The sequence below is a fragment of the Elaeis guineensis genome, chromosome 2, assembly GCF_000442705.2.
Source record: "Elaeis guineensis isolate ETL-2024a chromosome 2, EG11, whole genome shotgun sequence".
Lineage (NCBI taxonomy): Eukaryota > Viridiplantae > Streptophyta > Magnoliopsida > Arecales > Arecaceae > Elaeis > Elaeis guineensis.
This window is the reverse complement of record NC_025994.2, coordinates 46,559,008-46,703,186: the sequence shown is the minus strand read 5'-3', so window position 1 is coordinate 46,703,186 and position 144,179 is coordinate 46,559,008. Positions and strand designations below refer to the sequence as shown.

At 38.0% G+C, this 144,179-nt stretch overlaps 2 protein-coding genes and 1 non-coding gene across 6 annotated transcripts; 2 read left to right on the top strand and 1 right to left on the bottom strand.

The window, feature by feature from the left end:
• Positions 1-26,798: 26,798 nt before the first annotated feature.
• Positions 26,799-93,694, bottom strand: LOC105032335 (valine--tRNA ligase, chloroplastic/mitochondrial 2). 4 transcript variants are annotated; one of them, XR_003798705.2, is made up of 28 exons: positions 93,408-93,694; positions 93,232-93,316; positions 87,437-87,563; positions 75,280-75,363; positions 74,796-74,890; positions 72,881-72,972; positions 67,700-67,753; positions 66,015-66,067; positions 65,284-65,351; positions 64,105-64,180; positions 63,589-63,672; positions 55,438-55,586; positions 55,234-55,351; positions 54,969-55,085; positions 54,442-54,662; positions 39,221-39,310; positions 38,423-38,534; positions 37,235-37,345; positions 36,994-37,131; positions 34,670-34,720; positions 34,482-34,594; positions 31,038-31,185; positions 30,030-30,134; positions 29,814-29,915; positions 28,077-28,149; positions 27,810-27,976; positions 27,273-27,463; positions 27,037-27,175 (listed from the first exon to the last, which is right to left on the bottom strand). XR_003798705.2 is itself a non-coding variant. In XM_010906755.3 (27 exons), exons 1-27 carry the CDS (start codon positions 93,547-93,549, stop codon positions 27,341-27,343), a joined length of 2,898 nt encoding a protein of 965 aa, XP_010905057.1. In that variant the 5' UTR covers positions 93,550-93,694; the 3' UTR covers positions 26,799-27,340. The 4 variants fall into 4 exon arrangements, 3 of the variants coding, with proteins under 3 accessions (XP_010905057.1, XP_073107865.1, XP_073107866.1); XM_010906755.3 differs by having other exon boundaries at positions 26,799-27,463; XM_073251764.1 differs by lacking the exons at positions 87,437-87,563; positions 93,232-93,316; positions 93,408-93,694 and adding an exon at positions 76,228-76,381 and having other exon boundaries at positions 27,151-27,463.
• Positions 93,695-108,407: 14,713 nt separating this feature from the next.
• LOC109505316 (uncharacterized) lies at positions 108,408-112,202 on the top strand. The gene is given in 7 exon segments (XM_073251118.1): positions 108,408-108,562; positions 110,301-110,424; positions 111,452-111,598; positions 111,600-111,618; positions 111,730-111,806; positions 111,887-112,024; positions 112,026-112,202. Coding segments are annotated over 7 exon segments (837 nt in total).
• Positions 112,203-113,295: 1,093 nt separating this feature from the next.
• Positions 113,296-113,368, top strand: TRNAK-UUU (transfer RNA lysine (anticodon UUU)). The gene has a single exon. It is a non-coding gene; the product is annotated as a tRNA-Lys (tRNA).
• Positions 113,369-144,179: the final 30,811 nt, after the last annotated feature.

Here is a 144,179-nt window from a genome sequence, read left to right as displayed (position 1 = left end):
CCACTTCTCCATGCCCCCTCTACTCCTCTACCTCTCCTCTTCATGTTCAAGAGGTTGGGCATCCATCTGGTGCTTGTCCAAGGTGTGGTGGCTCCCTGATCAGAAGGCTACAGGGATTTATCGAGAAGCTGCTGCTCCAGCTTCAGAAGATCTTTTGAAGATCATGCAGATCAGATCTAGATTTGACTTTTGGAGCAAAAATTCATGAGGAGAAGATGATCTAGATCCTACTTGAGTGGATACCGGTAGAGGCCAGACAACTGTGTGGCTATTTTAGAACCTTGGGCATTGCTGCGATCATCTACAGGGTAATCTAGTTACCCTAGAGGTATTCCTCTAATCCTCAAGTTTTAGATTTAATTTTAGATTAAATATCAGATAATAAGAATCAGATCTAATAGATCTTAAATCAAAAATAAAGTAGGATAATTTTTTTTTAAAATATTTCACCGTAGATCTCATTAGATCTGGAAGATCCTACAAGGAAAAAGGCGATTTTTCCTTCAGTTTATACCTAAGCACAAGAACAACTTTCTGAACCAATCGATTTAACCATCTAGTAATGGTGACTCGATGCCCAGATAGGTCAAATGAATGTAAAACAACATTCAAGAACCTACTGACCTATGGTTACTGTATAATTCATCCCTTTGACCCTAATGCTCAAGGACTACTTAAGATTTAACTGTCAATCCTAGATAAGTCATCCACATTATATTTCAATCTTTCAAATCTATCATATGGATTATCCGAGCTCAGATTTTGCTAAATTAAAATATATTAATACATTAGCTTCTACTAATTCAGAGAGATCAATCCCATCTTGACTCATACATCGACTTGACAAGTACTTGATTGTACTCAAAAATCTTCCATCACTAAATTAGAAACTCAATTAGTCTAGCATCAAAGTATAGTGAGTTGCTTGCAAGTCATCGTGGTAATCTTAGGTCGGAGAGACACTTATACCCATACCCTTCGTAAGCTATCATTGACAACAGAGTGCTCCACAGTTGGTCACGTTTAGTGACGATGTACTCCTATATCTCATCTGTATGCCACACCAATGTCTCTACATCATTTGGTTATGAGGATAACCAACGCATATAGCACACAATGACCTACACTTGATATCGCTATCATCCTAGTAATAGCATATCGTTTGCTCGCGAATCAATTCAAGGACTATGCGATAAATCCTCCTTTATCGATCAAAGTAGTCCTAAGGACTTCATCACAATATAGGAGTTCGTTAGAAGATGTAACTTTATGATGAAAAAAAGATAAATAATTTTTATTATTTATTAATTCATATATATTTTGCAATTAGCACAATCGTCAAATGATTGACTTTAGGATACATTTCCCAACATCTACTCTCGCAGTTAAATCATGTCAGCTTCAAACCCTCTTGCCCGCATCTTTGAATCTAATCATTTGACTGAAACCAATTTTAAAAATAGGCTTAGAAACTTTAAGATTGTCCTGACTTCTAAAAAAATAGGCTATGTACTTGATCAAGACCCTCTAGTATTACCAAACCGTCCTAGTGCTGAGTAGACAATAGCATATGATAAGTGGATGGATGAAGACAGTCAGGTTAAATATTATGTGCTGGCTTTCCACTACTACAGAAAGGGTCTATGGCAGTACTTACTAAGGCAACAGTTTGAAAACCACTGCTATAGACTCTACGGTAGCGGTTATACATGACCACTACCATAGTTTTGACCTATAGCAGTGGTTACTTGTAATCGCTGTCACAGGGTACATATAGCAGCGGTTATACATAATCGCTGCCATATATTTGATATATAGTAGCAGTTAATCAATCGCTACCATAGGTTTGACCTATAGCAGCAGTTACGTATAACTACTGTCATAGGTTTGAGATATGGCAATGATTATTCAATAACCACAGCCATAGATTAGACCTATGGCAGCGGTTACATACAACCGCTGCCATGGGTTAACCTATTACAGTGGTTAGTCATAACCGCTACTATAGGTTAAAACTATGGTAGGGTTATTTATAACCACTGTCATATCTCAAACCTGTAGCAGTAGTTATACATAACTATTGCGATACAGTCTATAGCAGTGGTTTTGTTTAATCTCTACTATATCGACAGAATATAATTTTTTTATATATTTTTTTAAATATGATATAAATTTAAAATTTAAAGTTCATCTTTATCATTCATTATCTAAGTAATTATTAGAGTATCGTGATAAAATATTATCTTGATCTGATAGCCCTAGCTATGTCGATCAATAAAATTTAATTTCGACGATCATAAATGATCATATGTTGATTTGATAGGTAAAGACCATCGATAGATCCAAAAATTTACAACGATGATCTCAATGATATTTGTAGCATACTATCAAAATTTTACTTCAATCAAACGTCATTATCATGGTCAATTTAGCACGTAATGATTTCGACCATTAAGTAAAAATGAGTGATCAAAAGGCCAAACTTTATCCGATTAAGATAATTTTTGAGATAAATAATTTTTGCTATCACTTTAATCATTTGAATGGTGGTGATCATAAAATTCAAACTATATGTATATAAACCATCAAAGAATGGATACTGAAGTTGCAAGAGAAGAAGAGCTAGTTCTATTTATTTTGATTGAGGAACAGATACTGAAGTTGCAAGAGAAGATGAGCTCATATGTAAAGCATAAGATTTATTTGGTTCTTAACTAATAATTAAAGTGGAACCTTTTAGATTCTGATTGATATTTTGTGTAACTTCAGTATCGATTCCTTGATCAAAATAAATACTTCCTCCTTCTCTCGCAACTTCAGTATATGTTCTTTGATGGTTCATATATACATGATTTAGATTTTATGATCATCACTATTCAAATGATTAAAATGATAGCAAAGATTATTTATCTAAAAAATTATCTTAATTGGATGTAGTTTAGCATTTTGATCACTCATTTTTTTAATGGCTGAAATCATCACATGCTAAATTAATCATGATAATGATGTTCGATTGAAGTAAAATTTTGATAGTTGCTATAAATATCATTAAGATCATCATTACAAGTTTTTGGATAAATTGATGATCTCTATCTATCAGATCATTATGCGATCGTTCATAGTCGTCGAAATGAATTTTCTTGATCAACATAGCTAGGGCTATCGGATCGAGGTGATCTTTTATCACGATACTATAACGATAATGATTTAGATAATGAACAATGAAGATAAATTTTAAATTTTAAATTTATATCATATTCAGAAAAAAATATGAAAAAAATTTATATTTACGGTATATAGCAGTGGTTGAGAGACAACCACTGCTATATATCTATAACAGCGGTTCTAAAGATCGTTGCTATAGATCTATAGCAGTCGTTGCCTCAACCATTGCTAAATGTCTGTTTGCAGCAGTTGATAACCACTGTCATTGATCTATAATAGTGGTTTTAAAAACTGAGGCCATAGGTTTGGAAATTTTTTAGGTGCACCCTTTTTTCTTCATTTCACACTTAACTCTATCTCTCTCCTACCTGAACCCTACCTGTGCCACACCGTCAACCCGCCCGCTGCCACCCCCTCCCTTTAGCACCACTGTCGGCTCCGACCCCCTTGGCCCCGCCTCCCTCTTCTCCACCATCGGTTCTCTCCATCATCACTGTTGCCGCCGCCACCACCGCCATTGCAAGGTAACCCCTTTTTTTTGTGGCTCCATGGGGAAGGGAGGAGCGGGGTGGGGGGCACAAGCGGAGCAGGCTAGGGTGTGGGGCAGAGGATAGAAGGGGGGTGGGGGTTGGAGGGGTGCCATGGGGTAGGGTGGTACGGGGGATAGGGCGGAGGATGGGGGGTGGGATGGGGGCTACATGGGGTGGGGGCCATGAACGGAGGGGCAGGGTGGGGTGGGGGGGAGGATGGGGGCCATAGGGGGTGGGGGGCGCAAGTGGAGGGGCGGTGCGGGGTGGGGTGGCATAGGGGGTGGGGCAGAGGATAGGGGCCGCAAGGGACGAGGGCCGTAGGGGGTGGGGGGCACAAGCGAAGGGGCAGTGCGGCATGGGGTGGGGTGGCACAGGAGGTGGGGTGGAGGACAGGGGCCACAAGGGAAGGGGGCCGTAGGGGGTGGGGGCCGCAGGGGGTGGAGGGTGCGAGCGGATGGACAATGCGGCACAGGGTGGGTGGTGTGGGGGGTGGGGCGAAGGACGGGGAGGGGTGGCACGGGGGGTGGGGAGTGGTGGTGATAGGTCGGGGGGCAGTGGGTGGGGGGTGGGGTGTTGTAATAAAATAAATTTTATTGTATTATTATAAAATAATAATTATAATAAAAAAATAATAATTAGGATTCAGGTCAGGATTCGGATCGAGATCCGATCCGGGATCCAATAGGCGATGAGTTCAACATCCTGTAATCAATATTAGTATTTATTTATTTACGCTCTACTAATATTATTGTTCAACAACATATTATATTTGTTAATGTTCATTAACGTTGCAGGTTACGATGGCACCAAAATGCCACCTAGCTTTCACCCCCATCCCTCAGTGGGCTACGTTGAGCTCTACCTCTGCATCCACCTCCGCATCTGCATCAACTTCGAAGGTACATACTCCTCCCACTACATCATCCTCGGCTTCGGCTTCGCAGGCACACCTTTCTTCCACCAATATATCTGAGCCTCCACCGATAGCCATGTCTCTGGCACATACTCCACCCACTGATCTAGCTCCACTGGCATCCATGTCATACGATCCTAGTGAGAGTAAATTTTTATTGTATCAATTATTTATTTATTTATTTTTTGTATAGTTATTGCATACTCTTATATATTCATAATATATTGTCATTGCAGGTGCATCATCTAGTAGGATATTTCACAGTCCCACATGCATACCGCATGTGTGGAACCGCCATCATCAGATCATGGTGGAGTACAATCAAGAGGGGAGGCCAGTAGAGGAGACCGCATGGGAAATGCATTCTTTTTTCAGAGTGCTTATGAGGCGGTCCGACATCATTCCTTTAGTGCCCATAGACTGGTGATTGATGGACCTCGATATCAAGGACTGAGTGTAGGAGAAGATTTGGATAGGCGTATCTTAATTATATATATACATATGATATGTTTACACTATATTTGATTAGAATAATTTTATAACTGACTTTTGATAACTTTGTGCAGAGGAGGTATGATTTTTTAGATCATAAGAGAGCTCAAGATGCCCGACTACAGAAGATTGAAGAGTTGTACTAGAACTATAAAGTCAAGCTCCACAAAGGATGGCTAGAGCACCATAGGGATACTGAGGAGGAGCTTGTTCCTTGGATCCAAGACTGTCCCCCGAGCCAGTGGGAGGGGATGGTTAGGCATTGGAGGAGCCAAGACTTTCAGGTTTAATTTATAATTTATGAATTTTTTATTGTACTGACAATTATATTTGATTTTAATTTATGTGATTTAATTATTTTTTAGGCTACATCTCATCAAAACTGGGAGAATCGGGCTGTCCAGGAGTACATGCACACTCTCGATCATGAGTCTATGGCCAATTATGTGCATAGAGAGAATGAATTCCATTAGTTTACAAGTTATTGCGTTGTCTTTTTGTATGTTTCTAATAAGCTGATTGATTGTTATAGCTGACAAGAGAGAGGATGATGTCCGTCCATAGCGCCATCTTTCGATCGAGTCATACAGATAAGATGGGCAGGCCAATGAACATCACGATCGGGAAGATTTTTGAAAGTAATAACTGGATTGTGATTAGTATGATTAGTATTATAGTATTTTTTATGATATTTTATTTGAATTTGTAATTACAAGAGCAGTTAGACGTGCTTGCAAGCAAGGGCTTAGATCCCTCTGGCCCCCATGACTATCTATCTTAGGTCTTAGGACCTGAGCACTCTAGAAGGATTCATTGCAGGCCTGGACATACACCGACGAGCTACTGATCTGAGACGAGCATCTCCATACATGCTTCTAGGATCATCAATTGGGTGCAGCTTGATAAGGCCTGAGTGCAGGTAGCTCAAGCTTAGGAGCATGCATCTCAGCTATAAAGTGTCATGTCCGCTATGGTGAGTCAGCTCTACGCTCATTTTAGAGCTAATTTATTGAGCATTCAAGATATGTTGGCTAGCATTTCGGCTCCAACCCCTCCAGCGCCTACTTCAGCCACTCCTGGTGATGACGAGATATTTGGAGAGGAGGATTTTGATTTAGGAGATTTTTTATGTATTTTATTTTTATTTAAAAAATATTGTAATATAGTTTGACTATTTAAGATATATTCTTGCATTATTATTGAGTTTTATGCAAAATTTTTGGATCTTATCAGCTTTAATAATTGTATATTGAATTATATCTATAAGGTAAAAAATGATAAATTTAAGTAGTTAAAAAGTTACTACTACAAGAAAAAAGGCTATAACAGTAATTATGAACCACTACCGCATGCTAAAATATTACTGTCATAGCCTACGACAGTGGTTGCACAACCGCTACTGTACCTATACCAACAGCTGTTGTTGGTCCGTGCCAAATGCTGCCATAGATCTATGGCAGTAGTTGGACAATCGCTGCCATAATTTATGGCAGCAGTTTCATAACCACTGCTATACAATTTAACACAGCAGTTATACAACCGCTGCTATAGAAATGGTCCAACAGTGATTGTATAACCGCTACTATAGATTCTATAGCAATAGTTAACTAACTGTTATGATAGCTTCTATAGCAGTGGTTGGTAAACCACTGCTATATTGCAAGCTATAGTAGTGGTTGAATAGCCACTGCTATACCCAATATATGATAGCGGTTATATCAACCGCTGCAACAACTACTGCCATAGACCTACGGTGATGGTGACAATGGCAATGTTGTAGAACTGCTGCTGTAGGTTATGGCAGTAATTTTTTTGGCTACGATAGTGATTGTCAACCGCTGCTATAGCCCTTTCCTGTAGTCACATCCATATCAAATGAGTTGCAGAGCCAACATGAGCATAAACCCACTGCCAGGGCTATGATCACTCACCTATAAGAGTTGCATGGTAAGCAGAGCTGCACTGTGCATTTTCAAGTGTCTAAAAGGCTCTTCAATCTGAAGATGCATAAAGGACAGTCAGTCCATAAGCACTGTATGACAGTGATCAAGGATATTGAGGAGCTTAAGAAGCTTGGACTTAATATACAAAGAAATTACATATGAATTTGATCCTTCAATTCCTTATGAGTTCATATAGTCAATTTATTATAAATTTTCATATGAACAAACTGGACCGCACTATACCCGAACTGGTCAACATGTTGTTCACTACTGAGAAAATCTTGAAGAATTCAAGGAGCACTGTTCTCACTGTAGAGCAGACTTTTTCATCCAAAAAATTTAGTTGAAAGAAGAAGAGTAAACCCACGAAAAAGTAAAAGAAGGAGAGCAAGCCAAGGAAGGACGTTCCAAAGAAGGCCACAGATAAGGAAAGTATTTTCACTATGATGCTGACGGTCATTGGAGGAGGAATTGTCCACATTATCTTGAAAGCCTAAAGATCAAAAAGGATGATAAACCTTCAGAAGGTATGCTCATAATTGAATCTAACTTAACAGTTTCTTCTACTTCTAGTTAGGTATTAAACTCTAGTTTGGATACTCATATATGTACTTCAATGCAGGATTTAATAGAAAATAGGAGGTTGAAGGAAGGTGACATGATCCTTCGGATCAGCAATCGAGCAAAAGTTACTGCAGAAGCTGTTGGTACTTATCCTCTTCAATTACCGTCAGGATTTAGATTAGATTTAAAAGATTATTATTTTATTACAATAGCTAATCGAAATTTGATTTCTGTGTCTGTACTAATAAGATAATTTTGATTTTAATTTCAATAAAGATTTTTATTTCATTTATTTATGAAGTAAATTGATTGCACATGATCTTTTAATTGACAATCTTTATCACTTGCATATTGATGCAAATATGAATTTAAATGAGCAAGTAGTAAGTGCCATAGGTCAAAAAAGAACTAGAAATAAAATTAACCAAAAACACTTGTGGCATCATAGACTAGGTCATATTGGAGAGGATAGGATAAATAAACTAAAAAGGGATGGGATCCTTAGCTCTCTTAATTCAGAGTCATATCTAGCTTGTGAATTTTATCTTCGAGAAAAAATGATCAAGTTATCTTTTGTGGGACATGAAAAAAGGGCCACTGAGTTACTTGCCCTCGTAGGACCGATGAGTGTGGGCCATTTGATGTGCAAGTCAAAGATGGTTATAGCTACTTTATCATCTTTATCGATAATCTATCACGGTATGGGGATATGTATCTGATAAAACATAAGTCTGTAACCTTTGAAAAGTTTAAAAAATTCAGAAATGAAGTAGAGAAACAAACAGGCAATCCCATTAAGGTTCTTCGATCTGATCGAGGAGGTGAATACCTTATCAAAAATTTCTGAAATATCTTAAGGACAATGGCATAGTCTCTCAATAGACTCCTCCTGAAACACCTCAGCCTAATGGGATATCTAAAAGAAGGAATAGGATTCTATTAGATATGGTCAGATCTATAATGAGCTTCACTGATTTACCCTTATAATTTTAGGGATATATCTTATTAACTGCAATTCACCTATTGAATAAAGTTTCATTAAAATCTATTTCTACCATACCATATGAGATTTGGCACAGTAAAAAATCGAGTCTAGACCATCTTAAGACTTGGAGATGTCTGGCCTATGTTAAAAAATAGATGACTGATAAATTAGAGGATAGATATGTAATAGCTTGATTTATTGGGTATGCAAAAGAATCAATGAGATACTACTTCTACTTTCCACAAGATCATAATGTGATTGAGAGTCAGAATGTCATATTTTTAAAAAAATAGTTTATCTAAGATGGTAATAGTAGGAAGTTAGTTGAGCTTAAAGAGAAGGTCTCTGAAGAATAGCAAGCTATGGATCCTCAAAAATTTGTTATCCAGGAGCCAATAGTTGATGTTTCTCCACCACCTCGTAGATCTAGTAGAGTCTCCCATCCTTTTGAGAGGTACATGAGTATGCTTACAAAGGAGGTAGAGAAAATATTCTTTATGAAAGATAAGTGTCATAGAGATGATCCTAATACCTTTGACGAGATGATGTCTGACATCGATTGCGAAAAATGGTTAGATGCAATGAAGTCAGAAATTGACTTAATACACTCGAACCAAGTATGGACCTTAGTGGATCCACTCGAAGGTATAGTATCCATTGGGTGTAAATGGATCTATAAAAATAAAATAAGTACAGATGGTAAGATAGAGACTTATAAAGCTAGGCTCGTGGTAAAAAGTTATAGTCAGTGCGAAGCCACTGACTATCGAGAAACCTTCTCATCCGTAGCCATGCTAAAATATATTCACATTCTGCTTGCTGTTGTAGCTTATTATGATTATGAAATCTGACAGATGGATGTAAAAATTACTTTCTTAAATGGATATCTTGAGGAAGATATTTATATGGAGCAGCCTTTGGGCTTCACATCAGGTGATAGTGATCACCGAATCTACAAGCTACAAAAGTTCATATACAGATTAAAGCAAGCTTCTAAGAGTTGGAACTTTTATTTTGACGAAGTGATCAAATCATTTGATTTCATCAAAAATGAAAAAAAATCTTATGTATACAAAAAGGTCAGTGGGAGTGCAGTAACATTCCTCATATTGTACGTGAATGATAGTCTTCTCATTGAAAATGATATTCCCATACTGATCTTGATCAAAAGATGGTTGTCCAAAAAATTCTCTATGAAAGACCTAAGGGGAACATCCTATATTCTTAGAATAAAGGTTTATAAAAATATATCTACTAGGATGCTAGGCTTATCACAAAAACTATACATAAAAAAAGTACTAAAAAGGTTCGGCATAAAAAACTCTAAAAGAAGATTTTTATCTCTTAAGTATGGTATTCGTCTTTCCAAGATGATGTGTCCTACCACTTCTAAGGAAGTTCAACGCATGAGTAGGATTCTTTATGCCCCGACCATAAGGAGCTTCATGTATGCCATACTGTGTATTCAACCTAATATTGTCCTTGCTGTGAGTGTCATGAATAGATATCAATCAAATATAGATGAGGAGCACTAGATAGCTCTGAAGAATATCCTTAAGTATTTGAGAAGAACTAAGAATTTATTCTTAATCTTTGGAAGAGGTTCTGAGTTGCGAGTCGAGGGGTATACTGATTCAGATTTCATGTCTGATCTTGATGATAGAAAGTCTACATCAGGATACATGTTCATATGCAATGATGATGAAGTCAGATAGAACAGTTCCAAGCAACCCATCAAAGCAGATTCGACCACAGAAGCTGAATATGTCGCTGCTTTGAATGCTGCAAAGAAAGACTTCTAGTTCAGAAAGTTCGTTGTGGAGCTTGGGGTAATGACAACGGATGTCATACCACTCTACTGCGACAACAATGAAGCCATAGCACTAACTAAGAAGCCAAGGTCTCATCAGAAATCAAAGCATATCAAGCGACGGTTTCATATTATACACGACTATGTCAAAAAAAAAATATTGAGGTGCGAAGAGTAGACTCCACAGACAATGTGATAGATTCATTGATAAAGTAATTGAGCCAGCCAAAGATGAAAATCCACCTTGAGAAGATGGGACTTAGATTAGTGACCAATTAATTTTAGTCCAAGTGGAAGATTGTTGGATGTATGTCTTAGAAGCTAATACGGCTGGCACATTGTAATAAATTTAAAACATAAATTTTATACTTAAAATATTGATTTGATCAATAAAAAGATAAGTTTTATTTTTATTCAAGAGTGATGTGTCTTTGAATTATCCATGAAATAATACTTCAATATATATTTTCAAAGAGTTGAGAAGTAGAGGCATATATAAAACTTCTAAATATTTTCGATCATAGTATCATCATGAGGATGGTGATTAATCCGAATAGATCGATATACAGATCGCTTTCTTCGAGATAGATGAGTCTTTAGTTTATAGTGTAGAAATACTGAGCGACAAGTGCGGATAGGTATTAGAGAATAACTAGTACTGAGTGTGGCCATATAAGAGATCGCATGGATTTATATTCGATCGTCAGTGACAGTCTCGATGCTGTAGTTGTGTGAATGATCCTCCTTTGATCTACGATGGCATAGTTGCTCATAATGAGACTGCTGGAGTTTGACTGATACATAAACACGATCTCGATGAGACCTTGCAGTGGATGTTGGCGACATTTGATCCACTATAGGAGTAGCATGTGTATCTAGGTAGAATCTATCAATATTGATAAAAATGAATAGTCCCATGAGATTTGAGAGACTAAGTCCATAAGTCTGTGGCTACAGCAGTGTGATTGATGGATAAAAATTTCTATGAGAATCATAATTAGACTGAGCTAATCAAATCTATCATATGACTAATGATGAGATTTGACAATTTATCCATGATCTATCATCTAGTCGGAATTCATGATAGAGGGGCAGAATCATATGTGAACTATACCTTGAGGTTTTTTTTCAATTCTGCTGGGTTGCCACTACATACTACTAAGTATCACTAATGGATTGTGAGAGCTCACTAGGATTGTTCAGGATTAACAATTCTTGATGAGTCAGAGTAAAATTATTTCGATCCATTGAAAAGAGTTTCAATGATACAATGATAGGGATCATAGTATATCTCACTACCAGATAGAATTGAACTTATGGGGTAACACAACAAAGGGATTAGATCTGAAATAAGCAATTGAGTTTATGAAGTCTTAATTGGATTTAGAGAAATCCTATTGGATTCAGGGTAACCTTACTAGCATATGGTTGAATCCAATTTCTTTTTGGTACTTGAATTTCTTATTTCATAAGATTAATTTAAATTAATTATCTACTAAAAATCTAAATAAATTAAATTCATTGGGCTCCAATTGTTGGGCGCCTAGGGTTTTGGATCATATGCATTAAGGGTTCAAATCCTTAAGTATTTCCTTGATTATTTCATATGGAGCACCACTTGATTTGATCAAGTTGGGCATGCCCACTTGGATGAGGGCATGAAGGACCAACTAGAGCATCCCTTGAGCCCTAGTTGGCATATGGAAAAATTTCCTAGAGGGTGCCAAGGGTTGGCACCCCTTTTGGTCTCCTAGGTGTGGTCAAAAATCTAGGACTACAAAGAGTCCTAATGCAAGTAGGACTTGCATTAAGGGGCTATTTGATTTTGAATAAAATTCAAATCTTTTACCTATTTCAAAGATCCTTCTTTAAGGGTCTTAGCATCAGATTTCCAACAATCTCGATGCCTACCATAAACTCCCCACGCCTCCCTCTCTTCTCCCTCTTGGTTCCCACACCCAAGGGAGTTGGGCGTCCCCATCTTCCAATGCCCAAAGAAGCTTCAACATCCCTTCTTGGTGGCAGATTTTTAGAGCTTGGTTGCTGCATAACCAAAGAAAGGAGAGCAAGAAAAGAAAAGAGGAAAAAGATCAAGAAAAGGATTAAAGAGTTGATCGCGATCCAAGCTTTATTCAGATTCGCAAGGTGATCATTCTTGAAAAAAAAAGATCAATATCATAGAGGGCTATTTCAGGCTGATCTCGAGTGGATACCTATAGAGAATGGATACTTTTATGACTAAGAAAGAATCTACTCTCTTTCAGATTGAGATTCAAAGAAAGAAATAGCAAAATAAGTATGTGATTTGATCATATATTTAATTTCAGAATAAAATTCAATATGTATTCAATTTCAGCATATGAAGTAAATCCATGTGTTCTATATTTTATACATATATGTATTAGATTAAAAGAGATTTTAATCTTAATTTTATTATATTATTTAGAAAAAAAAAATTGAAACGCATATACATGCACCCTACATGAAATTTCAATAATTTTGACATCTATGATGATAGGTCTCTAAATAGAATGAAGTATTATTTGGTTAGAGAAAGATGGATGAGGAAGATATCAAGACAAGAGAGACAAGAGACTAGAACAGAGTAGACTAGAGAGCCCTCTACTCCTTTAGTACCATCATCTCTCACTCCACCATCAATAGCCCATGATCAGGCTCCACCTTCATCAAGCAAAAATTCATCCAATCTGATTGAATCGAAAGGGTGCATCTAAAAATTTTCAATAGTAAGCTAATATAAATTTTATTCTTTATCTGATATACAGTGGAATAGGGATCAAAATCCTCCAGAAAAACTCGAATCCGATGCCTTGCGAGGTCTGAACATACAAACCCTCTACTTCATGCGCACATCAAGCTTCGTAGAAAAATGGGATGATCTTCTTTGCGCTACACCTTCAAAAGATAATAAGGGAAGGAGGAGATCAGATCTCCACTTGATGGATGCCCTTGATTGAAGCTTTCCATATGAAAGGATGAGTACCAAGAAGTGCCCACGCCAAGAGGAATATCCACCCTAATTATGTGTCGCACACAACCTCCTATCCCATGGTGAAGTGGGAAACAATTTTGTCACAGAATATTTTTCTCAACCATCAGTGAATATGTGTCCTCTCTTTAAATAGTTGGGGTGCCACAATCTGATCCAATGTCCTAAGTTAGCTAGGACTCCTATCCATAACCAACTAGGGAACCGACCATAAGAAAAGAAGAGCACCTAAGCCTCATGCAAGCAGTTCACACGCGCTCCCTTTTGGGTAAAAAATAAATAGTGCCTCCTCTCTTTTCATAGTTGGCTCCCATGAGAGAGAGTCTCAGGGGTTTGGAACTCTATGAACCTAATCCAGTTTAGGTCCAAATTGAGTCCAATTCGAGCCTGATTCGAATTAGATTCAAACCAAACTTGAAGAGCCCATCAATCCTAATCTAACTAAGATTCTAAGTTTAAGTCTAACTTAAATTTTTAATCCAATAAAGTCTAACTAAATTAGATCTAATCTAAAATTAATTAGTACTTAAATTCAATCTCTCATAAATCTCTTAGATCATTGATCAGATCATTAGTATCTCTGAAATTAAATCTGAACCTCATGTCCAGTGCTAGCTAGACATAGTCAACTGTTTAATCTCATATGACCTCCAACTTAATTCTCAATTAAGCTAATATATTTGTTCAATCAAGTCAAGTACTTTCAAATTGAAGTCATAGACCTAGATCAATTCTTTCTTACATGGCCTGACTTTGTGCGTGACTTCATAAGTTCGAGCACTAAGTCGGTAGCATGGGAACAACTTTTTGTATTAATCAGAGTTATCACGTAGCAATGGTTTCTGACATCTGGATAGATCAAATATTTACAAGGCAATATTCAAGAACCTATGCATATGGTTACCACATAATTCATTCCTTTGACCTTAAATGCTCAAGGATGGCCTAGGATTTAATTGTCAACCTTAGATGAGTCATTTACATTATATTTCAACCTTTCACATCCATCACATGGATTATCCAGGCTCAGATTTTACTAAAGTGAAATACAATGATGCATTAACTCCTACAATCCAGAGGGATCAATCTCATCTTGATCCATGCACAAACTTCATAAGTACTGACTGTATCTAGTAGCCTTTCGTCATGGCATTAGAAATGCAGATATTCTAGCACCAAAGCACAATGAGTTACTTGCAAGTCACTATGGTGATATCAGGTCTGCGGGACACTTATGCCCATATACTTTGTGAGTTGCTCTTGACAGTAGAGCACTCCGTAGGTGAGTCACTTGTTCAGTGATGATATATTGCTACATCTCACCTGTATGCCATATCAATATCTTCACACTCTTTGATTATGAGGACAATCAATCTATATGACACACAATGACCTACACTCGATAAACATCATCGTCCCTTAATGATGTATTATTTGGTCACAAAGATGTTTAAGAACTATTCAATAAATCTTCTTTTATCGATTATCTTATAGTTTTAAGGACTTCATCACAATACAAGAGTTCTAATAAGAAAGATGTATACCTTATGATGAAAAATATTAAAATAATTTTTATTTATTCATATACAATTATAAAGAGTACAATCATCCAAATGTTGACTTTAGGATATATTTTCCAACAACTCTCACTTGGACTAAAACCAATCGGTACGGTATCTAATACCCATCTTTTATTTGTGTTCGTCGAACTCTTTGATTCTGAGGGCTTTAGTAAATGGGTTGGCCAAGTTCTTCTTTTCGTCGATCTTCTAAAAGTCGACATCACCTCGATCCATAATTTTTCAGACAAGATGGTAGTGATGCAGAATATGCTTTGTTCTCTGATAGGACTTCGGTTCTTTAGCCTGAGCTGTGGCTCCAATGCTGTCACAGTATAGTAGAATAGGATCATTAAGGGAGGGTGCCACTCCAAGCTCATTGATGAACTTTTGCAACCAGACTGCTTCTTTCACAGCATCGAATGTCGTGATATATTCCACCTCACAAGTTGAATCAGCTACAGTGTGCTGCTTGAAATTTTTTCAGTAGATTGTACCTTCATTTCAGATAAACACATAATCTGACACGCTCTTGCCATCATCATGATCTGACTGAAAGTTGGAATCAGTATATCTCATAAGTTTTAAGTTAATATCTCCATAGATAAGCCATTAGTCTTTAGTATATCTCAAATACTTAAGGATTGTTTTTACAACCTTTCAATAGTTCTCATCTAGATCAGACTGGTGCCTACTCACTACTCTTAATAAATATGCTACATCCGACCTCGTACATATCATGGCGTACATGATGGATCCCATATCGAAGCATATGGGATTCTACTCATATGTTCTCTCTTGAGAGATTATCGGATAATCCTTCTTAGAGAAAGTAATTCCATGGCCTATCGAAAGGTAGTTTTTTTTGAAATTCTTCATGCTGAACCATTTCAGCACGATATCGATGTACATAGATTAGGACAATCCAAGCAGTTTTTTTGATCTATCTTTACAGATCTTCATCCTTAGGATGAAGAATGCTTCTCTCAAATTCTTCATGAAAAACTATAAAGACAATCAAAGCTTTATACTTTATAAGGCAGGAACGTCATTTCTAATTAAGAGTATGTCATCTATATATAATATAAGAGAATATGACTGTAGAACTATTAGCCTATTTATAAATGCAAGGTTCTTCTCTATTCCTAACGAAGCCATACGTTTTGATCACCATATCAAAATACATATTCCAACTCTGAGATGCCTACTTCAATCCATAAATGGATATCTGAAGCTTACATACCTTTGATTCATCTATGGATGTGAACTCTTCAGGTTGTATTATATACATCTCTTCTTTCAGCTCTCTGTTAAAAAAAATAGTTTTGACATCCATTTGCCAAATCTCAAAATCAAAGTGTGCTACTATCGTAAGCATAATCTGGATGGACTTGAGTATTGTCATAGGAGAAACTGTCTCACCATAGTCAATACCATAACATTGACAATATTCCTTGGCAACCAAACAGATTTTATAGGTCTCCATCTTCTCATCTGTACCTATTTTTTTTTAAATATCCATTTACATCCTATAGATTTAATCCTTTCGGGTGGATCAATAAATATCCATACACTATTGATCTCTATGAATTTCATCTCGAATTTTATGGCCTCAAGCCATTTATCAGAGTCGGATCTTTGCATGCCATTCATGTAGGTGATCAGATCCTCATCATTCTCCTTGAGTTCAACAGGATCACCATCTCTGACAAAAAAATTGTAGTATCTGTCTAGCTGATATGGTACTCTACTGGATCTCCTTAAAGGTACCTCAACAATAAGCTCTAGGTTTGATCTTATCAAATAAGGTTCTATATTTTCACTTGTTTGTGTCAGTTCTTCTACCAATTGAACTTCATCAAGTTCAACCTTAGAGGCATCAGTTTCTTTATTAAATTTTTTTTTTTTAAAAAGACTATCTTATTGCTGATGAATAAATTTTATTCTTCAGCAAGATACTAGTAATACCCTTTAGTTTTTTTGGATATCCAACAAAATAATACTTATCAGATCGGGATCTAAGCTTATCGATCTGTAAATGCTTGACATAAATCAGACAGTCACAAACCCTAAGATAAAGAGAGTATTAGCCTATAACCAGTCTATATCTCATATGGTATTATTGTGACTGATTTGCTTAGAACCCTATTCAGAGCATGACAAGCAGTCTCAAGAGTATAACCCCAAAAAGAGATCGGCAGACTCACATGGCCCATCATGAACTGAACCATATCTAACAGGATTCGATTCCTCCTTTTCGAGATGCCATTATACTGTAGTGTCCCAAGAATGATCCATTATGAGAGAATCTCATTCTCTCCTAGATATGTCAAAAACTCATTGAAAAAGTATTCACCTCTTCGATCTGATCAAAAAATTTTAATACTCTTTTCAGTTTATTTTTCTATCTCATTATGGAATCGTTTGAACATTTCAAATGATTCAAACTTATGCTTCATAAGGTAGACGTACCCATACCTCGATAGGTTATCAGTGAATGTAATGAAGTAGTAATACCCTCCTCTGGTGTCTATATTCATAGATCTACATACATCACTATATACTAGATCTAGAACATCACTAGCTCATTCACCCTTTCTAGTAAAGGATGACTTGATCATCTTTCTAAGTAGACAGAACTCACAGGTTAGCAATGATTTATAATCATTGATGTCGAGAATTTTTTCTTTAGCTAACCTATTTATCCTATTCTTATTTATATGATCGAGCCTAAAATACCAAAGATAGGCATCTATAACATTATCTATTCTAGAGCATTTATTTGATGTGTATATTATACTAACAAGCTGTGATAAAATATAAATGCTATGTTTAAATTATCCATGCATAACTATGACACCATTCATAATGATATCACAAAAATCTTTCTTTATTGAGAACCTATAATCCTCTTTGGCCAAAAAGTCTACAGTGATCACATTCATAAAAAGAGATGGACAATAATGATAATCATCTAAAACAATGACATTTGAATTGAGAATAAGCTGAACTTTTCCTACAGCTAGAACTGGAACAGCTCTTCCATCTCCAACATTCAGGAATTATTCGCTCTTCTCAAATTTTCTACTAAAAGTTTCTACAATAAATTATAGATATGAATCAAACTTTCGATGTCCAATATCCAAGTAGTAGTATCATAGATAGAGAAATTATAAGATATTATCATATAAGTACCTTGCCCAACAACTCTTTACTGATTCTCTCGCTTGACCTGTTTAGATCAAGAAAAATTAGATATAAAAAACAATTCCTCTTCCAGTGCCTCAGCTTCTTACAAAAGAAGTATTCTGTCTAACTCTAGTCTGCCTTAGACTGGTTAGTTCGATTGAACTTAGAAGTCCTAGCATGATCCCTCTGCACCATACTTTTCTTTCCTCTCTTAGAGGATTGATGCCATGCCAAGGATAAATCCTCAAGTGTGCCAAAGGACTTGTCTAACATTTGAAGCATCTCTTTTGGCGAAGCATCTATTAATTAATAACTTAATTCGTCACTCATAATAGCTCTCATTATGCAATGTACTATCATACAGTCATTGAGTCACTTTTGATAAGTATCTCTAACCATCGCATCTGCATTAAGAGCTGATACTTCAAGTGCTGGATCTGTAATCACATATAGGATCCTCTCGTGCTCGAGAACTATTCTCAACTTTCGATACCAATTATTGAAATTAGGTCCCATAAACTTATCATAGTCCAACAGTGAGTGGAGCGATAAACTACTAGCCATCATTGAAAGAAAACTAAAAGACCTATTAGTATATAAATTATTTAATCCTAAAGACTTAGACTTTAGTCTAAAGGTTCTCCCACTATTTTATATGAATTAGTAGTCTCTACTTCCAATTCAAAAGATTACTTTAATTTCTTAGTGGCTACTAGAATCTACATAGATTATATACAAGCCTGACTTTGGCCAGCCAACCCATGTGCATCTATGGATAGGTTCCTAACTAATTATTTTTTTAAATAATTTTTTAGTAATATTTTTATCTCAGATTTTTTTTTAGTAGGCTTTGACCTCCACTGAAAGTTTCGATTAGGTCCAACATTAATATGACCATACTCAACGCATCTAACTAACGAATGATCAAGCTTGACTCTGGTCAGCCAATCTAACCATCCATTAGAGAGATACGACTGAGTTATCATATTATGAATGATAATTTTAATAGCAAATAAGAACCAAGCTTTTGAGTCTCCAATGATTATCAAAATGGACCCATTATCATCTAACTTAATGGGAGGCTATGATCTAGTTATCTCCATAACTATTTCATTTTAAGGACCTAATAATTTAGAGAATTTGATTTAATGGTTTGAGAATCAATTGACTAGTGAGTCTTAAATCCACCCATTGACTTCACCAAGTCATAAAGAGAACTATAGACAAACTGGTTAAAGGGCACCTAACTCAGTCGAACAGATTTATTGATTTGAAAATAAGAGAAGAGATCAATCGGTAAGTCATAAATCCTCCCACTGACTTCATCAAGTCATGAAGAGGACTATAGACAAGCTAGTCTAGAGACACCTAAATAGTCACACTGATTTACCTCAATGGCATGGGTCAGCTCGAATCAATTAGTGACCTAATCAAAACATAATCTATCGAATTGGCCAGATAAGTGAGATCAATGGGAGGATCTGCCTCGGCTTGCCTTAGATGCCATCAAAGTGGCCAAGTAAGTGGACTATCAATTAAAAATCACAGATCATATTGCTAAGCAATATTGTCAAACTTACCTTAGATACCAATTGATCGACTAGTTTTGATTCAATCAACCAAAAGACTCAGATTAAACCACTGAGCCATGATCATTGTCCATTTGGTATGGTCAAAAATATGGACTTAATCAAGCTACAACTATTGAGGTTGATCTAGAAAAAGTTTGACCTAATCTAATTCAACTCTTGATTAAATTTAATCAATTTTTCTAATTAGTCTATATTTATTTCTAACCCTAGGTCTAACCTAGTTAAAAGATCTGATTTGTGCTAATCCATGATCTATCATTTTATAAGGTATCTTAACATCTTCAATTCTCAAATCTAGATCACTTAATTTCAAATTAAGTGTGTGAAATATGTGTTTCATTTTGTAAAACTATTTTACTAGGATTTCAAGTGTGGCATACATCATATGTCATGCAATTTTTAGATTCCAAAATCTAATTTTTAAATCTATATTTAACAATTAAACATACATAAATCTAATCTAAATATCATATATACATCACATGTATCACGACCACTTTTAGACCAATACTGATTACATCATATGCAACCTACAATTCGGATCTTAAAATAATTTTTATACCTAAATTTATTTCATTAAAATTGTAATTAGTCATGAATCACTTTAGATCTAATCTAAATAAATTCATGATCAAAATAATTTTAAAATTCTTTTCATAGTTCTTCTTCATAAGATATAATCATATGGCACCCCTATACATCATAAGAGCACCCCATCGAATAGAAAGAGGATCTTTAAACCCTACTTTCTCTCATAATCGAATGGCCTGATGATCAACCCAATCTGAGTACTAGGCTACTAAGGTTAGAAATCTAATTTTTAAAATTAATTACATCTACATATGCAATGAACAAAATAGGTATGCGTTCATATAAACATAATCATACATTCATATTATGTATCTAATCTAATTAGATCATTGCATCAGATTTAATTCAGATAATTTTAGATAAATTTCAAATCTAAACCTACTTTTATACAACATATAAAATATTCAATTAAGATCTGAAATCATATAAAAAAATAATTCAAACACATATATGAATGCATAGAAATAAAATTTTTGGTTAGACCTAATTTTCTTTTATGCAGAATTTTGTTTGGAATCAGATCTGAAAATCTATCAAAATAGATTCAATTCAAATCTTGATTATATCTAACATTCAATCCAAAATACTTTATAAAAATTCTGATAAAACTAATTTAAAATAGATATGTAATCAGTTTGTTAATCCAATAAAAATGTGGATCAAAAAAATTTTGTTATAACAAATTTATAACAAACTTCAATCAACTATTGATTTGAATCTTGAAATCTTAGTCAAAACCAGATTATAAATTTTATATTAACCGATCTAAATTAGATTTATTATCTACTATAAAAATTTGATTATATATGTTATATAAGAATACCAGAAAAATTAACTATGCATTGTAATCCTAGAACCTGCTCTGATACCAGTTCAAGAGAAAATTCGTTCGATCTGTTCAGATCGTCCAGGTGCATCTGAAAAAAAATTTTATAATAAGCTAATATAAATTTTATTCTTTATCTAATATGCACAGAATAAAGATCAAAAGCCTCCAAAAAAAATTAAATTCGATACCTCACAAAGTCTGAATGTACAAATCTTCTACTTCGCGCACATGTCAAGCTTTGTGGGGAAGCGGGATGATCTTCTTTGCGCCATACCTTTAGAAGGCAGCAAGGGAAGGAGGAGATCAAATCTCCACTTGATGGATGCCCTTGATTGAAGCTTTCCATGTGAAAGGATAAGTGTCAAGAAGAGCCCACGCCAAGAGGAACATCCACCTTAATTATATGTCATACACAACCTCCTATCTCACAGTGAAGTGGGAAATAGTTTTGTCGCACAATATTTTTCTCAACCATCGATGAATATGTCCTCCCTTTAAATAGTTGAGGTGACACAATCTAATCCAATGTTTTAAGTTACTTAGGACTCCTATCCATAACCAACTAGGGAACCCACCATAAGAAAAGAAAAGCACCTAAACCTCATGCGAGCACCTTCACACGTGCTCCCTTCAGGGTGAAAATAAATGGTGCCTCCTCTCTTTTCTTAGTCAGCTCCCATGAGAGAGTCTCAAGATTTTGGGACTGTGAACCTAATCCAATTTAGATCCAAATTGAGTCCAATTCGAGTCTAATTCGAACTCGATTCGAACCAAACTTGAAAAGCCTGTCAATCCTAATCTAATTAAGATTCTGATTCAAGTCTAATTTAAATTTTTAACTCAATCAAGCCTAATTAAATTGGATCTAATCTAAAATTAATTTATACTTAAATTCAATTTCTCATAAATTCTTTGGATCATTGATCAAATTATTATCATCTCTAAAATTAGACCTGAACCTCATATCCAGTACTAGCAAATATAGTCAACTATTTAATCCCATATGACCTCCAACTGAATTCTTAATTAAGCTAATCTATTTGTTCAATCAAATCAAGTACTTTCAAATTGAACTCGTTGACTTTGATCAATTCTTTCCTATATTGCTTGACTTTGTGCATGATTCCATAGGTTCGAACACTAAGCCGGTAGAATAACTTTCTGTACTAATCAAAATTATCATCTAGCAATGGTTCTTGATGTCTGGATAGATCAAATTATTATAAGATAATATTCAAGAACCTACCCACATGGTTACCGCATAATCCATCTCTTTGACCTCAAATACTCAAGGATAACTAAAGGTTTAACTGTCAACCATGGATGAGTCATCCACATTGTATTTCAATCATTCACATAGATTATTCGAGCTCAGATTTTACTAAATTAAAATATAGTCATGCATTAACTCCTACAGTCTGAAGGGGTCAATTTCATTTTGATCCATGCACAGACTTTGTAAGTACTTGACTGTACCCAGTAGCCTTTTATTACTGTATTAGAAATACAGATAATCCAGCACCAAAGTATAATTAGTTGCTTGCAAGTCACTATGGTGATCTTAGGTCTAAGGGATATTTATGCTCATACGCTTCGTGAGCTGCTCTTGACAGTAGAGTGCTCCACAGGTGAGTCACTTATTCGATGATGACATACTCCTACATCTTACCTGTATGCCATACTAATATCTCCACACTTCTTGGTTATGAGGATAACCAATCTATATGGCATACAACGACCTACACTCGATAAACATCATCATCCCTTAATGACGTATCATTTGGTCACGAACATGTTTAAGAACTATTCGGAGCAAATTTTGCTAACTCTGTAAATTTTGCTTCATATTCAATCACACTCATACCCTTTTGCTTCAAATAAATAAACTCTTGCTCTTTCTGGATCCTTATACTCCGAGAAAAATACTGATCATAGAATGCAATCCGAAATCTTTCCCAGGTAAGTATTTTGCCGTCTTGTTCATACTTGCGCTGTAGTCGCTGACACCAGTTGTATGCTTCTCCTTGTAGTAAATAAGCTGCATATTGAATCTTTTCTTCATCAAGACACTCTTGGACAGCAAAAGCCTTCTCCATCTCCATTATCCAGTTATCAGCCTCCAAAGGTTCAGTAGTCCCCTTGAAAGCTGGAGGAGCAAGCTTTTTAAATTCTGAAATATTGTTCCGTTGTACTGGTTGCTCTCCATGTTGTGGTGGTGGATGCTGATGTTGTTGTGTATCTCGTTGTACTTACTGTTGTTCAAGCATTTGCTGCTGTATTTGTTGTTGCGTTTGTACCATCCTGATTAGGGTCTGCATTAACTGAGCCATATCTGGTTCCTGACGTGCTCTCGAAGTACTCCCATTAGGATCTACGACTCCCTCCTCCTGAGGGGTGCCACTGGTCAGATGGGGAGTGCTACCATCCCGTAGTTGTGATGTCTCTCTTGCAATTCCTTGAGTAGTTCTTGTCATTCTACGGGGAGGCATGGTAACCTTGTAGTAGTAAAACCTTATTAGATTCATTTATCTATTTGTTAGGATAGATTTATTATGATGCTCATACTTTAACGTCCCAATATTTCTAATGTTTACCCACCTACACTCATACTATGTCAAATTCTATATGTCATAATTTATCCACTTATGCTCTGATACCATATTAATTATCACGCCCCCGGCTCGAGATCGCGAGCAGGAGGTCGCGGCAACCGCCGCATACTTATGAAGAACTCTCTCCATAAGCATGCAAGGCATCTTATCACGATATCAATGCATCACAGTGGAATAAATTCAAATAATTATTATTCAACTTTAATTCAAGTAATTAAAATAAATATCTTACATCCAATAAAATTTTACTAAAAATAAAATAATAGATCTAAGTTCAATGAAGTTGACAATGCTAAATCTCACCTCTAAAAGCTCTGTCCCAATATTTCTTCCCACGCTCGTAATTAATTATCTGAATCTAAAAAAAATAGAAAGAAAGGTAATGAGCTAGACAGCCCAATAAGTAACAAATATCTCAACTAGATATTTCAGATATTATATAATTTTTAAGAACAATATTGCAAATAAACATAAAAATATATTTCATGCTGATTTAATATAAATCCAATATTTTTAAATATTCACATATAATATAATCATAAATCCGATTCGATTCAAAACACTCGTAACTCAACAGCCTCGACTATGACTAATGTTTAACCCCCATTGGCGGGGTCCACAGAATACCAGCACACAACCCCCACTGGCAGAGTCCACAAACACCAGCGCACAACCTCCACTGGCAGGGTCCACAAACACCAGCGCACAACCCCCATTGGCAGGGTCCACTGAGTACCAACGTATAATCCCCATTGACGGGGCCCACTGAAACATAGTTAGGCTGAGAGCAAAAATCCGATCTGTATCAAAACACTTTGTATCATAATATATCATAATTTTTCACTGAACATGTGCATAAATCGACGTACCATAATATTTCAAAAGTACTTTTCTTTCAAAATATAATTTCATAATTCATGCATAATTTCAGAGAATAATTATTTATTTTCAGAATAAATATGGAATATCTCGAGAAGATGATTCATTACTTACCTTTCACGGAGCACTGAATGAACAGATCGACTAACTTATAGGAGATTCTTCAGTGCCTATTATCCAAAATTATATTTTTACATTAATTTTAATTCAAAATTTAATCTAAACAAATTCTAAATCAAAACCTCACTTAAAATCACTCTTCCCTAAACTCGATCAAAATCATCAGATGAAGCCTTCCACTACGCTAATCCTAGAGGAATAACTTTAGAGAGAGAAAAATCCATCAAGAGAGAGAAACAATCTAGAGAGAGAAAATTTTAGAGAGAGAAAGTAAGGGTTCAGACTGAAAGAAGAGAGAGAAAAGAGAGAAACTCTCTCTCTTTTTATTTATTTTATTTATTTATTTATTTATTTATTTATTTATTTATTTATTTATTTATATAAATATATTTTCTTTTCTTTTCTTTTCTCTTTTTCTTCTTTTTCTCCTTTTTCTTCTTTTTCTTTTCTTCTTTTTTTTTTCTTCTTTTTCTTTTCTTTTCTTTTCTCTTTTTCTTCTTTTTTTTTCTTTTTCTTTTCTTTTCTTTTCTTTTCTCTTTTTTTTTCTTCTTTTTCTTTTCTTTTCTTTTCTTTTTCTTCTCTCGGGCTCCTTCCAGGCCGAACAGGGAACCGATGGTTCTCCGGCCTTAACCGGCCGTTCAGGCCACGACCGGCACGGCGGACCCGACGATAGGGAAGGGCCACTCTCCCGAGTTCGGAGGGCCAAGGCCAGCGGTCGGTTGCGATCGTCGGTACCGGAAAATCCACAGGAAAAAGAGACCAAAACAAAGGTCTCTTTTCCAACCAAGAATCGGCGACTCCCGTCGCCGGCAGCCGCGTACAAAGGTACGAGAGGAAAGGAAAGGAAGAGAGGAAGGGAAGGAAGACTTACCTCGACCTTCGGTGACCCCACCGGCGAGCAATCACGGCAAAAACAAAATGGTGTCCGCAGCTCCGATCGAAAAAAACAGGGAGAAAGAGAGGGGTAGAGGGCCGATGTTCGATTTCTAGGGAAAGGGAAGGTCTTCTTATAGAGGGCCCTAGGACTTCGAGAGGTCCTAGGACTCCCAATTCGCCCGGGTCTCGTCGGAGAAGAAGACTTCTATCGGGAGTCTTCTTCCCAATTTTTTCTCTATCTTTTTTTTTTTTAAATGAGCTTGGGTCTTAGATAGTTGGGCTTGGGCTATAACAACATCTGGTTCAAAGAAAGGAAGAATGAGCAAGGCTAAACTAGCGTGAAAGTTCAAAGAAATTTCTCGAGGCTCTTTTGATGAGTGAAGCAAATCTGAGCACAAAACGGTACGCAAGGTCAAATCTCGTCCTGAGATCTGGTGAAAAGGAGACCACAAAATACATCCCACCAATTCGCAAAACTCAACCATCCATGTAAGGATTATTTTCTACTTTTGCATGATTAATTTAGATATAAATAATGATAGATCTCTTCCTACTAGGACTTTTTTATTTACCATATTTTTAGATACCCCATGTTCGTACCCAAGCTTTTAGAGGCAAGGCCCTGACATTCTGTCTAATATACATGTTAAACTTTTATACATTTGATTCAGTCATAAATTAGGCATTAAGTTTGAAGTAAGCCTTCTGCCTTCGTGACTAACAGGAGGCATAACCAAGGAATAACTACATCATTCAGATTTGCCTGTGACAAGCATAACTAATCAAGAGAAAGCCATCATAAGCTAATTATTGGCACAAGGGCATCTTTACATATGCTTTTAACTTTTTATAGACAAAAAATAATATTCAGAAGTAATTCCAAGCAGGTGCATCATAGCATAACTATTTCTGGAAGCACCATTTTGCATACAAAGCAAACATTTCAAGTTTGTGCCTTCATGGTGCATACCCAAGAATTCAAAATTGGATAATTATAACACAGGCAGGTTAGATCACCCTCCCATGCTCTCTTTCACCGAAATAAAAAAAAAAGGGGGAAAAATCGTATAAGCATAAATTTTACTATTCCCATTTTTCTATTCCTAAACCAAATGCAGCCTCATGGAACAATCCTGAGCTTAAGCATCAACAAATGATGGTCTATATCCATAAAATTCCTTATGTCAACAGGCCTTATTCTTTTTTTCCTCTTCGCAAACATGTCCCTATTACAATCATATATATAGATAGATGGCTTTCCGTTCATGGGCCATCTATCGTTGTTCACAATAATCAGTAATGACAAATTCTTGCAATTTTATTTTTCCAAGTTTACAAGCACTTTTGGTGGTTTCTTAGGAAAGAATGATGATACACATCTGAAACAACAGTCCTTGTAATTGTACCAAACTGTCACAATGCAGAATTTTTCAAACTACGCCTTCAAAACTGTAAAGGGCCGTCCATGGAAGCAAGAAATGGAATAACATACATCCTCCTGGCAACTCCCATTCTTCTGCATACAAAGTAACTAATTCGCTTTCTGATGTATCCCAATTGCAAATCCACGTGGGAAGGAAAATTTTGGTTGGACAAGAGATCAGCAATCAAACCATAGAAGCATATAGAATCACCAGCTTCCTTCAGTGAATGAGCATATCAAGTTTGACCATGTAAACTATCATACGGGAACTGTTGATTGGAGAAATGCAAGACGGTTCATGGTGAGCGTTATTTTCTCCTCTGCATCACTTACTTTCTCCCTTACCCCACGGACAACCTCCTCAGGTGCCTTCTCTACAAACTGCAGCACAACATACACTCATGTAATGAGCACAAGCCGGTATGCAACATATGAAGACATGCTTCATCAAAGTGCATAGACTCACTTATATGCACGTAGGCATGCTGCATGCATACAAGAACAGACTTAAAATCATCTTTGATGACTTCCAAGAAGAAATGGATGTACTCACATAGGCAGAACAGTATGTATCCATGAGTTCACAGAACCCAAATATTTTGATTTAATGGTACTTAAATGGCTAAAAAGACGGTTTAATAATGCATTTCTGAATTAAAAAAATGAAAAACAAAAGTGCATATCTGGTTATATGCGTGGATACTCGAGGTACAGCAGCATTATATACCTTAGGGGAATTGAGCCGAGCAACAAGAGCATCATATTCTGATTGCATCTTCAAAAGGCGCTTAGAGAGCCGTTGGACTTCAGCTGATATATCCACCATATCTGCAAGAGGGAGATAAGCCTCCAAACCTTCACCAGCCACAAGGTGAACTGATTGTTTTGCATCATCTGATAAGATTTGCAGAAGAACAGATGCAGATGTTTCAGCACCCTAAAGGAACGAGCTCTTGAAAGAAAACAAGCTAGGAGGAGAAATATTCAAACATACCTGGAGGAGATTCTGTGAAATTAATATTGTGTAGATCAAGCCTGGATAGTAGAGCCAAGACTGGCTTTTCACTCTGTTAGGAGCAAATATACATATATAATAACTATCCACAGCATATTAAGGGTTCCGATTCATGCAAGCGCATGTGCTACGAACAGATGATATGAATACAAATGATGCCTTGGCCACTACTTATATAGCAGTAGCACATCCATGAAGAGAGGCAAATGACCACTACTTATATAATCACCACGAACATGCAGGTTCATAGAAAAGGTGTATACAAAAAAAAATACAACTACTATTCTGAGAAACAGATGATATATTCAGTTATCCTAACATATTCAGGCATATCCATCTATGTACATGAGCATAACCATAACCATGTATCCTTTTCCCAACTGTCTGGGTTAGCAATCTACATATATGGGCACATGCACAAAATGAACATCCCAAAGCTCGAAGGTAATGATAAGTAGATATGCGTGCAAGCCTACCTACATACACCAAATTCAATCATCTAAAAGTACTTTGGCACATCAAAACAGACAGATATGACAAGATCGACATTCCAGTTTCAAAATCCATGAAAAATACCAGACACATTTTTTTATTAAAAAAAGTCTATATAAAAGTAACATACACATATTCACAGCAATGATTGCCAAACCGACCCGAACCTGTACCTCTTGCCGGACATCGTTGGCTTCACTAGTAAACCACCCCCTCCTCTCTCTCTCTCTCTCTCTCTCTCTCTTCCCTGCATCTACAGCGGCTCTCCTCCACTACTGCCACTTCCTAGCTGCCGAGAGGAGCTAGGTTCAAAAAATAAGGGATTCTTCTCACCATCCCCCCCTGGTCCATGGCAGCTCCCTCCTCCATTGCTGCCGCTACTTCACCTATAGGGTTCGAAACAAGGGATTCTTCTCCCCATCTCCCTTCCCCCATGTCCATGGTGGCCCTCCGCTCCAGATTCTGGCCCTCGACATGCCCCCACCCCCTCCCTCTCTCTTTCTTCCTCTCTCCTTCTCTCTCCCCCTCTTCCCTATTTTTGGTACACCCTGGAATGGCATGATATGAACCCATACCATACAATACCAGCCACTAGCCAATACGACCTCCAATACCGGTTCGGTGAACCTTTTATAGAGATGCCTTTAACACGAGCAAGCAATATGGAGAGACATGTATATCTAGATGTAGGCATGCTGGAATAAATGAAAAAAGATATACATAGGACCAGATGACAATGGCACAGTTGCCATGCCGACAACATGGAGTTTTATGCAAATGCTTTTGTTGCCAAAGTTTGCAGACTTAATACCAGAACCTATGCTTGTTGCCGGCCAGTACGGTACCATACTGTACCATATCGAACTATACCGTACCGTACCAATAATAAAAAAAATCAAAAAAAAAATCCCACTTACTAGCACTAAAAAAAAATCGGGCCGAACCAGACCAAACCGCCCGATATCGGGCAGTTCGGGCCGATACCGTACCGAACTGACCAGTTCGGTCCGATTCAGCCCATTTTCCAAAGATCCAGCCTAAACCGGACCGACTCCCCCCCCCTCCACCACCAGTATGGTTCAGTATAATAGGATGTACTGGCCGTTTTGGGCCGGTATGAAATACCATGTCTGTTGTCCTATTAAAATATTTTACTCTGATCAAGTACAATTGTCTATCTCACATGGAAAGTACTAAAGATGTTGAAAGCAACCAAACACTTACTGATATATAATCAAGGACATCAGCACTTGCAACAACAGAAGCAGATATACGTTTAGCGGGCTCAACAGAATATTCAGCTCGTGCATTCCTGATAGCTCTAGTCTAGGGCATCACACAATGGCACAAAGACAAGTCACATATAGAAAAATGAAAAAAACTATTCAAAGGAAAGACATACAATCTTCAAGGTTTAGACTTAAGATTTGTTGAACTTACCAATGATTGTAAATTCTCAAATCTTTTGATGGACTTGGCATCCCTTGGAAGTGATGATTCGGGCCAGTGAGATACTATAAGAGCTTGCTTTCGATATGGCAATGCCTGCATGCAAATTAGATGGCAATGTCAAAATATACTGAAGACAGATTTAGAGATTAGACCTAACAGTTAGTCTAAAACATCATGACTGGTGATTCTGTCAGGGAAAACAGCATCATTTTCAAGAAAATGAAAAAAGTTAAGGTAGCGAAAATTTAGAACTAGGAACACACATTCTATTTACTGCCATTATAGACATACCTGGACCACTCAAGTAACATATTATGCACTCAAAGAATGAATGCATAAGAATCACATTCTTGTTATGCACAAAGCGGTATAGACATAGCTAGAACTTAAGTGCAATGACATATGGTGCAAGCATCATATATTTTAGGCTGATAGAGTGCATTATAACATAACTTTCTCTCAGGTTTTAGGTCTCTATCATCCAGCAGACACCATCAACAAATGCCCCACTATGACACAGATGCGAGCACACATGCCCATAACCACACACACACACAAAGATTCAGCATATATGACAAACAACCTCTTCTGCATCCAGTCCATAACACTATGATATGTCCTGCCAGTCTAACATATCATTCTTGATAAATAAATAAACAAATAGAAATTTGAAAAAAGTACAGTCCAATCACAAATATGGATGATTAGCAGAGCACCAAGTAAATTTTTTCATGATTCCTTGTTTCAACAGTCTAAGCATGCAATGAGGTTTGGCATGGTAGCTGATAAGTTTTCACATTTGAGACAAGCGGGATGAGAAACAACAGGAAGAAAGATTTAACTAATACTTGAGGATTGCAGAACATAAACAAGCATTCAAGTCCAGATCTATAAACAAGCATTCAATTCCAGAGATCAGGGTAACCAATTGCATCATATAAACTTCAAATATTTACCAACTAGTCAGTTTCATCTCTCTATTACATGGAGCTCTACCTGCCATAATTCTTCAGTGACAAATGGCATGAAAGGATGTAGCAACTTAAGTATGTTTTCAAAAACATACAAAAGAACACTTTGTGCTGTAAAAGCAACTGAATGACTTGCAGAGTGATAGAGACGAGTTTTGCTAGCCTCAATATACCTAGTAAACAGAAGAAGTAAACCTACTTAGCATCAAGTAGAAAAAAAGTTGACAGCACGAAATAACTCAAAAAAATGTACAGCGAGATGAAAAATAGCAAGAACAATTAACAGCTTAATTTTCAGAGAGAAGCTAGAAGCCACAGTGGAACGAACAAAACTACATTACTTGTTAACACTGACCCATTCCTGAACATCTTAAGATATTGGGTCAAGTGATTCGTTATCATGGTAATGCTAAGGTTGCTGGAGGGTCTGAGTTCAAATCCCCACCTGGTCAATTATTTGTTTAATTAACACAGCACTCAGCTTGACTTATATCATGTCTAGGCTAATTTATCCTTCCATGTGCATGGTTCATGCCACACATGAGAGAAGGTGACAAACCTAATATGCATTGTTCAACCATTCTCCAACTTCTTAAACTTTTGTGGTCAAGAGGTTAGTTAACAAAACCAAGTTAGAGATGAAATAAAAAAGTGATGTTTGTAATGTGTGCATACCGAAAATAAATACCACATCAAAATTTGCATGACTTAATAATGAAGAAACATACTATTAATCTAGAGTCATTGATAGAACTTGAAATTTGTAAAGTCTAGGAATATAAAGCAAAAAATAATCATTTTAGAGGGCCGAATCCTATCAGTAAGACAAGCCTGCATGAAAGTATGTTCAAGCCTATGCGTACGGAGAAAAAAGTAATCATTTTAAAGTCAATTATGTACCTAATTAATCTAGTTGTCACATTGACTTGTTGCATGTCTAGGCCTATTTATCCTTCCATGTGCATGGTTCAGGCTGTGCATGAGAGGGGGGCTCAAGCCTAACATGCATTGTTGAACCAGTCCCTAACTTCTAAAACTTTAGAAGTCAAGTGGTTAGTTAACACTATCAAGTTAAAGATGAACCAAAATTATGTGTGTAATGTGCATACTGAAAATAAATACTACAAAATGTGCATAAATTAATAGTGAAGAAACATACTAGTAATTTAGATAATTGAAATTTGTAAAGTCCATCTACGAGTATAGAGCAAAATATAATCATTTTAGAGGGCTGCACCCTATCAGTAAGACAACATATTATGGACTGCATGAACAGAAGTATGTTCAAGCTCCATAAACATAAACTACACATATAGATGAATAAAATAAGCAAAAAAAACACACATATTATATTACGCATCTATGAGTTACAATATACATACAAAGATTAAATATAAATGACTGCCAAAAGAAAGAAAGACCATGACGAAAATAAAAATCTCTGAGTGGAAAATGGAGAATGTAAAATAGGAAGAAGAGGATTAAGTGGAAGAGGCTGCATAAAAGATGGTGACTGTGATAAGTCAAAGATAAGCAGAGACCATGTCTGAGAATATAAGTAATACGAAGCACCAAGGCAACTGATAAACAACACAGCAATGAGATCCTGATAATAAGTCAATAAGCAAGCTGAATGATACTTGGAGAAGTAATAAAAGGGAATTAGTGGTACAGAAACAATATATGATCCTGAACATGCAATAAGTATGTCCAACAACTGGTGAAGACCTAAGAAACAAAAAGGAGAGCAATCCTCAAAATTGACCTCCGTAAAGGTAAAAAAGATGCTTAACAGGCTAGCAATAAAATAAAGAGGCTGACAGAATCAAGGGAAATTACTTGCATGCAAGAGTAACAGACTGAGAACCATGATACGATTGTTACAAGTCAAGAAATCTACACAATGAAAACCATCCTTACTCTGCCTGTTCCTCTGACATTGCCGATGGTAGTTCATAACTACAACCATAACCAACAAGCCTTGTTCCCACAATATGGGGCTAATAGTAATTCATCAAAATTCTAGTTTTGATCTTAATGAACCCTATTTGTCATAACCTGAGACTCAAACTTATTTGAAATCATGAAGTGTATCTATTCTAAATGTGGTTGATCATAAGTATCATTAATATTGAATCATCCTTGAAACCGTATGATCAAACAGAGCATAGCAAAAAAATGTATTATAAATCATTAATCTTAGATAAATGCCTGTTGCAAAACTTTTGATGTAGCATATTTTACGCAATGCTATAACTTCAGAAATACAAATAAAACATGAATATTTCTTAAAAAATTACTAGATTCAAAAGCAACTGCAAAGCACCAAGTCCTCATTCCATAAAAAGATCTAATATGCCCCTCACCAGCCACTCTGAAAGGATTATATAATAGATGAAGTGAGTTACACAGCTTAATACTTCTACCATTGCCAAAATGTTCAAATTTCCGCTCAAAACAAATGACGTTTAAAATGTGACATATAAATCAAATTATCATTGGGAAGTTCATCTATAGTTTCATCAAAAACATTTCAGAGTGAAAACCAAAATCAAAATTTTCAAAAAGGAATTGGATGCTCTAAATTGATCAAAACACAAGTTTAATAAAAGTTCAAATCAAGATTTTAAATCCCGTAGGATAGGACTATCCCGATTTTTCCATGGAATGGGACACGCTATCGTCCCGTCTGTCTCAACACTTGGAAACGAGGATTTCCTAAGACATACCGATCAAGACACTGGGACAATGGTGGGATGGTCTTTTCCCAACATATAGAATGGTACCCCGTTCTGATGTCCGTAGAACGTCCTGCCAGTACTTGAATCCCTGGTTCAAATAGAAAATAAGATTACATCTTCTTGAGAAGTTCCTCATTGCTAAAAGCCTTAAATAGATGAGGCCACTCATATCCTCAACGAAAATTTAAATGACGCCACTTACATCCTCATTGTTAAAATGAATGAGGCCACTTGCATACTCAAGCTGCATTACCAGCTGACCAAAGATCCACTCATATCCTCATCCATAATTCAAATGACATCCTTTTTTTACCAAAGTTCTAGCACTAATTTCATAGTAGTTCTCAAATGCCACCAGGTACAATTATTAAGAAGTTATGGTGGAGCTTCTAAAAAGAATAGTATTCATTTGGTGCAAGGATGAAAGTTCCAGAGGCATTTCATGCAAAACAATATAACCATTATAACATTCTTAAACATCCGCCCATACAGCAGCATATTCCTCATCACTTAAAAGTCTGAAATACACCATTTTGTTTCCAATAATCTTTTTACTAGAATCAAATGTGTGGGTTAATGAAACATGCTATGATCAAAACAGAAGAAAACTATAATGTTATTGATGACCAAAAGAAATGCAGACATAATCAACAGATTCAACACTATCAGAACTAAGAAATATGACTCCCACAAAATTAACTATTATTGCACAGAACCAGTCATCTTACCAGTCAGCAAAATCACCCCAGAAGAAATCATAGATTTCTCTACCAGCATCTCCAAAGAAAAACTTGTCATAGCTTGTGGTAACAATATCAATGAGCTCATGAAGTTTTGAGACCTAGAGTTTAGCATGTTTTTTAATAGATCATGAGACAACTGGGAAATAAAAAGAGACTGATCATAATGAACTTACCACCCAGGATTCTGGTATTGGTAATTTAAGAAGTGATTCCTCTGTATCAAACTGGATGAAACACAACACTTGGAATTAATAGAAGAGCCCAAACTGAATGAAGGAAATTCAAAACTATATGTGTGTGTGTGTGTGTGTGTTGTGTGTATAGATGTGTTAAAAGCACATGACCAATTATTGGGAACATATTGGGTTGTGTTTCAATATACTCTTTGCTTTATAAATTTTGACTTACAAATGTATTAAACTCATTTTCTCTCTTCATCTGTAACTTTTAGAGTCTAGTGGAATCTAAAAGGATTGCACTTCACTTATGTGAAGATTTGAGTACCGCCCAGGGAACAGTATGGGGCCTCTGATATGCCGTGATTTTAGAGAACCAGGCCTGAACCACCCCATATCATGCTGTACTGAGGCATATCAATTAGTACCGACCCGTGCCAAGGCACATCAAATTCATGCCTTTAATACAACCCTTTTATCCCTTTCGCTCTTTTGAACCAATAGGTACTGCCCTGTACCACCATACACCGAACCCATACCAAGGTATGCATTGAACTGTCCAGTGACCGGTATGGATATGTACGTTGACTTTTAAATCCCTGCTATGAGCTTAAGCTATGCCAGGAATTCTCGGTTCACATTGTAGATTTCTACACTGTTACCAGTCCAGGTATCCAGCATAAATTTAACAACCGATTCCAGGTCCAGAGCTACTCAGGAAATTTTCAGACTTTGATAGATCATACTATGACCCACAGTGCTTACACCATATAAGAAGGATGGATGGGTATTATATCTCAAGGACAAAGATGCGTTTGGATAGAAGTGATTAAGTAAAAGAAAGGATAGATTTGGAAAGCTTTCGCCTGAAGTCCGATAAATGATAAAGACATCTAAGTTTCATTCAAGGAAAACTAGAGGTTCACTGTAGCACTGTTACCTTTAAACCTTAATCTGATAATAAGCATAATTTAATAGCAATAAACAACAACAACAACAATGTGTGTAGAGCTAGATCTTTTTTACCTAAATCAGAATTAGGGAGCCAGCTCAAATAATTAAACTAAAAAAATTGAAGCCCTAAATAAGTAATAGACATTAGACAGCATATACTGTGCCTTGTTTCCAATGGTTAGCACTTAGCAGTAACCAACACCCACAATGTAAGAAAGATGTAGGGTGTTACAATGATAGATTGGACTTAGCGCCATAATAAATAGATATCAATTTCCCAGTTTTATATCCAGAGCTAAATTTTCCTTAACAATGAAGTAACAAGGTTAATTTCTAAGAAAACTAATGAATGAGAGGTTAACACTGAACCTAAGATTTATGCATCTAAGTTTGTTAGGGCATCTGAAGCTTCAATTAAAGAAAAAGGGAATTTGAGGGCGGATCAAATGGATAGCAGCAAAAAATAAAAGAAGTAAAAGAGAGAAATCTAACAGATTTAAAATTCCAGAACTTAATGTTTATGTTGGTGACAGAAAAGAATAAGAATATAGACAACTAGGAATAAGGGACGTTCTTAATGACCTCACACACATGAATCCAGGCCTTAAATGTGGGGCAAAAGCCTCAAACCTCGGTCAACAGAATCTCACTGCAAAGAGAATAAATTCCTTAATTATTTTCATTCATTGATGATCTGAACTTATGCCCTTCTTCCAGTTTCATAGCATCTTCATTCAATTTAAAAAGGGAAATTAAGCAAACAAAAGAGTACCCTGAAAAGAAATGGAAAGGAAGAAAGTAATGAACTTTATGAAGATCCATCCTAATGGGGCTTCATCCTCTCCATGATCTTCGATCTTTCAATAATGTAGCATCATTTACTTATGATCAAACATCATCCTCCCCTATTTAATAGAATCCTTGGTTACAGATTAACCTATATTTCATAGAATCTGGTACAGGTTGCAGAAATAGATCCCATCCTCACCCAGTAAACAAAAGCACTGTTAAAATCCTTCAGAGGAAAACCTTGGCCTTATCATTTACATGTATAAGTGATTTAATTAAAAATTTTTAATTCCTCAAGCCATAGATAACTAATCTTCCACAATGATCATCAAAGAAAAGAGTTCTAGAGACAAGATCCTTTTCTTGCATTATATGTATGGGCCATTATCTCAATATATACCAATCTATTGTGACAAAATAACTAAGACTTTCAACATCAATGATACAGATTGGTTCTCAAAAAACATCAATCATACAAATTGAAGTCTCAGAGTCTGGGTTGAGTCCATTCCACTGATCAATCCTCAGCATGTTAGTATATGCAAGTACAAATCAAATGCATAGAGGAGAGGAAGTACCTCGTATGCCAACAAGTATTCCCATGCAGAGACATCACTTTTACCAGGCAAATTCTGTAAGACAAACTTGCCAGCATTCCATAATTTGTTCGTGAAAGCCTTGCTGGAAGTCAGTCTTTCAGTGGACAGATTGAGGTCCTAAAAGAATGCAAGTAAATTGATAGCAAAAGGATACAACCACACAAACATAAATCACAAATATCACCAGGCAATATACAGCAATTCCAAATTCAAAACAAACCTGGCCAGCTGTCCCCAAAGAAAGTGTGAAGCGCAGTGCATCTGTACCATATTCCTTGATAGTATCTATAGGATCTATGACATTTCCCAATGTTTTAGACATTTTTTGCCCCTGCACAAAATATCATAAATATGTTTTTAACTCAAAGAATGATAGCATCTTATAGTACGTATGCAATATGGTCTTACACAAGCAAACTGAATATATATGACTGCCAATAGGGAAAAAGCTAGATATAGCTATAATTGCAGCAAGCAAACAGGTAAACTTATAAAACCATTATAACAGATCTTAGAAATAAGAGGCTCAGGCTTTGTTTTCTTTATGAGTTATTGTAAGACCCCTACAAAATACGTGATAGACCAGTCACCAAGAAAAGAACTTGCTATAGGCAGCACCTGAAGTCCCAAGTATTCCTAAAAGCAAACAACAATGATATGTGCCCATAACATCCTGAAGAGCCAAAAATTGGTGTTAACATCACCCACCCCTTTTACATTTTTTTTTCTCAAACTCAAGTAATCCCCCCTCTTTTCGACACTCCCCTAAAAAAAAAAAAAAAGAGATTGCAATTTGGATGAATCATCTTTTGGTCATCAAGAAATTTCAATGCTTGCTTCAAGAGGTTCATCCCCCCTCTCACGTGCATGCGCCCAAGAAAAATGGTTTTTGGCTGCATTCATAGAAATAGAGTTTCAACAGCTCTTTGTATTTCGTAAGCTCATATAATCTTACAGGCATATAAATATCAAATCAATATGCATAAAAATCATGAGAACTCTTTATTGAAGAACCACAGTGAAAAAACCCTAAAATTCTTCAGGAATGTACTGAAACTTGAGAACATCTATGGCCAAAATATATATATATATTGCAAATTCATGAAACTGTAACAATTAGAAAATAAACCAACCTTAAGAATGAGTCTCGAGTCTGAAATCTTAGAGTACAGAAAAGTACTCAGTATCTGATGAATAGTGTTCATTGTTCAATAATTAAAAGTTTAGTAAATTCAATCATAATCTAAAGCATGTTGAAGCAAGAAAACTAATAATGGAAACAAAAGACTGGATATGTACTGGCCACTTTAAACTCACTCTTCTAAAGATGCATTTCTGAAGTACATATAGGATGGAAACAAGAAAGTTCAACTTTATATATCCATACTGCTTATAAATCTATACTCACTTGAGAGTCTCGAATAAGCCCATGCAGATAAACATAGGAAAAGGGAACACTCCCTGTAAACTCAATCCCCATCATGATCATTCGAGCTACCCAAAAGAATAAAATGTCATGTCTGTCCAAACACAGCATAAAGTTAGATCAGTTTATAGTGATCAACATACCAAATTTAGAAGCTAAGGATCTTGCATGTCGTAAGATTGCAGTGAATCTACCAAGCACCTTCGTACATTTAAAATAAAGGTGCTGGTGATGAAGGGATTATAACTACAACCAGATTTTCTTGTTATGCCTCCTCACCTATATTGCTCAGTCCACTACAATTAAAAAATTCACTAAAATCAGTGAGCAACCTCAATCCCTGATCATTGCAATTTATAATTTCAGTTTAGATGGAAATTACTTCATAACATTTCTTACATGAATATATACAAAATGAAATGCATTACAATCATATGCAATTAAAAAAAAAGTAAAAGCTCACAAAATTTACTTTCTTTAAAGAGGCACGAGGCATGAAAACTTTATAATTTATGGCAATCCTCATGAAGAAAATTCTTTTAAAACTTTTTAGGTAGCAGGTTTTCAACCAGCCAACAACTATGCCAAAGCAAATGATATAGAGAAGCAAACTTTGATAATAACAAGCATGGCACATGCTTAATATAAAAATAAAGCAAAATTTATGGACAAAATAGTTTCAGAATAAAGCTATGACATCTTCTAAATACAGATTTGGAGAAATTATTGCACATAACATAAGCATAAACAATGCACAGAATATAGGATAAACATACAGACCCTGTCTCAAGGACCGTTGTTGGATAAAACCGCCTAAAATCCTCAGTAGATACATCTGGCCAGCCAAGCGTGCTAAAAGGCCACAATGCACTGAAACAAAAATATAAATGTCATGAGGATAGCACAGTCAACCTTCAATGGTTAGCAACTTAGCCCTCAAGAAAGCCAGAGCAGTTTATTGAATAATTATATCTAAGGTCAGATGAACTCTTTGTTTATAACAATGATGTCTAGAAATTTAAACAAGAAGCACATGATGAACACCCAATTTCTAAACACTAGTAAAAATAAATACAAGCAAATTCTGTTTGCCTGCTAAGCTTTGAAATTTATGATATTTTTATCAATTGAATGTCACTTATATAAGGAATAGTAAGAACTGGAACAACATTGGATTTTCTTGATTTTTTGGACTCGACCTTTACTCATGCTGGAATCAAATCCAGAAGAAAAAGTAGAAGCTTCTGGTCATGTTGACAGCCAATTGAACAAAAAGAGTCTAGATTCAAAAATATGGCACTTCATAGTTCATGCACTAATCCAGTCCAAGGATTTTAACACTTGCAAGGAATATTATGTATGGCATGATTCAAAAAATCGGTTACAAAACACTTAAAAGTTGAAAAAGCTGCAATGGATCACCATATATAAGGAAATTTTTGAGCTGCCACAATTACTTTGAGCAAAGCTCGCAACCAATGTCAGAAACATCAATCAGATGCTTGCTTGATCCCTCTATATGGTTTTGGTTACTTATTGGGCTTTGAGCTAACTGTTTCTCTATCTTTCTCAGCATCTGAGGCTTCAGAGCTAGCAGGAAGTGCTATGGGCATGAGCCTAGAGCAAGGCCCATAGACCTAGTCAAGATCTGACCTTGTCGCTTTGATTTTCGCTTTTGGACACCTGTAAATGCTGTTGTTGTATGGAACTTGTTAAAGCCTTGGAGTAATTGGAGGATTTATTTTAATCATTTGTCGTGATACTGTTAACCAAGTTTTTTTTCCCCCTTTTCCATAGCATGTGGCAATATCTAGAATAGAGTCATAGACAGTTTTGAAACTTCACCACTGCCTCCGTATGTTGGATGGTTGTTAGAATTGGTTTATGATTGTTGTTTAGCAGGTTGTCGCCTTGCATGCTTATGGGGGCAAACCTTATGCATGTGGGCAGTTGCCATGTCCCTTAGCTGATGTCATCGTATTAGGGGCATGACAAATGAACCAAGTGAATCATGAATAGCCACATTGATTTTTGATTTGGTTGTAAAACAAACTCATTTTAGACTCATCTATCTAGCAAAAACCTAAGCTCAAGCCCCACTGTGACTCAGCTCAAGAATGAGCCAAGCCTGGGTACCCTAGGCTCAGAAAAAACAAGTGAATTTGTTTGACATGACTACAAGCTCATTTATCCTCTGTTTGGTATGAAGGACGGATGGAGGAAAGGATAGATCGATTTTCCATCCATCCTCTCATCTGTTTAGTGAAACATGGAAGGATGAATAGAAATGATTCCCTCCTCTATTTGGTATAAAAGAAACAAGAGGAAGGATGGATGATATTTGTATAACATTTTTACTAAACTACTATTTGATAAAAATATTATTATTATCAATTTATAACACTTATTTATACTAAAGAAGTAAACAATAAATAAACTTCTAATCTTTATAATCTATAATTATATAAAAAATTATATAAATATTTAATTTAATACATAATTTTATAAATTAATTATTAATAAATTAATTATATAAATATCTAATTAATAGTTAATTAATATTATATAAATATTTAGTAAAAAATAATAAATATAAATAAAGAAATAGAAGATAATCTAATTATTTAATTATAATTATGAAAATTATATACTAAAATTAACATCATGACTAATAAAATTTAATAGTATATAATTAATAGTATATATAAAAATATATATAAATAATATGAATGAAAAAGTGAAGAAGTATTATAGTTTTATCAAAAAAAATAAAGAAGGATAATTTTGTCAATGCAAAAATCCATCCTTCAACGCTCCATCCATCCGTCCTTCATCCTCCCAATTTGGGAGGATGCAAATTAATGGGTCAGGGTGGATGGTCAATCCCTTCTTTTTTGTCCATCCTCTCTGTAATTTTTTGAACCAAACGGTGGATGAAAGCCATCCATCCTTCCAATCCCATCCCTCCACCCTCCTATGACCCCAACCAAACACAGAATTAATCTTGCACCTTTGCAACCTAAGGAAGCAAGACCAAATTTAACATTTACACATGAAATCAACTTGACCTTGACCACCACTTTTATATAAGGATTTAGCATACAAAAAGCCCCAAACTCAGTTGTCTAAGCTGTTCCCTATTCCGTATTTAAAAAGTATATAGTTATTACTATAACTAAACTAATAGAGGCATATGGTGGTATTCATAGTCTATATGATTAAGGCATTAATAAGCTCATATTTCCTATTACGGACAAACTATAAATAAGAGGAGATACAGGTAGACTGCACCAAGAGAATCACAAAAAATATATAACAGCCCAAAAAACAATACTGTGCCATCTGCATGAGCCCATCCAACAAAAAACATTCGGGACAAGTTAATTCTTGTGGCAGTGTATCTCCAGCATTGAAGGATCAAATCAACAGTTACTTTTATCTGATTTTGGTTCATACCTTGAGATGTCTGGTTTTCTGCTGAAAATCAGCAAGAAAGGTTGACTGCAAATTCTAAGCCCTAGAGATAAGTACATCTTTAAAACAAATGGGAGAAATTGAAGAAGAATCTGAAGTTTGATTGTGCAGAAAGATGATAAAATGCAGCATTATGTTCGTCTTTTAATTTTTGTATCCCTAAAAAGCCCTATTTTAAATTAAAGGGCATTGTCAAACAACCTGGAAAAAATGAACAGAAGGGAAAAAGAAAGTAAACAGGGAAGGTTGAACAGTAGAGGAAGTGGATGGTGGAAAGGAGAGGCATTCCCTTTTTATTCTTCTTTTCCTTCTTTTGTCTTGTTCTTGTTGACCTTTTTTGCACTTGCCTACCCTTTTCTCCTTTTTCATCTCTAGCATTCTTCTTGGGCATCTGGGACAAATTGTACACCCCTTATAGATAAGAAACAAAAGAGGGGCTGCAAAGCCTCCTAAGGCCTTCTTAAGTTCTTAAGTACGAACAGACCCTACACAGCAACCATGTAGTCTCTTATTGGCATGGACAAGCGAATGCTAGATCTGGACTTACAGATTAAAACAAAAAGTAAAAGCAAACATAAAGGACTTATAGATTTGGTCTCGCCACGTATGCTGTTGACAGGGACAACAGTCCCACCAATGAAAAGAGACCAGGACTTTCCTGTGGTACTTTTCATCTTTCACTAGTTTTCACAATTGGGACCGCCTCTCAATGCCAGCATCTATCATTTCGCCGGACCTAATACTCTTTGCAAGTAATCAACATCAGACACCGAAGAAGAGGGCCCCTGCAAGTATACACCAAGTCCTTGACCCTCATGGAGCCATTAGAGATATTGTACAAGATGAGGGCAATTTACAAGACAGTCAGCTTGGCCACAGTCACAGGCTGTTCAGCCAAGTTCTTGGATTATTTGACCTTGGTCAGTTAGGTACTTCCACAGCAATGACTCTCTCTCTCTCTCTCTTTGATTTGAGAATGTACATCACTGTGAGTTCTAATTTAATAATACATTGTTGTGAGTTCTAATTAAATAACATAGCATTTGATGGATTTTGAGAAGATGACTAAAAGTGATAAGACTACAAGGGATGATGGAAGCCCATGGAGATAATGGATTTGAGCATGATCCACTGGGCCAAGTCTGGCTTGCTTTGTTAATTCCATCTGATTAAGGCGAAGGGAAAGGAAACGCCATTATTGACCACCTGATTTGCTGCATAGGTGAAGTGTAACCTATGGCTGTAGAAGATAAATCTGACCACATAATCCATGACAATGAAAGAAGATCTAGCCAGAGTGCTAGAGGTTCCATGTTCTGATATCCATGGCTGGCCAACAGCAACGGCCTAACAGAGGGTCAAAGACCAATGAAGAAGAACCATCCTCAACAACTTAGATTTGAATATAACATCATTGATCCGCTTAACAGGTCACTTGGCGGGCCTCCAATGCAGGAAGATTGAACAAACCTACATGCGCAGGTATCTCTAGCATTTATGTAACAGATTATGATAAGATCCGATTTCGACCATCTATTAACCAAACACCTAATGCAATAATCATGGAATGCCGAAACGTCCTGATGGCCAACCGGTGTGGTTCAAGCATTTGATTCGGAACAGAGTGAGAGAGAAAGAAATAGAGAAAGAGGGAAGGAAAGGCGAGAGAAAGGCCGGTGGTGGCCCGCTGAGGCCTCTAAGGCTCCATGGTCCTCCATGAGAAGAGACTAAAAAGATAGAGAGAGAGGGGGGAGGGAGAGAAATGGAGGGAGGAGAAGACAGCGGGGAGGCCACTAGAGGACTGTCATGGCTGCCAAATGGCCGAAATCGACCCCACGGATGCCGCGGGTTCAAAACAGAGGCAACCCGCCCTTGTTCATCACTTTTTTTGAACACGATGTACAATCAAGCTAGAAATGGGTTCTGTTGACCCTATGATTGATTTCGATGATTGTCAAACTTTGAGTCATTATGAATCTAATCATGTGCTTCAAGAATGAATGTAGATCTTTTCAAATGTTCAAATTGAAGAAATAACCCATGAAAAATATCTTCTCAAAAGAAAACTACGTCAAAGACTTCAAAAGAGAATTTTCAAGTTTCAGACCTAGTGGAGTCGACCTCAGAAGGCTAGGAGTCAACCTCTGCATTGTATCGGGCTGAAGAGAGTAAATTTTTGAGTTTCAGATAGAACAGGAGTCTACCCCAAGAGCAAAGAGTCGATCTCGACACGTTTAAGTGGAGCTAGCACGCTGAGGGGACAACCCATGGTCGACCCCTGTTGAGCAATAAGCACAAATAGAGAACTACTTTTTCGGACTCTCTATCTGTTTTTTCGGATCCTTGGAGTCAACCCCTGAAGAATTGGAGTTGACCCCAGAGCAGATGGAGTCGACTCCAAAAGAATTGGAGTCGACCCCTAGTACGGGATGAGCTCAACGGCTAATTTTCTGCAACCTTTCTAACGGCTATTTCTCTACTCCAAGGCTTACAACGATCAAATCTCATCCTCCAACCAACTCCAAGACTATTAAAGGCTAGAAAAACTTTTAGAAAGCAAGATTAAGAAATTAAAAAGAGAAAAACTTCAGATTTTGTGGGAGCTTCATTGCACATCATTAGAAAAGAGAGAAAGAGAGAAATCAAGTACTGAATTGATAGAGCATTCAAAAGTAATCTTCCACAACATCTCCAACATCCTCTCTAGCTTTAAAGAAGAGTGATCAAGCTTCAAAAGAGCAATATTTCAGCCTCTTCTTCGCACACAAAAGAGTTTCATTTTTTTTATTTTGTTTGAAACTAAAAATTATCTCTTATATTCTTTTTTTTTTACAAATTTTTTGGAGGGAAAGAAACTTGGGATAGGCCTATCCAAGCCCAAAATTGGACAAGTGTAGGTTTTGGTTGGTTAGCCCGTAAAATCAACTGGGTTTAATTGTGATCCAAGCACCGGATGAGCTCAACGACTAGTTCTCTACAACTTTTCTAATGGCTATTTCTCCACTCCAACGGCTACTCCAAGGCTTACAACGATCAAATCTCATCCTCCGGCCAACTCCAAGACTATTAAAGGCTAGAAAATTTTTTGGAAAATAAGATTAAGGGATTTAAAAGAGAAAAACTTTAGATTTTGTGAGAGCTTCATTGTACATCATTAGAAAAGAGAGAAAGAGAGGAATCAAGCATTGAATTCATAGAGCATTCAAAAGCAATCTTCCACAACATCTCCAGCATCCTCTCTAGCTTTAAAGAAGAGCGATCAAGCTTCAAAAGAGCAACATTTCAGCCTCTTCTTCACGCACAAAAGAGTTTCATTTTTTTTATTTTATTTTAAACTAAAAATTATCTCTTATATTCTATTTTTTTTACAAATTTCTTGGAGGAAAAGAAACTTGGGGATAAGCCCATCCAAGCCCAAAATTGGAAAGTGTAGGCTTTGGTTGGTTAGCCTGTAAAACCAACTGGGTTTAATTGTGATCCCAAAAAAAATAATTGTGTAAGATTTTCGTTGATGATCCTGGAAAACCAACTGAATTTGTAACACACTGTAATCAAGGAGATTATAATGAAATTCCCAAAGATTTCTTAAGGAGTGAATGTAGATGCAGGGTTGCACCAAACCACTATAAATTTTTTGTCTTTATGGTGTGATTGATTTATTGCTTTACATTCTTGCATTGTATCATTGCTTTGAATCCCGCTGCTACACATAACATACACTTCACAATCACTCTAGTTAGGTTTAAATTGAAGCACATATTTGTTTAAACTCAAATTTAGTTTTAAATTTTTAGAACCCAATTCACCCCTCCCCCTCTTGGGTTGCTATATTTCTGAGTAACAAGTAGTATCAGAGCAGATACTCTAATATTATTTGTTGACCTAGCGGTCTTGAGCGAAAGATCATGACAATCCCAAGCGGTCTTTTATTTGCCGAAGGATAAACTACTTCTAAACCACTAGTTTTTGATGAAACAAACTATTCCTTTTGAAAAATTAAAATGAGAATTTTTATATAAACTCTAGATTATGATATGTGGGGAGTCATAAATAGAGGACCACACATACCCACTATGGAAGTAAATGGAGTATCTCATCCCAAACCAAAAAAAGATTGGAATAAAAGTGATAAAAAGATGGCTCAATTAAATACAAAAGCTATCAATGTATTTTATTGTTTCTTAGATGTGCATGAATTTAATATAATATCAACTTGCACATTGGCTAAAGAGATTTGGGACAGATTAGAAGTAACTCATGAAGGAATAAGCCAAGTTAAGGAATCTAAATTTAGTTTACTTGTTCACAAATATGAAATGTTCAAAATAGAACCACATGAGTCTATTTCTGATATATTCTCAAGATTTTTGAATATAATTAATGCTTTAAATGGTCTTGGCAAAACATATACTAACCATAAACTTATTTGCAAGGTTTTAAAAAGTTTGCCAAAGACATGAAAAGCTAAAATGACAGTCATACAAGAAGCAAAAGATCTTACAAAGCTGTCCTTGGAGGAGTTTATTGGCTCACTCATGACTCATGAGTTGAACATGGTCCAAAAAGATGAAGACGAAAAGCCAAAAAGGAAGACCATCACCCTTAAGTCAACCACCAAATCTAAAGAAAGTTATGAGCCAGAGGATGAAAGTGAAGAAGAAAATGAGGACATGGGGCTGCCAACAAGAAAATTCAAAAGGTTCCTCATAAAGAAAAGCTTAAAGAAACAAGAAGATGGAGAAGAAAAAGAAGAAAGTGTCACTTGTTACAATTTTAACAAGGGGGGACACCATAAACCGGATTGTCCCTTACTCAAAAAAAAAACCCCAAAAGAGCAAAAAGATATCCATGATGGGCATTTGGGTAGATAACGACACTTCAAGCTCCAATAAAGAAGAAAAGGAAGTTGGAATTGCAAATCTTTGCCCCATGACCAATGACAATGAGGTAAATATTAATGACTCTTCCAATTTTACTTTTGATGAATTGTTTAAAGCCTTTAATGACTTAATGAATGAATACAAGAACATAAGGCTAAAAAATAAAGAGCTCAAAAAGTCAAATCTCTCTTTAGTGGAAGAAAAGAATTCTTTAGCTAAAGAAAAAGAAGAATGGTTGAAATCTGAAAAATCTTTAGTTGAAGAAAACATTAAGCTGAAAGAGAAATCTGAAAATTTGAAATCTTCTCCTAAAGAAAAAGAAAATTTGCTAAAAGAAAGGAAAGAGCTTATTGCAGAAAATGAATAGTTAAGAAAAGAGATTGAGATTTTAAAACCTATAGCAGAAAAGTTTACCCTTAGTTTTCAAAATCTTCAATCAATGTTAAATAACAAAAAGGCCGTTTTCAATAAAACTGAAATCATTTTTAATTCTTCAAGAAAACAGCAACCTATTAAAAATATGACTACAAAAGTTTTACATGAAAACCATTATATTATTTGTTTTAGATGCAGCCAAGTAGGCCACAAAATTTCTGAATGCAATATTAAGAGAATTGGCCGTATTTTGATAAAACAAAAATTTGGATTCCAAAAAAAACCATGTGCACTAACCTTAACAGACCCAAGATGGCTTGGGTACCAAAAATTATAAAATGATTTTTGCAGGTGCGCCAAGCATCCAATGGGATGAAAAGAGAAAAACCTTCAAGGATGGATGCTTTGGGATAAAAAAGATGGGTGATGATGTTTGGTAAAAGCTAAACTTGTCACACATCATGCCATCAATATATACTGAATTTATTGAGTGAATAATTGATTTTGATGATTTATCTATGCTCATAATGATCATATTTCATAACTTGAGTAGTTGATGCATTGATCTTTATGCCCTCATTAGTCTTAGTATCAACTTAATTTTCATAAGCATGAGCTTTTTATTTTAAATTCAGCTAGTTATCTTAGTTCCCCACATCATATTGCCTTGAGAAACTTAAATTAAAAATGAGCTTGATTGAATAACAAATCACTTGTGTGCAAATTATATAACTTAAATTTTGTCATTCTCAAAAGAAGTCTAACAATTGAAATATCTAAAAAAATTGCATGGCTTAAGAACTTTAACATAAGTCATCAATCCATAAAAGATCAAATGCCTGATATCATTGCTTTGCATTTCTGCATCTTAGTTTGATCTTTAGAGTTTTAAGAATCCCCTAGTTGAACTTAATTCTTAGAGCCATGATCTAGTTTCTCCCTGACTTACCCTTGATTTGATTTGATTAATTATAAAACCCCAATTGATTAATTTTTGATCCCCCAACTTAATTTGAATGTCAATCTTGACCCTCAACTTGATTGCAAATTAATTTCCATTCAATTTGATCTAATTTTCTTGATTTGAAACTCCTTGTACTGCTTTCTATTTTGAGTCAACTCTTGAACAAAGTCAACTCAAGGACTCAGTAGAAAAAATGAAACAATTTTGTGAGGAGTCGACTCGAGTCTGAGACAAGTCGACCCATATGTCGGAATAGGATTTTTAAACAGAGGGACTCATGGCCCAATTTACCAATTCTTTTTCATTTCGTTCAAATCAAAACCCCTCCAAAACCTTCTCCCCACTAAATCGAAAACTCACACTCCTCTTTTCCCTCAAATTTCTCGATGGATCTGATTTCCATGGCCCCCGTGAAGGCAACGACCAAAGGGTGGAAGCGCCCACGCACGGAATCCTCAAGCCCTAGCTAGTCTCCTCTAAGTCCGTGAATGCCGCTCCAAGCAAAGAAATGATCAAGGACAGTCTTCTCAGCCGATTGCTGCACCCTCTTCGCCTCCAACAGCTCCCTCTTCTTCCCGAGTAACCCCTTCTCGGACTCTCGTGTCATCTAGGGCAGTTTCAATCGAGAGAAATGTGGATTTTATTTTCTTGGAAACAAAGGATTTTACAATTGGATGGAAATATAAGAATCTAGGTTGGAAATTTTTTTGGTCCTTGAATATTTTGACTTATCCTAACCTAGTTAGGCAATTTTATGCCAATCTAAAATTAGGACATGGAACTCTTGAAACTGAGGTAAAGGAATTGTATTTAACGTGGTGCATTTGGCAAGAATATTAAGAATGAGAACAAGGACAGTATATCAGATAAATTGAAAAAAAGATCAATCGATCTTAGATGTATTCTGGGAAGAGAGGTTCAAGATGAATTAGAGGTGAGAGCAAATCAGTTGTCCACCGAAATGCACCTCCTACGTCACATAACCAATAGAATTTTCTTCCTAAAAACCGTTAGATTTGACTTTCTATTGGGCCGAGATATCTGTTTTATGTACCATGTTATGTTATTAGAGAAATTTTCTTAAACCTTCCAGTCTTGATGATCAGATTGATGGAGGACACAGTAGGTAGGTCGAAGGAATCTCTACCTTATGGGATGGCACTGACACTTGTAATTCAGGAGCATGGGGTAAACCTTGAAGGAGAGACCACTCGAGCTCTCATGCACATAGAAACTTACAAAGAGCATTCACTTCTCCATATGAGATTCCAGAGAGATGGTGCTCGTTGAATTCGTAGAGGAGAGGACTCAGATGAGGATGAGGCTCCAGCAGCCGTACCGATGATAGATGTTCAAATTGAGGAGCTGACAGCTCAGACAAAGGTAGATCGTCCAGAGGCATCAGACAAACCATCTACTAGACTGGACAAGGATTCACTGGTCGAGAGAGTTAGCCTCGAGGTTTATGGACATGGTTAATGCACAGATTCAGCAACTTACTTCAGAGGCCATGTCATTGCTCAGAGAGGCTACATGATTGATTCAGGAGATCTCTGCAGCGAGGGATGCTCAGGGCCAGTCATATGAAGACACCAGATCACCTTCCCCATCTCAGCTTAGACCCAGTTCATAGAGGTCCACTGACCCATCTTTTAGAATGCTAGGACTCATTTTGTAGAGCTACATATCTCCTAGCAATCCATATAGGACTCATTTTGGACTTATTATGGTTTCATACATTTTGGATGTATTGATCACTTTTCTTGTACTCACTATCTTTGTAATTATGACTATCTATTTGATATTTATTTTTGAATACTTATTTGACTAGAAATGTGCTTAGTGTATAAATCTAAGAGGGAGAAAAATATAAAGCTTATTTCCTTGAAATAAATTGAATATATACAATTTGAAAGAGAAAGGGGGAGAAAACAAAATCTTCTGGCATTAATTATTAAAAATAGGGGGAGAAATAACTTTTAATCATAAAGAGAAATTTTGGAACTTAATGAGAATAAAAAATATTGATAATCATTTATACTTTGTTTGTCTTGATCTATTTTTTAAAAAAAGGCACTATTAATCTTTAAAAGAAAATTCATTAATGAACAATTCTATTCTTGATCCTTTGCATGGTTTAAATATATAATTATTTTTTACATTTAATTGGTATCTCAAAATGTTTTGCATCTGTTGATCATTTATGAACAATGAACTTGAAAGATGCCTTACGTAATTGGTATCAAGATGAATTTGAAGTATATTTTCATATTTTGTTCTGTTTGATCTTTTTCAAGTAATGTATTTGAAAAATATTTTTTTTTGATCTTCAACTGACATCAAATCTTCAAGGAAATCATGATTTGGTTTGGTATTGTTGGCCTTATGGGGGGTCAGCATCTCCCGTGGACTCGCTGGCTTTATGGGGGGTCAGTGTGTCCCGAGGACTTGCTAGGGTGCGTGACGGGTCAGCTCGGATGCAAAGTCCCTCATGCATGCCCGTGTGCTTATTGTGGGGTTATGTTCCTGTTAATAAAAACTAATAAACCCCACATTTCCTAAGGCAATTGGTATCAAGAAAATCTTTCAAAGAAATGACATTTTGGCTTGGTTTTCTAAACAATTTGCATAAAATCGATTATTTACGCAATTGGCATCAAGACATTTCTTCTCAAGAAAATTTTCAAACTTGATATCAATGGAATAATTTTTTTTTTGTTTGCCTTGCACCTTATTGCTTTATTTTTAGGCAAAAGAATTAAATATTTTAATCTCAAATCAGTTTTTCATTGAAAACTTTCCTTATATGGCATCATTTGAGACAAACAAAAGAAATTGATATTCTTTTCTTAACTTACTTGAGTGATATTCTTAAGAAAAGGATGGTCTAGATTTAAATGAAAAATCTTTTCATGCTTTGTCTTGAATAATCTATTGATTCCAATTCAACATAATTTGTTATTTTGATCTAAACTTGATCGATTTGTTTTAATGCTCAAAAACTAAATGATTTTTTTGAAATTTGATTTGAAAAATGATGTGCTTTTAAATCTATATTTTTAAGAAGTACCATCAGTTTATATTTCTTGAAATTCAAAAAAAATATTATATGTTGTCGAAAGGGGAGATCCGCCATGCCTTGAAATCTACATTTGATATATCTTTCGATTTGATACATTCTTTGAATTCTATTTGATTGCTTTTGATGATATTTTTTTCTTTCCCTTGCAATTTTTGATGCTATCAAAAAGGAAGAGAGATAAATATTGAGTATATGCTTGATTGCTTGAGTGGAGTAGATCATGCTTGAACTGCTCGATGCTCACCTGAAATGCTTGGAAAATTCTTAAAATGCTTGATATATTTCAAATAAATTGAAACATGAAACATTTGAAATCACTGCATTTAAGCTAAATTGAAGCATTCATGAAGTGTATATTCATATAGGGTTATTTTATCACTTCATGATTCGTAGTAGAATTTTAGTTGAAACACAATATTTTTATTATTATACATATACTCAAAGTTTTACCATCATCCAAAAGGGAGAGATTATTGACCCAATGATTGATTTTGATGATTGTCAAATTTTGAGTAATTATGAATCTAATCATGTGTTTCAGAATGAATGTAAGTCTTTTCAGATATTCGTATTGAAGAAATAACCCATGAAAAAGATCTCCTCAAAAGAAATTAGGTCAAGGACTTTAAAGGAGAATTTTCAAATTTCAGACCTAGTGGAGTCGACCCCAGAAGGCTAGGAGTCGACCCCTGCATTGTATCAGACTGAAAAGAATAAATTTAAGTTTCAGACAGAATAGGAGTCGATCCCAAGAGCCAGGAGTCGACCCCGACACACTGAAGTGGAGCTGGCCCGCAGAGGGGATGTCACCCATGGATCGACCCCTGCTGAGCAACAAACGCAGACAGAGAACTATTGTTTTGGACCTTTGAAGAATTGGAGTCGACCCCAGAGCAGATGGAGTCGACCCCAGAGCACGGGATGAGCTCAACGGCTAATTTTCTGTAACCTTTCTAACGGCCATTTCTTCACTCCAACAGCTACTCCACGATTTCCAATGGTCAAATCTCATCCTCCGGCCAACTCCAAGACTATTAAAGGCTAGAAAAACTTTTGGGAAGCAAGATTAAGGGATTAAAAAAAGAAAAACTTCAGATTTTATGAGAGCTTCCTTGTACATCATTAGAAAAGAAAGAGAGGAATCAAGCACTAAACTCAGAGGACATTCGAAAGCAATCTTCCACAACATCTCCAACATCCTCTCTAACTTTAAAGAAGAGTGATCAAGCTTCAAAAGAGCAATATTTCAGCCTCTTCTTCGTGCACAAAAGAGTTTCATTTTTTTTATTTTGTTTTAAACTGAAAATTATCTCTTGTATTCTATTTTCTTTACAAGTTTCTTTAGGAGAAAGAAACTTGAGGATAGATCCGTCCAAGTCCGGAATTAGACAAGTATAAATTTTGGTTGGTTAGTCCGTAAAATCAACTGAGTTTAATTGTGATCCCGAAAAAACAATTGTGTAAGTTTTTGATTGGTGATCCTGAAAAATAATTGGATTTGTTTGTGAGCCCAGATAAAACAAATGCACTATAATCAAGGAGATTATAATGGAAATTCCAAGGGCTTCTTGGGGAGTGGATGTAGATGCGGGGTTGCACCGAACCACTATAAATTTCTTGTCTTTGTGGTGTGATTGCTTTATTGCTTTACTTATTTGCTTTACATTCTTGCATTGTATCATTGCTTTAAATCCTGCTGCAACACAACATACACTTCACAATCACTCTAGTTAGGTTTAAATTGAAGCACATATTTGTTTAAACTCAGATTTAATTTTAAATTTTTAGAACCCAATTCATCCCCCCCCCTCTTGGGTTGCTACATTTCTGGGCAACAAGTTATCATTGTGCATTGCGTCAAAAAAAAAAAAACACGAATAGGGCAGGTCACCCCTGCTTCGAATCTGCGGGATCAAAATCTGCTATCTGGTAGCCTTCCAGCCACCTTCCCCTCCCTCCATTTCTCTCCCTCCTTCCCTCCCTCCTCTCTCTCTCTCTCTCCCTCTCTGGTTCTTCCTCATTTCCATGTTAGTTTGGATCTGGTACGGTCCTGTATAGGGACGTACCAACTCATACAGCCGGCTGGCTAGCATGGGGTCCAGTTCCAAGTCAGCAAACCTTGATAGTAATAATAGCTCTTCTAAAGTCCCAAGCTCATAATGCACAAACCCGATAACCGAAGAAGCAGCAAATTAAACTACAAGTACAGCAAACCCACTCAAGGGTCAACATTTCTTGCACCTAAAGTTCCGCCATTAACAATCAACATGTGGTCTTTAATCTTAAATGTACCAAGTAGCTAACCAGACTATGATAAAGTTATCAATGATTTTAACAAGAAGAAATTGGCTTTTGGAAACATCATTGAATTGTCAGTCCACATCACACTTAAATAAGTTTTAATAACACAATTGTTGATAAAGTTATCGATGATTTTAACAAGAAGAAATTGGCTTTTGGAAACATCATTGAATTGTCAGTCCACATCACACTTAAATAAGTTTTAATAACACAATTGTACTATGATTCTGTCCACCAAGCATTATCATTTATGTACTATACAGTACTAGACTAGCAACAGGGGATGAATAAAAGTGACCTAACATATAGAGCAACAATTATATGATACCAAAAGAACAGCAGTATTGTGAAGATATGCCAACTAGAAGGGTGATATATGTATGTTAGGTGTAAAATGATGCTAATCAGACATATACCAAGTTGGAGTGAACTCTATAATCCTTATTATTCCCCTCAAAACAAAAAATAGCCAGAGGCTCCCTATAAAGAAAATTAAGTTCACTTTTCATATGTCAATCTAAATATACCTTAACTCCTAGATAAATGCTAAAACTAGAGCTACTTGAAACCTGAAAGCATAGGGACAAAAAGATTATTATTAACTGAACCAATGCAATTGCAAGATCCATGTTACATGTTTGAAGCCACAGCATGCTATCTGGAGATCTTGAATTCAAGAAGGTCATATGCAAGCATGAACATGTAGAATTTTAAAGACAAATCACATGTCAGTTATACCAATATCCAGCATTCAGATAATGGATGACCAAAAAGAACTATTCCACTTTGAAACATATAGAATGGTCAAACAATGACAAATAAAAGCATATTAGCAGGAAATGTTTTTTAAAGAACTTTCTTTATATATATCAAATATGTCAAAGCAAGACTTGTCAGTAATTTGTTATATAACACAAGAACAAACCTTGAAAACCAAGTGTCCAAAACATCGGGATCTTGATATATTTCAACAGATTTTCCATATTGTTCACGAGCTTTTGCAAGTGCTTCTTCATCACTGCTTGCAACAATGTACTCCTCTTCACAATCCTTACCCACAATATACCAAACTGGGATTCTGTGACCCCACCACAGCTGTCTACTTATACACCAATCCTTAATATTTGTCAACCAGTGCTTATATGTCTAGAGTCAACACCAACATAAAAGATTAACAAGTCAGAAAAGAAAACCAGTTTTCATTGCAATACAATAAGCTTTCTAGATACATCATCGGTAATAATTTAAAGCAGAATCTTTTTTAATAAAGTAAATTGTTCCAATAGCAGTAAAATATGCCTACCGGGCAAGCATATAGGAAACAGAAAATTTAATTTGTTCTGCTATTAAACAAACCAACAGAAAAGGCATGCTGAGAGAAAGGTACAGTTTCTATAAAATGAATGGAGGATCAGTTTTTTCACCAAGTATATTAGCAAAAGAAACGAGTACCTTTTCAAACCTCTCAGGAAGAATAGTTAATTGTCCCTTTTCAACCGCATGAAGGGCCTTCTCAGCTAAAAGCTCCATGGCAACAAACCACTGCTTACTGACTAGAGGCTCTATTACCTTAATTAGAAAACTAAATCAATGTTCATGAGCAACTCAGCCAAACCCATAATAAAAAAAAAAAGAAAAAGAAACAGAAAAAAGAAGAAAAGAAGGGGCGAGCATGATTCCCCACACACCAATTAAAAATATAGAAAAGATGTCTTACTTCACCGCCACGCTGGGATCTGGGAACTCGTAATGTATAAGATTCCTTTTTTACTGCAAGACCTGTCTCTTCAAGATCAGCCCATATTTTCTTTCGAGCCTCAAATCGATCAAGCCCACTGAAATGATGATCATCAACAATTAGAAGGTAAAACTTTTACACAATATGCTCAATAATCTATAGCACTTTAAACTAAATACTTACGAATACAACCCAGCAACTTCGTTTAGGGTCCCATCTTTATTTATAACATTAAGTATTGGCAGACCAAGCTTTCTAGCGAGATGATAATCATTGTGATCATGCCCTGGGCTTATCTTCAAAACTCCAGTTCCAAATTCTTTATCAACATACTGCATTTTTTCAGTAAAAAAAAAAAAAAGGTTAAAAAAAGTCAACAGAACACCAGGTATAAGTAAATATATACACATGTATTAAAAAAAAAAAAAGTGATATCATTATTTCAGAGTTTTTTTTTTTTTTCTTTTTGCTTTCATGATAGAAAGAAGCCCCAATGAAATGGGAAATAAAAGCAGTAGCCCTTCCCCAAATAAACCTAGACAAGCTTGTCAAATCATATAGCTGGTCCTAGGCACTAACCCTTTTACAGGCCTAGGTGGAACACCTAGAAACCAGGAGACCACCTAACTAAATTAAATTCATAAAAATTAATAAAATTGTATGTTTCATACATATAGGCCCCGTTTGGCACTGGGGTAGGCGGTAGAGCTTTTGTCCATAGAGCTTTGGATAGCAAAGTTTTAGCTGGTATAACTTTTAACAAAAAGCTATTTATTATTTGGTAATGAAAATATCCAAAGTGCTGTGGAACTTTTAATATTTGTTTGGTAACCAAATTGAAAAAGTGCTTTTAAGTATTAGGAAATAATAAAAAAAGACACTATATAGTGATTTTAATTGTCTAAGTATTCATAATAACAAAACTATGATTGTAAAATATTCTAAATTTATAAATTATTTATTTTGATATTTAACCTAAATAATATAATAAATAATAAGCTTTACATTTATTATAAAATATAAAACTATTTTTATCATACTATTATATCTTAATAATATAATTGTAATATAATATAATGATATCATTATTTTAGTATATAATAGTATAATATTATAATATTGTTAATCTGCTAATAATTAATAATATTAAATAATAATAATATGATTATTGTAATAGAATAACGATGATGATATTTATATTATATTATATTGTACATGAAAATTTGTTATCATGAAATATTATTAACTTATAAATTATTCTTGAATTAATTTTTAAAAAATCCTGGTGCCTAAACTTGAATCCAAGTCTTTCAAAAAGAAGTAGCTTCCTGATATATCTCAAATAGAGCTTTTGTCCAAAAGCTACGAATTGGAGCTTTGCTCTAGGAGACTATTTTCGACTTTTGGAGGAGCTAAAATTTATTTCAAAAATTTTACCAAATGCCTCAAAATCACCTAAAAGAGCTTCTAGCACTCCAATAACTGCTTTTAATCCATGCCAAACAAAGCTATAGTCCTATATACTTAATAAAAAGCACAACAAAGAAAATTATATTGATAAATACTAAATAGTAATCTTGCGATAATGAAATATTGGATTCAATTATTCTATTTTTACTTAACATTTTTCTATTTATTGATATATTTAGAACTTCTAGAAACATAACATGTTAGAGCACAAATTGGTATCCAAAGGAACATGTCATAAAAAGGCTCGATTTCTTCCTCTCTTTAAAAATATATTTTCTTTTATGTAAACAAATAATTAGTTAAAAAATTAATTTCTTCAATCAACCAATGAACAAGTTACAAGGCAACTTGAAACAAAGGCGGCCCCTACAGGCACTCACCTAGGCATTTGGGCGATCTCCTCTCCTGATGGCCTTGAAAGAGCCAAGTGTTGTGACTCATTCCCAGGACCGTGGAGACCTGATACCAGCAGCAAAACATCCAGATGAGGCATCCTACCGAGGGGTGGAGGCCAAATATGGCAAGGCTGCAAGAGATGGAGGCGCCTAGGGTCTTGGCGCAAGGGTGGATGGCGCTAGGGTTTTGGAGGTGGCGGCTAGGGTTTGCTGCCCCTCTTTCGATGGCGTGCAATCAGAGAGAAAGAGAGATGAGGAGAAAAAAAATTAGGGAGAAAATGATTTGTGTATTCTTTGGCTCAATCTGAAACCGAATACAATGTATATTTATACAAGGTCAATATAACCCAATCCCAAAAACTCCCATGACTAATCCAATGTAAGATTGCACTCATCCAAGCTCATATATACCCATGACTTGACCCAATCTCACCACCCTTGGACTCAAATCTAGCCCAATACAAGTTAGCCCCTCAAGGCCCAAAGTTTCTGGACCTTAAAACTGTGAAGGCTAACAGCCTTTCCCCCTAGGACCCAAACTAGCCCTAGAACCCCCATGAATGCCTCATGGGCTTCAAACCTTGGCCTTTCCCTTGGCCATTTGAGCCTTGGGAGCATCACATCAGATCCTACAATCTCCACTTTGATGCCCCAAGGCCTCAGCAAGCTCTGTCATATCCATCAACCGCATCAGTGCAACATATTTCTGAAAGCTATCCCGCAGAAGTACCTTCATCAGTGCGTCAGCTAGATTTTTTTTTGTGTGAACCTTCACCAACTCCATCCCACCTTCCATGAGCTCTCTGATCCATTGATTCTTGATGTCGATGTGCTTTGTCCTCGTATGATAGACGGAGTTCTGTGCAAACAACAGTGCACTCTGGCTGTCGCAATGCATCCTAATGGCTTCCTGTGCGAAGCCCATCTCCAACGCCAAGTCCTTCAGCCATAGAGCCTCTTTCGCTGCCTCCGTGATGCCAATATACTCCGCCTCAGTAGTGGATAAGGTCGTGATGGACTGCAAGCAAGATCTCCATGAGATTGAACCCCCGTTCAAGCAGAATACAAATCTTATCATCGGGCGTCGGGTGTCCACATCTCCATCGAAATCCGTATCCACGAACCCTTCTATCTGCCCCCGAGCCTCTTTGGACATGTTAGAGTGTCCTTCAGCATCTCCTCACTGTCCATAGCAGATGCCAACTCCAACTGATCCCATCAAGTATCTGAAGATCTTCTTCAATGCTTGCCAGTGCTTCCTGTCAGGCTGCGCTATGAACCTGCTCACCTGACCCACTGCATAAGCTAAATCCGACCTACAACACACCATGACGTATATAAGGCTCCCCACATCAGAGACATATGACACTCTCTCCATCTCCTGAGCCTCCATCTCAGTCTGTGGCGACATGATCTTCGAAAGGGTGATGTGCCTAACAAGAGACAACGCTGCCAGTTTGGCTTCATCCCGAACCTTTTCAAGACCTTTTGTATATAGCCTCCCTTAGATAAATGCAGCAAGCCCTTGGGTCGATCTCTGAAAATCTCCATACCTAGGATCTTTCTCGCAGGCCCCAAGTCCTTCATCTCGAACTTTCGAGAAAAAACTGCATTCGGTTTCTGCACAACTCTTACTCTTGCATGCTATCAGCATATCGTCTACATACAAAAGTAAGTACACCTTTGACCCATCCTCCAGAGATTTAACATAAACACATGGTCAAACTCGCCCCTGAAAAGCCCGATGCTCCTCATGAAGATGTCAAATCGCTTATACCATTGCCTCAGTGACTGCTTCAGTCCGTACAACGATTTCTGCAGCAAACAGACCTTCCCCTCTGTCTCAAGCTCTCTAAACCTCTATGGCTGCTCCATGTGGATGCTCTCCTTTAGATGTTCATAGAGGAACGCCGTCTTGACATCCATCTGCTCCAGTTTCAGATCCTGAGCTGCTACAATGCTCAACAGCATCCTGATAGACGTATGCCTGATGACGGGAGAGAACTTCACTATAGTCAATGCCTTCCTTCTAGGAGTATCCTTTGGTCACTAACTTCGTCTTGTACCTGATACCTCCCTGTTCCGAAGGCCCCTCCTTGCGTTGGAAAACCCATTTGCAGCCAATGAATTTTTTTTCTGTAGTAACTGCACCAATCGCCATGTCTGATTCTTGTGGAGAGATTGCATATCTTCAGCCATAGCTTGGACCCACCTATCTCTGTCATGGCTCTCCACGACCTCCTCATAAGTGTAGGGATCTCCATTCGCTGTCACCAGGGTATATGACACCGAATCTCCAAAGCCATATCGATCTGGCTGCCACACATTTTTTTTGGACTTATGCAGTGCGACACCGATGTCGGTCCTTGGTCCAGCTCACTCTTACTGGACCTCCTGACTTCTAACTCCCGTTTCAGTCCTCTCCACCTGTGGAGACTCCTTTGGAAAGTGCTCTACCTGAATCTCAAGCTCTCCAGGTGCACCTGCAAATGGCAAAACAATATAAGAGATTAGTTATTCAATGCTGTCCTGCTGGACCTCTTACTGCTCTTGCTGTACTTCTATGCCATCTCACCTATGGAGGATTGAATTTTCATCAAAGGCCACATTCCTACTAATGACGACCTTCTTCTCCAAGGGATCCCACAGCTGGTATCCCTAACGCCTCGCGGATAGCCCAAGAACACCATCTTCTTTGCTCTGGCGTCCAACTTGCTCTGCTCACCAGCACCGATGTGCACAAAAGCTGTGCACCCAAACACCATTAGATGGTTTAGGTTTACCTTCCTTCCAGACTACTCTGCAATCCCTCCATCTAACTTGATGTGAGGCGATCGATTCACCAGATAGCAGGCTGCATCCACTGAATCAATCCAGAATGCCTTAGGAAGCCCAGCCTGCAGCCTCATGCATCTCGCCTTTTCCATAAGGGTTTTGTTCATTCTTTCGGCCACCCCATTTCGCTAAGTCCCCCTCATCGAGAAGTACCTTTTGATGCCGCACTCAAAAAATATGGAACTCCTTGCTAGTATACTCCCCATCATTGTCTGACCGCAGACACTTCACACTGCTGCCCTGTTCTTTCTCCACCTCAGCCTTCCAAACTTTGAATCTGGTGAAGACTTCTGATTTCTCCTTCATGAAGTAGAGCCAGATCTTCCTTGAGAAATCATCTATCAGGATCAAGAAGTATCTTACCTTGTTTCTGGCTAAAATCAGAGCCGATCCCCACACATCAGTGTGTACAAACTCCAGTGGGGCTGCACTATGGGCTGTGCTGACTGCGAACTGAACTCGCCTTTGTTTTTCCATCTGGCATGGCTCACATAGCTCTAAAACTCCATCCAAATCAGGGATCAACCCTTTTTTGCCCAGCTCCTTCAGCCCTGTCTTCCATGTGGCCCAGGCGGTAGTGCCACAATCGATACGCCCCTTGCTAATCTTAGCTGTAGCTGCTGCATCGGATGCCCCGATCACCACAGATCCCTCCATCCTGTAGAGGTTATTCTCCAGCCTCCTCCCTCTCATTACCACCATGGCTCTATTGAAGATGTTCAAAACTCCACTCCTTGCATAACTGCTGAAGCTGTACCCGCTCCACTCCAGGTAGCCCAGTGACACAAGATTCTTCTTCAGCTCCGAGACGAGCTTCACGTTCGTGAGATCCGTACCATCCCGTCAAACATCCTCACCCTGATGGTCCCAATATCAACGACCTTGCATGGATGATCATCTCCGAGTGTCACACTTCCCTCGTCCATCTTGGTGTATGTAGCGAACCAAGACCGGTTTAAAGTATAGTGATGCGAACAGGCTGAATACAAGATCCATACATCTGTGCCTTGCCTGTGACCATTCGATACCACCAAGAGGTCATCCTCTACCTCCTGATTAGCCATCGTACTCAACATTTCAGATCCTCCCTTTTTGTTCTTCCACAGCGCGCAATCACGCTTGAAGTGCTTGATCTCGTTGCACTTGTAGCACTTGGCTTCTTTTTTACTCTTCTGAGATTTTGACCGTCCCCTTTGCTTGCTTCTATCCCTTCCTCTTCCAGCATATATTTGTGCCTTGCCTATGACCATCCGATACCACCAAGAGGTCATCCTCCACCTCCTGATTAGCCACCGTACTCAGCATTTCAAATCCTCCCGTTTTGTTCTTCCACAGCGGACAATCACGCTTGAAGTGCTTGATCTCGTTGCACTCGTAGCACTTGGCTTCTTTCTAACTCTTCTGGGACTTTGACCGTCCCTTTTGCTTGCTTCTATCCCTTCCTCTTCCAGATCTCTTCCCCACGGCTAAGCCCTCCTAGGGAACACCCTCCTTGGTCATCTTCTCCCTCTGCTCATTGGTACGCAGCACCAAAACAATGTCTTCATAGTACAGTCTCTTTCCCGTAGAGCAGTGTCGTGACCAACGGATCATAGAAAGGGGGCAGCGAACATAGTAACAGCAACGACTTATCTTCCTCCTCCATCTTCACCCCAACATTTAGCAATTCATTGCTGATTTGATCAAATAGTTGGATGTGACTGACGACATCTCCACCTTCTGTCATCCGAAGGTTGTACAGCCGTTTCTTCAACATCAATTTGTTGCACATGTTCTTCCCTTTGTAGAGGGTGTGCAACTTTTATCAAAGCCCTTTGAGGGTTCTCTTCCAACACCAAATAGAGGGTCGAGTCTGCCAAACACCCTCTAATCGCTGAACACGTCCGTTTCTCCAATGACATCCATTGTCGATCTGTAATCCCCTCTGGACATTCTTCCAATGTCAGATCTAATTTATGCTGCACCAGAAGATCTTCAACCCAAACTTTCCACATGGAAAAGCTCCCTTTCCCATCAAACTCCTCAAAATCTACTTTTATACTACTCCCCATGGTTGGATCCAAACCAAAAAGTAGCAAAAACTCCAAGAAAATTGAGAAGTACCTCGACAGGACCTTGCTGAAATTTCAGCCTTTGAAGATCTTTTGCTTCTAGATTCTTCTCCCTTCTCCACACGACCCGTGCTCTGATACCAATTATTATGACTCATTCCTAGGACCGTGGAGACCTGATGCCAGCAGCAAAACACCCAGATGAGGCATCCTACCAGGGGATGGAGGCCAAATATGGCAAGGCGGCAAGAGATGGAGGTGCCTAGGTCTTGGCGCAAGGGTGGATGGCGCTAGGGTTTTGGAGGTGGCGGCTAGGGTTTGCTGCCCCTCGGATGGCGTGCAACCAGAGAGAGAGATGAGGTGAGAGAAAATTAGGGAGAAAATAATGTGTATTCTTTGATTCAATCTGAAACCGAATATAATGTATATTTATACAAGATCAATGTAACCCAACCCAAAAACTCTCATGGCTAACCTAATATGAGATTGCGCTCATCCAAACCCATATACACCCATGACTTGACCCAATCTTACCTCCCTTTGACTCAAATCTAACCCAATACAAGTTAGTCCCTCAAGGCCCATAGCCTCTGAATCTTAAGACTATGAAGGCTGACAGCCTTTCATCCTAGGGCCCAAACTAGCCCTAGAACCCCTCATGAATGCCTAGGCTTCAAATCTTGGCCTTTCCCTTGACCACCAGAGCCTTGGGAGCACCACACTAGGTCCTACACCAGGAACCTAAGCAACTGTACTCCTCAAGCAGCAAGGCAGACACCTCCGAACCCTAGTGAATATGGGACCAAGACTCTTAAAATACTACTAAAGGCAACAACAAATAATTTCAAGCATGTAGAGTAGCATGAACTTTATCAATTTTACATTAAGAAAACAAGCCCCATGGTAAACTTTTTGATAGAATGACAGCCATCCACAAAGAACTTCTTCCTTCCTAATAACTCACATACATTCCATGTGTTTCACGCATCTTCATGCCCAAGGCCTCAAGCCAAGAAAGATGACCTCCCTAAATACCTCCAAGGCTTCCACCAGGTTGATTGAAAGCAGTTGCTTTCCTCCCTTTTCATGGTTTGTTCTGAAAGACACTTAACCATCTTTTAAACAAAGATGAATGATTTGTAATCTTAAAAGGATTCCTAACTTGCCTACAATAAAAAATAAACCCAAAACTCTAGATAACGCAAGTCAACTTTTAACAGGACTCTTAACCTAAAACTCCATGATCAAAAACTTCCTAGACATATATCAAATTTAGACTTACCTAGAAAATAAAAATATGAAAGATACAATAAAATGGAAAACTGAACTACATTTTTCCTTCTCCATCACATATCCTCCTGGTCTACTTTTAAATTTTAAAACCTAAAGCCCAGCCTATTTTGTATTGCCCACTCTGTTTGTGAAGGCAAAGAGTAGAATGTCAAGAAAAGGATCCAGAATGGGAAAAGAAGGAATATTGACATTATGGCATTTCATACTGTTAGGAAGGAAATTGGCTTAGAACATGCATTTCATATGGTAGAAATCAGTAATAGACAGGAAAAATAAGGCAACATCCTTACTCTGTCAGAGATAATAGGAACATGCCTGCCAAATGTCAAAGGTACAATAGCCAGCCTGCCTACATACTTTGAATAACGTTCATCCTGGAACACAATGAGAACAGTATATAATTAAGAGGCCGTTCAAATTTCAAAGTGAAAAATTATTTCCAAGAAACATATACAGAGAAATAAATGATCTTTAAAGCTAAAGAGTCTTCCATGAAATTTGATAAGAAACAAGATAAAATGCACTAACATCCCACTCTTGCTTAAGGAAGACAAGATCACATAAGCAGCTTGCTTGAATAGAAAAAACAAAAGATTTTAAATACATAAAAACATAATAATCAAAAGCACCAATAAGTTAGGGATAATCAGATAACAAAGGCAATAATGAACCAACAAGATCAATGATTTCTAGGAAGGTTGCTGTAAGAAGAACAAATGTGGGCAAAATTTAGAATTCCATGCAATGCAAAAGTGAAATTCCCTGTCAAAACAAAGCTACTGCTTGAGACAAGATAATCATATTACCTCAGGATGCACTGCAATCGCAGTATCACCAAATAATGTTTCAGGACGAGTGGTAGCTATCGTTAAATAGTCACTCCTACAGCAGAAAATAAAGAAAAATGAATACCAAAATCAGTTTAGAAACAAGATATACCTATATTATATTACAAAAGAGGAGTCTACGAAACCGAGGTATATTTCCTTTCTGATCCTGTTTGTCACTTTTCTCCCCCAAAAGCCCTCCATCTAATTCTAAAATACGCGAAACATGAAATTTACTTTCTATATATCAAAGGAACCTCACGTTCCATTCCTTCTGCAACCAAATTTAAAGTTGAATTAAGAGTACCCGCAATCAAAAAAGTGATTTGGCAAAATCCACGTCCGTTTAGGCATCTAGGAGATCTTCCATGTTTACTAAGTAACTTTTCTCTAAGAACAATACATCTAACATCATATTTTCTATTTTATTTTTATTTATATTATCTATTTTCTAACGTCCAGTGCATGTGCCCATTTGCTACTTTCTAGTAATACCTCAAAATGCACAGCCATGATAGATTTTAGATGCATCTAAATTTCAAACAAACCTCATCACAGTGTGAAAATCAACACAACCGATCAATGCTAATAACACAAAATGTGTAAAACTTTTTAGTAGTTTTATTATAATCATCATGCAAAAGAATTACAAGAATAGGGGCCAACTTCAATCTCAAACTTTAAAAAAAAAAAATCACAGCTTGATTATAAGATCATAACTACTGCATGAGATAGCAACTCAGGTTAAATATGAGCATAACAACAATTATAATGCAATTACTGAGAACTGTAAGCTTCCAATTTTGTTTAAATTATGATAATAGTTTTGAAGAATGCTATGATTCACAAATAAAGGCATCATATTAGAAGATCACCTTGAGCCACCAGCAACACGATAGTAGTTTTATTATAACCATCATGCAAAAGAATTACAAGAATAGGGGCCAACTTCAATCTCAAACTTAAAAAAAAAAAAATCACAGCTTGATTATAAGATCATAACTACTGCATGAGATAGCAACTCAGGTTAAATATGAGCATAACAACAATTATAATGCAATTACTGAGAACTGTAAGCTTCCAATTTTGTTTAAATTATGATAATAGTTTTGAAGAATGCTATGATTCACAAATAAAGGCATCATATTAGAAGATCACCTTGAGCCACCAGCAACACGATACTTGATGTAAAACAATGTACCAGGCTCTTCAGAATACTCAACTTCCTGAAAAAGAACAATATGCAAAACATATCCAGGGTAAGACTACACTGAATGATAAAATCTCAGACACCAACCCTGTCGACAAATAGGTTATGCTTTTAGTGAGCCTTAGACAGAAAAGAACTGCATCCAATCAAACATGTATTCCTGAGAAACACTGGGAAAGTCTGCAAAAGATTGCATGTGCACTGCCTACAGATGCATCATCATAGGTCTGCCAGAGGTACTGGGACAGTATCAAGGTTAACAATAGATACAAATTTCATGCACATCGTTAGAACTGCATTAGATAAAAGGTCAAGGAAAGCTTAGTAAGACTCAGCAATATGCTGGAAAGTTTTTACACAACCAAGGGCAAACATTACAAAATTCAGACTAACTGCTATACTGAAATGAAAAGTTATGAGAATAGCTGAACAGCATGCATTGCCATTCCAGGAGTTGTCGTCTTAAAAAGCAAAAGAAAGTAATGAAATTACTTAATAAGAAATTCATCTTTCAGGTTAACCAGCAGAATCTTCACTAATATTTTCCCACACACCAAATATACAATTCCAACACAGCTTATCTCCAGTTGGAAAGGAATGACTATTCTTAAAAAGCATTAAGGCATGAGCATCAGCAGCACAAAAGAGTTGATTTACCCAAACTCAGAAGTTGACATACCAAGTCAGAAACTGCAGTCTGAAGGCTGGGGGACCAGTTGACCATGTAAGATCCTGAACGATATATTACATAATTTAATTCACTCATGCTTATTTGAAACAAAAAGTAAATCATCAGGGTCACCAAGTGAGATATTATATATAATAAGATCAAAAAGGAGCAAAAAGAACAGGAAAGTTTCTTCTTATATTCTTATATACCAAAAAAAAATCAAGAAAACATAATTGATAACTTAAAAAACTAGAGTTCATTACAAAGCACGGAAGAATAAAGGGAAACTTAAGCTCGTCCATCATTTAGAAAGTAAAACTACAACATAAAGTTATTGAGGTTGGAAACTTGTCAAAAGTCAAATCATTTTTAAGTTTCATAAAATGCTGCATATAGATCAATTTCAAAAAAACTTATCTTTCTCATGTGAAGTTTACTGGTAGAATTGCATCTGGTATAGTCAGATGATTATAAGCATACCATGGGCTGGATTTTGAGCTAACAAATTAGTATAGTTAATGAAGCACAAAAAGCCATCTGCGAAAATTGCCAAATTATTAGCAGGCAGCATAAAAATGCTGGTCTTCAGAGCTGATTAATTTGTTTGATTTTACCCTTGAACTGTAGGATGCACAAGAATTACTTGCGATGTTTGAAAAGCCTATCGGCAGTAGACAAGAAGCCAGAAGCCACCTAGCACTAGGCACTAGGCACTAGGTGGGAAGGAAAAATCTAAGAAATATATGTATTTTTGAAAGGTGAAAAATAACATGTCAAATAAGATATAATATGCAATGCATGGACCTTGATAACCAGAAAAAGGTTTGGAGATCTAAATGTAATCATGTCCTTTAGTTATTGCAAGAATCATACTGCAACTGTTAAAAAGAAACAAAAGTAAGATATGACAAAAAAAGAAACGGTTTTATAAAAAACATACATCTTGTAGTTAGGATGTCAAAATGTTGCTAGCAAAACATCAACATGAATTGAATCTGCTCGGAATTTGAACTATTTGCATCACAAATACAGCAAGAAATCTAAAGCCACTTAATGTCAGCAAAACTAAGGGCTCCCTAACTGATATACAAAGAGTACAACAATAAAGAATTTCACAAGTGAAATGCTTCTTGGAACCACCCCATTAAGTTGTCCTAATGTGTCCATTTTTTGTGAATTTGTGTATGATACCTCACCCTTGTAAATTTGGATTATACCAGCTCCAATAAATGTGTGATGCAGACAAGACCATAAAGGCCTTCACAGACCACTTAGAAATTGTCAACAGTCAACACATTCCTTTATGACCTACCAACCCGGCCTTCAGAATTTCCCAGAAATTGCCCCCTTGAATGTTATAAAAAATGTCCCAAATTTCAGGGTAAAAAAAAAAATTCACATCCTCTCCTTCAATGGTCTTGAGTCACAAGACAGCCATAAAATCTATGTATACATTAAGGGACCAAAAGAACGACATCAGATATCATTGCCATCAAGTTTCCTCTCATTGTATACTTCCATTCCACAAAACAAAAAAGGATGTAGGTCCTGCTCTTCCAACTCCACAAAGTATAATGAATTCAATAATAAAAGAAGCCTATTCAAGGACTGGAATTAGCAAGTCCAATTGAAATCTAAGAAGCTATTATAAGGTGATTTTGCAGTTAAGAAAGTTACCATTCTCATGTCTTTACCTTGATAAATAAGTCCTTTTTCATGAAGCCCTACAAATGCCGCAACCACTGCTCCTGCAGATAGTAAAATTAAAAAAAAAATCAGAAAAATGTAAATCCTGTAAATTTCGAAAAAGATCCCAAATGTTATTTTAAATTGGAATTATGAGGAAAACTTAGGCATATCACTTCTATTAGTTATATCCACAAACATAATACAGGTCAAGGTCTACACAGAGGGAGGCCAAAGTCACCATAAAATAAAGTGGAGCACTTAGCAATAATGACGCATCTTTAACAAGTGACACCCTTGACAAGCGAAGTATTAGAAAAGCGTTAATATGCACATCGAAAGAAATCATGGCATTAATTTTTTATTAAACACACCAGATCTCATCTCGAAGTAACATGAAAACAAGGATCCCTCATAGTTTTTAAGATTAAGATTAATAAAAGAAAGTGAGATCAAATCATCACCTTTGCGCAGGTAGATATGCACCGGTATCTGATGGTCGTGGATGTCTTCGCGGTTCTTTTGAAGCCGTACAAGCGTCCGGCTTCTACAGGTATCCACATAAGGTTCGGATCTGATCAACAGTGTCTGATCTCACTAAGGTGCTAGCTCCCTTGCAGAGATCTCTCTTATAATGGTGGATTTCTTTTTCTTTGTTGCTGAAAATCCTTCTCAAAGATTTCAGCCTTTCTCCTCTTCGTGAGATTGCATGCCGCACAGGAATGGATCTAAGACTTTCCTCAATCTTTTTTGATTCCCTTCTCAAGGAAATAAGCACTCCCTCTCTCTCTTTTCTCTTTTTTTTTTTTTTGGCATTCACCAATCCCTTGGGCATGAAACCTTTTCACACGAGGGTTGGGATAAGGCGTGAAGGATGGACGTGAGATACAAGGGGCATGAGATTTATATGGGATGTGATATATCTCCTAGAGAGAGGCGAGAGGCTTGATCCCCTTTATAATGTGAACTCTTTCACATAAGAGTCCTAGGGCATCAAGGCTTTGACATATCAAACTCTTTGACCAATCAAACCTAGAACAAGGACTCTTGGGCGTGTGTGAGGAAGACTGGTGACGCCACAACTCTTGGGCACCAACACTTGGGGTGTCCCAATGCTTTTGGGCATCCAACTTTCACATGAAGGGTTCCTTTTAGGAGTCCAACTCTTAGGCGTCCAAATCTCATACAGGAGAAGTCCTTTTGAGCATCAAACACTTTGATGGATCAACCTTTAATGGATCAACCTTTGACCGATCAAAGGTTGTTAGGAGTCCAAACGCTTTGGAGATTTGATGTCAACTCTTTGACGTGTCAAATCTTTGACATGTCAACATTTTTGACTCGGATTTAAATCGAGTCCTGTCAAATTAAATCCAATCTTCTGATCAGTCACAACCTCTTATGTGTGTGACTTCATAAGTTCTATTCTGTCTGATAGTGAGATACATTGTGATCGCTATCCATAATATCATTGAAACTCTTTTTAATGGGTCAAAACAATTCCAACTCGTCCCAATAAGAATTATTGACCATCAAGATAATTCTCGTGAGTCCTATAATCCACCAGTGACATCTAGCAATATATAGTGGCATTCCAGCAGAACGGAATAAAATAAATCTCTAGATGCAATTAACGCGTGATATAGTCCTGTCATGAGCCCCGACTAGACGGAGATTATGAAATTACTCGTCAAACTCCATCATCAGTTATATGTTTAGTTTATTTGACTCAAATTCTTGATGTGAAAACAATGAAAACCCTTTTCCACTATTCACACTACCATTTTCTGAACTCAGTCTCATAAATCACATAGGACCAACTCCCTTATCTACCAAGAATGATAGACTCCGTATAGGCGCACATCTATTCCTACAATGAACCTACTACAGCCAACATACACTGCAAGGACCCATGTGACTAGAGACTAAGTATATATACAATCAAACTACAGCAACTCCATTGTGAATAACCGAGGCATCGCATGTCAAAAGACTAGTCACACTACTGTAACATCAAGTCACTGATGAGTGAGTAGACATCCAAATGACTTCTAATATCGGTCATACTCGGTATCCTTATTCACTAACAACCATCTGCACTGTCGCTTCAGTGTCTCCACACTGTAGATTCGAGACTCGTCTACTCTAAAAGAAAAGCGATCCGTGCACCAATCTCATTGGATCAATCACCGTCCCCGTGATGATCATTGATCAAGAGCATTTAAGAATCAATCATCAATAACACATATCTCAAATTCTTGACTTCTGAGAATATATATCATCTTATTAATTTTTTGGATGATTCATGGACACATAAACAATATGAATGGAATTAAAAATCTAATTTTATTAATAATAAAAAAATCAAATATAAAACTATCCTAGAATAAATACATATATTGACCTGATTGATTTTTAGAGCATATATCTAACATGAAAACCATAGCATACTAAAGCTTATGAAGTATCCTAAATGCCTGCTGAGAGAATGAGAATTTGCTATTGCACAAAAAAAGGCATATAAGCTAGGAAGCACCAGAGTAAACAAGGAATAATTATCAAGAAGGTGTGATGCTAATGACTTGGCAATTCATATTAAGCTATGTAGAGCTGATAAAACTGCAAAATGCATGGTTGGCAACCATAAAGGTGGTACTAGCAAGAAATGCATTGTTCAAGAAAAGCATATATTCTAGATATTAGACAAATACAGATACATACAAAATTCACCAAAAGTCTGCACTATCAAAGATTAATGAACAAAAGTGGATATGCTTGGCATATTGTAGATACACTAGTAATGGTAGAAATGTAGGAAAAGATACAACTAGTAGCCTAGTAGAAACTACAAAAGCCAAGGATTCTTGGCACAGTCAGATAGCATTACCAATCTCCTTGAAATCTGCCTAGGATTATTCATGAAGCGCAAATTTTAGCACCCAAATGTACAAGTGCTGAATAAGGATAAAAATAGATTGTAAACATTTTCAGAAAGCAACAGCGTTCTTGGTAAGAAACACAAGACATAAACATAAAACATTAACTAGCAAACATAAGAAAATCAACTTGCAATCATAAATTGACCTACTAACTCAACTGATGTCAAATTGATGGGCCACAGGCTAGCAAAGTGCATTGAGGATTTCTAGCTGTATAGTGGCATAAAAAGATGCATAACATTCTACAAACCATATGGTAGAGGATGGAAGGCTGTAACAACCCGAACCACCTAGTTTGGGGTGTACCGAGCTGCATTCCACCCCTTTTTTTGAGAAACCAATGAGGGAGGGGAAAAGAGAGGAGAGAGAAGAAGAGAGAGGGAGGGAGGGAGAGTGCAGTGGAGAGCGGGATGTAGAGGGAGGGGGAGAGAGGGCTTTCAAATCCCTCTCTCCTCTGCTGGCTCCGAATTAAGAGCGGAGCAGCCCCCATTTGAAAAGAAACGTGAGCTTCAACCCCTTTTCTTTTTGAAATTTTTTATAAGTGAAGTCAACAAATGAAAGAGGGCATCGAAAGCCCTCTCTTGCCCCGTCGCTCTACCTCTCTCACTCTCCACCACCCTCACCCCCTCTCCCTCCCTTTCTCCTTCCTGCCTCTCTCTCTCTTCCTTTTTCCTCTCCTCCCCTTCCCCCCTCCCTCTACCTCTCTCTACCACTCTCTCCTGCTCTCTCCCTCCATCCTTCTCTCTCTCTCTCTCCCTGTCTCCCCCTCCCTTAACAGTTTTCTTCTCTTATATTGTACCATACCGCGGGCCTACTAGTATAAGTATCGATTCTAGTACTGCAAACCACAAGGTAGAGCGACATTGCAATATGCTATGAAATTGCATCCACTTGATGCATGCATAGGAGATCTTCAAAACAAATGATTTTTCATTCTTCCAAAGATATTAAGTATTGTATCTATTGATTAGTGACATAAATCCTCAATTTTGGTTCCCCCATTTGTTTGCACTGACAAGATCAGGGCTCCAATCCTAACAGTAGGATCTTAGTTTAACTCTATCACACGTGCAACAAAGAGAGAGAAGAGACAAAAGAGGGTAGGATCCTCAAAGCACATATATCAGAAGACATGCATTAGAAAAATGTGTTTCAATATTATTCTTACTTCTTAGAAAATTTAGACATCTTAATTAATATTATGGTGTACTTGACCAACTTTATGATAATTACATCAGAAAGTATTAGTAAAGAAAGGGCCTATTGCTCATGCAACCGATTCATTATTTATGTATATGGAATTATGTATAAGGCAACAAGATGCTGCATTCACTTTTCTTCTAAAGATAATCACATAATAACATAAGCTTATTAGGAAATATCATCCTTTTCCTATTTCCTTGAGTCTTTTGTTTATGCCTTTCTTTGTTTTCTTCATATTGTTATTTATTTTTTTACATCGAATTTTTTTTTCTCCCCTTTTGCAGTTTTTTTCTTTAGCAGGCAACAACAACAACCATCAGATCTGATCAGATCTAATGACATGTTATTAGATCTGAACCCATCAGTTTGCTCAGAAACTTGCAAACAAAGCCAATCTGCTGCAGGCTTTGTGCCAAATAGATTGGTTGTCGATCTTTGATGGATAGCAAGGCCTTAAATCTGCTCCCAAGCACTTACAGAATCTCTTATTCCATAACTCCACCCTAGTTTCACATTCTTAGATTGTTCACAGCATCCACTACCAATCTGCATGGAAAGTTCGACTATCTCAGTTTAGTTTCAGTCAAATCTCAAATCTCAACCCAAAATTCCAGCAATCTGCAAACCTCAACCCTGTCATCAACTGTAATATCTTTCCTTCCAGAGCCTATCCTACATCACATTCGTGCAATTATCTAGGACTATAAGTAGAAAAATGTCATTAGGAAAAAAAACAGAGAGTGCACAGGGGGAGGAATGAGGTGAGGGAGAAGGGGGGGGAGTGGAGAGAGACTTATGCGCTCATAAAGATTATTAACTCAGGAAAAAATAATTAATAAAGGGTCCACTTCACAAACAATCCACTCTATGTATGTGGAATTATGAGAAGAAAATAAGGTGCTGCATTCACTTTTTCCTTAAAAAAGAACCATTTAAATGCAGAAACTATTTAAAGCATCATTTCATGCAATCATCTACATAGAAAGAAAAGTTTGTGCCCTCAAACACTAGTTGAACAAAAACTAGAAACATAGATGATTGTCTTACGACTTAGCTGCTCATCAAGGGTGAAATGTTCCCTAGTCCAATCACAAGATGCACCCAATCTCCTTATCTGCTTAGTGATTGTTCCACCATACCTGAAATTAAAATATAATTCATCCAGAAGTCAGATATTTTAATGTTTAATGCAGAAAATTTATGCTGCCAATAGAAAATTTATAGATTGAAAATTTTGTCTCTAGTGCTTGGTACATCTGACAAAAGACCTAATCCATATCACTGATAGCACTTAAAACAAAGAAGAGAAAAGGTCAGTTGTGATCAACTTTAAAGTGCTTCACATCTCTTGAAAGAGAAGAAAAGATTTTATAAATACAACATGGAAACAGATCTAAAATGAAATTGTTATAGATCAAAATTATAGAAAAATTCCATGTTGTAGGTCTACCATATATAGGAGATTATGCTTCCAGACTTTAAAAAAGTTTAGGCTGGAAAAGATGCTTTGAATTTTTACATGGCATTACAGATCCAGATGGATCATTCAACATCAGAAATCATAAATATAAATCCACTCAAGATGATTAGGAAGTACTTTTTTCAAGCTGATGCATTCCACAACTAGTTTGCACATGACCTTATATATTTAACACCTTAACACTATGAATCAGGTCTTTTCTCCCCATATGCTTGTTATCATCTCCAAGCAACAATAAAAGTTACCATTAATATGTATTAGCAATACAAATCCCAATGGATCATTCAACATTGGATGTCACATACACAAATCCACTCGAGATGATTGGAAAAGACTTTTCATGATTCTTCAGATGGTATTCCACAATTCCACGGCTGGTTTGTACATGGCCTCATTTAGTTAACTTTGACGCATGCATTCTCTACAAATGGAAAGTAAAAGCAATTTACATAAGTATTATTTATTCTCTTTTCAGTGTTTATTTTTTAATATCTTAAGTTGTTCTGTTTTCAAAAAAGCAAATTAATTAAAGTTTAAAGCCAAACACTACAAAATTATGCAGGGTCAAGATCTAATTGTTCACTAAGAGAAGATTTCAGAGCCAGCACATTCTAATTCTACAAATGAAATCAAATTACTCAAGCATGTCACACTTGAGCAACATAACCATAAATTGAACCTACCCAACAACTCATCATCTGAAAGTTCTAATTTCAGTCTTAAACCTTCAGATTACTTCACAAACTCAATTTCTTCATACTCCACGTAATTTCTTGATACTAGCCTCGTCAAACTTCAAATTTCTTTTTCAATTTGATGGGCACTCATCCCTTGTTAATCACTTAATTTAGAATTTCAGATTCATACATCTGTAGTTTTTGTAAAGCAAAAAGTTTCAAGACCAATTCGCACTACCAACCATCACCACCATAGAAAAAGCAAGTACAATTTAACATGCATATACTTTGATATTTTTCCCTTCCTGCAATATAACTTAAGCCCAACTTTCCTCATGTTCATTGTAGTGCCTCCACTAGTGTATCACAGATGAAAATCAAGGAGGTCCTTAAAACTCTTCTTCTTGAAGAGGAGATCCACTACCTCCTAGAGTAATCACCAGGTGTGTTGAAAAAATTAGTTAATTATAAACGTTATGGAGATGTTTTCTACAAGTAAAAGTTGCCTTGAGATCAGCTATACCCATATAATTAATGTCCAACCAACAAATTAACAAATCATAAAAAACTAGATCTGCTTAATATTTATGACAAAAATTTTAAGAAAAAAGGCAATTATCTTGTGCAGAGAATTGATTCTTAATGCAAAGGGGACAACTGAAGCAAAAGCAACAAAAAGGTATTGACATTAGAATGAAAAAAATAAGAGATATAACTCTGGCACCAAGAGAGAAGCATCCCAAGTACACATAATATTAGTGTAGATTTTGATTACACTCCCAAACTCTGCTATATAAGTACTTACTTCTCTTTCCACTCCCACACTCTCCTGGTGAACTCCTCCCTACTTAGTTCGGTCCTTTTGATGCCTTCAGATGCAAGCATTTTTTCAACAACCAACTGAAATATGACATCAAAGGAAAAGAACATAATCCGAACTCTATATTATTATCATCAGTAAAGCCAACAATGCAACAAGTCAGCACTAGAATAAGTTAACACATATGATAATTTATGGAAGGAAGCTATGCAAATCTACTGGGATAAACTTTGAAGAAGAATGTGGAAAAGAGTGTACCACCACAACTCAACGTTAAACAAAAAGGTGAAAAACACATATGGGCAGTGCCCATTGAATAAGTCAAAATTTTATAGTATAATGAAGATAATACTAGTTAAAATTCTATGGATGTTGAAAGAGTAAATGCAGGCCAAAAGCAGGTAGGTACTGTAAGAAGTTACAATATGTTTGGCAATTAAGATATATCATTACACGACTTGAAATGTACCTGAGTTGCAATACCAGCATGATCAGTGCCAGGAAGCCAAAGTGTAGGCCTTCCCTTCATACGGAAGTATCTAACCATTATATCCTAGTTATAAAACACCAGAGAAACACATTAGAGAAGATATAATTGATGAAATTCACATGGAGTATTGCGGTAACTCTTATAATAAGACCCAAATTTTATTCACTCCACCAACAGAGCCTGTCCTGTAGATAATCATTAAAACTTTAAGACAAAGTACTAGTAATCAATGGCAAATTCCTAGGTCCAGCCGCCAATAAATTGTTATCCAAATGCATTACTAATAAGAAAAATCAAACTGAATACTGAGCCTTCTGACAAATCAAGATAAAAGTAAATAATGTATCAGTTTTAATGCATCACTAGAACTCCAAAGTTTCAAATCTTGGAAATTTTAAAAAAGGGTCCCAGAAGGTGATATCCAGAACTGTCAAATGCAAACAAGTGATGTCAAGGTTTTGTATACCATACTAGAAACATGCCGTTCATCCGAACGATACAATACTAGTAGCAATGGTACGTATGGGCACTTACAGATTAAAAAAATGACAAGTTGCCGGTGCACCAATATGGTCAGTACAATTTTGTCAGTGCTTACCATTATGGACTGGTAACATTAGTACATAGTGATATACAGGGTTTCGGCATCCCTACACCCGTATGCATGCTGGCTTCACACTTAAACAGTATGGTGAAGAATGCCGCACATCCAGAAACATACGTGCAGAAATCAGAGCATGCAGATTTTAACTTTAAAAATCTGAATACAGTGGAATAAAATCTGATCTAGATTAAACAATTTAATCTATCTAACATGCATGAAATAGATCTAATCTACATGCAACATGATTGATCACATGCTTTTAAGATACTAAAATTTAAATCAGATTTAAATATAATCAAAAATCCAAGATCAAATCTTGATACCTTTGTGCGGATAGTCTTTCACCACAATCTGATGATCGTGGTAATCTGATGAGGTCCTCTACAAGCCACACACACATCTAGCCTCTATGGACATCCACACGAAGCCTTCGATCCGATCAAAGGCCTACGTCTTCACCGGGGTACTAGCTCCTTTGCAGAAGACACCTCCTGATGGTTAATGTTGCTGATTTCTTCTTCAGATCTCTTAGACTTTCTCAGATCTCTGAAGAGGAATAGAAGGAAGGAGAAGACGTGGAGGAAGAAAAAGAAATCTCTCTTTTTCTCTCACAAAACCCAACGCCTCCCTAGAAAGAACCCTAGGGATTTTACACGCCACAAAAGGAAACCCTTTCCTCTATTTCACGCACACAAGGAACCCCACGCCCAAAGTATGCTGAACCGGTACCACCAGTCGTATCGACCGGCCGATGGTACGGTTCGGTATGATTTCGTACCGTACCGAACTGACAGAGGCAAGCGGACCCGAACCGGAAGAAAAAAAGAGAAAGAGAGAGAAATAGAGAGAGAGAAAGAGGAAGAAAGAAAAAGAGGGAGGAGAAGGAGCCGGGGGGCCACCGGACAGCCTCCGGCTGGCCGTCGTGGTCCCCAGAGGGCACAGTCCACGCGCGCGGCGTCGCGAGCGTGAAACAGGGCATCGCCTCTGTTTCGCAATTTTTTTAAAAAAACTTAGTTTTAAGTGAAGCCGGCAAATAGTTTGTCGGCTTCACGATTTTTGTATTTTTTTTAAAAAAATTTCTTAAGTCGGCAACTAGGTTGCCGATTTCATAAGTTTAAAACCAAAAAAAAAACAAAAAATCAAAACAGACGGTTGTCTGTTTCGAAAAAGAAGTAGACGGAGCCGCGGAGGGGCTCCGCCCGCTCGACGGCCCTCAGGCCGTCGGCATCGGCTCGTCGGCCATCGGGGCTCTAGCGACGAAGGCGCCGTCCGTCCGGTAGGTCCCTCGCCCCCCCTTCGAGCACTCTCTCTCTCTTTTTCGCTCTCTTGAAAGCCCTATCGGGCAATACGGGGCTCGGAAGCCCTCCGACGGCCACAGCCGGCCACCAACGGCCTCCAGTGGCTCCCACCTCCCTCCCTCTCCTCTTCTCTCTCTCTCTTTCTCACTTTTTCTCTTTTTTCTTTCGTACCGCCCGTGTACCGAATTTACCGACCGAATCGTGCCGGTTCCCCGCCGGTCCGGTACGATATGAGGTGTACCGGTCGGTTCGGCATGGTATGAAAAACCTTGCCCACGCCCCTTTTGAATATTTTCTTTTCTTTTCTTTTCTTGCATTGAGAAACCCTTTCTCACGCTAAAATACCTCATGCCCCTAACTGATTTCCATAGTAAAACTCCTTTTTTTTCGCACAAAAGAAAGAATTTTATGGTAGGCGGCATCCAAGATGTTGGATGAGGTCAAACCTCATCTTGATAAGGAATCAAGTTCAAATCAAATTTGAACTTTCCTTATCTATCTTTGGCGTTGAGAAAGGGAGGCGTCATTTATCTTTAGCATAAAATATTTCATGCAAAAAACTAAGAGGCACGTGAAGAGAAAAGAGGCGGCCTTATAGCGTGGCATGATGGGGCACTTAGGGAGAGAGAGTCCCAGTAGACTGGGACTCCTTTTTGGTGCTTAATTAATTCCTAACCAATTTAGGAATTGGTTACACCCAAAAAGAAAATAATCCTAGCCTAACTAGGAATCAAATTAGATCCTAATCCAATTAGAAAATTGGCTAAACCCAAGTCTTGATCAAATAAAGAATCGATCTCCTTTGCGATTGGGTTACCTCATAACTCAATCATACTTGATCTAATCAAATCTAAATCAATCTAAATTGAATCCAATTCAATTAGATTTGATTTCAGTCCCATTACTCAATCAAATTAAGTCAATTAATAATCCAATTGCTAATTAATCCTCCTACAACTCACTAACTCTTAGCAAATTCATTTATTGCAACTTTTGCACTGGATTAATCATCAATTATATTGACAATTAGATCCAATAACGATTCATAATTGCTAATCAACCATCTGATCGGATAAAAACCTCTTTTGTATGTAATCCCATAGATTCTATTCTATTTGGTAGTGAAATATACTGTGATCCCCATCACAATATCATTGAAACTCTTTTTGATAGATTGAAACGATTTCAACTCTGCCCATCAAGGATCATCGATCATCAAGATGACGCTCGATGAGTCTCACGATCCATCAGTGACATCTAGCAGTATGTAGTGGCAATCCAGCAAAATGAAATAATAAACCTCTAAGTGCAGTTATCGTGTAGTTTGGTTCTTCTGTCGTGAGTTCCGACAGGATACAGGTCAAGGATAACTCGTCAAATTCGTTCGTCCGTCATATGTCAAATTCAATTGACTCGAGTCCATATGAAATCTTATGAAAATTTTTTCCATCATTTACCTACCATGGCCATGGATTTTAAGACTCATTTTCATAAACTATATAAGACCTCTTCCTATCTACCAAGGTCGACAGATCCCATCTTGGTGCACACTCTATTCCTACAATGGACCTACTGTAACCAACATACACCACAAGATTCTAATGATTGTGCAGTCAAACTACAGCAATCCTACTGTGAACAGCCGAGACACCGCAGATCAAAGAACTATCTACACCACTGCAACTTTGAGCAAATCAACGACGAGTGGGTAGCCATCCTAGTGACTTCTCATGTTGGTCATGCTCAGTACCCTTGATCTCTATCAAGCACCTGCATTTTCGTTCCAGTGTCCCCACACTATCGACTCAAGACTCATTTACCTACAAAGAGAAGCAATCCGTGCACCAATCTATCCAGATCAGTCATCGTCTTCATGACGATCTATCGATCAGGAGCATTTAAGAATTAACCACTAATGACCTGTGCCTCAAATTCTCAACTTTTGAGAATACATGTTATCATCCATTAATTCCTCGGACGGACACAATTTAAAACCCAATATGAATGAAAAATAACCCAAATTTTATTTATTTCAAAAATTTCAATTATAAAATTATGCTCCTAGAATGTGTACATGTGTCAGCCTATCTGGCTTCTAGGGCATACATCTAACATATGGTACTAATCATACCATCCCATACTAGCAGTTTGAAGCATGGGTGATGTAGTTGTGGATATAACAAGAGCCAGCATCACCAAAAACAACACAAGGTACCCTAAACCCTAAGTTTAAATTTGAACATAGAAAAGTAATCCTCTTATAAAGTGAAGGGTTCATAAGAATTGTAAGCTCTAAAATGACGTCTCCCAGATTCTACCCTGCTCATCTAATGTAATCAGATATACTGGCTAACTCTAGTAAACGACATATTCCTAGTGTCGATTATGCATTAACTTAAAATGTATCAACAAGATGTGAATGTGTATTCATCATGGATCTAAGCGTGTATTGGCAAGCATGGTGTGGCAGAATACTTACCATTCCAATTCATTACTAGCATACAACTTTGACAAAGTGCTAATTGCATGCCACTACTTGGCATGTTGTCATGTCAACATGTGGGAAGTGCTAGTTTGAAACAGCACATTCTATGTTTTGTCAAACCTAAAACCAGCAAGCCAACAAGAAAAAATACTTCAACCCAAGGTTTTGCCATCTTGGTACCAGACCTTGTATGGATACCATCCTATCACAGTGTCAATACACGATACAATACGAGATGGTGAGGCATGCCAAGTATTGATATGATATGAGACTACATACTAGTTCGGTACCGGTATCATACGATATCCCAATACGGTAAGGTGCCAACCAGTACAGGAAACCTTGCTTCAACTTTTTGTATTAATAAATCAAACAAAAATATAACAGCTAATAGACATGTCATAGTTGCAAGTTGCAACCACTAAACAAGCTAAACGCATGGACAAGCAAAGACTTGATATACAAGTAGTAGGGGTTCCTACAAATGGCTGATTTCTTAGCTATTTATATGTAAAGAATGAAAGATTGTACATCATTTCAAATATTATAAGGGACATGAGAGGTATCACATATAAACGTAGTTTTGTGTGTCTAGTAGGTTGGCTTTCATGTTTATGGCACATAAACAACCACAATATGCCATTAAACTATCAAGAGGGACATCCGCATCATTTATCATAACCTGGAGAATTGAAAGCTTTTATAAGAAAAATGCCAAATACCTTGGCAGCATTACCTATGTATCCAGCAATATTGAATGAATGATCTATAAAAATAAAGCAAAAAATTCATTTTGAAATATGGTATGGAATTATTAAACATTTCTTATTTGAGAAAAATTGAAACCATTTAGTTTTGGCCTACGTGTTTTCAAAGCTTGTAGAACACAATGAAAAGTGTGGATCATCTATTCAGATGAACCACGTAACAAACTAGGACCTCACATAAAAGGCTAGCTAGAAATTATTTTGGGGTCCTTAAGCTAATTAAGTACCCATTATCTCTCCAATGCAAAACCAATGTGGGACTAAAATAATGCCCACACAAGTCCTCACAACATAGTAGAACAATATATGATGGCTTTTGGGAGATATTAGGTAATAACTACCTAGTTAGCCTTTTTGGGTGAGGGAAGGTTATTACAAATGGTAACATAGCAAACCCAACTAATAACATTCATGGATGAGGGGACAATGCAGCACAGGGCCTTAAGTGGCACAAGATAGTCATGGTGTCTCTTGCTAATTGGACCCTTGCCTAATGAGGATGCTAGGGCTCCAAGGATGCTAGGGCATAAAAGGGAAAGAGAGGACCCATGCAAGCATATGTTTTGTGCAAATTAGTTGAGGGTTTGGGAGATCTTGGGTGCTTAAGCAAGGCTAAGGATCCCAAATAATTTTCCAGTAAGCCTTTTAAAGGTATGCTGCTAGAACCTTACACACCATCCATCCATGTATTTTAGCATATGGCTTAACCAAGTTATTTATGTCCCAGGAACACTAAATTGGAGGAGAAAAAAATGAACCCTTCACCTCAATCGACCCTGTTCCCCTTTTCCTTTCTTACCATTGTCTTCACTTTCCATATCAGCCCTCCAAAGTAGGGGCAGACTGCCAACCATGGTACACAACCGTATTTTTGTTACCCATTTCTGACTACATTCCCTTCCATGTCCATCATACGACCATGACATGAAAAGGATTCATGACAAGTGCAATGGGATCTAACATTGATATTCAACATCTCACCTAGGTTCCTACCATGCTACCGCCCCTAAGACTACCCACAGCCCTTATCTACCACCATAATCAACAGCCAAATATTCACCACTTTTGATGTTGGGCCATGACATTGGAACCTGGTGGTATGGGGAACGCTGGTGACCTTCACCAGCATGGATGAGGGAAAGGAAGCATTTGGAGGTTGGCATCTACAAAGCCAATTGGGTGCTAATCAAGGAGACTGGGAGGTGCCCAACTATTCACATGATGGACAACAGTAGCACATGGTTACTCATGTTAGAAGTGTATTTTGGGAGGTGAAGTACATCAACTGAAAATGAGAATGTTTGATGGTGCAATGATTAGCTAAAATTCCACATAAAGTGCATAATCTAATCATTCATATTTGTGTACTTAACACATGCCTACATATTACATATGCTCATAAATACATACACATAATCTTTTGATACTAAAAAAGAAAAACTCATTTAAAATTCTAACTTTCTAAGTTTAGGAGTTGCCCTAAAGTCATGCATGATAATGCACTTTTACATGCATCCATGGATGCAGTATAGCAAGCAATATGTTATATGTTGAACAGGTATTCACAAAGATATGCATATGAGCAGATACATATGAATTAATCCAAAAATTTAGCTCAAGAGAAAGGAAGGACCAAGCCATCTTGATGCAATTGCTGAAGTCAAGCTTTAGAATGACAGTAATCAAGAACTTGAAGTATTAAGTGACTGTTTTAGTTGAGTCTTAGACAATCAAGACATTTGAGTCCCGTTAGTGTTAGCTTTATTTAATAAAATCATTAGTTGGGTCCATGTAATTTTCTATTATTTTCTTTTATTTTCTATTGTTTTGCTTAACCATTAGATATTAGCCCGAATACCAAGCAATTTTTATTGAATTTTAAGTTTACCTGGTCTACAAATCACCTTACTTGGTCAACCGGTTACTTGGGTAAGAAGTAAGAGCAAACTTGTAATTAGATTTAAGTGGAGAGGCATTCTTGTCTTGAACCACTTTTAAGTCATTTATAACAAATGGCTACCCCTATCCTAGATAATGTAATATAATGTTGATGAATGAAATCAGTTTCTTCCCATGTGAGTTTTCCCTTATGTGATTCAAGGTCGGGTGTGAAGCCCTCTATAGTGAATCTGGATTATCTCTCTTTGATTTCCCTCATGTGATGTGAGGAAGGGCATGACACCCTTTAGAGTGAGTCCCTATCTTATCTCTTTTTCTTTCTTCTCTTCCATTTTACTCTCTTTTCAATGTTCAGCATTTTTCTTTTGTTTCTTTTACTTTTCTTCGATCTTAGCCCAAAAACAGGATCCAAACATAAAATCTAGACAACAACATGTTCCAACTCTTAGATTTTTCCTAACCCTAGGCTATCCTAAATATACATAGGATTCAATAGGGCACACTACAATTCAATATAGACACTACAAATTTTGGTACAGAAAAAGGTCATAATTCATATTAGATCCTCAAAATAGTGTGCTACATCACCTTCAGATATATTTCTATTGCTAGTCCAATAGACCAGTGATATAGCTTCCTACCTAGGTATGTGGCCCAAATCTAATCACCTAACCATGAACTGACACGTGGCACTGAAGGAAACCTATTTAGTTTGGACTCGGATTCCTGGGCTGATCTAGATAAGGAAAAAAAAATCCACTCTCCACTTGACTCCAGGCTCTAGAGTCCAGCCGTGGTGGGATACTGACTCTTCATCTATAAAAAGAGGCTCAATGTACCAAGTACGCACACAATATACATACATACTCTTCTCTTTCTCTACTTTGCTCCAAATCTCCTCTTTCTTCCACTGTTCCCCAAAGCCCTCTCGGCTAACTAAAGCATCCAAGGGCCCCTAGATGGATCGCACTAGTGACCTTCAAGCTCTTCTTCTTTCCCTATGTGCAAGTCATCTAACGTAAATTGGATCTTCTTCTTACACAAATCTACCAACGACCTAATACCTTCCAGATAGGGCTTTGGCAGCACACTAGGGAAGTATGCAAATTGATGCTTCAATAGAAGAAATGAATAACATGAGAGTTGAAAACAATGTAGTCAATAGACAACTAACAGGAACTTTTTATTGGTTTTTCTTACATGGAGCATTCATACCAATCTCAAGTGTATTTCCCAAGTTTCTTCTTGTGTAACTATCACTCCAAATTATCACATATCATCAAGTGATGATATATAGGAAAATCTTGATATAGCTTTGGAACTCAAATTATATCTTTCTATATCAACCATTGACCTCTTCATCTTTGAAAGATCTAGATAGGCACATATATCTTCCAAATAATATAAATCATGAACTCAACTAGTACATTTGTTTATTCCTATATGGCATTGATACCAACATTTGCTTCCCTAATGCTAACACAAGTGAAAAGTATTGTGCTCCTCAACTAACTAGAGAACACTTTGCTCCTCTTGACAGAGGCTACAATCACTAATGGACCACATTCTAGGAAGATAAATATTTGCTATGGACATAGAGTGCTTCAGACAAAATGGAGATGGAGATATTTGATGCAAGGGTCTACCGTCTGATAACAAGTTTGGCACAGTATCAGCATGTACCATACCAAGTCAAGGTGTACAAAATGATATGGAAGGAGAGAGAGGAGCGGGGGTGAGAGAGGAGGGAGGAAGGGATAGAGAGGGGGGGCTTACAGGAAAGGGGAGAGGGAGGAGAGAAGGGGAGGGAGGGAGAGGAAGGGGGAGAGGGGGGCTTACAAAGACGAGGACAGAGGGTGGCTGGCTTACAAAGACAGGAGGAGAATGAGAGGAAGGAAAAGGGAGAGAGCGGGGAGGGAGGGATCGGGAGAGAAGGGAAGTGTTATCTCGAGGGCGATAGTGATTGTTGGTGTCACAACATCGAAGAGGGAAGAGAGAGCAAGCGAACATTCGGGTAGAGAGAGCACGTAAGTGAGACCCTAGAGAACCCTTGAAGGCTCTCAAGATTGAAGCAGGGCAGGGGGAGGTGCAAGGAGGGAGGGGGTTCTATAAACCAAACTAACCCGATAAATCGAACCGTCCCAAGTTTATATCAATTTGGTTGGGTATGGGTCAAACCACCTGGTTCAAGTCGGTTTGGTGAATGTTGCTTGATGTCATATGGCTATAAGACAAAAAAAAAAGGTTTGCAAATGGGACTTTAGAGTAATCAAACATGGATAAGAAATAGAGAAGAGACTAACATGTGGATGTATGAATAAACTCGAACAACAGAGTTTGATGCTACTGTCTTTAAGCTGGACATAAGATCGGCGAGGGAGTTCCATAATAATAAACATCTGCAAACAAGATTCACCGAGCAAGCCACTAGAAGATGGTGTAACATCTTGACTTTGTCAATGTCCTATTTATAACTACTTTATACAATTGGGCTAAACAAAATAACCATTTAGCAGTACATGCACATACAATCTACTTGAGAGCAAAGCTAAGCATGTGGACTTACCTTAGAAATACATAGAAAATAGTGAGGATAAAAAGAAAATTGCTAATAAAACACAAACAATAATTTTAAATAGTTAGAATTGTCTTCTATTTTTCTATTTATATTCATTATTTTTAGTTAAGTATCCATATAAAATTAATTAACTATTTAATTAAATTATAAATTAATTAGTTATTTATATACTTAATACACATAAATAAATTAATTCATACATAATTAATTTATAAATTCTTTATTTAATTAAGTTAAATTAAATCTAAATTTTTATATAATTTTTATATAATTATAAATTATAAAGATTAAAAGTTTACATATTGCCCGAGTTCTTTAGAATAAATAAGTGTTATAAATTGATAATAATAGTATTTTTTTATCAAAAGATAATTTAATAAAAATATTATATAAATATCATTCATCCTTTCTTTCATTCCTCCTATACCAAAGGGAGAGTCATTTTCATCCATCCTTCTATATTTCACCAAACATGCAGGAGGATGGATGGAGATTCATCCATCCTCTCCCTCATTTATCCTTCCTCCCCTATCCATCCTTCCTTCTCCATTCATCCTCTCCCTCATCCATCCTTCCTCCAATCTATCCTTTATATAAAACATATAGGTATAATAATTGGTTTTCAATGAATCCTTCAAAAGCAACTGTAGTATGCTAGAGATCAATGGACCGTATAATGCATACGGTATGCAGCAAGGTTACCACTTAACAGTACCAAATCTCATACCATTTTTTTACTAGAATGGTACAATACCAGGAACCAGAACATAGTAAGGGACTTCATCCCATACCAACACACTAAGTACCAATATTGGAAACCTGTCATAATGATACAATATTGTTCATACTGTCCCATTCCATAGATATTTGAAACCTTGGTGTGCACGCTGCATATACAAGTGCCTATGTGATTAGCACTTTTTAACTATACAAAATAAATAAGATATGTTACATACCACAAAAACAACAATAGTGACAGCAATATTTTTTGGATAATAATATCCATGATAATAACAATAACAACTAACAATTAGTGCTAAATACTTAGTACTCAGTACAAACAGAAATAACATAAATGAAACCCATATCCAACCTCTCTATCACTTTGCACATGCTCTATCTACACATGTTATCAGCTGATTATTTCCTATTGACTAAATTATATTCTGGGAAGGTTTTGGCTAGATGAATTGGTTTTATTTTATTCTCTTTTAAGAAATCCTAATTGTGTTAGGGATTGATAGCCTGTTTATAGGGACCTATGGAAGTTGAAAGTGGATTATCACAAGAGGAATATAAGTTGCAATCTTTCCTTTTATTTCCCTCTGCTATTCTTCTTCTTCTCTCTCCACTTTTCCACTCTTCTATCTTTAATTTTCTTCCCTACAGTGACAGAATTTCTGCTATGCCACATCAGATTTCTTTGAAATTCAGATCTTAATATTGGAAGGAAGGGATAATGCTCTGATTAATCAAGATCTGAAGCAAATTGACTGTTATATATTACCATATAGTCTCCAATGATCTATGAGGCAACATTATCTTTTTCATCACTTCAGCCCATAGCATCCGCCAAATCAACCAGGTTATTGCTTTGTACTCAACAGACCAAATAAGGGTGCTCTATGCAGTATAATGCAAGTGTCAACATGCTGCCTATGAAGAAATCCTAGCTAGCTCTACAAGAATCAAGATTTAATCAGCCTATTGGTCATTCAAACTGAAATTTTGTATGTGTATTTTTGTATTTAACTCAAACAACCTCTTTTGATATGACATTTCAAGTTCTAGCAGCCAAATTATCATGATAGCAAAGACAAACTTGTAGGTAAGCAGACCAGAAAGCACTATGAAAATTGTTTGATACAATGTATATATCAATAAAGGTTTTAAAACCCATGGGGCAGGGTGATCCTGATTTTCCCATGGAATGTGATATGCCGCCAACCAACACTATCCCACTACATGGCATGGGGGATTTCCTAGGATGTACCAATCAGGATGCTGGAACCATGGCAGGAGGGTCCCATCCTGAAACTTGGGACAGTACGCCATCCCCAGTGTCGCTTGGACATCCCATTGGGATCTGAAACCGTGATAGAATTATCCAATGAATCAAATTTCCGAACATAAAATAATAGACATCATGGTTGTTTATAACAAATTTTAAATCATAGAAAGAAATGAATGAAGAAGCATAATCTAGGTATGAAGTACACAAACATAAGTATATTAGCAATATAAATAGAAAAAGAAAGATACATACATATGATGGCATAAATGCACATAAAAATATTATTGAGGTAGTTAATCACAGATAATTAATAAAGGCATCTTACCATTCCAAGTTCTTTTCCCCATATAGCATGTTCATGATATTAATTACAATACCCTAGGTAGCATATATTACCATTGACCAAATAAAAATATGACCTTGAACTCAGCCTCATAAAATCTATGAAAAGGAAAGTTCACAGAGTTAGCTTAGCAGTAGTATTCTCCAACCTCAAGAGTCACAAACATTGCATGACCCATATGCAGTGAACCAGTAACATTTGGAGGTGGCATTGGAATCACAAAAGGATCTCCTCCCCGATCAAAGCTAGGTTTGAAGTACCCTTGAGAATCCCACCTAAATAACCCATTAAGTCATGAGAAATAAAAACTGTCATCCAAAAAGCATTCACAAGCACTGTCATTCAATGTAGAACCTAAAGATCAGCAAATGCATTAACAAACCTACATTAACTATGGAAAAATTAAAAATATGAATGTATGTTGTAACTGTTGAAAAAGCAACAAATATAACATCATCATCAAATAATGAAATAGCAAAAATAATGATCAACAAGCTTTACTCTATGTGGGCCAATTTTCCGAATAGCTTTTCTGCTCTCTCTCTCTCTCTCTCTCTCTCTCTCTCTCTTAAATACAGAGGCTTCCAACTATGAACCTACACATGCTTATGTGCACAGAGCACATACATCTAGATATATAAAAGCAGATTAGCCTTTGCCATCACATTTGATGTGGTTTTTAAATAGTTGTAGTTTTGAAGGAAGTTGCTAGCATGAACTGTAAAATAGAAGAAAATGTTTGATCCCCTAACATGAGTGGAGATACTATCAATGTTTTAAGTTCCAATCGGACAGGGAGAGCATTCCAACTGTACCATCCTGTTTCTCTGAGAAAACGGGACCGGGATAGGGTCGGGACTTGAAAACATATCCATGCAGAGGGAGAAAAAGAAAGAGGAAAGAAAGAAAGGAAGGAAACATGAAGAAAAAGAAAATATGAAAGGAAAAAAGAAGAAGAAAAGGAAAGAAACGAAGGGAGAAGGAAAGAAAGGAAAGAAGGAAAAATGAAAGGAAAAGAAGAAGAAAAAGAAAAAATGAAATATATAAGAAAAAAGAAAAAAAAAAGAAAGAAAGAAAAGAAAGAAAGAAAGGAAAGGAAAGAAGAAAAGGAAAGAGACAGTGGATATCTACCGAAATGGATGACTGAGACCATTACCGAGATGAGGCGGCACCATGGGGCTTTGTTCCATAGAGAAACCAGGACATCTCCATCCCATAAAATTTAAAACCTTGGATACTATAAAGATGCATCTACATGAAAGGAAGGCAACAAGAGAGAAAAATAAAAATCACCAACCATACTCTTGGGTGAAACATAAAAAACCTAACAAGATTGTATAATTGGATACACCCTTGACTCCTAGGGGGTGTTTGCTTGGGGGGAGTTGGGGCTTGAAATGGGAATGGGAATGGATGACTCTCATTCCAACAGTTTGGTTAGAAGGAGTCTTATTCCGACTCTAATTCCGAAACGAAATGGAATGGCCCAACCCCCCTAAAACCCGATCCCGACTCTCCCATAAGGATTCAAATCTCAATTACGATTCCGAATCCTGTCACGAACCAAATGCTTCGGGGGATATAGCCATTCCCATCCATTCCAACTTCGATTCGGACTCCGATTCCAGTCACGAACCAAACACCGCCCCTAATATTCTCTAACCAGTGCATGAGTGAGGCATAAGGTCATAGCTAGAGGAAGAAAGTACACCTAGACCATCTCAAATAAATGGATCACTACTACATTATCCCTCTTAAATTTAAAAAAAAAAGTGCAAGTAATGCCTAAAGCGAAAACAAGTTCTATAGATTTAAGAGATGTTTGCTAGATGATACTTATGTGTGTATACTGAGAGCCTTACAAAATAGGTTGAATCTTTGGATCGTCGGAGCCCTACCAAATACCAATCATTCAAGTCCTCACAAGAAGGAATCAAAATCCTTTAATCCATGACGTAAAAATGAGAAAAAGAGCACATAAGGTGACTCATCAAAAGAGTATGTGTTTGTAAAGGCAATGCAAATTAAGAATGAAAGAAAGCAAATAAGTAAACAAGTGATAAAACAAGCAAAGTTTGTAATTACTAAGTAAGCTAAAGTTAGCAAGTTAGTAGACATTGTAGTAGTAAGTCTGATAGAAATTCAAGAGAAAAAAAAAAGTAAAGGAAAAAAGATAAACGAAGAGATGAGAAGAGAAGAGAAAGGAGCGGAGGTGAAAAATGGACATAGGAGTCCTTGTTGTTGTCAATTCTAAAAAGATTGTTATTAGTCTCCGAAGGAAGTCCAAGCTTTATGACTAGAAGGGCCTCCCCCCAAAGCTCTAACAGGGTGGTCCTTGCTTCATCACTTCATGATGGCTTTCTCTTTGTTCAATTAGATAGGTGCATTTGCACTTACAAGAGGCAGTAGAGATGATGGATATGCTAGAACTCTAAAATTTGGGTAACTGAACTAAGACTAGGATTTTGATGCAAGAAGATCAAGAGTTAGAAGGTTATTGAGAGAGGAGGTTAGGAGAGTGAAAGGAACTAACACTATTCTAAAATTTTAATAAACTATATGGCTGTTAGACTTAGCCTTCTCTTCATAAATGAAGGGTTTATATAGAAGAACTCACGAGTTGGAGTCATCACTTATCCAAAGAGTTAGCTAGGTGGAGAGGGTTAAGATACATGATATGATTTTGCCTCGTGAGATGAAACATATAGATGAGGTGGTACAAGTTTCTTAGGCTCTTCTAAATGGTGGTCCTAGAGGGCTTCTAAAAGTGTGAGAGAGCTCCTAATGGGTAAAAGAGGGCTGGATGGATAAAGGGGTTATGGACAAAGCAAACAATAGATAAAGGATTGTTGGGATAGGCATGTTAACCATGCTAACTACAATTATGTGGCTAGGATTTACTTATACAAAATGAAAGGACACAATAAAGTGGTAAGTATTCTCTAGGTTCATATGGTGGGGAAGTCTACATGGCTAAGGCTTCTAAAAATGGGAGAAAAAGTCCATGAGAAAAATGATTTTGCAAGGGGCTAAGAAATGAGGGATAAAAAGGTTGTATGGAAAGATGTAAGATATCATGGTGCTTTGCTGTCAGTAGGCTAAAGATCGTTGTAGACATGCATACGAGAATGTTTGATAAGGTCCACAAAACTGGAATCAGAATCCATGCTAGCTGGCCGGTGGCACGGTTCAATATGTCTCCGATCGGATCATATCAAGCTGAACCGACACAGTAAGAAAGCAGAGAAGAGAGAGAACCAAAAAGAAAGAGAGAGAAAGGAGAGAGGGTGGAAGGAAAGGGAGGCTGGCAGAGGCACCAGCAGTGGCTGCAAGAGGTCCATGGAGGCCCTCGGAGAGCCACTGAGGTCTTTGGAGCTCTGCCCTCCTCCAAAGAGATGAAAAGAGAGAGAGAGAGAGAGAAAGAGAGGGAGGGAGGGAGGAAGAGAAACGGAAGGAGAGGGAGGCAGTAAAGAGGCCGATGGTGGTTGTCGAAGGAGGCGGAGCTCCAAAGACCTCGGTGGCCCTCTAACAGGCCATCAACAGCCATCACCAACTTTTCTCTCTCCTTCCCTCCCCTCTCTCTCTTCCTTGCTTTCCTTCTCCCTCCATTTTCGCCAATGTTCCAAACTGAATATCCGAACAGCACCGATAGGCCGCTGTTACATTTCAACATGTCTTAAACTGCCCGATTTGAGATAGTTCGGCAAACTAATTGTTTAGCATAGATGGAATATGAAAATGGCTAAGTATGAGGTGTGAAACTAGCATAGAAAATTGTATAAAAGAAATTGGGCTTCTCATGGGTTATTAAAGAATATAGCTCTAAAATAGTTTCAACTTGCTAAAGCTAGAGATCTAATCTAGCCTTGGGACTATAGGAGATTAGTTAGGGAATATAAGGGTAAAATTATATTATCAGAATGGTTTTAAGCAAGGTTCACCATCTCGATATCCAATCTCGTGCTGGTGAAATCCCATATAGTGTCAATATGTGGTACGATATGGTACCCTTGTGTTGGTATGGACCAATTTGACATACCAGTATGGTATAGTACAACTCATACCGCCCGATATAGGGTGGCTTAGGTAATGAGATTACAAGCTACTTCAAGGATAGCTAATGGTTTAGGTTAACTAAGGGCTAGGTACATGTCAAGTTGTCTAAAAATTAGATTCTGGTTGCTATAGGTCCAATGTAGATTGGTTGTAGGTCAACCTTGGCTAGTTGTATGCTGGATTTGAATTTGATTTAAGTCCAAGTAAAGCTGGCACCAACAAAACATCAGCATAGATATGGGCATGAGAGTATTCAATGTAGCCAAAATATAAGAATGGTTAAGTAGGGTGTGAAGCAAGGTTCGTTGAAATGGTACCGAAGGGGGTAAGCTGGCGATCGGTTCGGTAAAGTATGGATCTATACTGTGCCATTCCCAGGTGTACCAACACAATGCGAGCCAAAGGGATGGGGGCGAGAGGGGGAAGGTAGAATAGGATAGAGAAGAAGAGAGGGAGAGGGAGAGAAGGAAGGAGGAAGGAAGGGTGCCTCAACAAACCCTAACTTAGGTCAAGTGCATCCAAGAGAGAGAGAGAGAGAGAGAGAGAGAGAAATAGACAAAGTACCTAGTCCAATTCGGTTTGCCTCGAACTGACTGGTTCGGCATGATGCGGCAGATTTGGTGCAAAGCATATAAAATATACAAGAAACTGTGATCCTCATGGCTTATTGAGCACTTTAGATCTAAGAAGTTTTAAGCTATTAAACGAAGATCTCTAGACTGGGCTTAAGATTACGTGAGGTCACTCAGATAATAGGAGGGTAAATTTGACTTAATGTAACATTTTTAAGATGTTATGGCTACTTCAAGGATAGTTAATTCACTAAAGGTTAAGTTTGGATCAAGTTGTCTGGGGTTAGATTTTGGTTACTATGGGTCGAACATAAATTAATTACAGGTGGTGCTCATGCCAGTTGCAGAGTGGGTTTTGACTTAGTTTAAATCACCTTCCGTTTTCACTGAAGGAAGAAATTATTGGGTCTAGTAGAAATGCAAGAAAACATGGAGGTGTCCATAATGAGAAGGGGCTTAACTAGTAAGAATTTGTAATTTGCCACAAATTGTTACTTTATCTGCTTGAACAGACTAGTATCATTACTAACCAAAATTCTAGAATCTGGAGGAAGTGGAAAAAGTATGGAATCTTCAACTTAAGTCCTTATTTTATACATGTTAGCAGCGGTAACAATCTTTGCAGCATATGAGGAGATAAATCTAGGATTCTGATTTTCCATCTAAAGTCACAAAAAAAATTCATTAGACTTCCTCAATGGGAGAAGAACAAAAGAGAGAGAAGATTTACTCTTATTAGGTTCAAAAAGGAGGATCAAGTTGCTAGAGTGGTCTACCCATTTCCAATAGGGATCATTGGGAAAGTAGGAAATCAAATGTCTCAAAAATAATGAACAAAATTTCAAAACCAGTGATCTTATAGTGTCGCAGAAATTTTTGTTAAATGGAGAGATGAGAAGTTTCTAAAAGACAAGATTTTCAGCTGAGATGAAATTGTGACATATTTGTGATAGTACATTTTCAAAAGCAACAGAATAAAAGTATTGGTTGGGGCTAACGGATTCACATTCTTTTTGACAGGTAAGGCGTCACCGTGTTGTACATTGTTTCAACACAGTGATATGGTGGTTATCCTTGCACCACCTGTTTCACTCTTTAGAAAGATTCTCTTTTGAATGCTTATCCGCTCAAAATAATGTGCAATTCTACCAAAACGTTTATAGTCATTTAAACTAATCGAGCTTTGTTCAAGACCCTTCCCGCGGAAGGAAAAAAAAACGATCTTAAGCGGATTTACTAATCGAAATTGTTTACAACAAAAAAAAAAAGGACAGAAAAGAAATAGTAAAAGAGTGCTAGTATAGTAACAGATTACCAGTTATATATCCGTTCCTCCAATGAAAAATCAAATGATTTTGCCGTCTCCAGAGAGGTGAATATGTCGTTTTGTGACGCCAAAACTGCTCAAGAGAGACAACGAACGGAAACCATTAAAAAGAAAAGAAGAAGAAGAAGAAGAAAAAAAAATAGGAGAAAATGGAGATCGCTTGCCTGAGAAGAACCTCCGACGGGGTCGATTTAGCTTCCTGCGGAAAGGCGTGAATCCGAATCTGGGGGTGTGAGAAGAGAGTGACAGAGAATTTAATCTACAAATAGAGCGAGTTGAGAGGATAGAAGGGTTCGCAAGCGCCATTGGAGAGGCTTCCGTCCCTTCTATCGAAGAGAGATAATAGAAGTGGAGATCCCGGAGGAAGGTTGTTTTGGGTGGGCAGTGATAAAGCTGCAGCGATGCGTTGCTGCCAGGGCGAGCCCGAGCGGCCGAGCCCGCCTGATGCCCTCTGCCGTCATATCTGATAAGTGCGATAATATTTTCTGTGAAAATTTTTTATATTGTTAAATATCGATTTTTTTATACCGAATTAATGTTAATTTAAAAAATATATATATCAAAATAATATTTTTTTAAAATTATTTATCAAAATATTATTTTAGATAAAATTATTCTATAACAAAATGACTTTCCATATTGGCTCATCAATCCGCCGGCTGGAGGATAGGTACGCCATGAATTGCCCTATAAATCACCCTACTATAGGGCGACTTTGACCCTCACCTTCTTTCTAGCTCGAATTTGCTCTTTAATTGAGTTATATAGTATTCCTTTAATACTTTCTTTTTAGTCATTTATTTAGACATCAACTAGTTATCTTGATTACTTATTTAAAATAGTATATAGTGCCTTCTAATTTAGATTTTAGTTTGCAGCGATAATTTGACATGGGTCAATCCATGGGATTCTTCAAGCATCTCCAACTTAATGAAATGCTAATTTTGGCATTCTTCAAATATCTTTATCTATTAAAAAATTTTCGACTTTCTTGAAATACAAATTCAAATTTCTCCTACCTTATTTATAATTAATATGGTAGGATATTTTAAAAATAATGGACAATCCCAAACTCCAACTATATAACCTATATCTAGGTCAATAATTAATTTTTTGCGCAACTAAAAAAAATTGTAACATGTACTTTCAGATGAAAAAATTATAACATCAATTTTAAAATAATTTAATATAATAGTTGATGATTACAAAGTTTTTTAACAAAAAAAATATATAATATCACAACTATCAAGAAATGTATATATCAAGACATTGGGACCTCCTCCATGTCCACCTCTCGTAAATGCGTATCATCTCTGGCCGTTGGCGTGATGGCTCAGGCACGATACTGATTGGTGGAGAGAAAGGTGATGGCATGCTTGGCCTATCAACATGTGCGTGACATCTACCTCAGGAAACTCTCAATCGACCCCTGCCTCTAGCCCTCTCATGTTGATCAACGTGCTGCTCATTGAGTCGGTACGACGTGTCTCCCAACTCGCTCATCCTCTGTGATATAGATGCATTATCTACGAGGAGGTCGAAGTCTAAAAAGTCAGGGTATGAGGTGTGCTGGGCATATGAAAAGGTACTTGGATCATCCGCCGATGCCACAGTCAGAGTCATCTATCCTCTAAGACGACTCTCATGGTATCAACAAGACCATCCATAATATCAGCAGTGCTCGATCTTTGTATCCAACAGTAATCGAATGGAAGTCGCTCCTTGTCATATAATATAGCGACATGATCCTCTGAAACTGTCAGTATGAAAAAAAAAAATAAATATTATTCATAAATATAATAGTAACAAAATAATAAAATGAGACAAAAGCAAAATATACTTACCACAATATCTATCATGCTATGCAAAGGATGGAACCTCACCTTGAGCGGCTCACTCATCAATGACGAGATGAATCACCTAGTAATTCCCCTATACCACTATAGATATGGATCATGATAATCCATCGTGGGGAGCATGGTTGGACCAGCCATAATCAAATCCTCTTTCCGCTCCCATACATTAATATGCTTCCGATGCTCTCGAATCCAATCATGGTGATGTTGCCCTCGTCGACCCAAACTATGGAGAACGTCATGAGTGTCGCATGGTAGAGGGATGCCCTGATGTATGCCAAATTGTCACATCACGTGCTCCAGATAATAGATCTCCATGATGTCGAAGCAAATGAGAGGTGCACGTGTCCTCCATACATGCTGATCTGATTGGCATACCTCGGGTAATGCGATCAATATCTCTGGTATCTAAGGCACCCATACTAACTGATCGTCGTGCTACTGATCAAACTAAGCCCTATAGTATATGACTGTGTGCGGCACCAAATTGCTAGCATCAATCAGTCGCGTCCTCCATCTGTCCAAAACAAAGTCACTATGTTATTGTATGCATGTGATGGCGATAATCTTTAAAACGCAACAATAAATGAGTGTCCACGACTCGCCGCATGCGATCCATCTCAAAATTAATGATGTCGAATACATCCTGCTAATAACAAATATTAGAAGAATACTATGCCAATTAAATATTTATAATATAATTTATTTTACTTATAAGTGGGTGTAAAAATTTTTTCTTTGAGTCGGTAGAATGTGACGCCAATTGAAAAGCATCACGAGGGCATAGCTGCGGCATATGATGCCCAGCTCAATCTGTCATGGCTCGCACCATCTCCTAATGGGTCTGGTGTAGCCAAATGGTATCTCAATCCAGAGATACTGTCCTGGGTGCTTGCATCTCCAACGCTCTAGAGTAAGATTTTTTGATGGACCTCGCCCTCATCTCACTACCGATGAAGACTGATCTAAAACAACAATAAATAAATCATTAGTATGATAGCTATCCAAAAAAAAAAATCAAATTTTATTATATAAAAAGTATAATAATATCACTTGGACCCATCTCACTGGGACCCACCTCACTGGGACCCACCTCACTAAGACCTGCCAGTGCAGGACCCTCTGGCAATGGAGCCGGTGCGGTAACGGAGATCGATGAAGGTGCCTCAACCTTCGGGGTAGACTGTAAACGTGAACGTCTGTCTCCTGGTGCCATATCTATAATTTTTGATATATAAATGAATATAATATTGAATAATAATAATAGAAAATAAATTACATTCTAATGAATACAATTATATCGCATACCATTATTGTAAGAGAAGATTGAACGAAGAATATAGATCTACTCATCAATATTAGTATCTTCTTCGATATGTAGATCCTCTTCCGAATCACAATAATCGATATATGTGTCGTCTTCTATCTTATCATCATTTATGAATGGATCGTCACTTTCCGACTCATCAAGATTAAATATAAAATCAGTTTCAAGTTCGTTGGACAGCAGATCAGCCCTATTCAAAGATATCGTTACAAGTTCTTCATCAACAAAAAGCTCGGCTAATGTTTGTTCTTCTTGCTGAAAAGCTTCTTCTTCATATAAATCTGAATTTTCATCCATCTCTAATCGAGTTGGTATGTCATATACACCTCTAGGTGTTATTTTTTGTACAACATGCCAACTATCTCGATACTTTAGATCTTTCAAATATATTACTTATTTTGCTTGAGTTGCTAATATATACGATTCATTCTGGTACCATGTTTATACAAAATTTACACTGATAAAGTATGGATTGATATGAATATTGATCTTTTTATTACTAATATCCTACCATTCACACTGAAACAAGAATATAAAATTACTGGACCCATACTTCAGTTCTATGATATCTACCAATACATCATAATATTCAATCTCTTCTTCTTCTTCATATTCTATTGTAACAATCCCACTATTCTGGATCCATCATTGCATCTCAAGCTTCCTTGTGTAAAATCTTATTCCTCCAATGATACAGGATGCATAGTGATTAACCCTTCAATCGGGACCACATGCTAAATCGTACCCCTCATCAGTAGCACCCACTCATTATTGAAGTACTTATGTTTCATCTACACCATAGCATAAATAATTATGTTGGTTCAAATAGTATTATTTATAATTAAATAAATAACATATTACTAATGCAACTTACAAGATCATCAAACCATTTTATAAATTTCCTCCTATGTCGATCATCAACATCCGTATTATTCTCTCTACAAAATATACTCTTGTGCTTACTGCAACAAGTTATGATTTTTAATTTTACATCGACATAAAAAAATTACTTAAAATATTAAATCATATGCTAAGATGGTACTTACTCAATGAGATTTTTAATTTCTTCACAATTATTTAGAACGTAAAAGTGTATCTTGAATAGCTCGTTTACGTCATAAATTCATATCTCCTTGCACAAGAGGTCGAATCGTTTGTTTAAATATAAACAACATCGGTTCATTATTACCCCATTCATGATCTGCATTACGATCTATACGATTGAATCTTGTTTCGATATCGTCAAGATACATCGAGCAGAATGTGACACACTCCATAGCTACATATGCTTCCACTATAGATCCTTCAGGCCTTGCTTTATTATGCATATACTTTTTTAAGGCACATAAAAATCTATAAATAAAAATAAATTTAAATTTTAGAAATATATTTGCATCTTATAATTGATATGACAAAGTGCATATAATTTTTTTACCTTTCAATAGGATACATCCATCGATAATATATCGGTCTGATCAAAAAAACTTTCTTTGGAAGATGAACAGTCAGATGCACTATAATATCAAAAAATAATAGTGAAATTTTTTTTTCTAACTTATAAAGAATGAGTACAATATTCTTCTTAAATCTCTCAAGTAAGTTAATCTTCAATTTTCAGCAACACAGTTCTCGGAAGACACTCCTAGCTCAATCAATGCAATTTGAACATCACCATCCAAATAGCCATGCATGATCACAGGAAGCAAATGTTGCATCATCACATGGGAGTCATGACTTTTCATGCTAGAGATATTGTTATCGTTGTTCCCAACACACCATGATACATTTGAAGCGTATGCATCAGGAAACTTTACAATTTTGAACCATCCACAAAATTTTTTTTTTCCTTACTAAACAGTGAATAACATGCAGGTGGTATAAAAAATCTCTCACCTCGATGAACTAAATGCAACTTTGGTTGGATTTCTATTTTCTATAAATCAAGACGAGCTTTTGTACGATATTTTATTTTTTCTGAGATATTCAATACAGTACCGATGATATTATCATAAATATTCTTCTCAATGTGCATTACATCCTGATTATGATAAAGTAGTAGCTACTTCCAATATGATAGTTTGAAAAAGATGCTTCGCTTCGTTCAATTTAGCTCAGCTTCAGTACGCTTCCACTTGTGAGTACCCGATGTTTTTCTCAATTGGACATTTTCAATGATTTCAAGTTGTTCTAAAATTTTTGCTCTACTTAACCCTTAGATGGTGGACGTCGGTCGGACTTACCATCAAAATATTGATTATAACGGATCCTCCAAAAATGATTACCAGGGAAAAATCGTCGATGACCCATTAAGCATATTTTTTGTCCATACTTTAAATGTAAAGAGGATGCATCCTTATAACATATTGGATATGCCAGATATCCTTTGGTGCTCCATCCAGATAAGTTTTCATATACAGAAAAATCATTTATGGTCCATAGAATCGAAGCATATAACTTAAAATTACTTTGACTTACAAAATCATATGTCTGTACCCTATTTTTCCATAGCTCCTTCAGATCATCGATTAAAGGTCGTAGATATACATCAATTTCATTATCTGATGCTTTCAGATCCAAAATCAATAGTGACATAAAAATAAATGGTTCTTTCATGCATTTTCAAGGTGACACATTATATACAACTAGCATCACAGGCCATATACTGTAAGAGGTACTCAGATTGCCAAAGAGATTAAATTCATCTGTCACTAAATCAAGCCGGATATTGCGTAGGTCACTCGCAAAGTGCGGATACTTTGCATCGAAGTCTTTCTGCACTAAAAAGTCGGTCGGATAGCTAAGTATATTCTCCTCCGAAACCTGCTGCTCATAATGCCATCTCATTTCTTCAGCTGTCTTTATGGACATATACAACCTTTGAAGTTTTGGAATCAATGAAAAATATCTTAAAATCTTTTGAGGTATCTTCTTTGCTTTCTTATTATCAATTTTGTATCTAGACTCACCGTATTTCAGACATTTTGTTGTCTATTTGTTATCTTTATAAAATAATATACAGTCATTTTTGTAGGTATGTATAGGAATATAGCTAAGTCTCAATTCCCGCATGTATATTTTTACTTCAGAATATGATTTCGAAAGTTTCTCTCCATTGAAAAGAGCTGCTTTAATCAATGTCAAATTTTGATCAAATGACTTCTGACTCCATTGATTTACAATTTTAATATGAAGCAATTTTATCAAAAACTCTAACTTGAAAAATTTTGTACAATTTGGATAGAGTGGCTCTCGTGCATTCCTTACAAGCTTTACAAACTGTTCAGAAGTCCCTTCTATCTCAAGCAAGATATTATGTTCATAATCAAAATTGCTTTCAGATGCAGTAGTTCTCATGCGTACATTTGAACAAGCATCCTGATGAAGATTATCTAATAATTCTCTTATACCACTATATTCGACAGGTCCAGCAGCATCACTATCATCATCAATATCGTCATCGTCGCACACTACTTCATTCGGATTACCCTCCCCATACCATATCTAACAAGTATACTTCTTATCCATATCCTAATATAGTAGATGCTCTTCAACAAGTATTATATGACGATATATCATATTGACATATCTCTTGCATAGACACTTTATCCAACTAGCACCATCAGTGCAAACTCAATAAAATCTCGAACTCTTTTTCAATATTCAGATAAAAAAATACCTCTAGCATTCATTTAATTTTTATTGATATCCATCTAACAACAAATAGAAAATTATTAACAACAAAAAAAGGTTCAGTGGTAGTCATCCGAACTGGATCCCGATCCAAATTTTAGATTGAATCGCGATCCGAATTCCGACCAAAATCCCAATCCAGATCCAAACACGGATCATTTTATACAAAACAATACATATTAAAAAACACAAACTGAACAGTAACACAGAAAATATCCTTCCACCAATTTAATAAAATAAAAATACATGATCCTATCTATTTCAAATCATTACTAACAAGTGTGACCCTATCCCTTTCAAAAAAGTAATAATCTTATTATTGTTATTAGTAGATATTTCATCTCGTTATTATGAAAATTTCGACAGCATCTCCTCATGGTTTTCCAAGTATATGATGTGAATATAGTGCCTACGCACCTTATCCATCATATACTCGGAGAACAATGGACAGATAACTACTGAATACCACATAATGAAATAAAATATCAACTATTAACAATAATAAGATTATTACTTTTTAAAAAAACTCAAATACAGGATATCCAAGAGTCGATCTTCATCAAGATCGACTCTTGAACAAAAATCTATGACTCAATGCAATTTAACTACCATCTCTAAACATACATTCGAAGATGGATTTCTAATTTATCAAAAAAGAATAACTCTGCATGAAGATTTTTTCATCAAAAAATTTAATAGAGTTTTTTAAAATAAAAATATTTTTTATATTTAATTATAATAAATAAAAGCATACAAAACAGCACATAAAATAATTAAATTGTAATAAGTAACAGCAACGTGCATTGTGTTAGTGGAATAAAAAATAATTAATCAAATAATTAAATAATTTCAGTAGTAACACTAAAAAATTTATGCAACAAATATAATTAATCAAATAATTAAATAATTTTATTAATCAAATAAATTTTTCCCCGGCCCTGTCTCCATCGACCGCTAACCACCCCCTCCCCGACCCCGTCTCCACTGGCCGACACCCTCCTTGGCCCCATCTCCCCCAGCCCCGTCTCCACTGGCCGACACCCTCCCCGGCCCCGTCTCCCCCGACCGCCAGCGGCCCTGTCTCCGACCCCGTCTCCACCGTTAGGCCCCCTCCCCGACCCCATCTCCGCTGGCTGACACCCTCCCTGACCCCATCTCCCCCGACTGCCAGCAGCCCTATCCCCGACCCCATCTCCACCATTAGGCCACCTCCCCGACCCCATCTCCCCCGACCGTCGGCCACCTCCTCTCCAGTCCCATCTCTGCCGACCGACACCCTCTCCGACCCCATCTCCATCGCCATCGGCCGCCCCCTCCCCGGCCCCATCTTCTCTTTTTTCTTTTTTTTTTTCTCCTTTTTTCTTTCTTTTTTTTTTATTTTCTTTTTTTCTTTTTCCCCCTCCTTTCTCTCTTTCCTTCCTCCCTCCCCACCACCCCCTCCCTGCTGCTGCCCCCTCCCCAGCCCCGTCTCCCTCGACCGTCAGTCGCCCCCTCCCCAGCCCCATCTCCGCCGACCGACACCCTCCTCGATGATGGAGACAGGGCCGCCGGCCGCCCCCTCCCTGGCCCATCCCCTACTAGCCACATCCCACCCCCAACCCCATCCCCCCCATCTCCAGCCCCAGACCCCCTCCCCGTCGGCCCGATCTCAGTCGCTGTCGGCCCAATCTCCACCGCCGTCGGCTGACCACTCTTCGGCCCCTCGGTGGCTTGATCAACACCAAAAAAAAATAAAGAAAGATAGTTGAAATCATTACCTCCGACGGACGCAGACGATGGTGCGAACGACGGTGGGCGGACACGGATGACGGCGGGCGGACATGAACAACGGTGCAGATGCAGACGACGATGTGGATGGGGATGACAGTGGGAAGCGACAGAGGGGAGAGGGGGGAGAGTAGAGAGGGGGAGGAGGGAAAAGAAGGGTTTCTCATGAAATGGGGGAGGGGAAGAAGAAGGGTTTTGCGCGAAGAGACGTGATGTGACATGAACTATTAGCGATGAAAATTTTTATCGTTAATAATATTATTAACGATAGAAACTGAATTTTTGTGGCTAATAATTCAGAAAAAAAATTTGTTAAAAAAAATTTTTCATCAAAAAAATTTATTTGTGACGAAAAAAATTTTATCGTTAATAATTTTATTAACGATGGAAAAAAAATTTCATCACCAATAATTTTCGCCAAAAAAAATTTCCATTTTTTTGCTAAAAAAGTTTTTCCACCAAAACAAAAATTTGCTATGAAAAACATTTCATTGTTAATTATTTTATTAGCGACGGAAAAAGATTTTCATCGCTAATAATTTTTGATGAAAAAAAATTGCCCTAATTTTCCAAAAAATTTATGATGAAAATGAAATATTTTATTTTTAATTATATTATTAGCAATGAAAAATAATTTTCATTGCTAATTATTTTTCATAAAAAAATTTGGATGGACATTATTTTACTCTATATATATATATATTTAAAAAATAATTCATTATATGACCTAGAATCCGCATACAATGCAGAAACTCAAAATTAGTTAATAAATATATTGAATCTTAACTAGGCTTCCTCCAATCTCTATTCTTGAAACTTTTTAAAATAAATGATAATGATAAATAATATTTATTGTAGTTGGGCATATGCATAAAGGGTATTATTTTTGTAATTTAAAAAAGATATGTGATTTCATGGGATACAATTTTCTCTCTTCCTCAAGTAAAAATAAACTAAAAAAGATATTAATTTATTTTTACATATTTATTTTTATATTAAATCTAAGTTTCAAGTCTTTTTTCACTAAGTTATGCAATACATATCCACCCTATTATGTAAACTCCCATCCTTAATAAATAAGCATTGCATATAGATAACATGTGTGCATGTCTAAAATTGTAAGTGTGGTTATAAGTTATTTTATGTAACTGGATGAGAAGATCATAGCCATCAAAAGTACCCTTGCATCTCATGTGCGATGTCATCTCAAAAAAATTTAGTTTATACAATGTTGAGCTAAAAGAATATAGAGACAAATATTTTATGTCATGGACACATCTAAAAAATTTGAATTTAATACCAAAAAGATTCAAAATATGAGTTAAACAAATAAGTTATTCATATTTAATATACGGGCTATACAATTATATTCTATTTGTTTCATTTTTTTGTTACTGAAACTTATTTTATTTAATACTATGAAAAGTATGCTTTAGTAGAATCAACTATAGTTTGAGTTAAGAGTATTTGATTACTTGAGTATAATTCATTTTAGTTCTTATCAGTCCAAGTCATTCTAAATATTTTTAAATCTGGATCCTCAGGTTGGGAACTAACTTTGGTCCTTTGAGATAACCAAATACTCAAAATTACTTTTCATACCTTCTAATTAAACTTAGAATAATTTATGGATAATTAAATATTTTAAAAAATACTAATTTATTATAAAAAATTATGATAAATATTATTATTTTGTATGATATTAATTATGCTCTATCTTTTTTCTTTATTAGAGTAACTTAGATAGAGATATAATTAATATGATTTATCATAAAAGATATCTTGCTATTTGGACATGATCAATCAATATTATGAATTTTGAACTTGATAAACATTACATCTATTATGCATGACTTAATTACATCATCATGCAAATGACTTATACAATTACTAAAAAGTTTAGAAAAGCTTTTATTTAAAAAAATTTAGGAGGACTAGTTTGGTTTACATTCGAGAATCTTTGGATAATTTTTTTATGGATCATATTTTAACATATAAATATCTAGTATCATCTCCTTTCTATGTTCTTGGGCAGATACAAGGTCTTTATACTTTATGACCCCTGATCAGTTTATAGAACCAACAATCTATGCAAAATTGAGCAATGAGATAAATTCAAAGAAACTTAGAGATGAAAAGTATTATCATAAATAATTTTTATATTTTTTAAATTTTTTATTTTTTTAAAAATATTGATGATAAAAATATTTTTATCTTAAATAATTGACTATTTATGATGAAAAAAATTTTTATCACTAATAATCTATAATTTTTGAAATTTTAAATTTTTTTATTTTTTTAATATACTAGTGATGAAAATTTTTATCATAAATAGATGAGTATTTATGATGAAAAGTCAATTTTCATCGTAAATAAGTAATAATTTATGATATAATATTTTCATAATAAATAATCTATAATTTTTAAATTTTTAAAATTTTTTATTTTTTTTCAAATATTAATGATGAAAATTTTTCATCGTAAATAGTCATGTATTTGTGATGGAAAGTTGATTTTCATAGCAAATACTATGCTATTTTTTATGATAAAAAATTATCATCACTAATAATCTATAGTTTTTAAATTTTTAAATTTTTTTATTTTTTTATGTATTAATAATGAATAATTTTTATCATAAATAATAATATATTTATGATGAAAAGTAACTTTTCATTGTAAATATTAAATTATTTATGATGTAACATTTTCATCATAAGCAATCTATAATTTTTAAATTCTTTAAATTTTTAATTTTTGTTAAATATTATCGATAAATTTTTTTTATCATAAATAACAACTATTTATGATGAAAAATTTTTTTTCACTGTAAATGCTCAAGTATTTATGATGTAATATTTTTATCATAAATAATTTTTAATTTTTGATTTTTTAAAATTTTTTATTTTTTTAATTATTAGTGACAAAAAATTTTCATCATAAATAGAGAGGTATTTGTAATGAAAATTTAGTTTTCATCAAAAATACTCAATTATTTATGATAAAAAATTTTTATCATAAATAATCTATAATTTTTAAATTTTTAAAAATTTTTATTTTTCTTTAAATGTTAATGATGAAAATTTTTAATCATAAATAACTTATATTTATGATGACAAATGAGTTTTCATCGTAAATACTTGTATTATTTACGATAAAAATATTTTTATCGCTAATATTTAAAAATTTAAAATTAAAATAAATATTTTATTATTTATAATAAAAATAATTATTGCAAATAATTTGTGTTTATGATAAAAAATTTTTTCATCACAAATATGGAGCTATTTGTGATGAAAATAAATTTTTATCATAAATATTTTATTATTAGTGATGAGTTTAGTTTTTTATCGTAAATAGACTTATTGACGTAAATCTGATGAGTTCACTGAACAGACCTATAGAAAAAATATCTGATGGAGTCTTACAGTATGTCGATAAATAGTTTTCTAGTGGGAGTAGTGCATGTGATCTTTTGACCTGAGATCACCATGGTACCTTTTGTATATGGATTCTTACTTTGGTTTATTCTCTAGCATGCCACTTTGAGAGTGTGTGAGATATTCTAAGTATAGTGAAGTATGCATAGAGATTGTAAGTAGTCAATAAAAAATTGGTCACTCCTTATAGGAGGAGAGAACATCCTATATGATCTCATAGGATGATGACTCTAAGAGTCTCTGACCAAAGCAGGGATGAACAGTAAAAAAAAATTTTACAAGTTCATCGACTGAGTCATCATCATCAGATCAAGATACATATTAATAGATATTTGGGCTTGACATGATTTCATGCCCATGACCTCTCTGGGATGTTATGTGATTGAAGGATTGAATTACACGATAACTTGTCATAGAAGGATAATTTTGATATTTTCATCAAATTTTAAATCTTTCGGATAGTCTGATATATTACTAGACGTCAATCTTGACTTGTGGACATATCAAAATTAAAAGAATTTAATTCAAAAATTAATTAGGAAGAGTCCTAGTTGATTGAGACTCTTAAGCTGATCTAATCTAATAGATTAGGGTTATGTTGAGAGTCTGGATCCACTGCTGACTAGATTTGGAACCCAATGGATCACACATAATAAAAATTTGGTCTTGATCTAATCTATTTAGATTTATTATAAATCTAATGGGTTAATTAAATTATTAGCACATGAATTAGCCCAAGTTTCCAATTGGGTTCAGTGCAAATATGTTTGTACTAACCCTTGACTTGTTGTCTTGACCTAATGTGATTGGGTTTGAACCTATATTTAAATAAGTGGCTTATCTGATTTTTATGAAAGTGTTTCATATAAGATAAACCTCCTCCATGCCAATTCTCCATGCCAAAGAAATAAATGGCGCCACCCTTTTAGCGTTAAGAAGGAAGAGTCCTTCTTAACGAAGACTCTTAACTCCCTTTAATATTTCATGCGTTTCTTTTCTCCAACATGCCATCTGATGGCTCTTGGAGATGTGTTGGCATAGAAGTGGAGGAGTCCTTCTGGTTGAAGGCTCTTCCACACCTAATAACTTCTATATAAAGAATTTAATCTTTGTAGGAAGTTATGGGATGTCGCATGAAATTTTATGCGTCGAACATTATTTTTTCTCCCTTGCCTCTTAATTCTTACATGCCTAGGATTATGGGATCAGGAGAAGGAAGAGTCCTTCTACTCCTTAACTTTCCCACACATTGATTATTTGTGAAAATTTATTGATCACCGCATGAGGTGTTTGGGATGCCAAAAGTTGGCATCCATTGGAAGTAGAATGGCACCCCTTCTTATCTTATAAATAAGGGGGTGCTACACCTGGTTCCACATCCCACATTTGGGCTGAGTTTAGGCATGAAAATGAGAGGAAAAAGATAAGATAAAGTTTAGAAACATGCAAGAGAAAAGAGAGAGAAAAATGGAAAGGAAGGGAAGAGAAAATGAAAAGCATGTGATGCTTGTCCAAAAATCAGATTGTTCAAGTATTGAATATTCAATCTGATATTTGTGTGGTGAGATCATTTTAAACCTCTTATAGAGAAAAGAACTTAAAGCAAAATACTTAATAACACGACGATACATTTATACAAAACTTCTACCCCGGGAGCCATCATACCACAACTATTATGTACTCCCGAACTACCGAATCGTTTTTTTCTGCGAGCCGCTTTCCGTGGGGAACCTCTCGCTGGTTTTTGGAATTCGACATCCCACTCCCGCTGCCAACTTCCATTACCTGGGTATCGACCCCAGGACGCCCCCTGTTAAGCAACCTCCTCGGAGCACCTCAGTATACGATCGCGCGCAGTAACTGGGAGTCCTATTACACCTAAGGCCAACTTCCATTCACCAAACCCAGGTTCATCTCGTGTAGTGATTGTGGACTCGTACAAGGATTCATCGACTTTCAATGTCCGTGTGGAATGCAAGTTGCTCGCTGAAGTGGAGGCGCTTTCCGCTGGGGCGGACCATTCTTGTGAGAACGAGGGCTGATCCAATCCGGGGTCTCTCTTGAACCGACCGTGAGATTTATTTGTTTCGGTATTTCCGGAATATGCTTTAAGGCAATGATTCAAGCAAGTAGTATTTGAAGCTCTGACCCCGTTTCCTATTGTTGTTGTAGGATATACGAGTTCAGTTGGATTTTAGAAGGCTTTTTATTCAAGATAAAGGAGAGAAATCAATCCATCTATGTTAGCTCTACCAAGGAAAGCTCCTTTACTAAGAGCTATTTTATCCTTTTTCATTATAGCCTTACCAGAGAAAGTCATTGCCCGAATAAGATGCATACCTTCCATTTTGTAAAGTTAATTGAAGAGGGAAATTGTAAATACGAATGTAAATCTTCATATTAGATTAGAGCTTTCGCGCCGGTCGCTGACGCGATAGGCTTCCATTCAGGTCTCGAATCTATATGCTTAAAACTTCGCTAACTCACATTAACGCCCTGTCTCGGGGTCAGAACGATGCGGAAGAACTTCTATTCTGGCGATCAGAGACGCCGAAAGTCTTATGTTCCGTGGACTGTGGGGCATGTTTTACTGAGTGTTGTGGTTCGATACACACTCCAGGAAGAACAAGACCCCAAAGTCCAACCTAAGCTTGAGGCAATCCATTTCTTTCAGAAAGCGTTAAGGGCCGTTTCTCCTTTTACAGTAGCTTTCTTGGATAGAGGAGAAAATGATGGAAAACTTTTTGTGATGGATCTTCCCTGAAACCTTGAATTAAGACCCTGGTCCGCTTAGAAACCTCATTGCTGGACCTCTTACCCAGGAAGAGTTACTGAATAAGTAGAGGTGGGAATTGGTACTGATCCTTGAGCAAACTACTCTAAAAATGTTCTGTAGTACTTGGACCTGGCTGGAACTGAGACCTTAGCGCAACTCGCCTTTTTCTGTTGAAGGATTAGCCTTATTGAGCCTATTTGGTGACAGATAAGATAAGCCATCTAACCGTTCATAAGCCTAGTCATACGGAGTTCTTAGAGTATAGGAGGAATGATTAAATGATTATTGCCGTTGGTGGTTTCATTTCAAGGATGGCTGTAGTTTTTGCTGGGTCAACTGTGATTCCATCTTTTGTAATAACAAATCCCAATAACTTTCCAGTTACTACCCCCAGAAAGCATGATCGGGGATTCATCCTCATGTTGTGCTTTCGAAGTATCTCCAAGACCCTTCGTAGATCTGCGAGGTGATCTTCTTTCTGCTTTTAACTGCGAGGTCATCCACGTAACACTCTACTGTTTTATGTTGCTTTGCTAAAAGAATAGACTGATTGATTATCGGTACAAGTCCTACAAGTAGCCCTTTCTAGCCTCCATCAAGTTCCTGTTGGGAAAAGAAATCCCTATTGCAGGAAAGGCTCGATGACTAATCGCTTCATTCTTTAGCCAAGCCCCAGCAATTCCGGGTCGACCTAACGTTGATACGTGGATGAGAGCAGGACGACCAACTATATCGTTTTAGAAGTAGCGCTTGACTAGCCTGACTAGGGCTCAGACCCTACCCTATTCTTCAACTTCGAGGTGGCGCTCTGGTAGAAAACGAAAATGAAAGTCAAGTCAAGCACAAGAAGAGGTACACCGTATGCTGCTCAAGCCGCAGCGGTAAATGCTATTCGTACAGTAGTCGATCAGGGTATGCAACGGGCAGAAGTTATGATAAAAGGCCCTGGTCTCGGAAGAGATGCAGCATTACGAGTAGTAGCATAGTGAAGTTATAAAATAATAGTATATGGTTATTTTTCTAATAGAAAACGAGCTATATCTACGTTTAGATAAGCCTAATTTCGTAGCCAAGTCAGTAGACTTGCCAACTGATCCCCAGTTGTGCGTTAAGCGATTGCCATTCAAAAAATGCACTTTTTCTTTGACTTTTGAGCCGAACTACTCTTCCCGTGGTCTTTGATGAGCCCTGATGGCTTTGTGTTGATAGACCTCTTCCTTTCCCGATGGATGGTCGTCCCAAGCTTTTGTACGCTATTCTTTCATGGTAGTTGTTGAACCCCTCGGGCTCCTTCCCGTCGGTTCCGGAGGCTTTGACCCCTATCCCATCTCACAAAAAACCCTTTTTTCTTTCGATTCAGTGGCTGAAGGGCCCGTGCTGGTACCGTACCATTGAAGAGTGAAATCCCGCCCCTGATCATGCCTCGAAGAAGGCAATTCACGAGGAAAGGTCCCACTCAGCTGGGAAGGGAGTAGTCATCCTTTTTCGATCGATCCGGTTATGTACAAAACAAGACAAAGCTTCCTTGTACTCTTTGCCTTGTGTTACTGAAACATTTGGGTCATCCAATGGGAAAGCCCCGTCTACCCCGGACGAAGTTCTAAATCTTCCCGGAAGGGAAAATGCATAGCAAGCATGCGGCTAAACTCTCCACGAGAGTTGGCTACATCTACATCGTCGGAAGATGAAAAAATTCCACAACGGGGGCGCATCAACGCTCTTGGTCTGAATAAGATCAGCAGGAAACACAATGGATAGGGCGTCTCAAACAGAGGCAGTGTTGCAGAAAAAAGATCTTTTTTCTTCTTCAGTTAGTACAAATTCGGTCGATATCGACAATCCAGTTCCGCAGGAAGGAGGGGAATGAGCGCGAGAGAGAAAACGAGCTCGCATCAAAAGGGCGGGCTGTACTTTTTTACTTTTATGTATACTATACCCTACTTTTTGGCTTTGGCAGGTCAAATGACGAGACCTACGGGAAAAGGATGGCTATACCCAGGAGCCGCTCTGGATCTTTCTCGATCTTCCTTGGCTTCGTTGCTCTTTTACACAACCATCTGAAGTCTTGACTTAGCCGGAGCCAGGAGCTATTCTGAACATGACTTAGCTCTTTATGGGTTGGCCGCCTCTCTCTCCTCCCCTTCTCATAGTCATTCTATTTTTTGATTTGTTATTTGATTTGTTGTTTTTTGTGCGTAATGCAGATTAACAATAGTTTTGCTATTGATAGGAATTCTTAGAGCTGCATTCACTTCCCTCACCTTTCGCAGAAAAACTCATTTACAGCCCACTACATTCATTGTTGGAGAAGGAGGAACCAACTCCCAGGTCTGATTTTTAAGTAGTGCATCAAACTCTTCCATCATGGCTGCACGCCATTCTTTTGGTGGGGGCGGCTCCTCCGTTGTGGGTAAACGGGAAACCCGACTCTACGAACCCGAGGAAAGGCTGCACAGCTTCCGTAAGGGCGTTAAGACCGGAGGAACTGGAAGAGAGAAATACTAGACATATTCAAATAGCACTCCAACTTCTTCTACTGCAACTCACATGGGAAGAAAGAAAACTGGCTCTTTAGAGTTAAGGGCGTCGATCTCTCCCCTATTCATATTAAGATGATTAGAGCTGCGACTCACGCTCTGGCATGGATGCCGGTACTGAAAAGTTTAGGGATCCCACAAAGTTTGCAGACTTCATTACGTCTGAGAGGTGCGGGTTATCGCCGTTATTGTGCGTCCGCCTCGGCTTTGAATCCGAAGTTTCATCGGCATTGGTACCGCCACATCTTGGTGGCCTATAGTCCTGAGGGCATACTACCGCTGCCCTTTGAGATTTGGCTGGGGTTCCCAGAAGGGTTCCTCGTTACGCCTTATCAATTAGGGATGGTGCGGTATAGCTAACTAAGCTTACTCATCAAGGGCCGAACGATAGAGCTGCTCTTGTTGCTAATGGGGAAAGATTGGAGTGAAGTTTAGTATGCTTTCTAAGATCAGAGGAGGAAGAGAATGAAGGTGTGGGCGGGAAGGAGGTTTCCCAACCTCAATGTGTATTCGACTACTCATTACGGAACCACCGATTGCTCCGATTAGACTTCCCGCGGGGTAGAACAGGGAACTTGCTGAATCAACTCCTTGGAATCGGAGGCCTGACTGAGGGTCGATCCTATGGTAACCTCAACCTAGGAATGCCTGTTTCACTTCCTTGACAGAGCCAACTTAGATGCTCCGTCTCGATGTTGACCTAACATGGATTAGCAATTCAGAAAGGTCTCATCCTGATCTCGCAAAGGATCAGCAATAGCTGTGTGTACTCGAGGACCATTAGGGAAAGAAAAGCACTTTTCTCTCTCAGCAGTTAGACCGGCTATGGGTGGGTTGGTTATATACTCTTATGCGCCTTCCTTCTTCGAACCTTTTGGTATGTATTGCCCCCTAACTATAGATCAGATCCACCGGACGAGAAACTCAATTCCACACTGCTGCTGAGTCGTCGGACTTATCCACCTCAGGGATTCGTGGAATTTCCGTTTTTGAATTGCGTTGGGGGAAATCTACCAAAGCTAGGCAGATAGATAGACTCCTTTCCCGCTGCTAAGGGAGAGCAAGAAACTAAATCAAATGATTGTTTTTTCACCAGCGCCCCTTTTTTTTGCGGGTACTAAGAGTCCTCTCACTACCAACCAGCAGACATCATCATCTGGCTGGGTCTTGCCGGTATCAACAACGAGAAAGAACAACCAAATGGAAACAGCAACTAACTATGGCTCTTGGCCCAGACAACGTCCTAGGCGTAGGGGAGATCAGAGCAACAGGGAAGGCCTAGACGACGACGCCCGTCCTGGGCTGCAGTAAGTAGATCGAGAGGTCGTTCCGCCCCTTGTCCCCGAAGATGGGTAATATGTTCTCATACAATGTTGCTCCAACTTTCTTCTAGAGGGCCTAGCTGGCGAGCGATCCCAGTCCGCGGCAGAGAACAAGACAGCAAGCGAGCGTACCTTTGTTCGCTTCTTCTCCACCAAGAAAGTTTTTTCGCGCATAAAGGCTTTGCGAAAAGGGAATTTGAATGCGGTTGAAATGCCCAGCATCGGAAAGATCAACATCGCAGAATGAACCCGAAGAAGTCCAGTGGGTTGAAGAAAGAAAGTTCGCGATGGACGCCTACCTAGTTGATATGTGTTGATTCGAGGACATTGAAAATGAATTTCCTGCGAGACCAATCGTTTCCAGAGTTTGCGACGGCCGTCAGATTGTGCGAAAACTGGCCACCCGCTATGTGCTGTGCGGGGAACAGCTCTATAAAAGATCATTAAACCACGTTTTGTTGCGCTGCCTAACAGAGGAGGAAGTCCAGCAAGTGATGCATGAGGAGCACGCCGGAGTTTGTGGCGGGCATGTCAATAACATGATGTTGGCCAAGAAAATCATTTTTTTTCCACCATGGAGGCCGACTGCTACTCTCGACGGCCCCTAAAAGACGGGGAAAGACAATAAGCACACGTTTTGGATCCAGATTAGAGGGAAAGTGACTGACGGCAAAAAAGCCAGGTTTTCGTGAAATGTTCCGTTTCCGAAGTCAACCAACCCACTAGCACAAGACTGAGGCTAGAAGAGCAGAGTGAGCACAGAGAATGTAGTAAAGAGAACTTCTCTTACTCAAGAGAGAATCTTTCTACAACTGAAGCTAGCTGGACCATTCGTATTAAATCAGATCCGATGATTGTGTCCAAGCAATGTTGATAAAATACCGGCTGGAAGCCGTCGGGGAAGGAATTTGTCTCCACTAGCCTAATTCGAAGAACGAACAAGAAAAGGGTTACTGTTTAGGTAGGAGGATGGATGTGGTCCAATGGCAGAAATATGTAGAATTGTCCCTCCTAAAAAGATTATTCCGGAATAAATGGGCAATAGTTAGGAGAGGTGCGCCAGCGGCGAGCAGAAATCCTTACTCTAGGAACATGACTTTCCATGTGTGGCTTCCGGCGGCTGTTTTCTAGAGAGCTTTGTCGGCCTTTATAAGAAGTACGCGACTCCTGCTAAGTCAAGGGCAGTCTTTTTGTCAGAAGTCCAAGATAGTTCTAGCCCAACTTGAGATTTCAAAAAATTGCAGATTGTGGACGGAAGTGGTGCGGTGGACAATGACGAGCGTGACTGGCGTTTGTCCCCGCCCTCTTTTCTTTTCCGCACCAACCCTGATTGTAAAATCGGGTGTATAGCTCAGTTGGTAGAGCATTGGGCTTTTAACCTAATGGTCGCAGGTTCAAGTCCTGCTATACCCAAAAAAAACCACTCTTGTATTCGTAAGGATGCATAGTAGCGTTCACCCGAGAGCAAGGTGCGCAGCGGGGGGAGATTCGAGTTTACAGGAAAGATCAGAGTCGGATTACCGGATATCCTCTGCTGAACAGCGGAATAGAGTTTGCCGTTGAAATGATGACTTCTGGTGTTGCCAAGTTTGAAGGGCGAAGACAGGACGGATGTGATCTGAGTTCCTATGAAGCTCGGGGGTAATACGAAGTTCCCTTGTTCGTACTGCTCTTGTACCCAGTCCTTGAAGACATAACAGTCCTCTATGGGATGTCCAATGATGCGTTCTGGCACCTTTGGGGCTACAAGGCCCTTGCCTCGATTAGCTTGCCACGATAAGTACCCTGGGGCCGTTAAGCTGGAGTTCTTCTTCGTCTTTGGCCTAGCTTCTCATCTCAGGGCGTGGGCGGGTTGGTTGGCTTACAGGGTCGATGCTTTCAACGATTAGAAATGGATAGTTAGAGGGAAAAATCACTCCTAAAAGCAACCTCTCTCTTATATACGATAGATCAAAAACTTCGACGGCTGGTTCTGAACGCCGCTAACGGTTTGACATCCTTTAGCAAAAACAACAAAAAAATGCACATTTTCGATCGAGCTACCTGCACCTGTCTGCTCGGGAATTGGGTAAAGCATCTTAGTTCAAATGTTTTCTAATTTTCTTTTTTTTTTTCTTTTTTTCTATGTCCGGTGCCCCCACGTGTCGATCTCCTCATTCACTGGCATTGTTGATTGGGCTGGTGGTTCTTTCCGTTGCCTTAACAAGTGTTGTTCCTAGTAGTAAGTCGTCGGCATATCGCGCGTAACAAATCCTTATTAATAAGTCATAAGTTTTTAAGGGGGCCAGCTTACGGGCCAGGCGTCTCTCTGACCTGATCCCCCCTCACTCGACGAACTACCTGTACCAATCTATCCCGGAAACATCCAATCGATCCAGTGTATGCTAATGACCTGCCATAGCAAGCAACCAGAAAAAACTCTTTCATTATTAACAGGATGTATCTTTCTTTGATCGTTCGCACACAAGAAGTCCGTACAGATGGATACCGCTTTCCGAACAAGCTCAATCTCACTTGAGTTCTTGGTCCTATAATCTCTTTCTTTTCCACATCTCAATCTTACATGAGCCATGAATGAGGCTATGAGAGGCCGAATCGGGCCACCACTTGGGATGGGAATGGCTCAGCCCACATGCATCATTTGATGAAAGCACTCCAGTCCAGTCGCCTCCGATCAGTGGCTTGTCAAGCTTCAAACGAAAAGGCTAACAACAAAGAGCTTGCTTGAAAGTTCTTAGAAGTTCAAAGCCAATGAGACTATTGTTCCGTACCAAGAACGGAAAGGAAAGACTTTCACCACGGCCACTTGACTTGAACCTCGAAAGTATAGTCAGTACACCCAACTATTCTGGCCACAAGACACAGCACCTTTGCGTCAAGTCAACTGCGCCCGCTAACCAAAACAGGAATTGATCTACGCTTCCTTGTTTGGCCCCACTCCGGATCAAATTAATGCGGTTCAAGCACAGCAGAATGCACAGAGACAACAGAGCACCCGGCCCCATCGAGAAATAGAACTAACTAATCCTAAGGCAAAGGGTCGAGAAACTCTTTACCTTAATGCTCGTTAAGTGCCTTATTGTTTGTGTCTTACACTTCTGGTTTAACGATTCCTAGTTCAGTAAGGTTGCTTCTTCACCCCTGTTTGTCTTTCCACTTCCGTCGTTCAGGAACAAAGACTTCGCCAAATTCTTTTGAGTCCCGGCCCTTCCCCACTAACCAATTACGTTACGACCAGGCCAGCCTCCTTGGATTTTAGGTGATTAATAGCGCTGCTTGGCTGCTGCTCTCCTCCCATCCCCCGTTTCGCTCCGGCCATCCACTTTCCGGTTGAGGCATTCCAAGGGCTAAGGTGGGGCTTCATTCAGCTATCTTCGAAAGGCCGAGTTATTAGTTGCCGAAGCGGAAGGCTCTTCAAGAGTGGTTTCCGAACGAAGGGAGTAGAGGAATTCGCCCAAGACAGACACAGAGGTCTCTTTTTTCGGATTTCGTTTCTCGGATTAGGGAAATCCGTGGAGAGATCGTAGAAGCAGAGATTCGCCTCGACAGCAAGAATTTGAAAGGTGACTCAAGGTTATAATCCCGTACGACTTAGATGTCTCGTATTTCTCGAAAAAGCCTTCGACAGGACTGGAATCTTCGACTGGAACGAAGCACCTCGAGACTCCGACCATCCACGTAGGCAGATGAGACGATCGATTCTATTCCCGCAGAAGCTTTCGGAAAGATAGGGATTTATCCGACTGCGGGGGAACACTTGCTTAGGTACGGGTAGTAGGGGCTGGACCAAGAGACGGAAGGAAGGATCGATCAAAGGGCCTCAAACTGCTTGGAATGGTTTTGCCAATTCTGGAGATGAAAGGCATTTCCCTAATGAAGAAGAGTAAATCGCCCCGAAGATATGGATTGCACGGATATCCGCAACACATCCAGTATTCCAAGGGCATACCTCCCTTCATAGGCGGCTTCTGACTCATCACCCGAATCCTTTCCCAGGACCGGGATAGAGTGGAGTGGCAACGACCCGTCACACGGAAACCTCCGCCTCCCAATCTAATAAGTGTCGAAAGGAACGGGCATTTTCGGGGACTAGCCCGCTTCCCCTCCACCCTTTCCATGGCATGGTTTGGCTTCTGGTTGTTGTGTCCGAGAATATTAGTTGTTCTCGTGCCTGTCCACGCATCTGCTCCCCTCTCAATCCACCTATAACTCCCATCTCCCAGCATCTCATTCCCACCCCGTCGTCGAGAGCAGCCAGCCCGATCATTGATGGAGGAAGTTGCCTCAATGTGATATCTCAAGTAGGTGTGACCCAATTTTGTTTGCGTCATGAGCCACACCCTCACCCCTACAGAGTGGGTACTTTTTGAAGGTAGGAGCTCTCGTATTCCGAAAACACCGAGTCTTGCTCCAAGAACTTCTTTTTATGCGGAATCCTACTAAGATAAGTTACATCATTTCCTTTCCTAAGGCGTTGGTGACAAAGCCATCTCGTCCGTCAATTAACGATGAATAAGCCGTCACTCTCTAGAAGGGCGAGGCAATCCTTCCATCTCCAATCATGTGGGAGAGAGAGGCGCTACCTAGTACAAAGATTACCTGCCCTTCAGTCTTGCTCTGTCGAAGGACTGACCTCATGAAGGAATGGAGTTAGTCGGGATTAAGCCCCGGTAAACGGCCCTCCTCGCAAAGGAGACGCTCATTTCGACCTAACTACTCTCACCCTGGACAGGCTTGTTATCCAAAGCTTCGCAAGGAGAGGGCTCAAGTGATAGCTTGTACTTGGTAGCCAGAGGAATGTCTGAAATGGCGACGTTAGTGAGCTGGTTAAAATGCATGGAGTGAGTGTGAAAAGCTTCATGAGGCAGAGGGAGAATGGCATAAGTCTAAGCATGATACTTTTTGGTAGTACCGGTGAACCAGATGGCCGCGGCGAGGGAATCTGGGACGGAGGACTCGTAATATCGAGGGAAAGCTAGGGAAGCTGGCCAGACTATCGGATAGCGAACAGGGAACTCCCCGAAAGACTCGCCTTTGGTTTGGTGGAATGCCTTTCTCGCTTTTTTTGGTAGTTCTGTTCATCTTTTCGTCTGCATGCATGGGCATAGGGTCTTTCTGTCCAGGTGCAGGTAGTCCGCATCTTCACAGACATGTCTATTTTACCGAGCCTCTCTCCGACACAGTGCCCAGATCGTTACCTTGTTTCCAACAATGTCTTGTGAATTGTCTATCATGATTTCCGCGATCGGCAGAGGAAATTCGTCCTTAGGGAATGCGTTATTCAGGTCTCTGAAGTCAATGCAAACCCGAATCCGCCCCGACCAAGACCCATGAGACCTTGTCGTGGATGGAGTTGCCCGATAATATGACTTACTGTTTATGGCTCCGTTGCTGGACAGTCAGCGGGAATTCCGGGCTGTTTTAGTGTCAGGGAAGAAGAATAACCTATTATCAGTCGATCTGATGAATGATCTTAGTGGAGGTCTCAAAGGCATACAAATGGTGGTACAATCCATTCTTGCAAAAGACGATCGACAGTGAACTTGCAAAGAAAACTGCAGCACTACGTTGAATTGGGAAGGACCCTGATTAGTCCCATGTGGATCACCATTGGAGGACTTCTACTTTGAAGTCTTGTGAAGATCTCATGATTACCAGATTGTCATCTTCATATTGGTATATGGCTTCTGACTCTGCTTGTTATACATGCTTACGTTATTTGATTGCAATCATCAGGATGTTCCTAGAGATTTTGTGCTCCAATAGTCTAGTTTAATTATTAAACTTATTTTCCATTATTGAATGCATATAAAAATTTTTGAAATTTATATTTCACTACGTCATCAAAATCCAACAGTGGTATCATAGCCATCCTTGATTGATTCAATCAAATTTTATATTATTATTGTGATATGGATTAGATCCAGTTCAAACTATGTCAAAATCAGATTTTCTAATTGATGTTTAGTTTATATTCTTGATGTATTTTTGTTAATGATAAAATGTTATCAATCGATGATCAAACTTGGATATAAAATTTCATGGTCTTTGGACTTGTGAGACAAGTTTAAGTTAGATCCCATAATCTAATTTTCTATGAAATTGCAAATCCAGTGCATGTGATGCGTGAAGCCTTGGAATGATAATTGGATGTATATTATCAAGACTTAAGATTCTTGCATTTGATGCATTCACCTAAGATCCAAGAGCTGATCACCATGTTATTGGACACTCACCATTGTGGGTCTTCCACCTTGGTTGTTGTCCTATATATGTGTGGAGCCGAAAAAAAATTTTTGATCATGGAAAGTATGCATCAGACATGGTTTAGGATTTTTGCCGATGGATTTATTTAACTATAATTCAATGATCTAATGAGATTAGAATTGATAATTATAGATTAAATCAAATTTTATAGTTCTACTTCGATTAGAAATTATGTTTAATTTAGGTTAATCAAATTATCATTTATCTAATTTGATTAGGGTTTAAGTCATGGTTGATCGAATCTATGCTAACCTAATTGATTTAGATTAACCTAAGAATTGATTAATTCAACTCAAATATGATGATAATTGATTGACTTAAAATTAAAATTTGGATCAAGTGTTGAATTCGAATTAAAAACCCTAGATGGGCCTTATGTCCAAATATTTAAACATCTCCATTGACATGTTTATGAATGATATCGTAATTTAAATAACATGAGTAGTTTATTATCATATTTTATAATTGTTATAAAATGCATATTGAGTGGTTATGGACTATGGTACATCCATATGATGGATATATGCATGCATGCATGCTTCCATATTAGCTTATATAAATATATCTGCAATAGTGGCAATAGAGGCTGGGTGCCCTTGATGTATTGTATTATCAGCCATATCTTTCTTTTGTATATTCCAATTGTTGATTGAAATTTTTACATATTGATATAAAATTATGAAAAAAAATTATTTGAGAATAGATAGAAATTGTTTCTTTCTATTTTCAGATAAAGATCGAACATTCATAGAAGTCATCATGGAGATGAAGACTGGACTACCAGACATTTGTAGAGCAAAGGTGTATTAAGATTGACCATGAGATGGTTCAATCTAAAATGCACCTAGGGTTAGACCCATAAATCATTTTGTAGTTCAGATAGTTTTTCAGAAGTCCATAACCATTAGATTTCCTATATATGCTCTTACATGCTGGTAGTTAGAATTAAATTTAAAATTGTATATGACGTATTTTTATATATATTTTGGATGTACATGAGATCTAAATCCCTCATTTAAATTATATTAAGTCATAATGGTAAAGTGTTAAGAACACTACCTGTTGGGTATAAAATACCCCCAGCCGAAGTCCTCCACAGAATCAACGGCTCCGCCAGCAAGGCCAACCTCAAAAGAAATCTCCGCCCGGGCTCCCACGGGAGCCGGACTTCATCCTCGACGACCAACAACTTCAGCTACAAGACAGCTCCGCCCGGACTCCTACGGGAGCCGGGCCCCGCCGACGACTCCAACGACTGCAGACAGACTTCGTCCGGACTCCTACGGGAGCCGGACTCCGCCGACAACTTCGACCTCAAGAGGACTCCGCCCGGACTCCTACGGGAGCCGGGCTCCGCTTTCAGTATCAACTGCTGGTAAGCTACGTCCGGACTCCTACGGGAGCCGGACTTCACCTTTAACTTTGATTGCAGAGGACTCCGCCCGGACTCCTACGGGAGCCGGGCTCCGCTCTCAGTATCAACTGCTGGTAAGCTCCGTCCGGACTCCTACGGGAGCCGAACTTCACCTTTAACTTTGATTGCAGAGGACTCCGCCCAGACTCCTACGGGAGCCGGGCTCCGCTCTCAGTATCAACTACAGGACAACCCCGCCCGGACTCCTACGGGAGCCGGGCTCCGCTGACAACAGCAACCACCGATAAGCCTTGTCCGGACTTCTACGGAAGCCGGACTTTGCCTATGACTTTGATTGCAGGAAGACTTCGCCCTGACTCCTATGAGAGCCGGACTACTCCAACTTCAGGAGGGCTTCTCCGTTCGGACTCCCAAGGGAGCCAAACTTAGCTCCGACTTCAGCAGAGAAAAAATCCAAGCAAAAAAGGAAAGCAAACAGTGCCCGAAGGCAACGGAAGCTCGAACCCCCGAATTCAAGCCCTAGGAGGGACCTCGGGCCCGAAGGGCCCCAAGTGAACCTGCAACCATCAACGGAATGACAATTGGGTATCTTCGAACGGCGTAAAAGCCAAAAAGGAGCTCGACAAATGACAACCCCACATGAACAGAAGAGGTCGACGATGACCTTGGGACGACGTGAAAAAGAAAAGAAGAAGAGAAGGAAGAAAGAGGAAAGGAAAATGAAGAAGTTCGACAGACAACTATTTAATGCGAGATGCAGACGAGGTAACAAAATCTCTTTTCTATTTAGCAAGAGTATACGTTACAGGACCCGGTGGGTCAGGAAAAAAAGAAGAAGAAGATACACGTCATCGCAAGCCTCGCAAACACGGTTCGGGAAGGATGAATCGGAGGCCGCTCCGAGCTGCAAACTCCTCTTCCCGTCTCTGTCCGTCTCAGTCGCGTTCTCCAGTGCGTGTAACAACTCTCGCCCCATCTCGCCTCATTCTGTCTCCGAAGTCCCAACCCTAGCGGGAAAAGGGTGGGATAGATCCCCGGAGGCGGCAAGGGCAACGGCGGCAGTAGCGAAGACCTGTTTCAAGAAGAATCAGAGTCACCTTGGAAGCGGTAGCGATGCCAGAGATGTGCCTCATCTTCGAATGCTCCACGACAGCCGCCACCCAAAATGCTCCGGCAAGGTCGGCATGCGCTACTTCCACCGTCCCCGCAACAAGTTCCACTGCCCCACCGACGACGCCGACCGCCTCTGGTCCCTCGGCCCCGACGGCATCAAGGATCCTGCCATAGCTTATGACGACAGCTCTGCCCTCTTGACCGGTATCACCCCACCTTGCTACTCCGAAATTCGCGGGCAGAATAACTTCACCGACAGCCCCCGTTATTAAACCCCTGTTGTTGAAGGAATTCTTTCTTGAGCCCCCTTTAAAACGACGGAGATTCTCACTGGCCGCCGTTCTCCTCCTCACCTTCCTCCAAGCCCTAGACATCCCCTCAAGAATGGCCTCCGGGGTAGAGGACATGGCGTAGGAACCCTCAGAGAAGAATTGGGGGGGGGCTGAGGAAGGCAAGGACTGGCACGAGGGAAGCAAGGCTCTCAGGCGAAAGAAAGGTGCCAGGATGAAGCCATGAAAGGACTAGGGGGGTTTAAATAGCCGACGGATCCTAGCGCAGTTATGGCGGCGGGTATTCCTGGGCCAACTGGTGCGTGCCACATGTCGCGCTTATCCCCTTCATCGCTATCGAGGGTTGACCGTTCACAAATTCCCGTGGCACGGCGCTTGGGATCGCGTTCCGACGGGGGTTCCGAAAAGACTCTTCAGGTCACCTTCATCGAAAAGCGGGCTCTGACGTACACACATTAAATGCCAAATATCTAGGGGCGGCGGCACGCAGGATTCGAAGGGGCGACTTCGGCTGTGTCCATCTCTCTGTACTTTCTTCGTTCGAAATTCAAACTCGAAAGTAGGGGGACTGGTGTTGGGTATAAAATACTCCCAGCTGAAGTCCTCCACAGAATCAACGGCTCCACCAACAAGGCCAACCTCAAAAGAAATCTCCGCCCGGGCTCCCACGGGAGCCAGACTTCATCCTCGACGACCAACAACTTCAGCTACAAGACAGCTCCATCCGGACTCCTACGGGAGCCGGGCCCCGCCGACGACTCCAACGACTGCAGACAGACTTCGTCCGGACTCCTACGGGAGCCAGACTCCACCGACAACTTCGACCTCAAGAGGACTCCGCCCGGACTCCTACGGGAGCCGGGCTCCGCTCTCAGTATCAACTGCTGGTAAGCTCCGTCCGGACTCCTACGGGAGCCGGACTTCACCTTTAACTTTGATTGCAGAGGACTCCGCCCGGACTCCTACGGGAGCTGGGCTCCGCTCTCAGTATCAACTGATGGTAAGCTCCGTCCGGACTCCTACGGGAGCCGGACTTCACCTTTAACTTTGATTGCAGAGGACTCCGCCCGGACTCCTACGGGAGCCGGGCTCCGCTCTCAGTATCAACTGCTGGTAAGCTCCGTCCGGACTCCTACGGGAGCCGGACTTCACCTTTAACTTTGTTTGCAGAGAACTCCACCCGGACTCCTACGGGAGCCGGGTTCCGCCCGCAACTTCAGCTCCGAGAGGGTTCCGCCCGGACTCCCACGGAAGCCGGGCTCCACCCACGACCCCAACCGCAAGGAGGACCCCTCCCGGACCTCTACAGAGGCCGGACTCCGACCGCTGCCGAGCTTCAATCAACAGATCCGCGCCCCCTGGCAGGTCACAATAACAACCATGATCCTGTTCCACTTCCTGTAGCGGATTCCGCATGGCTCCATCACCCCCTGCGGTGGATCCATTACTCTCTGACAGGCTGTGTCAACGGCCATGATTCTGCTCCGCTCCCTGCGGTAGGTGCTGCGCGACTCCACTACTCCCTGATAACTAGCGGCAACAGACGCCGCTCCACTACCTGCAACAGGCTCTACGTGGCAGGCCATGACAATAGCCACGGGTCTACTCCACTACCCTTCGCAATAAATTCTCCTGACCATGGGCAGCCCACTACCAGACGGTTACAAATGTCGCCATCAATCCGTTGCCTCTTCCGCTTATAAAAGGGGGACCCAGATACGTTATTCTATAAGCTCATTTCTTATCTCAAAACTCTGCTAAATTCTCCGTTCGAGCACTCCATTCTTGTTGAGGCAGAGAACTGACTTGAGCATCGGAGGGTCTTGCCGGAGCAACCCCACCTCCGGTTTAGACTTTCTTTGCAGGTCCTAGCGGCGATCGCGACTTCCCCGACTCCAGCTTCTCCGGCGCAAGCAGATTTTTGTACCAACAGGATTGGCGCTAGAAGGAGGGCCTAATCCTTCGCTGTACCCTTATTCTTAAAGGAGGGTTCAACGGATCCGCTTCCGGCCATCTTTTCCGGCACCCGCTCCTCCTCCCCTCATCTGATGCCTTCTCACTAGGTCTTTGCGCATCTGCCTCCGGCTATGATCACCGATGAGGAGTGGCTGGGTGACCGGCTCTGCCAGGTTCCGTCAATACCGTCTCGGAGGAATCCCGATGGGAGGCAACCAACGTACCAGCTGCATCCCCCAAGCGACAAAAAGTTGAAGAACCCATAACCTTCACTGAAGTGGACACCCAGGGAGTCCAATTCCCTCATAACGACGTGGTCGTAGTTTCCTTGAACATAGCAAATTACGACGTCCGCCGCATTCTCGTTGACAACGGGAGTTCGGCCAACATCTTGTTCTACAACGTCTTTTCAAGAATGACCACTCTGGGCGGTCATCTGAGACCGATTTGCTCCCCCTTGATAGGGTTTACCGGTGACGCCGTTCCGACGGAAGAAATGATAGCTCTGACTGTGACCGCGGGTCAGTATCTAAAGCAGTCCAGAGCTCTGGTGAATTTTCTGGTGGTAAAGGCGCCATCTGCCTACAATGCAATCTTTGGCCGACCCGGCCTCAATGCCCTCAGAGCTGTTGTTTCAACCTATCATTTGAAATTGAAGTTCCCCACCAACCAGGGGATCGGAGAGGTCCGGGGAGACCAAGCCCTGGCCAGACATTGCTACAACATCGCCTTGCAAAGAAGCGATCAAGCGGACCTCTGTCCGGTCGATGGATTGGATGCTCGCGATGACCTCACTGAAGAGAGGGGCGGTCCAATCGAAGACCTAATACCAATCCCTTTGAATGATGGGAACACGGAGCATGTGGTGTTAATTGGCTCCAACCTGGGGGAGGAGGTGCGGACGCATCTTGTGGATTTCCTCTAAAAGAATGCGGACGTTTTCGCATGGGTCCCGACGGATATGCCGGGGATCGACACAGAAGTCATGGAACATCATCTGGCAGTCGACCCTAAACATCGGCCGACGAAAGAAAAAATCCGGAGTCATGCTCCGGAGAGGCAGAAGGCGATAGCTGAGGAAGTGGATAAGCTTCTCAAGGCCGGATTTATTAAGGAAGTCAATTATCCTGAGTGGATCTCCAATGTTGTTTTGGTCAAGAAAGCAAACGGCAAGTGGAGGATGTGTATCGACTTCAAAAAGCTGAATAAGGCTTGTCCAAAGGACAGCTACCCCCTTTCCCGGATCGACCAACTGGTGGACGCTACCTCAGGCCATGAGCTCCTCACTTTTATGGATGCGTTCTCCGGCTATAACCAGATTAGAATGGCATCGGAAGATGAAGAAAAGACAGCTTTCATCACTAATCGCGGACTGTACTGCTACAGGGTCATGCCGTTCGGCCTCAAGAATGCGGGCGCAACCTTTCAATGACTGGTGAACAAAATCTTCAAAGAGCAGATCGGCCGAAACATGGAGGTTTACGTGGACGATATGCTTGTAAAAAGTAGGTCTTCCAGAAATCATGTCGCCGACCTCGAGAAAACCTTTGGTGCTCTTCGAAAGTATAGAATGAAGCTGAACTCGACCAAATGTGCTTTCGGGGTAACCTCGGGAAAGTTCCTGGGCTTCATGGTATCGGGGCGCGGGATTGAGGCCAATCTAGAGAAAATTCGCGCCATCCAGGAGATGACCGCCCCAAGGTCGATCAAGGAGGTTCAGTGCCTCACGGGAAGGATAGCGGCTCTTAATCGCTTTGTCGCGAGGTCGGCCGAACGATGTTTGCCCTTCTTTCAAACCCTCAAGTGGCCGAAGAACTTCTGTTGGACCTCTGAATGCCAACAGGCATTCGAAAAATTAAAAAGCTACCTTAGCTCACCCCCGCTGCTGGCGAAGCCTGAGCCTGGGGAGGAACTATTTTTGTACCTGGTGGTCTCTCCTACGGCCCTCACGGCTGTTCTTGTCAAAGAAGAAATGAAAGTCCAGCGACCAGTCTACTACATTAGCCGTGCATTGAGGGACGCCGAGACCAGGTACACTAAATTAGAAAAACTGACCTACGCCTTGTTGGTTGCAGCTCGGAGACTCTGACCTTACTTTCAAGGGCATACCGTAATGCTGCTCACCGATCAATCGATCAAGGCGGTCTTGCACCGAGCTGATACCTCCGGAAGGATGGCAAAATGGACGATCGAGCTCACGGAATTCGACATCAACTACAGGCCCAGACCAGCTGTGAAGGCCCAAATACTGGCAGATTTCATCGTAGAGTGCACCATCCCAGAGGAGGCCGAACCTGAGCAAAGCAGAGTGGACGACCTGAAGTCTCAATCGAACTCCCCTAACGAAGAAGCCAGTCCCTCTGATTGCTTTTGGACCCTCTATGTGGACGGATCCTCCAGCATGGCAGGCGCGGGTGCGGGCCTGATCTTGGTCAGCCCGGAGGGAGTTATTGCGTAGTACGCTCTGCGTTTCGGGTTTCCCGCAACAAACAATGGAGCAGAATATGAGGCCCTGATTGCGGGATTAAGGATCACCAAAGAGCTGGGAATAGGTCAACTCCGGGTGCACAGCGATTCCCAACTTGTGGTGGGACAAGTCTGCGGGAGTTATGAAGCGCGGGAGGACAGTATGGCCAGGTACCTTGAGAAAGTGAAGGAGCTTACCCTCGCCTTTAGCAACTTCGACATTAGGCAAATTCCAAGGTCGGAGAATACCAGAGCCGACCTTCTCTCCAATCTGGCCACGTCGGCCCCGACCGAATTGCCCAAAGGCATCCTCTTTGAAGTTCTGAAACGTTCGAGTATAGAAGAACCACGGCCTGTAATGGAGATCGACCATGAGCCCAGCTGGGTCGACCCACTGATAACCTATCTTAGAGATGGAGTTCTTCCCCGGGATGCGAAGGAGGCTCGGAAGCTCCGAAATCAAGCCTCCCGGTACATCCTTTATGAGGGCAAATTGTACAAAAGATCATACTCCTTGCCCCTCTTAAGGTGTCTTCGGCCCTCAGAAGCTGACTACGCTTTATGGGAAGTGCACGAGGGAGCTTGCGAAAACCATTTGGGTGCCAGATCTTTATCCCACAAGCTACTCCACCAAGGGTATTACTGAGGAAGGCAAGGATTGGCACGAGGGAAGCAAGGCTCTCAGGCGAAAGAAAGGCGCCAGGATGAAGCCATGAAAGGACTAGGGGGGTTTAAATAGCCGACGGATCCTAGCGCAGTTATGGCGGCGGGTATTCCTGGGCCAACTGGTGCGTGCCACGTGTCGCGCTTATCCCCTTCATCGCTATCGAGGGTTGACCGTTCACAAATTCCCGTGGCACGACGCTTGGGATCGCGTTCCGACGGGGGTTTCGAAAAGACTCTTCAAGTCACCTTCATCGAAAAGCGGGCTCTGACGTACACACATTAAATGCCAAATATCTAGGGGCGGCGGCATGCAGGATTCGAAGGGGCGACTTCGGCTATGTCCATCTCTCTGTACTTCCTTCGTTCGAAATTCAAACTTGGAAGTAGGGGGACTGGTGTTGGGTATAAAATCCCCCCAGCCGAAGTCTTCCACAGAATCAACGGCTCCGCCAACAAGGCCAACCTCAAAAGAAATCTCCGCTCGGGCTCCCACGGGAGTCGGACTTCATCCTCGACGACCAACAACTTCAGTTACAAGACAGCTCCATCCGGACTCCTACGGGAGCCGGACCCCACCGACGACTCCAACGACTGCAGACAGACTTCGTCCGGACTCCTACGGGAGCCGGACTCCACCGACAACTCTGACCTCAAGAGGACTCCACCCGGACTCTTACGGGAGCCGGGCTCCGCTCTCAGTATCAACTGCTGGTAAGCTCCGTCCAGACTCCTACGGGAGCCGGACTTCACCTTTAACTTTGATTGCAGAGGACTCCGCCCGGACTCCTACGGGAGCCGGGCTCCGCTCTCAGTATCAACTGCTGGTAAGCTCCGTCCGGACTCCTACGGGAGCCGGACTTCACCTTTAACTTTGATTGCAGAGGACTCCGCCCGGACTCCTACGGGAGTCGGGCTCCGCTCTCAGTATCAACTGCTGGTAAGCTCCGTCCGGACTCCTACGGGAGCCGGACTTCACCTTTAACTTTGTTTGCAGAGGACTCCGCCCGGACTCCTACGGGAGCCGGGTTCCGCCCGCAACTTCAGCTCCGAGAGGGTTCCGCCTGGACTCCCACGGAAGTCGGGCTCCACCCACGACCCCAACCGCAAGGAGGACCCCTCCCGGACCTCTACAGAGGCCGGACTCCGACCACTGTCGAGCTTCAATCAACAGATCCGCGCCCCCTGGTAGGTCACAATAACAACCATGATCCTGTTCCACTTCCTGTAGCGGATTCCGCGCGGCTCCATCACCCCCTGCGGCGGACCCATTACTCTCTGACAGGCTGTATCAACGGCCACGATTCTGCTCCACTCCCTGCGGCAGGTGCTGCGCGACTCCACTACTCCCTGACAACTAGCGGCAACGGACGCCGCTCCACTACCTGCAACAGGCTCTACGTGGCAGGCCATGACAATTGCCACGGGTCTACTCCACTACCCTTCGCAATAAATTCTCCTGACTATGGGCAGCCCACTACCAGACGGTTACAAATGTCACCATCAATCCGTTGCCTCCTCCGCCTATAAAAGGAGGATCCAGATACGTTATTCTATAAGCTCATTTCTTATCTCAAAACTCTACTAAATTCTCCGTTCGAGCACTCCATTCTTGTTGAGGCAGAGAACTGACTTGAGCGTCGGAGGGTCTTGCCGGAGCAACCCCACCTCCGATTTAGACTTCCTTTGCAGGTCCCGGCGGCGACCGCGACTTTCCCGACTCCAGCTTCTCCGGCGCAAGCAGATTTTTGTACCAACACTACCCATACCTTCCTTCATGCTAAGCCAGTATTATGTCAAGAACCATAGTAGGCTTGTTATGCTATCCACAAGACTTGCTGTGGAGACTGATTTGATACTGTATTGGTGCATAATGAAGCTTAGCTCATACCAAGTCAATAGAGTATGTCAAAAATTATAGTGAGTTTGTTGTACTATGCACAAAACTTGCTATAGAGATTGATATGATGTTGACTAAGTGATGCTTATGATATATTTTGGTAGGACTGCCTTGTTGTGCTATCCATAAGGATAGTATTATTTAGATATGACCATATAAGATTGAAGGATATGACTTAACTAAAAAACTATAGTTTGTTGTACTATCCATAATGCTATAAGTATTTTAGACACAAAAATTATGTTGAGAGTTGTATGAGATGCAATTGGTAAAGAGTTACCTATCTTTGAACTCAAAGGAGCTTGTTATGCTATCCACAAGACTTTTTATGAGAAATTGAGATCTCAACCCCACTAAGGAACTAGATGATATGTTTCTTCATTTTCATACTTGAGGGCTATAAAATTTGCTAAAATAATGAGAGATATATTTAGATAAAAATCTCATCTAAATTATGCATGTCATCATGAGTAATCCTTTTATGTTCTTATATATTCATCTGCATCTTCACTATCACTGCATAGTATATTTTTAAAATTGATCGAACTTCATAGAATGGTTGAGGACCCTGAGAATAATTCTCATATAGGGGTTAGTCTCCTATTCTCCTATTTCTGATTTGTTCGGAGATGATACTATAAAGAAGAAAAAATCACATATGAGATATGGTAGATGATAGCATGACTGTCAAATGTATCCTGATTAACTTAATCATACGATTAAGTCAATATCATGGATGGTGATAATTTAGGATTCGATCCTGCTAACTCTCTCAAGTTCTTTCTTTAGTATCTCCCAGAAGAAGAAAGGTGAAGAATCTCTTCATCATGGGTAACAATTTTTTTTACAGTAATGATGAGCATTAGAGATAAATTGCAAGAGTTGTCTTACAAATGTGAAGCAGTAGCAGGATGCAAAGGTTGCATCTGCTAATAATTTGTATGTGTACAAATTAATTTATCATTGAGTATTTCAGCTTCAGTATTTTGGATATATGATACCTTATATAGGTTCCACTTATGCAAAACATTGTTGGACCTATAAAGCTGAAAAGTGGTGATTACATGCTTTTTGGCACTGATGGATAGTCCATTCATGCTAAGACTGTAGGAACCTACTAGTAAAGTTTAGAAGCTAGTGGAATATTGTTATATGCCTAAATTTATCAAAAATATTATTTCAATTCTTTTGCTATTGTAGCATAGTTTTGAAATTAATGTAAAGAGTAAAAATTACTCTTCTTCTGATAAACTTTATGATCATGAATTTATGATAATGGTCTCATATTTCTGTCACTCAATGATATTGTTCTTCATGTTGATAAGAACAAGAAATAAATATGTGATGGTCACATATCTCTGGCATTACCAACTTGGCCATTGTTATAAGTCAAAGATAAACAAGTAATACAAAGAAGAGTTCCTTGTCTATATGATTTTGAATCATATAGAACTTATAAATCTTATCTCATGAATAAAATGACCAAGATCTCATTTACTGAACATAAAAAAAGGCAAGCAAGGTATTAGGTCTGGAACATATGGATGTTCGAAGACTAAGAATATCTTGACCCAGAAATGAACACTCCATATGTGATATGGTATGTTTCTTAATTTGCTTTACAGATCTTATTCTGGAGATATGCCCTAGAAATTGCTATATATGTTTTGAATTAGATACCATCAAAATCTGTTACTAGCACTCTATATGAGATATGAAAAGAGGCAGGTTGCCCAACTTATATGAAAAGAGTTAATGTACATAAGTTATATGCTAGATAAGATTAATATAAGTTTATAGATTATCCTAAGAGTAGTATGTGATACTACTTCTACCACCTTACTAGACAAAAAGTATTTTGTTAGTAGGTATGCCACCTTTTTAGAAAAAAAAATTCTAAGAAGAGGTCAGTGGGAGGATAATTGAACTTGAGAAGTTCAAGACCTATGAACTATACCATCATAATCTATGGAATGTCCACAAGTTAATCCTCAACCAAATGTGTCTATTGATGAGGAACAACCATGACACACACTGTCTCACCGAAGGTCAATCTGAGTATGAAATGTACCACTCAAAATTATGGGTTTGTCATTGAGAATGATTCTACACCATACATCATTATGAATGATATTTTCTTGACCTATTTAGAGATAGTCATGAGTAGAGACTCTGCCAGAAACCATAAAATTCGAGATGAACTTTCTGTACATCAACCAAGTATGGACTATGATTAAAGTACCTATGTGTATGACCCAACAGGTTGCTAACAGGAATGTCAATTCAGATTTTTGCTTGCTATTACCATGTACCATTTAAAGAGTTAGTCTCTAGTGGGAGGGCAAATCTATTTATGGATTATAGCATGTATTAAGGAGATTGATACTTCGATTTTTGATGAGATAGTCAAAATATTTGACTTTATCAAATATAGATGAACTGTGTGTGTACGAGAAGATAAGTGGGAATCCCACTAATTTCTTATGTATGTGAAAAAAATATAGCATATTGGGAAGATAGTCTCGATATTGCACTCGGTCAATGACATGCTTATCACAAAAATTTTTATGAAAAAGACTTGGGTGTAGCATCCAATATACTTGGCATCTATAGTGATAGATGTAAGTGGATGTTAAGCTTGTCCCAGTCTAGGTACATGAATTTTATGTTGAAGGGGTTCCACATGAATTGGTGTAAAAGAGTTATTTACCCATATATTCAATGTACCAAGCATGATATGGTTTATGCCTTGTGCATAATCATTGATTTCAAGCAAATCCATAATAAGATCTTTTGAAAACTGTGAAAAATATTCTCAAAAATACTTGAGAAGTACTAGAGGAGCAATGAATTAGAAAAGTTTTAAACAGCAAACTGTGTTTGACTCAGTTAAATACTGTTAGTAAAGATTGCTAAGAAAAGTCGCCTGATGAAAGGCATCACTGAGTTGGATGTGGTCTCACTAGGAACCTACGCACATCCTATGGCACTTTCACCTCATTCATGATTAGAGTTTATATAAAAAACAGTATATTGGACCCGTTCACTAAGCTTTTACATAGCAACAGTGTGTTCGCCACCTTGATTGCATCGACATCAAATATGGGACGATTGGCTTTAGTGCAAGTGAGAGATTAAAAGAATAGTATCCTATAAGCCATTCACATGGGTGATGCGAAAAAATTTTTCTTTATTATCTTCCTACTCATTTGTATGACATTAGTTATTTTATTTATGAGGTATTATATTTTATCATCTGCTGTATCATATTTTTATGATTATAATAAACTCTATAGATTAGGCAATAATTTTAGGACCATGATGAGATCATACCAGTGAGATCAAAAATCTTGATAGTCTCAATCCAAAATATTTTCAGTCATTGGATCATCGAGTCGGAGATTGATGATACCGGTAAGATTGGTACATCCTATGTATGCTCGATGGAGAGGATGGTTGATCTCACAATCACTTGTGTGGTGATACTAATATAAGAATATAGGTACTCATTAAAGAATGAGTTTACTGAACAAACCCATAGAAAGAACATCTAATGAAGCCTTACTGCATATCGACAGATGATTCTCTAGTAGGAGTAGTGTATGTGATCCTTTGACTTGAGATCACCATGGTACCTTATGTATATAGATCTTTACTTTGGTTTATTTCCTACCATGCCACTTTGAGATGTGTGTGAAATATTTTGGATATAGTGAAGTATGCATGGAGGTTGTGAGTGGTCAATAAGAAATCAATCACTCCTTGTAGGAGGAGAGAACATCCTATATGATCTCATAAGATGATGACTCTGAGAGTCTTTGGCTAGAGCAGGAATGAATAGTAGAAAAGATTTCTATTGGTTCATCAACTGAGTCATCATCATCAGATCGAGATATATATGGATAGGTATTTGGGCTTGACATGATTCCATACCTATGGCCTGTCTGGGATGTTGTGTGATCGAAGGATTAAATTGCAAGGTAACTCACCATGGAAGAGTAATTTTAGTATTTTCACCAAATTTCAAATCTTTCAGGTAGTTATGACTGAAAGAAGAGCGCCCTATAAGCCAATTACAAGTGTTGCGATGAGATTTTTCTTTGTAATTTTTCAACTCATGTAATGATATTTATTATTTGAAGTATTGATTCATCATTTTAGCTGTATCTTATTATGACTAAGATAATGATGAACCCTAAAGATTAAGATAATGATTTTAGAAGACATGAATGGGTCATACTAGTGAGACCTAAAATCCTAAAATCCTAATCTTAAACATTCCTGATCGTAGGAGCATTGAGTCGGAGATCAATATTCTGGATAGATTGGTACATCCTATGTATGCTCGATGAAGAGGGTGGCAGATCTTACTAGTCACTTGTGTATTAGACACTAATATAAGGATGTGGATACTCATTTAGAAAATAAGTCCACTGAATTGACTCGATGAAAGAAAATATCTATATGGAAGCCTTATTTGCATGCTAAAGATTGTTTTCTAAGTGGAAGTTGTGCAAGTGATCCTTAGACCTGAGACCACCATGAAATCTTATGCAGATGAATCTATATTTTGGTTCATACTCAGACAAGGCATTAAGATATGTACGGGATGTTCTAGATATGGTGGACTGTGTATAAAGATTGTGAGTAGATCAATATAGAATTGATCACTCCTAGTAAGAGAAGAACGCATCCTGTGTATTTTCAATCCTAAATGACTCGAAAAAAATCTTTTGGCCAAAAGCAAAAAAGAGATTAGAAAGAGTTTCTAATGCTTCTTCATTAGAGTCATCACTGGTTAATTGAGCATCGATATGAATATGTGTTTGAGTTTGACATAATTCCATACTCATAACATATTCAGGGTGCAGGGATGATCGAAAGATTGAATTGCACGATAACTTACCATTGAAGGATATATTTGATATTTCTACTAAATTCTACATCTTCTAGATAGTCATGATAGTTTGTTAGACATCAATCTTAACTTGTAAGTTTGATCGAATCAAAGAGTTTAATTTGATCATCAATTAAAAAAGATTCTAATTGTTGAACTTGGGTTAGCTCGATTGGACCTAAATCGGTTAGATTGAAATCTTATCAAATTTGGTCAACTTATATCTAGACTTACTATTGACTAGATGTAGAATCTAATGAGTCACACACATATAAAAATTAGTCAAGGATCCTTTTGAAAAAGATTGATTAAAATTTTAGATTCAATCAGGGTTCCAGTAAGCATGCTAGCACGTATGGAAATTCTTGCTCTTTTGGAGATCAATTTGATCTCATCTCTTGCTAATTAGCTAGCTCAATTTGGTGGGCATTTGAGTTAGGTCATGCCACCTAGAAGTAGTCTAAAATGAGGTATCTAATCCCATGTTAACACCATATATGAAGAGTCCAAATTGTGAAGGACTCTTGGTGCAAAACAGGCTTTACGTGCACGTGTTGGCATGGGCAGAAGGATGAGTCCTTCTGGTGTGGGATTAAGACATGGGTAGTAGTCCACATCATCATCCATCCTCTGGTTCACATCTCAAAGGATGAGATGGATTTTTTCTGAAAATTTTGGGGTGGAGAAAAATTGGAAAAGAGAAGGATGTCTCGCATGCACATTGAAACATCTCATCTTCTCTCAGTTCAGAGAGTCTTTCTCTTAATTAAATGCTTTCAAATTAGAATAATTTTTTTTGATAATATTTTAAATTTGATAAGCTATTTTTGATATTTTTTTTTGAATTTTTTTAGACTTATCAGATGGCCAAATGGATGCTAGAACCTTCCTCGCATGCACGCACGCACGGTGATCAGAACTCGCATGAAGAGGTATAAGGATAGCATCCTTTCATGAGAATTTTATCACTATATCAAGTTTTCTAGAATTAAAAATGAGTCTCCTATTCATGTGAATTTTTATGGATTTTTTTGATTTTAGAAGGAATGCAAAAACATCCCTTCTCTGGTCCCGCACGCACATGAAGGTGCAGTTCGACATATCATTGATAAGAGTCCTTCTACTTGAAGGAACTCTTATGTCTAATAATCTGATTAGATAAGCCTCTTGGATGAGGCATATCCCTCCCTTTTGGCATCCCTTTGGTGGCTATAAAATGGCGGGGGCATTAGGTGTCTGAGGCATTCAGATCGAGTTTCCAATTGTGTCTCCGTTGCTCTCTCTTCTTTCTTACAACCCATCCTAGTTTTAGGACAAGGCTTTGGAATTTAAGACAAAACCTTATCTGGTTCAAATAAGGATTGTGAGGATTTTAAAAAAGGAGAATCAAAAGTTTAGAGGAGGATCTTAGAGGGGAGAATCAAGTTCTTGAAAAAATCTGACCGATACGAGGTTAGTCGAGTTCTAGGGGCTAGAACTCTTGAAGCAAAGTGAAGGAGCGCTGTCTTTGGTTCAATTTTCATGTGGATCACCATTGGAGGGCAGACACGTAGATGCTTTGTGAGAATTAGGATTAGCGCTATAGGTATTCTTCTTATCCAAGTTAATTTATAGTACTTTAATTGATATAGTCAAAGATTTTTGGGCATTAGGATTTTTGGTGCATCAGATGTTTTGAATAAAAATTTTAAACACTTAACCCTTCTGCTGCTCCACTGGAATGTGGTATCAGAGCCTATCTTAATCTATATAATTAAAGATTAAATTATTATCTTAATTATGATCATGCATGGATTTTTGGTTTGGTTCAAATAGGATCAAGGGTTGAACCTGATTGAACATCCAAATCCTAGCATATCTTAGAGATATGTTTTAGTTGAATGCATGATGTATGTATAGAATCTTTCTTAGTAGCTTAGTACTCAAATTGAGATTCATCACCAACTCGTCCGATTATAAGAGTAAGTAGGGTTCATAGACCATCTCTTCCTATTCCATAGGGTACTCTTATGGCATGTAAGAGTGCCACTGTGATGTCTCAAGAAGAAGAATCATGAAAAGAGTATTTTAGATTCATGCATGTTATTAAGTACTTCATATGCATAATATGCTATATTATAATCATATTGTATGATTATATTTTTATATCTTAAAGAAACGATTAGATGCTATGATTAGTTGTGATGATTGTTAAGATACAACTATTATAGTGCATCACTAAATTAGGATGTGCTTGAGACCATTAAAGTCTTTATAAAAATAATATTAAGTCACAGTATTGTGAACCAGTAGCTAATCTATTTTTTTGAATTGATTAATCAATTGGTGTCTAAGGAGTATTTCAAGTATGGTGGTTATTTAATTGGTTCTGTTGCTGGCCTGACCAATTTTATTGGTGTCTAAAAAAAGCAATGGAGGGACCCCCACTAATCTTAATACTTTTCTGGTTAATTGGATTAGTTCGAATTTTAAATGAAGGTAGTTCAGTATTTTAAACACTACTAGGAGCCTTCCTTTATACTAGGTTAATATTACATCATGAACTATGGCTAGCTTATTGTATTACCACAAGGCTTGTCATAAGAATTGATATAACATAATCCTAATACATAAAAGATGCTTACGGTAATTTTGGATATACTGCTTTATTGTGTTACCACAAAGGCAGTTATATTTGATTTTGACTGTATCAAAATAAAAGGTCTTACTTAACTAAAATATTATAGCTTGTTGTGTTAACACAAAGCTGATAATATTTTAGAGGTCAAGATAAAATATTGAAAATTTTATGAGATGCAATTAGAAAGAATTTTCTACTTATGAAGTCATAAGTGTTTATTATGTTAACACAAAATCATTATAAGGAATTAGGATCTCAATCCCACTAAGATAAATATAGAATATATCTCGTTTACCATAGGAGAGGGCTATGATATCCGATAAAATAGTAGAAGATATAACTAGATTAAAAGATCTCATCTAGTTATGCATGTCAAATATGAGTGATCTATTTATACTATTATTCTTTATTTATGTAGATCTAAGTCTATATTATGACTTCTTTATTTTCACTGCATGAAATATGTTGACCGATCCAACTATGTGGATTGGTTGAGAAACTTACAAGTTAGGTTCGTATCGAAGAAGAACTCTGATGTTCTAAATATTCCTGATCTTCGAATGGTCAGTAATAATGAGAAGGTAATAGATATCCATAAAGATATTATCTATTTATTTTATGGCAAATTTGGACATTGGAAGAATAATTGCAAGAATTATCTTGCAAGCTTGAAGTAGGGTGCAAGCGTAGCACCAAAAGGTGTATATATGATACAAATCTATTTTTCATTGAGTGACTCAGACTGTGATACTTGGGTATTAGATATTATCTATGGATCACATATTTATAATTTATTACAGTGACTACAGAATATCAAAGATCTGAAAAGAGATGATCTCGAGCTTTATGGCATAAGTGGAGAGTCCATTAGCACAGAGACTGTGGGAACCTGTATGCTTGATTTATCTTCAGACAAAATTTTAGAATTAAAAGACTGTTATTACATGTCAAAGGTCATTAGAAACTTTATTTCTATACCTTTATTATTAAAACAAGGTTATAAAATAAGGCTAATGGAAAATGAATGCTCCATTTTTTTTTCTAATAAATTTTATGGCAGTGGTTATATTGATAATAATCTTTTAATTCTTGCACTCAATGAAAATATTTTTTATATTGAAAGAAATATAAAAAGGAAGAGAGAAAATGTGAATATCATATATCTCTGGTATTGTCGTTTTGATCATATTAGTGAGTCAAGAATTAACAAATTATACAAAGAAGAATTCTTTGACCCATATGATTATGAATCATTGGGAATTTATGAATCTTGTCTCATGGGTAAGATGACTAAGACTCTATTTTCTAGACATGGAGAGAGGGCGAATGAGTTGTTAGCCCTAGCACATACAGATGTATGTGGATCGATGACAATTCAGATCAGAGGAGGATACTCCTATTTTATCATCTTTACAGATGATTTATCAAGATTCGGATATGTGTATCTTATGAAACATAAATCTGAAGCCTTTGATAAGTTCAAGGAGTATCAATGTATGATCGAGAAATAAATTGAAAAAAATATTAAGATTTTTCGATCTGATCAAGGAGAAGAATACTTATCCAGAGAATTTTTTGATCATCTTAAAAGTAAAAGTATTCTCTCTGAATGGATCCCTCCTTATACACCTCAGTTAAATGGTGTAACAGATAGGAGGAATCATACTTTAATGGATATGGTGCAGTCTATGATATGCTTCACTGATCCCCCAATATCTTTCTGAGGATATGCCCTAAAGATTGCCACATATATTTTAAACAGAGTGTCTTCAAAGTCTGTTGCAAGCACACCATATGAGATATGAAAGGGAATGAAGCCTAATCTTAAACATCTTAAGATTTGAGACTGTCCTGCTTATGTCAAAAATATTTTTGGACATAAACTTAGTACTAGATCAGATAAGTATAGGTTTGTAGGGTATCCTAAGAAAACTAATGGATACTGCTTCTACCATCCTACTGAACAAAAGGTATTGTTAGTAGGCATACCATTTTTTTGAAAAATAAATTCATCCAAGAAGGAGGTAGTGGAAGAAATATTGAACTTATGAAAGTTCATGATCTACAAACCGATCCAGAAATATCTATGGTTGGACCACAAGAAGATCCTCAATCAAAAGTACCTAGGGATGAGGTACATCCATAATGCATACCTCCACTCCGAAGGTTAGATAGAGTGCATCAAGTACCTCTAAGATATGATTTTGTCATTAAGAATGATAATTTGATCAATATCATTCAGGATAATGATCCACTAACCTATTCAGAAACTGTCATAAGTAGAGACTCAAACAGATGGTTGGAAGCCCTGAAATCTAAGATGGACTCGATGTATACCAATCAAGTGTGGACCTTGGTTGATGCACCTGAGATTGTGACCCCAATAGAGTACAAGTGGGTCTTCAAAAAAAAGATTGGAGCATATGACTAAGTAGAAACCTACAAAACTAGGTTGGTGGTGAAGGATTTCAGACAAAAACAAGAAATTAATTATGATGAAACCTTCTCACCAGTGGCTATGCTCAAGTCCATCAGGATTTTACTTGCTATAGCAGCATACTACGACTATAAGATCTAGCAGATAGATGTCAAAACTACTTTCCTCAATGATAATCTTGAGGAAGAGGTCTATATGACTCAACCAGATGGATTTGTCTCATGTGGGAGAGCAAATCAAGTATGCAAGCTAAAGAGATCCATTTATGGATTGAAACAGATTTCAAAGAGTTGGAACATCTGATTTGATATGATAGTCAAAGAGTTTGGCTTTATCAAAATAAGGATGAACCATGCATGTATAGGAAGACAAATGAAAGTGCTATTATCTTCTTGGTTCTGTATGTCGATGACATACTACTCATTGGAAATGATATCCCAATGATGCAATCGGTCAAGACTTGGCTATTGAATAAGTTTTTTATGAAAGACTTGGGTGAAGCATCCTATATACTGGGTATAAAGATCTATAGAGATAGATATAAAAGGATGTTAGACTTATCTCAGTCATGGTACATAGATCTCATATTAAAGAGGTTTAATATGAAGGCAAGTAAGAGAGGTTATCTGCTTGCAAGTCAGGGTATACATCTCTCTAAGAAAATATGTCCTAAGACACCAGAGGAGAGGAAGAAGATGAATGAAATCCCTTATATTTCGGTTATAGGATCAATTATGTATACCATGTTATGTACCAGGCCTGATGTAGCTTATGCTTTAAGCGTAGCTAGCAGATTTCAGGTTAATCCAGGAGAAGATCATTGGAAAGCTGTAAAAAATATTCTGAAGTACCTAAAAAGGACTAAAGATATTTTTCTTATATATAGAGGAGAATCAAAGTTGAAACTAGAGGGATATACAGATTCTAGTTTCAATCTGATTTGGATGATAGTAAGTCAATATTAGAGTACATGTTTATCCTAAATGATGGGACAGTGAGTTGGAAGAGTTTCATGCAGCAGATAGTAGCTGACTCAACTACTGAGACAGAGTATATCGCTACTAGTGAAGCCGCTAAGGAAGCTATCTAGATGAAAAAATTCATCATAGAATTAGGAGTTGTTTCTGAGATTGAAGGACCAGTGTCACTCTATTGTGATAACACTAGGACTGTTATTCAAGCTAAGGAGTCTTGGTCTCATCAAAGATCCAAGCACATCCTCAGATACTTCTATCTCGTTCAAAAAATTATAGAGAGATAAGATATTATCCTTAAATGAGTAGATATAAAAAATAATATAGCAGATCCATTCATTAAGGCTATATCACAGTAGCTATTTGATTGCCATCTTGATTGTATGAGATACAAAGGTGATTGGCTTTAGTGCAAGTGGAAGATTGAAAGAAGAGTGCCCTATAAGTCAATTGCAAATATTATGATAGGACTTTTCTTTGTATTTTTCCAACTCATGTAATGACATTTATTATTTGAGGCATTAATTCATCATTTTAGCTGCATCTTATTATGACTAAGATAATGATGAACCACAAAGATTAGGACAATGGCTTTAGGAGATATAAATGGGTCATGCTAGTGAAACTTAAAATTTAAAAATCCTAATCTTAAATATTTCTGATCGTAGGAGCATTGAGTTGAAGATCAATATTCTAGATAGACTGACACATCCTATGTATGCTCGATGGAGAGGATGGCAGATCTCACTAGCCACTTGTGTATTGGATACTAATACAAGGATGTGGATGCTCATTTAAAAAATAAATCCACTAAATTGACTCGATGAAAGAAAATATTTATATGGAAGCTTTACTTGCATGTCAAAGATGGTTCTCTAAGTGAGAGTTGTACAAGTGATCCTTAGACCAGAGACCATGGAATCTTATGCAGATGAACTCATATTTTGGTTCATACCTAGACATGACATTAAGATATGTACGGAGTGCTCTGGATATGATGGAGTATGTATGAAGATTGTGAGTAGGTCAACATGGAATCGATCACTCCTAGTAAGAGAAGATCGCATCTTATGTATTCTCAATCCTAGATGACTCGAAAAAAATCTTTTGACCAAAAGCAGTAAAGAGATTAAAAAGAATTTCTAATAATTCTTCATTGGAGTCATCATTGGTTAATTGAGAATCGATATGAATGTGTATTTGAGTTTGACATGATTCCTACCCATGAATATATTCAGGGTGCAGGGAGATCGAATGATTGAATTGCACGGTAACTTGCCACTGAAGGATATATTTGGTATTTTTATCAAATTTTACATCTTCTAGATACTCATGATACATTGCTAGATATCAATCTTGACTTATAGATTGGATCAAATTAAAGAGTTTAATTCGATCGTCAATTAGAAAGGATTCTAATTGTTCAACTTGGGTTAGCTCAATTGGACCTAAATCGGTTAGATTGAAATCTTATCAAATTTGATCCACTTGCATCCAGATCTACTACTGACTAGATGTAGAACTCAATAGGTCACACACATATAAAAATTAGCCAAGAATTCTTTTGAAAAAGGTTGATAAGAATTTTGGATTCAATCAGGATTCCGGCAAGCATGCTAGCATGTGTGAAAACCCTTGCTCTTTTGGAGATCAATTTGGTCTCATCCTTTGCTAATTAGCTAGCTCAATTTAGTGAACATTTGGGTTAGGTCGTGCCACCTGAAAGCAGCCCAAAATGAGGCATCTAATCCCATGTTAACACCATATATAAAGAGTCCAAATTGTAAAGGACTCTTGGCGTAAAACAAGTTTTCTATGTGCATGTTGGCATGGGCAGAAGGACGAGTCCTTCTGGTATGGGATTAAGATGTGTATGGCAGCCTACATCACCCTCCATCCTCTGATGCATATCTCAAAGTATGAGATGGATTCTTTTTGAAAATTTTGGGGTGGAGAAAAATTAGAAAAGAGAAGGATGTCTCGTGTGTGCGCTGAAGCATTGTATCTACTCTCGGTTCAGAGAGTCCTTCTCCTGATTAAATGCTTTCAAATTGAGATAATTTTTTTATAATATTTTACATTTTATAAGCTATTTTTGATGATTTTTTTGAAATTTTTTTAGACTTATTAGATGGCCAAATGGATGCTAGAACCTTCCTTGTGTGCGCGCGCGCATGGTGATCAGAACTCGTGTGAAGAGGTGTGAGGATAGTATCATTCTACGAGAATTTTATCACTATATTAAGTTTTCTAGAATTAGAAATAAGTCTCCTATCCATATGGATTTTTGTGGATTTTTCTAATTTGAGAAGGGATGCAAAAATATCCCTTCTCTAATCGCACACATAGGAGAAGATGCAGATCGACGTATCATTGATAAGAGTCCTTCTACTTGAAGGAACTCTTATTCCTGATAATTTGATCAGATAAGCCTCTTGGATGAGGCATGTCCCTCCCTTTTGGCATCCCTCTAGTGGCTATAACATGGCTGGGGCACTGGGTGTCTGAGGCATTCAGATTGAGTTTCCAATTTTATCTCTGTTGCTCTCTCTTCTTTTTTACAACCCATCCTAGTTTTAGGACAAGGCTTTGGGATTTAAGACAAAGCCTTATCTGGTCTAAACAAGAGTTGTGAGGATCCTAAAGAAGGAGAATCAGAAGTTCAAAAGAGGATTTTAGAGGATGGAGTCAGGTTCTTGAAGAAATCTGATCGGTATGATGCTAGTCGAGTTCTAGGGACTAGAACTCTTGAAGCTAAGTGAAGGAGGAGCACTATCTTTGGTTTAATTTTCATGTAGATCACCATTGGAGGGCAGACACTTGAATGCCTTATGGAAATTAGGATGAGCGCTACAGGTATTCTTCTTATCCAAGTTAATTTATAGCACTTTGATTGATATAGTCAAGAATTTCTGGGCATTAGGGTTTTCGATGCATCGGGTGTTTTAAATAAAAATTTTAAACACCTAATCCTTCCAGTGCTTCACAAAAATTTAACAATGACATGTTGCTAGGCGTCAATCTTAACTTGTGGACTCATCAAAATTAAAATAGTTTAATTCGAGAATTAATTAAGAAGAGTCCTAGTTGATTGGGACTCTTAAGCTGATCTAATCTAATCGGATTAGGATTATGTTGAGAGTTTGGATCCACTGCTGGCTAGATTTAGAATCTAATGGATCACACACAATAAAAATTTAATTTTAATCTAATCTATTTGAATTTATTATAAATCTAATGGATTAATTAAATTGCTAACACATGAATTAGCCCAAGTTTTCAATTAGGTTCAGTGCAAATGTGTTTGTGCTAACCTTTGACTTATTGCCTTGACCTAATGTGATTGAGTTTGAACCTAAATAGGTGGCTTACCTGATTTTTATGAAAGTATTTCATATGAGATAAACCTCCTCCATGCCAATTCTCCATGCCAAAGAAATAAATGGCGCCACCCTTTTAGCTTTAAGAAGGAAGAGTCCTTCTTAACGAAGACTCTTAACTCCCTTTAATATTTCATGCGTTTCTTTTCTCCAATGCACCATCTGATGGCTCTTGGGGATGTGTTGGTGTAGAAGTGGAGGAGTCCTGCTTGAAGGCTCTTCTACACCTAATAACTTCTATATAAAGAATTTAATCTTTGTAGGAAGTTATGGGACGTTGCGTGAAATTTTATGCACCAAACATTGTTTTTTCTCCCTTGCCTCTTAATTCTTACATGCCCAGGATTATGGGATCAGGAGAAAAAAGAGTCCTTCTACTCCTTAACTTCCCCACATGCTGGTTATTTGTGAAAATTTATTGATCACTGCGTGAGGTATTTGGGATGCCAAAAGTTGGCATCCATTAGAAGTAGAATGGCGCTCCTTCTTATCTTATAAATAAGGGGGCGCTACACCTGGTTCCATGTCCCACTTTTAGGCTGAGTTTAGGTATGAAAATGAGAGGAAAAAGATAAGATAAAGTCTAAAAAAATGTAAGAGAAAAGGATGAAAAAAATGAAAAGGAAGGGAAGAGAAAATGGAAAGCATGTGATGCTTGTCCAAAAATCAGATTGTTCAAGTGTTGAACATTCAATCTGATATTTGTGTGGTGAGATCATTTAAAAAATAATTTCTAGAGTGGTCCTAGTAGAGGTCTCAAAAGCATATAAGTGGTGGTGCAACCTGTTCTTGCAAAGGATGATCGACAGCGAACTTGCGAAGAAGGCTGCAGCACTACATCAAATTGGGAAGGATCCTGATCAGTCCCGTATGGATCACCGTTGGAGGGCTTTTACTTTAGAGTCTTGTGGAGATCTTATGATTACCAGATCGTCATCTTCATATTAGTATATGGCTTCTGATCTCTGCTTGTTATACATGCTTATGTTATTTGATTGTAATCATCAGGATGTTCTTAGGGGTTTTGTATTCCAGTAGTCTAGTTTAATTATTAAACTTATTTTTAATTGTTGAATGCATATAAAAATTTTTGAAATTTATATTTCACTGTATCACCGAAACCCAATAAAGATATTTTCATATCTGTACTGGCACAGGATAACTATAATTTTCATTTCAATAAAGATATGTGTTTAATTTATTTTGGAAATAAAATTGTTACATGTGCTTTCTTGATTGATGGTCTTTATCATTTGCATATGGATGCAAGTATCAATATTAATGAGCAAACTGTGAATGCCATATGATCTAAGAGACTTAGAGATAGAATTAGTCAAAAGTATCTGTGGCACCTTAGGCTAGGCCATATAGGAAATGACAGACTCAACAAAAAAAGATGATCTTCTTAGACCATTGACTTCGGAGTCTTATCCAGTTTGTGAGTCCTGTCTTTAAGAAAAATGACCAAGCTGTCCTATATGGGGCAAGGAGAAGGGCCACTGAGACATTAGCCCTAGTACATACTGATATGTGTGGTCCATTCGATGTACAAGTCAGGGATAGCTATGTCTATTTCATAAATTTTATCGATGATTATTCACAGTATGGATTTGTGTATTTGATGCATCATAAATCTGAAGCTTTTAAAAAATTCATAGAATTCAGACATAAAGTAGAAAAATAAATTAAAAAATCTATAAAGGTTCTTTGATCAGATCGAGGAGAAGAATACCTTAGTGGAGAATTTTAGAACTATCTCAAAAATAATGGCATAATCTCACATTGGACACCTCCAGGGACACCTCAGCTCAACAGGATATTCGAAAGGAGGAATCGAACCCTATTAGATATAGTCTGATCTATGATGAGCTTCACAAACCTTTCTA

Bases quoted from the DNA above. Each gene is read 5' to 3' on its own strand.
- LOC105032335 (XM_010906755.3), bottom strand. From the start codon at position 93,549: ATGGCGCTTGCGAACCCTTCTATCCTCTCAACTCGCTCTATTTGTAGA. The intron at 75,364-87,436 runs GTTGGAGAATAC...TTTTATAACTAG, and splicing joins CAATGTTTGTGACTCTTGAG to GATATAATGGTTAGATACTT. The intron at 27,464-27,809 runs GTATATAATGCT...GTTGTGCTGCAG, and splicing joins CTCGGCTCAATTCCCCTAAG to TTTGTAGAGAAGGCACCTGA.